This window comes from Dendrobates tinctorius, unplaced genomic scaffold, assembly GCF_039654945.1.
Source record: "Dendrobates tinctorius isolate UK_male_01 unplaced genomic scaffold, ASM3965494v1 ptg000396l, whole genome shotgun sequence".
Classification (NCBI taxonomy): Eukaryota; Metazoa; Chordata; class Amphibia; order Anura; family Dendrobatidae; genus Dendrobates; species Dendrobates tinctorius.
The window spans coordinates 405001-547500 of record NW_027362062.1 but is presented as its reverse complement, the minus strand read 5'-3'; the positions used below and the strand labels follow the sequence as shown (position 1 = coordinate 547500).

Genomic DNA, 142500 nt, shown 5'->3' with positions numbered 1-142500 from the left:
AGCACAGGAGAGCCAGGCTGAAGTTTGCCAAAGACCATAAGGATTGGACCATAGAGGACTGGAGTAAGGTAATCTTCTCTGATGAGTCTAATTTTTAGCTTTGCCCAACACCTGATCGTCTAATGGTTAGATGGAGACCTGGAGAGACGTACAAGCCACAGTGTCTTGCACCCACTGTGAAATTTGGTGGATGAGCGGTGATGATCTGGGGATGCTTCAGCAAGGCTGGAATTGGGCAGGTTAATCTTTGTGAAGGACGTATGAATCAAGCCGCATACAAGGTTATCCTGGAAAAACAGTTGATTCCTTCTGCTCAGGCAATGGTCCCCAACTCTGAGGACAATGCGCCATGCCTCACAACTAGGTCAATCAATGTGTGGATGAATGACCACTACATCAAATCCCTGTCATGGGCAGCCCAATATCCAGACATAAACTACATTGAAAACCTCTGGAATGTAATCAAGAGGAAGATGGATAGTCACAAGCCACCAAACAAAGAAGAACTGCTTACATTTTTCAACCAAGAGTGGCATAAGGTCACCCAAAAGCAGTGTGAAAGACTGGTGGAAAGCAGCCAAGACGCATGAAAGCTGTGATTAACAATCATGGTTATTCCAAAAAATATTGATTTCTGAACTCTTCCTGAGGTAAAACATTAGTATTGTTGTTTCTACATGATTATGAACTTGTTTTTTTTGCATTATTTGAGGTCTGCAAGCACTGCATTTTTTTGTTATTTTGACCATTTCTCGTTTTCTGAAAATAAATACAAAATTTATTGCTTGGAAATTCGGAGACATGTTGTCAGTAGTTTATAGAATAAAAGAGCAATTTACATTTTACTCAAAAATATAAAGAGAAAAATCAGACAAACTGAAATTTTTTGCAGTGGTCTCTTTAATTTTTGCCAGAGCTGTATAATAAATAAATATATCAGAAATGTTGCAATTTTTGCAGTGTCCACTAAACCTAATGTCAGACTCATTTACTGTTCTGTTCATGCTTCATCATAGGCAGGATAACAATGATGGGTATCACACATTTATATATAAAGCTCAGGATCCATCATTCACAGGATGAGATGTCACAGCTCACCTCTTCTTTTATCTCCTGTACAATGATGGATGACACCTCCGTATATACAGTAGATAGCACAAGATTCACCATTCACAATAGGTGATATCACAGCTCACCTCCTCCCCCTCCTGTACAATGACTGATAACACCACTATATACATTAGATAACACAGGATCCACCATTAACAGCAGGTGATGTCACAGCTCTCCTCCTCATGTACAATGACTAACACCTCTATGTATAGAAGATAATACAGGATCCATCATTTGCAATGGGTAATGTCACAGCTCACCTCCTCCCCCTCCCTACACAATGACCTTTGTCCAGATTAGACCATGCCCATTCTATTTCTCTATAGAAACAAATTGTCAGTCTGTTGTGTTGCTGCTAATGTGAAGAACAGGAATCAGGAGTCTAGTATTAGGACCAGTGTGAAAATTGTAATATGTCTTTTTTTTATAGATAGCAATATGAATTAATAAAAATAAAATATTATAAAAAATGCATGAATTATAAAAATCTAATTTAACAATAGGTCGTTTTATGATGACACATTCGCTTTATACCAAATTATCTTTTTCCAGGGCTTTGAAAGTCAATGGCCGGTCTCTAGGATTGGCCATCAATATCACATTCATTGGACTTTATCACGCTCATCCATTAGCAGACTGAGGGGAGCACGTTGTTCCCCGGAGCCATGCACCCTCTGCAATATTGACTGGGCACAGTGCCACACATTTAGTAGTGGCTGTGTCTGGTATTACAGCTCAGAACTGCTCATTCCCATTCAAACGAGTTGTAACAACAGACACAGCCACTATGACAAGTCTGGCGCTGTGCCTGGTGAACAGCCGAGGGACCATGGCCCCACCAATAAGCTGATCAGTCGGGATGCCAGACACCTATTGATCTTATATTGATAGCTCGACCATCAATTTTCTAGTAACAGAGAACCCCTCTAAAAAAGTTGTCTGGCTTTGGTGACAATTTTCTTTTTTTACTTAAATGCATGTATTCGAGGCTAAAAATCATTTTTTCAATTGGTTTTCATAATTTTTTTGCACCGTTTGCCTTCTATAGCCTCTGTGCTGCACTGTCTTTTGCTGGCTGCAGAACGAGTAAACTGAGAATCCATCAGTGAGCTCATTTTGACAGTTGAGTTTGTAACTCTTATTCTGTTTTGCTTTTTTGTCGCTCCTCTCAGCTGATTTATGGCCACAGATCACATCAAAGTTGAATGTGGGTGAAACCAAAGAGCCTGTAAAAGCCAAACAGTGCAAAATCTGTAATAAAATCCAATTGCAAATATACTTTTTGGCCCCAAATACAAGGATTTAAGGGGGTGGGGGGTTACCAATGGTGGACAGAAACATACTTCTTCCCTTTCACAACAGTTTGTCGATGAGTTTGGCTGCATTCAGCTTTGGGAAAAAAAAAATAGGAAATGAATGTCACACACTTTTCTGTCATCCTTGTAATTGTCTGAAGGGTAGAGAGTCGCATGACCAGAATAAAACTTTACGGGAACATACTTCCCAGATTCTGCTGACTCCGTGATGACATCACTGATTAAAGGGCTGATCCAATATGGGCGACCACTTCTCGGGTGAGTAGGATTACTTGTGTACGAGGTTTGCTGATTCGGAATGTGAATAGTAATGTTCTCATTCCTTGACAGCAGTTTTTTTTTTTTTTTAAGGTCTTAGACCAAAAACAGAGTGGAAACTCTCCAAATCCTCCTCAAAAACTTGGACGTTCTGCCCTGAAAAGTTTGCAAAAATACTCCGTGTGCACATAACCTGAGATTGAAACACAAAGTATTGTATATTAGAAAGTTGTAAAACTTTTACTTTCTACCAAGAATAAATCTTCTTTAGACAAAATGGAAGAACCAGACTTGGACTGGCCCCATGGGAGGACAGTCGAATCCCCTGGTGGGCCCCCCATAATCCTAAATGTGCATTAATTGGCACAGTTCACTTTTTGCAACATGTACAAGAATCTCATCATCATTCATTTATAATTTATCAAATGTATTATTATATAGAAGCATAGGAAAATTTTTGAAAAAGGGTCAGAAAATATATTATGTGTACGGTAACTGAACAGTGGGCCCCTCAGAATCAATGTAACCGGTGGGCCAGTCCGACACTGAGAAGATCCCTTCAACCGCTTCCCACTATGGCCAATTTTTGTTTTTGCCTTTTTTTTTTTCATTTTTCTTCCTATTTCCAAGAGCCCAAACTTTTTTTTTTAAACTTTTTTTTTTCATTTTTCGGTCACTATTTGTTTTACCATATATTGTGCTGAAAAATGGGGAAAAAAATTCAATGGAGGTGAAAAAAATGTGTTCATTGTAAGTAAAAAAAAAAAATATCTCGGCAATGTGATTCTCCGGGAGATAACAAACTTATTGTTTTCATTTTTTTTATTATTTTAGCGGTTTAAAAGAATTTTGAACTTTGTAAAAAGAAAATAAAATTCTTTGCGTCTCTGCTTTCCGAAAGCAATAACTTTTTATATTTTTTTTACTCGTTTTGTTGATGGAGCATTGTCAGGATTTGTTTCTTGCGCGCCCAGCTGTAGTTTTTCATGGTACCATGTTGTGTTGCAGATTACACCCTGATTGCTTTTTATTCCAGATTTTGGTGGAGGTGCACTGACTGGAAAATGCAATCTCGTCGTTTACAATCTCTGTTCTTGACAATGTTGTCTTAATGGAATGGATACGTTTTCATTGTTTGCACTTTCATGGACGTGACGATACTAGTGGCGACGGGGGTCTTCAGCAGGTCTTTAGCTCATCACAGAGGAGGCGGATGGGTGCCACCGGGATGGCGCAGCATAAATGCAGTTCTCAGTGGCAATTCGAGGGTTAAACACCAATGATTAACGTTAGCGCCGCTTGCTGCTGTTAGAGACAGATCCTGGCAGTATAACACAGCCGTCACCTGCCCCGTGTGCAGCAGGCTCAGCTCCTGAGCCCGTCGTATGTCAGATAAGGGTCCGTGCAGGATGGGGAACTGACGACCCCAGCGCCTATTTCAGCTGGATGTGTGTCAGAGGACGTACATTCAGTTGAAGTGTATTGCGCACTGGTCTCTGCACTGCAATTCACACTGACAGCCAATCGGAGGTCAGCAGTTGACATTGTCAGAAGTCACAAGTGGAGCACGGCAGTCACGTCATGCGCTGCCAGTGTTGGCTACAGAAATGGGCGCCACACGGTGTAGGAGCGGAGGAATTTTAGAAGAATTATGCTATCATAACCTGCTAAGTGTTGGAGCTGCTTCCAATAAAAAAGAAAGTCTTCACAGCAGCATGTGTTGGCCGACATGAAAATCAAAGTATCGCATCTAAGGATTGCTGGTGTAGTCGCAGACGTGTTGCGATCTATGGTGACTGCAACTGTTGCAAAAAATCCAAATACTGTTGATTTTTTTGGTTGCAAGTCGTGCAACCTTTGAGGTTGTTTGCTTGTAACTTGCATGTAGGACCATGAAATGTATCACTCAGCGGTAAGTAACCCGGATGTGTTTGATTCTGCGGCTTGCCGCTGCACAACCCACTGTCGGACACAGGCGGAAAAGGGCCCCTGTGCAAGAACAATATATGGGCCCTTTGTAGCCCCATAGCTCCAAAAAATGCAAAACTGCACCTGCTTTGGAGGCAGAAATTGACCCCCACACCTCTTGGGTCCCTGTGCGGCCACACAGGTTGCACCAATGATATGTCCGTGTCTGGCACAATCAGTGTATTCCTTGCCGAACTCTTGCGTCCTCTCTGCAATCCAGGAGCAGCAACAGTTAAATTAAGAAACCGGTTGAAAAAAAAATCCAAAATGCAATAAAAAAAAGAAAATAAAACTTTGAATTTACAAAGATTACAAGAAAACAAACAAAAAAAAAACTGATATGTAAAATCAATTGTCCCATTAAGGCGAGATGGCGGCAAGGAACAATAATGGAGATCTTCTCATTTCTGCATTATGGGCATCAGCGGACATTCCTGCACTGGAGACCGGACGGAGCAATGAAACAGAATTATCACAAAAGTCATTATTCCTGATAAGAGACGAAGATCGATACCATAAAAGCAAATACGGTTTTATAGACGTCATTTCTGAACTTCCTTCTACGTTGTTGCAGATTAGAAAGAGACTGAATCGTTAGTCCCATCCCTGGTATATACTGGAAACCGGCAGGAAAAAAGGAGCAGCAGATTCTATTAATGCAGATAATAAATTACATCACATACAAGGGACACGATGGAGGACTTCATATTCTGGACATTTATTGAGCATTGGTAATAGGTAGTGATGAGCAAACGTGCTGGGATTAGGTGTTATCTGAGCATGCTCTGGTGCTAGCCGAGTGTCTACGGCGTGCTCGAAAAATATGTTCCAGTCCACACGGCTGCATGCGTCGCGATTGTTTGACATCCGCAATACATAGGGGGTTTGTCTGTTTGTCAGGCATGCTCACGAGATTCTTCTTGAAAAACTCATTTGAGTCTAAGGCTATGTGCACACGCGGCGGAATGGGGTGCGGATTAAGCCGCATGGATTTTGTAAAATCCGCAGGTAAATCCGCAGGTCAAAAGACCTGCGGTTTTACCTGCGGATTAGCCTGCGGTTTTGCCCTGCGGTTTTTCATCTCCACAATGGAGGAGATGGCAAATCCGCGCGGAAAATTCTGCACCGTCTGCACTGCGTTTTTTTTTTTTTCATAGGTTTGAATGGTACTGTACACCGCAGCAGAATCCACAGCGTGTGCACACACCCTAAAAGTCCTTGTGTGCACATAGCCCAAGAAAATACACCTGGCATAAAAGACATCATCATTTTATTAGCAACTAAGCAAATATGGTGGGCGATATACGGCGGCACACATCATTGCCGTGCACAGGAGGCCGTGTTTAGATTTATATCTTATCCCTTTCTGGAATGTTTTATTTTGTGTTCTGTCAATATTGAATTTATTGACATTTTCAATAATGTAATGTGACTGTAAGAGTCTGATTGTAGATAGTCAAATCATTTTACTTTCTATCATTCTGTGCAATGTAATCCGTACTGTATATCGATGCTTTGTTCAAAATGCAAAGTAACACGCAGCATGAAGTTAGGAGTAGGCACTGTCTGTGATAAAGACACGAAAAAGTACGATCCAGCTCGCCCGAGTGAAGTTGCCAGCGATCCTTGGCCCGGATAAAAAAAAAAAAAATCACTCCTGCTCAGTAGTAGCAGACGAAGTAGAATACAGTGAGAATCCATCTTTTTTATATAAAAAGAAAATGTGCAAAAACTTTATTGTAATTTCAGATTAAAAAAAGGACATTCCCAGACATTTGGCATTTCAGACCAAGTCATAGTCCTTACTTATGGCACTTAGCCATTTTATACTGTAGTCATTTCCCCATTTATCAACTTCTGGATGATGACTCACGCCATATATGGGAGGATAACATAGGGTAACACTAACGCAGGCAGGGCACGTGCTGCTATCCAGGCCAAAGTGTAATGTAAGCAGTCACTCCACCCAGATCCCTTCCCTAAGGCGTGTGGCAAGTACACAGGACAGCGAGGCACCATATAACATGGGCCGTTCATGCTACAGGGGTGCGATGCTTGTGTCTTGTGCACTACAAGTTTCAGCATGTCCTGCTAAATACAAGCTTGCATACAGCAACAACCTCTAACTTGAAGTTTAATAAACTAAGGGAAAAAATATGGTGGTCCCCAACCTCTCGGGGGATTTTTATACTGTAATATATGGAGAAGATTTTCCAGAATAAAGAAACTGCATTCAAGTATTGGTCACATGATGGCGCTGTTGCATTCCATTTTTTTTTTTGAGGGGTTGGGGGGACCCCCTGCTAACAGTATAAAAGGCAAGTGCCACTATACTGAGCGGTGGTCTTTTATAGACCGTGAAATAAATGAGTAATGGATCCCACCAAATAGCCTAATATAGAGGGATGTTCATTGCTTCACAAGATGAGATGTTCTTGAAAGAGATTTCCAAGATTATAAAAATAGTGCCATCCCTGTCTGCAGGTTGTGTGTAGTACTGCTGCTCCGCTGCCAGAGAAGTCACAAGTAATGCCACCACTCAGTGCCAATTGGGATAAGCCCCTCTGATTCTTGTATCCATGCTATAGCCCTGGGTCGTCCTCCCAGGGCAGCGGGGTACTCGGTACTGGGCCGGTGTCAGGGGGATGTGTCACAGCGGCAGTGACTCGGTCCGTGGCCCTGGACGCCCAAATCAATGGTGGTTTGTGATGTAGTTAATGTAATAATAGTAGTTCGTAACGCCACCTGTGGTGCTCGGCAAGGGAGGTGTTAAGCCGACGCTGCATGCAGATCCGCTGGGACTGATGGTGTGGTGCAGCAAAGATGGTGTAGCTCCCCACAGGTGGAGCTGTAGTCCCAGGGCAGTATAGGTGCTATGGGTGAAGAGAGGCACAGGATGGTAGGGATGCTGGTACCCAGATGTAGCGGTGCTGAAGGTGTTAGCGACGAAGGAATGGAGGACACCAGAGCCTGCAGTTTCAAAGCTTTACTCACAGTTCGTGGTGCACACTGGTGCCCGCCTCCGTGCCGTGTCCTCCGGGGTAGAGACTCAATCAGCCTCCCGGGCAAGTCAGGGCTCTCCTCTCCAACACTCCGCCAACATGTACCTTTCCTGAACGACTCCTCCAATGCGCCTTGTGGTGTGAAGCACTCCAGTACTTAGTAACCCTGGAATGCCTCCTAACTAGATGTTCCTAGAATGTTACTTGCACGGCAGACAGCTGTAGCCTGCTTCGGGGACGCCTCACTCCCGGCTCTCTATCCGTGTTGCTGTTGTGCCTCAAGTCTTGGATGGGAGTAATGCATTTACAGCCAACTACTCCACCGGTGTCTGCTGCAGAACCATAAGTGTCCATACAACCTCGGGGACTGGGCCCCGGCCTTGCGCTGAGAACATATAGGCAGGGTTCCTCTTCCAACCCACTCCTCCTCTCTGTTCTCTTCTCCTTCGTTCCGTACTTGTCTTTCTCTCTCTATGGAAGTCTAGGCTGCAGCTCTACATCCTTCTCCTTCTCTCCCTTTCCCGTGCCAGCTGGTTCAGGTCACTGAGGCAGCTGCAGCACTCCTTCTTCTCAGACCCATCCTCAGACTCTCCTGACTGACTGTCCTTCCCTCCTCTGGGACTCACCACAGACTGACCTGTAATTCTAAACCTTCCCAACCTTTTATATGGGTCTAAACTCCACCCACCTCCCAACACATCCAGTGTTCCATGCAGGGAACCACCAGAGGTGCTCTGCTACTCTCTAAGCACTGAGCCGCAATGTGGTTGTGCAGAACTACCCTGTTGTGTGGCGTGCGAGTGTTGAAGCGTGGAAAGGAGCTCCCAACTTAACAGGATGGTGGGGCACCGCACCTTAGGAGAAGGTGCAGTACCTCTGTGGCGACTGAGCCTCAGGGGCGCCACAGCCCTCCCTATAATAACTACATAAGTGCCCACTATATTGTCAAAAGTATTAGCACACATCTTAACCAGTTTCAGTCCCATTGCTCCCTAGTGTATAACCTCCAGCCCTTCACCCCCCGATGTATAACCTCCGGCCCCCCGCCATGCCATCTCCGCTTACTTACATGTGATAGTACAACCAGTGGTGCAGAGCTCACTGATACCAGCGCGGTCCTGTAATAGGCGCCACCGGGGTAACAAGTCCGTTCATGACATTTCTTCTTCCTGTATCTTCCCCCATCACCTGTGACTGATATTATTGAGAAGTGGAAGGAGTCGCAGCAACTCAGCCCAGAAATGGATACCCCGTAATGTTACAGAGTGAGGGGCCGAGTGCTGAGAAGCAGAGGGCAGAAAAGTCAACAACACTCTGCTGACCCCATAACTGCAGAGTCCAAACTCCTCTGGTATTAATATCAGCTCAAACATTGCGCCCCCGCTGGTAGCTTCATGGCCAAGCAGCTGCATGCAGCCTTACATCACCAAGCACAATGCTGAGTGTCAGATGGAGTGGTGTAAAGTCGCCGCCACTGGACTCTGGAGGAAACGTGTTCTGTACAGTGACGGATCACACTTCTCTATCTGGTGGACGAGTCTGGGTTTGGTGATTCCTGGAGAACGTTACCCCCTGACAGCATTGTGCCGGCTGTACAGATGGTGGAGGAGGATAATGCTATGGACTTGTTACCAGGGGGTGGCCTCAGCATTTCAAGTAAAATATTAATACTTCAGCACCAGACATTTTGGACAATTGTGGCTTTCGGCTTTGTGGGAACAGTTTCGAGAAGACCCTTTTCTGTTCCCCATGACTGTGGCCAGTGCACAAGGTCCATACAGACATGGCTGGTGGAGTTTGGTGGAAGAATATGGCTGGCCGCACAGAGCCCAGACCTCAGCCCCACCCAACACTTATAATAGAGATTGTGAACCCGGCCTCCCCCCAACATCAGGGTCTGACCCCACAAATGTTCTTCAGGATGAAGGGGCAAAAACTCCCACAGACCAAAATATTGTAGAAATCCTTCCCAGAAGAGCGGAAGCCAATATACCTGCAGCGGGGCCGACTCCATACTGATGTCTATGGATGTAGGGTGGGAGGTCAGAGAAGCTCCTGTAGTGTAATGTGGAGGGGGCACATACTTTCTCCATACACTGCACATACTAACATTAATACTCATCTTCTATGTAGATTACTCCAGTATTAGGAAAAAAAATACGAGTTTTCCGTGTAGCAATAACATAAAGGGTCACAATGGATGAATAAATTTACTGCAGACTTTTTCCCGCTGCTGATTTAGTATTTTTTGCATTAAACACCCCGGAGAGAGCAAAAAAAAAAAAAAAAAAAGGAGCTAGGGGCTTAATTTGCAGAAATGCATGTCTAACGTGTGTAATAACCAGTGCACATACAGAAGGGAACAGCTCCTGCGATCTCACAGATCCCCAATTTATCCGGGCAGCGGCGTTTCCTGGGCAGTGAATACAGATTACAGGCGCTTAATGGGTTTCCATTGAAATATTCCCTCAGGTTTGTAATTAACTTTGCACACAAGCTTGTGTCATGAGTCACAAATTAAGCTCTGTCCCTGCAAGATCCCCTCTCTCTTCCTCTTTCAGTAGACCTCTGCTGTGTTCTCCCTAACAGTGGTCATTGTACAGTGACGCTCATGGGAGTTGCCCATTGGGGTAAATCTACTTATAAATTTGCGTCCAAAGCAACATTCACCAAGCCCCTTGTGCTATCTGCTTAAGCCAGATGCCATAGCCACAAAGCATAGAGACCTACTTTGAAGCACTGGACCCCTTGAGTTGTAACTGCTGTGCTTAGGGTTAAAAGTCAGAAACCTTGGGACGGGAGCCCCTTGTATTCATCCTCTAAGGCTGGAGTCACACACGAGGTAGAAGAATACGGACCGTAGTTTATGTCCGTAATACGCATAAATGGTCCCTAAATAGTGCTCCGTATGTCATCCGTTGTCAGGGTGTGGCCGCGTATTTTTCTCATGTAATCATCCGTATGTAACCCGTATGGCATCCGTATACCGTTATTTTCTCGCAGGCTTGCAAAACGGACATTTAAGGGTTTTGAGGCCTGCACATAATTTAAATCATCAGCACAACCCTACTTATTGCCTCAACATCAGGTGGCAGCCTCCAATCTGCCCATTTTGGTGTTCTGCTTGTGTGGGGGTCTTGCTGGTTGTTAGCAAACATGTCTGACACACTTCAGTTCACCCCAACTGACCGTGTTCTCTTCAACTGGGTTTTGTCACGGCGCTTTGGCCAGTCATACCCAGTGATTGTGGATCCGAGGAGGAGGAGACGCATGTGGGTCCATCCACTTTTGAGACAACGACTCACAAGAGGTAATTTTCACCGCCTCTATTCTTCTCTGCGGGATCATCCGGAAAAATTCTACCAATACTGTCGCATGAGCCTTGCAACATTAGATCTACTCTTGGAGACAGTGCACCCTGGGATAACCTTTCAGGACACAAGGATGCGCCAAGCTATATCTGCAGAGGAGCGACTTCTACTCACATTACGGTATGTACTACAAAACCAGATTCTCTATGTTCATGATGTGTTGCCCAAACTCTGTTTTTTATTTGGTCCGAAGTTTAATGCCCTCATCTTATTCTAGATATATATAAACTTACAGACCAGAATGTTATGTGTAATATGTACTGAATATCACATAGTGATTGTGCGACCAAATATATGTGTGTTAGTAGATCTGAATCACAAACAAGTTTGCTATGTACGTACCTGGTGTTGTGTTAATTTGTGCATTCTAAAATGTTCCATTTCTGTTGTTCTTCAGCTTCCTGTCCACTGGCCTGTCTTATGCCGCCCTCCACCATGATTTTCTCATTGGAAGATCTACCATTTCTGGCATAGTCCGATCGACATGTAGTCAGATATGGTCAACACTACATCAACTCGTCATGCTCCAGCCCAGGATGGAAGACTGGTTGAGGATATCAAGGGACTTTGAGGAGGAATGCCTGCTTCCTAATTGGATTAGGGCCCTTGATGGCAAACATATCTGGGTGCATAAGCTGCCGAACTCTGGCTCACAATTCTTCAATTAGAAACAATAATTTTCTGTTGTATTGTTGGCTCTGGCCGACCCTCAATACAAGTTTATAATTGTTGACATTGGGGCCTATGGAAGGACGGGAGACTCTAGAGTCTTCAATACTTCCATTATGGGTCGGCGGCTACGCAACAACCAGTTGGATCTACCACCACCACGCCAGCTACCAGGCTCCACTCAAGAATCAGTCCCTTATGTCCTTGTGGCAGATGAGGCTTTTCAGTTAACACGCAATGTCATGAGGCCATATCCCCGGCGCAACCTGGACCACCGGCGGTGAATTTGTAACTTGCGCCTATCACATGCTTGGCGACTGGTGGAGTGTTCCTTTGGCATTCATTGGCCAAAATGGTTGGTCCTCCAGTCTGCCAGCTGAGAGAACAAAATGTAAATGAAGTAATTAAAGCATGTGGCGTTGCCCATAACTTCACCAGGATACATGATTGTTCCTCCTCTGCTGGTGTTGTGTGTGGGTCAGACAATGTACGTAGGGCGAGACCACCTATCAACCCTCAACGTTGAACACTCTCTGGGCTCAAAGTGCGTGACATTTTCACAAATTACTTTATGTCACCTCAGGGGGAAACTTCTTGGCCAGAGCATGCTGTGTCTATGTTGTAAATGTTTCTTTTTGGCCTTTGAGAAACTATATATATATTACAACCCCTTAAGTCTTTTCTCTGTTTAGAAATCAATGTGTAAGCATATGGCAGCATGTCATGATATAAGTGCATCATTGATAAAGACAACAACAATTGAAAGTGAAAACTTTTTATGTATCCTTTTTTTAAAGGCCTTGTGAAGCCTTATGTTATTTAGCAAAATGGTGAGAATTGGCCTTAGAACACAAACAAATTTTTTCGAATGTTAAAATACAGCATTTAACCACAAAAACACACACAAAGTTATACATTGTAGTATGTAAGGGGTGGAGAAGGCGGCAGCCCAGCCTGTGTTGCCTGATGACTAGTGTGGCCACCTTGGCCCTCGGCCTGTGTGGGGGCATACTCTTGCCCATGATGGAGGTAGTGGGCCGGCTCATGGGCTTGAGGTGGATACTGGGCACTATATTGGAGACGACTCTCCTGTTGAGGCTGGTAGGGCCGTGAGTCTAAACCACCAGAATGGCCATGTCGTCCCCAACCAGATTGGGACCAGCCTCCAACATTGGCTTGGAACAAGTGGCCGTATTGGTGTGCTGGGTTATACCCTAACATTTGGGAATGATGTTGCCAATGTTGGGTGGGGGGGAGGGGGTGAGGTGTAGGCCTACGTGTAGGAGGATCCTCAGACCCTGATTGAGCAAGCATTTGGGGGTGTAGGTTAAGACGCATGAGATTCCTGGGTGACAGCTTCCACCTCTCCAGAAACTCAAACAGCTCATAAGGGGTATTGGGGGGTGTTCTTGCGTCAATTAGGATCTGAATGGATCCTCGCACACGTAGCCGCACCTCACGGAGAAGGAAACGTAGATAATGGGCAAGGCTGCGTGAGTACTCCTCCTCCCCATCATCAGTGGCAACTCTGTTACGAGAATTTTGGGCCACTGTATCCACATTGGTCGTGGTATCAGTGGCAGGGATATGGCGCCTTCGTCTACGTCGCCTGGATGGCACAGCAGGCTGGGGGGAGCCCTCTAGGCAAACAGTTGGGCTGCTGTTGTTGCCCTGTTCATCATGGATGGCGGGTGGTGATGCAGCTGACGGTCCTTGTAGTGGCTCTGTTCCTGGTGGTGGTGTTTCTGGTGGCGGCCCAGGTTCTAGGGCAGGATCAGGTCGAGCCGGAGAAGTGACTTGGACCTGGCTCCTTGGAAGCTCACAAGATGGTCCAGAAAGCTCAACCCCTCCACTTACAGGATCGATGATGGCCTCTGATTCAGACCCTGTCTCCCTTTCAGTGATGTTAGACTGAGTTCTGTGATTAAATATAAAATGTAGAAAAAGGAAATTTTTGATCGGGCCCTATAAAGCATTTGTGTCATGTGGTGTTTTTGTTATACTTACGGTCTGAGATCCATAATTGGTGCGAGGAACGAGAGGCGGTCGAAATAAACATATTTCCGCTTTGTGTGGGCCCCTGAACCACTTCTTGCCCGCTACTGGCGCTCATGGCGATACTGGTCACGGATGCTGTGCCAGCGTCTCATCTCATCTTCGACTGCAATGTGACATAAAAGAATGAAAACTTACAATTTGCTTAAAACAAGTTTTTGAACTAGTATCAAAGTCATGTGGCCTACTAGGGTGTGAGTTCTACCCAGGGTGGCATATAGCATTGCTGCAACCAGGCCAGACGCACAGGGTCACAGTAGCTCATGTGGCAATTAGCAACTCTTTAAACTGTTTTTGCTAGGCATTATGAGGAGCTTGGGGACAGGGTAACATTCTCTCAGAGTCAAACAGTGGGTCCAAAAATAATTTACAAGACACAAGAGCCCAATATCAGAAGCACAGGATGTGGGGGGGTCTACTTATAACATTTTTTTGGTATGGCAGGTAATTTGACATACATAATTTATGTGCACGTACGTATGTGCTGCTGCTCCTCACGTAGCCGATCACCAAAATCAGGGAACATTTTGCGACATATGCGCCTCCATGCAGCCTCCTTTCTTGCCCAGTCGGCATAAAGTGCATCCCGTTGGTCCCATAATTCCGGGCGATCATGCACAAGAACAATTAGCAGCTCCACATTCAGATTCTGGTAGGGTGCCATGATGCTGTACTCCGTGGAGGCGTACCTCCTGTATGTCTGGAGCGCTTTTTGAGCTAATTTGCATGTCTAAGCTTCCTGATGATGGATTGGCCCATTTCCTGTCAGCAGGAAAAGTCTTGCGTATTTCTCGCAAGTCACATGTGTATTCCGTGTGTAATGCGATGTTTTAGCGCACCCATAGACTTGCATTGGCGTACTACGGTCGTAATACGCTGACAATCGCAGCATGCTGCGATTGGCACGGACCGTAGAAAATCCGAGAGAAAAATATGGCTGATGGGAGCTACCCAATAGAGAATCATTGGTCCGTGTGCAATGCATTGTTTTATCGCCTCTCACTCGTCCGTATTCCTCTCTAGTGTGACGCCAGCCTAAACCGTATACAAGGAGACAGACTTCACAGGACACAATCTTAGCAGTCAATATTAGCAATAGCTGACATTTATTGGAATCAGAGACGTGAGACGAAAACAGGAATCTGGAAAAGTGGTAGTCAGACTTGACGAGGTCAGGGCAGGCCGCAGACAAGAATGAAGGTCAGGTCAGATACTGGAAGACAACACTGAAGAACACCAAGAATACATTTGCACTAACAGAAAACATTGAGCCTGCTACTTACCTGTCTCAGATCAATAGTTGTGCTCTGCTTCCTTCCCCCATGGCTGCTGCCTTTTGGTGTGCTCCACATTGGATTTCACAAGTTGCCCGGAGAACTACAATGATGCCATCACACAAGGACTTTTATAGCTAACTTAGACACTTATTTAATAAACTTTGTGTTTAGCTACCTTGTATTTTGTATAGAATGTCGCCATCCAGGTCTCTCAGCTGGAATCGTCTCTGAAAACTCCTGTGATTTCTACAACCTTCATCTCTGCCCTGCTGATCAACCCTTCATCTGCTGTAAGGATAATGAACAGTAACTAGACTTTTTTTTTCACACTTCAAACTCTCTCTTAAACACTCTTTTATCAGAGTGTACCTTCCATATAAACTAGTTTGACTTTGTCTAGGCTGCCAGAAGATATTGATTTTTTTATTGCTGATTAACTCTTCATCTGCTGTGAGCATTGTGAACTCTTCTCTGGACTAGTTCACATTACAAATGCTGCTGCAATTCCTGGACTGACTAGGCATCTTCAGTTCCTGTTCTTGTCTACACCCCTGGCTCTATGCTTCCTTGTGCTCCCTGTTTCACTTTTCTGCTTGTCCTGATCCTCGCTACTGCGACATGCCATCCTGCAAGTCCTGCCCACTATGTCATCTGGCAACTTAGTGGATCCATCTCTCCAGGTGAGCCTTAAAGCAGATAAAGCACATTAGATCAGCATTCCTTAAGCATCCTAGGTCAGTTGGTGAGCATTAGTTCTGGAAAAAGGACCAGGGCACATGCTGGCCCTTTAAAGCACTGGGCAACCACACAAATGGTCCTAGCCAGAGAAGCATATTGGCAACCATGCAAAAGCAGAAGAGGGGGGGGGGGGCAGGAGCTACAAAGAAAACGAAAAACCTATTAAAAGGGGATATTGAAATGTCCCTTTAATTTTACTAAATATCACAATAAAAATGATATTGAGCAAAAATGTTTAGAATTTCGTTTTAGTTATGATAGGGCTGTTTGCTGATGTGATATCATGGTGTGAAAAATGCATAAAATATCTTATGCTATCACGATGATATCTTATTAGCAAAAAGTAGTAATTATCATGCGTAAATGCAAATTCATAAAAATGTCCTGAATTGACAAAAAAAAAATCACAGTGAATTTTATTGTGCGATTGGCTACTGCAGAAAATTGGTGATATAAAGAGGTTCTGCAGAAGCTGCCTTGCTAGTGTGATATTCAATTGCACTTTTAGGCTGTGAGCCCACGTTCAGGATTTTTCACGTTTTTTTTCACTTTTTTTTTTTAACCTTTTTCCCTGCAAAAACGCTTAAAAAGCATATACATTAAGCATACCATTATTAGAATGCATTCCGCAATTTTTGTGCACATGCTGCGTTTTTTTCCACAAAAAAGCCCCGCATCTTGGAAAAAACGCAACATGTTCATTAATTTTGCAGAAAATCTGCGGATTTGCCACTATGTTCATTGTATTAGGATGCTCAGGGAAAAAACGCGAAAAATCCGCCCAAAAAAAGCGAAAAAAAATTGTGGATTTCCTTTAGAAGGAGTCTGGTTTTGCTCAGGAAAATTCTGCTTACGTGGGCACATAGCCTTATTACCGATCTGGATTCTCTAGTACATGCAGTGGGAATCGTCTGCGGAGTCGGTGCTCTCTACTGCAGCACCAGCGTGCTGTCACCAAAGGAGCTTGCAATCTATGTGTAAGGATGTGAGTGGCACACAGCTGACGTCTACAGGGCAGGCTGCAGTCTGTATGTCAAGGTAGCTCCCAATCAGAGAGCTGTGAGAGGGCAGAGCTAGCCCTGCCCAAGCCCTTGTGTGTGACAGTCACTCAGTCCTTGCAGCTGTGTATGTGTCTATCCTCTGCGCTCATCTAGAGAGACTGTGCTCAGTGCCAGGCCAGCAGCATGTCCAGAGATACAGGTGGAGGGTGAGTACACTCTCTATATACTGACTGCACTTTCAGCCTCCTCTGTGCCAGCTCCAGCCTCAAGGGCCTGGGAAAAGAAAGCACAGCTGTGCACCCCTCCAGCACACAAGGTGTTAACCCTGATTAATTTCCCTATAGCGATCCGTAATGTCTTCTTAGTTATTAATTTATTGCGTTGCGTAATGATAGAAGCTGCGCTGTATCCCTGAGCGCAAGTTTATGGAGATCCAGTTATATAAACTCCCACATTGGGTAGAAGAGGCTGGAAATGGAAACTAGTCACAAATGTATCTACGAGGAAAGCTGGTATTTAGGACGTGGATCTGTTACCGCAAAGCCCTAAGCAGGCTTGGACTGGCCCACCGGAGAACAGGAGAATTCTCTGGTGGGCCCCTGTACAATATGTCTAAGCACTGAGCCGCAATGTGGTTGTGCAGAACTACCCTGTTGTGTGGCGTGCGAGTGTTGAAGCGTGGAAAGGAGCTCCCAACTTAACAGGATGGTGGGGCACCGCACCTTAGGAGAAGGTGCAGTACCTCTGTGGCGACTGAGCCTCAGGGGCGCCACAGCCCTCCCTATAATAACTACATAAGTGCCCACTATATTGTCAAAAGTATTAGCACACATCTTAACCAGTTTCAGTCCCATTGCTCCCTAGTGTATAACCTCCAGCCCTTCACCCCCCGATGTATAACCTCCGGCCCCCCGCCATGCCATCTCCGCTTACTTACATGTGATAGTACAACCAGTGGTGCAGAGCTCACTGATACCAGCGCGGTCCTGTAATAGGCGCCACCGGGGTAACAAGTCCGTTCATGACATTTCTTCTTCCTGTATCTTCCCCCATCACCTGTGACTGATATTATTGAGAAGTGGAAGGAGTCGCAGCAACTCAGCCCAGAAATGGATACCCCGTAATGTTACAGAGTGAGGGGCCGAGTGCTGAGAAGCAGAGGGCAGAAAAGTCAACAACACTCTGCTGACCCCATAACTGCAGAGTCCAAACTCCTCTGGTATTAATATCAGCTCAAACATTGCGCCCCCGCTGGTAGCTTCATGGCCAAGCAGCTGCATGCAGCCTTACATCACCAAGCACAATGCTGAGTGTCAGATGGAGTGGTGTAAAGTCGCCGCCACTGGACTCTGGAGGAAACGTGTTCTGTACAGTGACGGATCACACTTCTCTATCTGGTGGACGAGTCTGGGTTTGGTGATTCCTGGAGAACGTTACCCCCTGACAGCATTGTGCCGGCTGTACAGATGGTGGAGGAGGATAATGCTATGGACTTGTTACCACGGGGTGGCCTCAGCATTTCAAGTAAAATATTAATACTTCAGCACCAGACATTTTGGACAATTGTGGCTTTCGGCTTTGTGGGAACAGTTTCGAGAAGACCCTTTTCTGTTCCCCATGACTGTGGCCAGTGCACAAGGTCCATACAGACATGGCTGGTGGAGTTTGGTGGAAGAATATGGCTGGCCGCACAGAGCCCAGACCTCAGCCCCACCCAACACTTATAATAGAGATTGTGAACCCGGCCTCCCCCCAACATCAGGGTCTGACCCCACAAATGTTCTTCAGGATGAAGGGGCAAAAACTCCCACAGACCAAAATATTGTAGAAATCCTTCCCAGAAGAGCGGAAGCCAATATACCTGCAGCGGGGCCGACTCCATACTGATGTCTATGGATGTAGGGTGGGAGGTCAGAGAAGCTCCTGTAGTGTAATGTGGAGGGGGCACATACTTTCTCCATACACTGCACATACTAACATTAATACTCATCTTCTATGTAGATTACTCCAGTATTAGGAAAAAAAATACGAGTTTTCCGTGTAGCAATAACATAAAGGGTCACAATGGATGAATAAATTTACTGCAGACTTTTTCCCGCTGCTGATTTAGTATTTTTTGCATTAAACACCCCGGAGAGAGCAAAAAAAAAAAAAAAAAAAGGAGCTAGGGGCTTAATTTGCAGAAATGCATGTCTAACGTGTGTAATAACCAGTGCACATGCAGAAGGGAACAGCTCCTGCGATCTCACAGATCCCCAATTTATCCGGGCAGCGGCGTTTCCTGGGCAGTGAATACAGATTACAGGCGCTTAATGGGTTTCCATTGAAATATTCCCTCAGGTTTGTAATTAACTTTGCACACAAGCTTGTGTCATGAGTCACAAATTAAGCTCTGTCCCTGCAAGATCCCCTCTCTCTTCCTCTTTCAGTAGACCTCTGCTGTGTTCTCCCTAACAGTGGTCATTGTACAGTGACGCTCATGGGAGTTGCCCATTGGGGTAAATCTACTTATAAATTTGCGTCCAAAGCAACATTCACCAAGCCCCTTGTGCTATCTGCTTATGCCAGATGCCATAGCCACAAAGCATAGAGACCTACTTTGAAGCACTGGACCCCTTGAGTTGTAACTGCTGTGCTTAGGGTTAAAAGTCAGAAACCTTGGGACGGGAGCCCCTTGTATTCATCCTCTAAGGCTGGAGTCACACACGAGGTAGAAGAATACGGACCGTAGTTTATGTCCGTAATACGCATAAATGGTCCCTAAATAGTGCTCCGTATGTCATCCGTTGTCAGGGTGTGGCCGCGTATTTTTCTCATGTAATCATCCGTATGTAACCCGTATGGCATCCGTATACCGTTATTTTCTCGCAGGCTTGCAAAACGGACATTTAAGGGTTTTGAGGCCTGCACATAATTTAAATCATCAGCACAACCCTACTTATTGCCTCAACATCAGGTGGCAGCCTCCAATCTGCCCATTTTGGTGTTCTGCTTGTGTGGGGGTCTTGCTGGTTGTTAGCAAACATGTCTGACACACTTCAGTTCACCCCAACTGACCGTGTTCTCTTCAACTGGGTTTTGTCACGGCGCTTTGGCCAGTCATACCCAGTGATTGTGGATCCGAGGAGGAGGAGACGCATGTGGGTCCATCCACTTTTGAGACAACGACTCACAAGAGGTCATTTTCACCGCCTCTATTCTTCTCTGCGGGATCATCCGGAAAAATTCTACCAATACTGTCGCATGAGCCTTGCAACATTAGATCTACTCTTGGAGACAGTGCACCCTGGGATAACCTTTCAGGACACAAGGATGCGCCAAGCTATATCTGCAGAGGAGCGACTTCTACTCACATTACGGTATGTACTACAAAACCAGATTCTCTATGTTCATGATGTGTTGCCCAAACTCTGTTTTTTATTTGGTCCGAAGTTTAATGCCCTCATCTTATTCTAGATATATATAAACTTACAGACCAGAATGTTATGTGTAATATGTACTGAATATCACATAGTGATTGTGCGACCAAATATATGTGTGTTAGTAGATCTGAATCACAAACAAGTTTGCTATGTACGTACCTGGTGTTGTGTTAATTTGTGCATTCTAAAATGTTCCATTTCTGTTGTTCTTCAGCTTCCTGTCCACTGGCCTGTCTTATGCCGCCCTCCACCATGATTTTCTCATTGGAAGATCTACCATTTCTGGCATAGTCCGATCGACATGTAGTCAGATATGGTCAACACTACATCAACTCGTCATGCTCCAGCCCAGGATGGAAGACTGGTTGAGGATATCAAGGGACTTTGAGGAGGAATGCCTGCTTCCTAATTGGATTAGGGCCCTTGATGGCAAACATATCTGGGTGCATAAGCTGCCGAACTCTGGCTCACAATTCTTCAATTAGAAACAATAATTTTCTGTTGTATTGTTGGCTCTGGCCGACCCTCAATACAAGTTTATAATTGTTGACATTGGGGCCTATGGAAGGACGGGAGACTCTAGAGTCTTCAATACTTCCATTATGGGTCGGCGGCTACGCAACAACCAGTTGGATCTACCACCACCACGCCAGCTACCAGGCTCCACTCAAGAATCAGTCCCTTATGTCCTTGTGGCAGATGAGGCTTTTCAGTTAACACGCAATGTCATGAGGCCATATCCCCGGCGCAACCTGGACCACCGGCGGTGAATTTGTAACTTGCGCCTATCACATGCTTGGCGACTGGTGGAGTGTTCCTTTGGCATTCATTGGCCAAAATGGTTGGTCCTCCAGTCTGCCAGCTGAGAGAACAAAATGTAAATGAAGTAATTAAAGCATGTGGCGTTGCCCATAACTTCACCAGGATACATGATTGTTCCTCCTCTGCTGGTGTTGTGTGTGGGTCAGACAATGTACGTAGGGCGAGACCACCTATCAACCCTCAACGTTGAACACTCTCTGGGCTCAAAGTGCGTGACATTTTCACAAATTACTTTATGTCACCTCAGGGGGAAACTTCTTGGCCAGAGCATGCTGTGTCTATGTTGTAAATGTTTCTTTTTGGCCTTTGAGAAACTATATATATATATTACAACCCCTTAAGTCTTTTCTCTGTTTAGAAATCAATGTGTAAGCATATGGCAGCATGTCATGATATAAGTGCATCATTGATAAAGACAACAACAATTGAAAGTGAAAACTTTTTATGTATCCTTTTTTTAAAGGCCTTGTGAAGCCTTATGTTATTTAGCAAAATGGTGAGAATTGGCCTTAGAACACAAACAAATTTTTTCGAATGTTAAAATACAGCATTTAACCACAAAAACACACACAAAGTTATACATTGTAGTATGTAAGGGGTGGAGAAGGCGGCAGCCCAGCCTGTGTTGCCTGATGACTAGTGTGGCCACCTTGGCCCTCGGCCTGTGTGGGGGCATACTCTTGCCCATGATGGAGGTAGTGGGCCGGCTCATGGGCTTGAGGTGGATACTGGGCACTATATTGGAGACGACTCTCCTGTTGAGGCTGGTAGGGCCGTGAGTCTAAACCACCAGAATGGCCATGTCGTCCCCAACCAGATTGGGACCAGCCTCCAACATTGGCTTGGAACAAGTGGCCGTATTGGTGTGCTGGGTTATACCCTAACATTTGGGAATGATGTTGCCAATGTTGGGTGGGGGGGAGGGGGTGAGGTGTAGGCCTACGTGTAGGAGGATCCTCAGACCCTGATTGAGCAAGCATTTGGGGGTGTAGGTTAAGACGCATGAGATTCCTGGGTGACAGCTTCCACCTCTCCAGAAACTCAAACAGCTCATAAGGGGTATTGGGGGGTGTTCTTGCGTCAATTAGGATCTGAATGGATCCTCGCACACGTAGCCGCACCTCACGGAGAAGGAAACGTAGATAATGGGCAAGGCTGCGTGAGTACTCCTCCTCCCCATCATCAGTGGCAACTCTGTTACGAGAATTTTGGGCCACTGTATCCACATTGGTCGTGGTATCAGTGGCAGGGATATGGCGCCTTCGTCTACGTCGCCTGGATGGCACAGCAGGCTGGGGGGAGCCCTCTAGGCAAACAGTTGGGCTGCTGTTGTTGCCCTGTTCATCATGGATGGCGGGTGGTGATGCAGCTGACGGTCCTTGTAGTGGCTCTGTTCCTGGTGGTGGTGTTTCTGGTGGCGGCCCAGGTTCTAGGGCAGGATCAGGTCGAGCCGGAGAAGTGACTTGGACCTGGCTCCTTGGAAGCTCACAAGATGGTCCAGAAAGCTCAACCCCTCCACTTACAGGATCGATGATGGCCTCTGATTCAGACCCTGTCTCCCTTTCAGTGATGTTAGACTGAGTTCTGTGATTAAATATAAAATGTAGAAAAAGGAAATTTTTGATCGGGCCCTATAAAGCATTTGTGTCATGTGGTGTTTTTGTTATACTTACGGTCTGAGATCCATAATTGGTGCGAGGAACGAGAGGCGGTCGAAATAAACATATTTCCGCTTTGTGTGGGCCCCTGAACCACTTCTTGCCCGCTACTGGCGCTCATGGCGATACTGGTCACGGATGCTGTGCCAGCGTCTCATCTCATCTTCGACTGCAATGTGACATAAAAGAATGAAAACTTACAATTTGCTTAAAACAAGTTTTTGAACTAGTATCAAAGTCATGTGGCCTACTAGGGTGTGAGTTCTACCCAGGGTGGCATATAGCATTGCTGCAACCAGGCCAGACGCACAGGGTCACAGTAGCTCATGTGGCAATTAGCAACTCTTTAAACTGTTTTTGCTAGGCATTATGAGGAGCTTGGGGACAGGGTAACATTCTCTCAGAGTCAAACAGTGGGTCCAAAAATAATTTACAAGACACAAGAGCCCAATATCAGAAGCACAGGATGTGGGGGGGTCTACTTATAACATTTTTTTGGTATGGCAGGTAATTTGACATACATAATTTATGTGCACGTACGTATGTGCTGCTGCTCCTCACGTAGCCGATCACCAAAATCAGGGAACATTTTGCGACATATGCGCCTCCATGCAGCCTCCTTTCTTGCCCAGTCGGCATAAAGTGCATCCCGTTGGTCCCATAATTCCGGGCGATCATGCACAAGAACAATTAGCAGCTCCACATTCAGATTCTGGTAGGGTGCCATGATGCTGTACTCCGTGGAGGCGTACCTCCTGTATGTCTGGAGCGCTTTTTGAGCTAATTTGCATGTCTAAGCTTCCTGATGATGGATTGGCCCATTTCCTGTCAGCAGGAAAAGTCTTGCGTATTTCTCGCAAGTCACATGTGTATTCCGTGTGTAATGCGATGTTTTTGCGCACCCATAGACTTGCATTGGCGTACTACGGTCGTAATACGCTGACAATCGCAGCATGCTGCGATTGGCACGGACCGTAGAAAATCCGAGAGAAAAATATGGCTGATGGGAGCTACCCAATAGAGAATCATTGGTCCGTGTGCAATGCATTGTTTTATCGCCTCTCACTCGTCCGTATTCCTCTCTAGTGTGACGCCAGCCTAAACCGTATACAAGGAGACAGACTTCACAGGACACAATCTTAGCAGTCAATATTAGCAATAGCTGACATTTATTGGAATCAGAGACGTGAGACGAAAACAGGAATCTGGAAAAGTGGTAGTCAGACTTGACGAGGTCAGGGCAGGCCGCAGACAAGAATGAAGGTCAGGTCAGATACTGGAAGACAACACTGAAGAACACCAAGAATACATTTGCACTAACAGAAAACATTGAGCCTGCTACTTACCTGTCTCAGATCAATAGTTGTGCTCTGCTTCCTTCCCCCATGGCTGCTGCCTTTTGGTGTGCTCCACATTGGATTTCACAAGTTGCCCGGAGAACTACAATGATGCCATCACACAAGGACTTTTATAGCTAACTTAGACACTTATTTAATAAACTTTGTGTTTAGCTACCTTGTATTTTGTATAGAATGTCGCCATCCAGGTCTCTCAGCTGGAATCGTCTCTGAAAACTCCTGTGATTTCTACAACCTTCATCTCTGCCCTGCTGATCAACCCTTCATCTGCTGTAAGGATAATGAACAGTAACTAGACTTTTTTTTTCACACTTCAAACTCTCTCTTAAACACTCTTTTATCAGAGTGTACCTTCCATATAAACTAGTTTGACTTTGTCTAGGCTGCCAGAAGATATTGATTTTTTTATTGCTGATTAACTCTTCATCTGCTGTGAGCATTGTGAACTCTTCTCTGGACTAGTTCACATTACAAATGCTGCTGCAATTCCTGGACTGACTAGGCATCTTCAGTTCCTGTTCTTGTCTACACCCCTGGCTCTATGCTTCCTTGTGCTCCCTGTTTCACTTTTCTGCTTGTCCTGATCCTCGCTACTGCGACATGCCATCCTGCAAGTCCTGCCCACTATGTCATCTGGCAACTTAGTGGATCCATCTCTCCAGGTGAGCCTTAAAGCAGATAAAGCACATTAGATCAGCATTCCTTAAGCATCCTAGGTCAGTTGGTGAGCATTAGTTCTGGAAAAAGGACCAGGGCACATGCTGGCCCTTTAAAGCACTGGGCAACCACACAAATGGTCCTAGCCAGAGAAGCATATTGGCAACCATGCAAAAGCAGAAGAGGGGGGGGGGGCAGGAGCTACAAAGAAAACGAAAAACCTATTAAAAGGGGATATTGAAATGTCCCTTTAATTTTACTAAATATCACAATAAAAATGATATTGAGCAAAAATGTTTAGAATTTCGTTTTAGTTATGATAGGGCTGTTTGCTGATGTGATATCATGGTGTGAAAAATGCATAAAATATCTTATGCTATCACGATGATATCTTATTAGCAAAAAGTAGTAATTATCATGCGTAAATGCAAATTCATAAAAATGTCCTGAATTGACAAAAAAAAAATCACAGTGAATTTTATTGTGCGATTGGCTACTGCAGAAAATTGGTGATATAAAGAGGTTCTGCAGAAGCTGCCTTGCTAGTGTGATATTCAATTGCACTTTTAGGCTGTGAGCCCACGTTCAGGATTTTTCACGTTTTTTTTCACTTTTTTTTTTTAACCTTTTTCCCTGCAAAAACGCTTAAAAAGCATATACATTAAGCATACCATTATTAGAATGCATTCCGCAATTTTTGTGCACATGCTGCGTTTTTTTCCACAAAAAAGCCCCGCATCTTGGAAAAAACGCAACATGTTCATTAATTTTGCAGAAAATCTGCGGATTTGCCACTATGTTCATTGTATTAGGATGCTCAGGGAAAAAACGCGAAAAATCCGCCCAAAAAAAGCGAAAAAAAATTGTGGATTTCCTTTAGAAGGAGTCTGGTTTTGCTCAGGAAAATTCTGCTTACGTGGGCACATAGCCTTATTACCGATCTGGATTCTCTAGTACATGCAGTGGGAATCGTCTGCGGAGTCGGTGCTCTCTACTGCAGCACCAGCGTGCTGTCACCAAAGGAGCTTGCAATCTATGTGTAAGGATGTGAGTGGCACACAGCTGACGTCTACAGGGCAGGCTGCAGTCTGTATGTCAAGGTAGCTCCCAATCAGAGAGCTGTGAGAGGGCAGAGCTAGCCCTGCCCAAGCCCTTGTGTGTGACAGTCACTCAGTCCTTGCAGCTGTGTATGTGTCTATCCTCTGCGCTCATCTAGAGAGACTGTGCTCAGTGCCAGGCCAGCAGCATGTCCAGAGATACAGGTGGAGGGTGAGTACACTCTCTATATACTGACTGCACTTTCAGCCTCCTCTGTGCCAGCTCCAGCCTCAAGGGCCTGGGAAAAGAAAGCACAGCTGTGCACCCCTCCAGCACACAAGGTGTTAACCCTGATTAATTTCCCTATAGCGATCCGTAATGTCTTCTTAGTTATTAATTTATTGCGTTGCGTAATGATAGAAGCTGCGCTGTATCCCTGAGCGCAAGTTTATGGAGATCCAGTTATATAAACTCCCACATTGGGTAGAAGAGGCTGGAAATGGAAACTAGTCACAAATGTATCTACGAGGAAAGCTGGTATTTAGGACGTGGATCTGTTACCGCAAAGCCCTAAGCAGGCTTGGACTGGCCCACCGGAGAACAGGAGAATTCTCTGGTGGGCCCCTGTACAATATGTCTGCGACCAATGTGCACTGGATGAGTAGATTGCAAGCTCTATGGTCCACAAGGTGGCCATGAAGATATATGTAGGACTGTAATGCATTAAGTAGATTGCAAGCTCTATGGTCCACAAGGTGGCCATGTAGATATATGTAGGACTGTAATGCATTAAGTAGATTGCAAGCTCTATGGTCCACAAGGTGGCCATGTAGATATATGTAGGACTGTAATGCATTAAGTAGATTGCAAGCTCTATGGTCCACAAGGTGGCCATGTAGATATATGTAGGACTGTAATGCATTAAGTAGATTGCAAGCTCTATGGTCCACAAGGCTGCCATGTAGATGTACGTAGTGCCGCTGAGATGGCCGCCTTCACTGTCATGCATTGAGTAGATTGCAAGCTCCGAAGTCGTAAACTCTATAGACAGGAATGAAAGTGTTTGCACTAATCTCTGTGTCCGATGATCACCGTAAATTTGTTTTTTCTGTCCTCTTCAGTCTTTGCAGAAAGTCTAAGAAGGATCTTAGTAATGTACATTGTGGACAATGCAAATACCCAGTTGTATAAATATTTACAGGTTTGGAAACAACGTTGCATCATAATAAATCAGTCTGGTGATTTACCAATGATTGTCTCCAGCGCACGTATATCTGATTTCTTTTAGGCTGTGTGCCCACGTTGCGTTTTTTAAGCGTTTCCGCAGCGCTTTTAGACAAGCGTTTCTGCAGCGGAAACGCTTAAGAAAAGCATCTAATGTAATAGAATGGAAAACGCACATGTTGTGCTAATGGTGTGTTTTTTCTGCTGCTGAAACGCCCTTGCCGAAAAAAACCCCAGCATGTTCATTAATTGTGCGGAATCGCATGCGATTCCGCATACATACACTGTAATTGCAAAAACACATAGGAAAACGCATGTCAAAACTCTTGACAATCGTGTCAAAAACGCGTGTCAAAAAGCGCATGCGTTTTCCCTGGCAAGGGCATGCATTACTGCTCAGGAAAAAAACGCTTGAAAAATGCTATGTGGGCACATAGCCTTAATGTATCTGGAGCTAAGTCTTTGCAAAGTTTGCAACTTAGTTGGATTCTCTCCTTCTTTCACCAGATTTTCCCCTATACAGTCATATGTAAAAGTTTGTGCACCCCTATTAATGTTAATCTTTTTTCTTTATAACAATTTTGGTTTTTGCAACAGCTATTTCAGTTTCATATATCTAATAACTGATGGACTCAGTTATATTTCTGGATTCAAATGAGGTTTATTGTACTAACAGAAAATGTGCAATCTGCATTTAAACAAAATTTGACCGGTGCAAAAGTATGGGCACCCTTATCATTTTCTTGATTTGAACACTCCCAACTACTTTTTACTGACTTCCTGAAGCACTAAATTGGTTTTCTAACCTCATTGAACTTTGAACTTCATAGCCAGGTGTATCAAATCATGAGAAAAGGTATTTAAAGTGGCCACTTGCAAGTAGTTCTCCTATTTGATTCTCCTATGAAGAGTGGCATCATGGGCTCCTCAAAACAACTCTCAAATGATCTGAAAACAAAGATTATTCAACATAGCTTTTCAGGGGAAGGATACAAAAAGTTGTCTCAGAGATTTAACCTGTCAGTTTCCACTGTGAGGAACATAGTAAGGAAATGGAAGAACACAGGTACAGTTCTTGTTAAGCCCAGAAGTGGCAGGCCAAGAAAAATATCAGAAAGGCAGAGAAGAAGAATGGTGAGAACAGTCAAGGACAATCCACAGACCACCTCCAAAGACCTGCAGCATCATCTTGCTGCAGATGGTGTCACTGTGCATCGGTCAACAATACAGCGCACTTTACACAAGGAGAAGCTGTATGGGAGAGTGATGCAAAAGAAGCCGTTTCTGCAAGCACGCCACAAACAGAGTCATCTGAGGTATGCAAAAGCACATTTAGACAAGCCAGTTACATTTTGGAAGAAGGTCCTGTGGACTGATGAAACAAAGATTGAGTTGTTTGGTCATACAAAAAGGCGTTATGCATGCGCTGTATTGTTGACCGATGCACAGTGACACCATCTGCAGCAAGATGAGGCTGCCGGTCTTTGGAGGTGGTCTGTGGATTGTCCTTGACTGTTCTCACCATTCTTCTTCTCTGCCTTTCTGATATTTTTCTTTGCCTGCCACTTCTGGGCTTAACAAGAACTGTACCTGTGTTCTTCCATTTCCTTACTATGTTCCTCACAGTGGAAACTGACAGGATAAATCTCTGAGACAACTTTTTGTATCCTTCCCCTGAAAAGCTATGTTGAATAATCTTTGTTTTCAGATCATTTGAGAGTTGTTTTGAGGAGCCCATGATGCCACTCTTCATAGGAGAATCAAATAGGAGAACTACTTGCAAGTGGCCACTTTAAATACCTTTTCTCATGATTTGATACACCTGGCTATGAAGTTCAAAGCTCAATGAGGTTACAAAACCAATTTAGTGCTTCAGGAAGTCAGTAAAAAGTAGTTAGGAGTGTTCAAATCAAGAAAACGATAAGGGTGCCCATACTTTTGCACCGGTCAAATTTTGTTTAAATGCAGATTGCACATTTTCTGTTAGTACAATAAACCTCATTTGAATCCAGAAATATAACTGAATCCATCAGTTATTAGATATATGAAACTGAAATAGCTGTTGCAAAAAACAAAATTGTTATAAAGAAAAAAGGTTAACATTAATAGGGGTGCCCAAACTTTTACATATGACTGTATAAATTACTTCTACCAACTTTTCGACCTCTTTTATAGCACGCAACTCCTGCATGAGACCCCGGCAGCTCCACATAACTAGGAAGATGCATTATATAATTGTCCTGCGACATATGCTAATTGGCACCGAGGAGTCCGATGGGCGTCCCCAAACCATGTTCCGTGCCTCCTCTGTGCCTGCAGTAGCCGCCTCTCCCGCATTGATTGAGATCACCACACAGCCCATTTCTCCATGGCCGACATATGATTGGTGCAACTTCTGCAGCCGCACAGGGGCCCAAGAGACAATGGGGCCACGACCACCTCAATTGTGCATTATGGTGAGATGTTTGGCTGCAAAGGGCCCATATATTGTTGTTGCATAGGGACCCTTTATTGTCTGTGTCCGCCATTGTGTTCAACTCTTGCGCCTGCACTGTAGGGAACAAGATTTACGCAGGCGCAACTGACTGTGTGGCCGACGTAAGAAATATAATCCACCTCGATTAAGGAGAGGCAGCGAATATTTACAATGAAGAGACTCCAGGAGATGCCCAAGGTCAATGCTGATTAACATCAGAACAATTATAAAAAGTTTTTTCCTACATCTGCAGGGCCGAGGTTGTTGGAGTGCTCTTAAAGAATTATAAAAGTTGGTGGATTCTTTTTTTTTTTCTTAATTCCTTTGTGCTTCAAAGATTCCCCAACAGAGTGTCCTGTTTCAGAAACCTCCAGCAATCAGTTGCAATCTGTACAAGAACCAGCAGTAGGTGTTGAATTCTTCTACAGCACTCCCAGAGGAGAAATGAAGTATTACACAGTTCTCATTCAAATCTATGGCTATGCAGGGTCCTCCAGAGTAAGAGTTGTTCTTAGATTTGAGTTCCTTTAAGAGTTCTAGAGTCTTCATACAGTCATTAAGTATAACTTGTTTTTTTTTTCCTGTGCTTTTTATACTCCAGCAATGCAATTATCCAACTTCAACTGGGCAAAATTGAGTGCACGGCATAAACTACAAGGGATAATGTCCTTTTTATCATGGTCTCGTTAATAACCTACGCTTGGCGCTGTCCTGGTAACAGTTCCTAAGCTGTGCTCTCGTGGCGGTGGGCGTATGTGGGCACACACTTAGGAGTAATATTGTACATAAGCACAGATAATGATGAAAGGAGCTGTAGGGTCATCGGGTGCTGTCATCAGCAAGAGTAAATTGTCTGCGGTGACGAGAGCTTGCAGTGGCTATAATAAAATTTGTACAGCAATGTAAATCACATTTTAATCATTCGATGGTTTCAGAATATATTTTCCCAGCCGAATAAGTAAATGTTACATTAAATGAATAATTTATATTTATAGATATATTTTAGGCAGGACTTAAAAAAATTGTCAAAGTGCTAGGTCTCCATGTTGATAAGTTATATATATACACTTTCAGTGATCAGCTGCGATCTGTTGGAAAACTTGGAAGCAAGTATTTCACCTCTCCACTCACTCCCTCCTAGACCCTTCACAGTCCGGTTTCCGCCCCCTACATTCGACAGAAACTACACTCATCAAAGTGACCAATGACCTTCTGACAGCAAAACGTAATGGTGACCACTCTCTGCTCATTCTTCTCGACCTTTCTGCAGCTTTCGACACTGTTGACCATCCTCTCCTACTCTCTAGGCTCCAGTCACTAGGCATTAAGGACACTGCTCTTTCCTGGTTCTCCTCCTATCTTTCCGACCGCTCCTTCAGTGTTCTGTTTTCTGGCTCCACTTCATCTCCTCTTCCTCTCACTGTTGGGGTACCTCAGGGCTCAGTCCTTGGCCCCCTTCTCTTCTCTCTCTACATGGCCCCAATTGGACAGACCATCAGCAGATTTGGCTTTCAGTACCATCTTTATGCTGATGACACACAACTGTACACATCATCCCCTGACCTTACCCCCGCTGTACTACAGAACGCCACTGACTGTCTGTCTGCAGTCTCCAACATCATGTCTGCTCTCTATCTGAAACTCAACCTCTCCAAAACTGAACTTCTTCTGCTCCCACCATCTACTAACCTCCCTAAATCTGACATTTCCCTCTCTGTGGGTGGCACCATAATAACACCCCGACAGCAGGCACGCTGTCTGGGTGTTATGTTCGACTCCGATCTCTCCTTCACCTCCCATATACAATCTCTTGCCCGCTCGTGCCGCTTACACCTAAAGAACATCTCTAGAATCCGCCCTTTTCTCACCATGGAAACAACAAAAACTCTCACTGTCGCCCTGATCCACTCCCGCCTGGACTACTGTAATGCTCTATTAATTGGCCTCCCTCTCACTCGACTCTCCCCTCTCCAGTCTATCCTTAATGCAGCAGCCAGGGTTGTCCATCTGGCTAATCGTTACTCAGACGCGTCCGCTCTTCGCCAGTCGTTACACTGGCTGCCAATTCATTACAGGGTACAATTCAAAGTACTTGTTCTCACCCACAAAGCTCTCCACAGTGCGGCACCCCCTTACATCTCCTCCCTCATTTCTGTCTATCGGCCTAACCGACCGCTGCGCTCTGCAAATGACTTTCAACTAACCTCTGCCCTAATCCATACCTCCCACTCCCGACTCCAAGACTTCTCCCGTGCTGCGCCAATCCTCTGGAATGCTCTACCCCAAGATATTAGGATCATCCACAATTTGCATAGTTTTAGGCGCTCGCTCAAAACGCATTTGTTCAGAGCGGCCTATCACATTCAGTAATCAAAGTCATGTTATGTTTGTGTGTGTGTAGCCCATTCACTATCTCCATCTAACCCCCACCCCCTGAAGATGGCTGGACCGTCATTGTAAATACATCATTGTATATACAAACCTATGCTTTGTATCTCTCCCACCTCATTGTAGATTGTAAGCTCCACAAGCAGGGTCGTCTTATTTCGCTTTAATTATTGTATTGTTAACGTTGTTACTTATGACTGTTGTGTTTGAAACTGTTCAACTGTAAAGCGCTGCGGAATATGTTGGCGCTATATAAATAAAGATGATTATTATTATTATTATTTCATTTCCCTACAGCACCCCTACTGGTGGAATAAAGTATTACATAACTTCCAATTAAATCAATGGTTTGTCCTAAAAATGGACGTGCAAAGTCCTCCCGACACATTTTGTTATTTCTTTTCACTTTAATAGGAGGAGAAACCTCTGTTTTGATAACTCCTTTAAAATCAGTTATACAGGTGTCCTGATAAGATGTGACCCTGAGGACAGCGGCCCTGTCTGTATAGCACGGATTGTAGATTTTTACATGCTTGTCTCTGGAGATACACACATAACTTGGCATAGATACATAGTTCCTACATTCTCAGAGTTAAAGGGAATCTGTCCTTAGGCTTTTTTCACTTAATCTGAAAGCGGTATAATGTAGAGCCAGAGACCCTGATTCTAGCGTTGTGTCTCTTACTGGGCTACTTGCTTTAGTTTTGATAAAATCACAGTTTTATCCACAGGAAATTATCACTAGAGGACTAGTACACCTGCTGCCATATGGTCCTCCATATTCATGAGCTCTGTATTACCCCACCCCTACCACTGTCTGGCAGCTTTTTGCCTATGCACAGTGAACACAGAAAGCTGCCAGTCAGCAGTGTAGGCAGGGTTAAATACCTCTCGGCATTCAGAGAACTGGCTGAGAAAAATTTTATCAAAACAAGCAGCCCAGTAAGTGATACATCGCTGGAATTAGGGTCTCTGTCCCTACATCATGCTGCTCTCAGATAGGGTAGCAAAAACCTGCTGACAGATTCCCTGAATGTGAAAATCTTAGCAATTAGTGCACATAAAAGTAGGAAGGTGTATATTCTGCGGTTTTCCATAATGCTAATGTAGCAGAGCTGAATTTGTCACTTACTCATTACGCTCAACCACCTTTTGTAATGGCATCAATTCTGACTTTACCGGCTGCCCACACACCACACACTGCTGATAGTGAGATCAATACTGATTAGATGATTTCTGGATGTGTAGGTGAATGCATTAGCTGTGTACACACTGATATGTCCACATGAGAAGCAATACATAAGATGCTGCTGCATCCTCATATCTCCATAATCCCTTCAGAGGGACCCCGGTATCTGCTCTCCACATATGGCTTTGCCCCAATAGAGTCCATAATCTCTGCACCCACAACAGTGAATCTTTTCATCAAATTCATCGATAAGTTTGGTAATATGGCACAATGGTTGACCTGTTATGGTCGACTCAACTTTACCAGGAAATGTAAGTACAGTGATGCTCCCGACTTTATGTATGTTTGCATTAGGATTAACCTTTGTCCATTTCTGCTTACAAGATGCAAGAAAAAAAAAGAAAAGCAAATAATGTCAGATCCTTCTAGAGCTCACAAACAGGTGATTGGCAAGTTATAAGAAAGTGACCGACAGAAAAATAACGATTAGAGTCAACTCTAGGATCCTCCGATATCCGTTCACTTAAGTATTGACAAATGTGGAAAAATGTCCACTGACAAAAGAGCAGTGAAAAAAAGAGCACGGAGGGTGAAGAGTTATGCATTCACCTATTTGTGTTTAGAAACTGAGAGTCTATCGCCTTGTAGAGAGATGTTTTCAGTGAGTGAGGAGTTATAATGGCCTTTTATGTTTATCATGGCAATGAGTCATTTTGGTTATACAATAAAAAGTGAAAAAGTCAAATGAGATGAATTCTTTTTATAAGCAAGGTGTGATCCCGATGTGATCCTGAGCCAGGAAAAACGTTATGAAGTGGGAATAGTGTGAGCAGATGGATATTAGATAGATAATAGATATTAATTAGATGGAAAATAGATAATATATAGATATTAAGTAGATAGATAATAGATAGATAATCAATAATAGATAGATAGATAATATATAGATATTTGATAGATAATAAATAGATGATATATAGATAGATAAAAAAAAAGAGATGGCTAGATTAGACAGACAAGAAATATATATATATATACAGTAATTTTCACCAAAACCTCTTACATACAAAAATTCCAAAAATGGGGGGCTGCATTCCAAAGTGAAATAATGAAAAAACTTATTTTAATCAACAAATTGCAACATTTCAGCTCAAAATTGCAGAGACTGTAGAAATGTTCTACCATTTTGAGCCAAAACGTCGTGCTGATTTAAAATCTATTTTTTTTTTATTATCTGACTTTGCAGTGGTGCCCACATTTCTTGGAATTTTTGTACATAGAAATAAGTAGATAAATAAGAAAGAGATACATATACAGTGGGTACGGAAAGTATTCAAACCCCTTTAAATTTTTCACACTTTGTTTCATTGCAGCCATTTGGTAAATTCAAAAAAGTTCATTTTTCCTCATTAATGTGCACTCTGCACCCCATCTTGACTGAAAAAAACAGAAATGTAGAAATTTTTGCAAATTTATTAAAAAAGAAAAACCGAAATATCACATGGTCATAAGTATTCAGACCCTTTGCTCAGACACTCATATGTAAGTCACATGCTGTTCATTTCCTTGTGATCCTCCTTGAGATGGTTCTACTCCTTCATTGGAGTCCAGCTGTGTTTAATTAAACTGATAGGACTTTATTTGTAAAGGCGCACACCTGTCTATATAAGACCTCACAGTGCATGTCAGACCAAATGAGAATCATGAGGTCAAAGGAACTGGCCAAGGAGCTCAGAGACAGAATTGTGGCAAGGCACAGATCTGGCCAAGGTTACAGAAGAATTTCTGCAGTACTCAAGGTTCCTAAGAGCACAGTGGCCTCCATAATCCTTATATGGAAGAAGTTTGGGACCAAGAGAAGTCTTCCTACACCTGGCCGTCCAGCCAAACTGAGCAATCGTGGGAGAAGAGTCTTGGTGAGAGAGGTAAAAAAGAACCCCAAGATCACTGTGGCTGAGCTCCACAGATACAGTAGGGAGATGGGAGAAAGTTCCACAAAGTCAACTATCACTGCAGCCCTCCAGCAGTCGGGCCTTTATGGCAAAGTGGCCCGACGGAAGCCTCTCCTCAGTGCAAGACATATGAAAGCTTGCATAGAGTTTACTAAAAAACACAAGAAGGACTCCCAGACTATGAGAAATAATATTCTCTGGTCTGATGAGACAAAGATAGAACTTTTTGGTGATAATTCTAAGCAGTATGTGTGGAGTAAACCAGGCACTGCTCATCACCTGCCCAATACAATCCCAACAGTGAAACATGGTGGTGGCAGCATCATGCTATAGGGATGTTTTTCAGCTACAGGGACAGTACGACTGGTTGCAATTGAAGGAAACATGAATGCAGCCAAGTACAGAGAAATCCTGGATGACAACCTCTTCCAGAGTGCTCTGGACCTCAGACTTGGCAGAAGGTTCACCTTCCAACAAGACAATGACCCTAAGCACACAGCTAAAATAACAAAGGAGAGACATCAGAACAACTCTGTGACCATTCTTGACTGGCCCAGCCAGAGCCCTGACCTAAACCCAACTGAGCATCTCTGGAGAGACCTGGAAATGGCTGTCCACCAACGTTCACCATCCAACCTGAAGGAACTGGAGAGGATCCGTAAGGAAGAATGGCAGAGGATCCCCAAATCCAGGTGTGAAAAACTTGATGCATCATTCCCAAGAAGACTCATGGCTGTATTAGCTCAAAAGGTGCGTCTACTCAACACTGAGCAAAGGGTCTGAATACTTTCCATAACTACTGTAGGTAGATAATATGCCATGGGTAGATGAAATACAGTTTTTACTACAGCATCTATGATCTTTAGAACACAATCCACGTCATATTCATCAGACTTCCAGTATCAGTGTAGTCAATCAATAATTCCTGGTGAGACCAGTAGTTCCACAAGCGATCACCTCCAACAATATTGCCACGAATTTTCCCTTAGGCCGGGATCACACACAGCGAGATACGGCCGAGTCTCGCAGGTTAAAACCAAGCTCTGGCGCCGGCACTCCGGAGCGGAGCGTGCAGCCGCACAGCAATACATTGAGCTGCACGCTCCACTCCGGAGTGCCGGTGCCAGAGCTTGGTTTTAACCTGCGAGACTCGGCCGTATCTCGCTGTAGTGTGACTCCGGCCTAAGAGAACAAGCGGACATCGAGCAGCTCTGTCGCACATCGAGCTTGTAATTAGGATTTCTTCTAATCACAGTTTGGAGCTGGTTTTCCTGCAGAGCTGCTCGATGTCCGGTTGTTCTCTAAGGGGAAACTCGTGGTAATATTGTTGGAGGTGTTCGCTTGTGGAACTACTGGTCTCAGCAGCAATTATAGCAACATCATTGATTGAATACTCCGATGCTTTATATCTGTAAAGTGGGGGCCGACTCCATATTAATGTGTATGGATGTAGAATGGCAGGTCAGGGAAGCTCCTGGGGTGTAATGTGGAGGGGGCACATAATTTGTCCATATAGTGAATATTATACGGACCAGACTGTACTTTTCAGGGGAGATCGCTCAGTGATGTGCTTGGTTTTTCCTATTATTTCGGGTTGGATCGGCACAGCCTGGATCTGTTTTTTGGCCTCCATAGAAGACCTGCTGTTTGTGTCGCTGCCAGGTGATACGTAGGTAACAGACAATATTGAATTTTGGGGATCTGATTCTTAGACACTTCCCTCTGGCGCTGGTTCACGACTTTGGGATAAGTACATATTATCTTTCTTACGTGTTTGCACACTTGATTTCACCGCAGATAACATATTTCTGGCCTGATCTCATTAGTAAAGCCAATCCTGGGCAAACAGGTGCCAGTGTGTGGCTTCTTCCGTACAGCCCTAAGTGCCGCGGCACTCCAGATCATTCTCATCTACCGGCAATCAGGGAGCCGCAGTCCGTCAGCTCAGTATGAGACACACAATGTATGTGATCGCAATTAAAGAAACCACCGTGGAAAAGTCTTATTTATGAAATATCTGTTTTGTGTACACAGCTCCTATGCAGACCTATGTGTCCTCCATGGTTACAGACTAATAATTAATAATTTTCAGATGATAAATTAATCCCATGGATTTGCATTCCCGAGAAAATCCTCCATTCATTTTATCTCTGAACAAAGAAAACAAAAAATATAAAATTGTTTTCTACTTATAGAAACCCCCTGTTAACAAAACAAACTGTGCTCTACTCACCCTCCCTGGGTTCAGTGGTAAGTCTCCCCCTGCTGCTCCCAGTGTCTGATATTATCTGCAGTCAACAGCACTGCAGCCAATCACTGAGCCCAGCAACTCTGTCCACTCACTGTTCGCTCACTGATTGGCTGCAGCGCTTTCAGTACTCATTTATTATTGATTAAAGTCTTTTTCCTGTTTCACAAAACCCTATCACTCCAGCTAGATTTTGTTTTAAAGAAATGAACTGTTCTTTGCACACCCTACCCTGGTCCAGCGCTCAGTCTCCACCATTGCTCCCACTGTCTGTTATTGTCTGCAGCGCTGACGTCATGTCATTAGTCCTGCAGACGATCACTGAGTTTATAACCTCTGAGTTGCTCATGCCTTTAACTTGGGCAGAAGCTGAAGTCACTGATTGGCTGCAGCGCTTTTGACGTGACATCAGTTCTGCAAACAATAACAGACACCAGGAGCTGCGGTGGAGATTTAGCTTTGGACCTGATGAGGGAGAATAGAGCTCACATTTTTTTTTTTTTTAAATAAACTTCTGCCTGGGGACAGGGTTTGCTGATGACAGATCTGTGATTCTTATGACTTTCTGTTGGAGCACATCATGGTGGTCTTGGACTATGTTTATTCTGATTTTTTTTTTTAGATGATTAAAAGAAACAAGCTTTTCAATGCCAATTGAGGAAGTGCTCCTTTTTGGAGCATTGAAGGCTTTTGGAAGAGTTTTCTTGCAGCCATTTTGTTGGGCAGTGACTAGTTTTGGAGCAGATTCTATTAGGATCTTTTTTTTAAAAAACTGACGTAAACTTTATTTTTTCCCCCCCGCCACTTTTTCAAAACTTTTCAGAAAAACATACTGTACATGAAAAAAAAACAGCCGAATTGAGTTCCCATAGTAATTAAATACGTTTTCCAAGCTGAGCAGAAATCTCTGCAGTCAATTTGCGACAGTGCCCACTGGGCGCACAGAAAGGATTCCGCTCCATCTCCACCGCGAGTGGGTGATCCCGTGCCGTCTAGATTGTCATCTGCTTCTTTCAACAGGGCTACTGAAAGAATCGGATGACAATCTAGTTGGCATATGACTAAGTCTATGAAAATCACATATTTGCAGTCCACTCGTTCTGCAGATAGAGGGGAATCCTGACAGTGTATGTATTGCACACTGTCCCTGTTTGGCAATCTCAGTCACCTAGATTCACTGCAGAAATTTCTGCTCACCTTGGAAAAGCCCTTTAAGAAGACGAGTTATCCAGGTGTTTTTGAAGTGTTTTTTTGAGAAGGATTTTGGAGCTACAAAGTACATAAAGGTTCAAAAAAGGAAAAAACACAAAAAAAGTAAAATCCTTGATGACTGCAATGGATTTTTTATACACCGCACTTCAAGTTTAAGAACTATATAAGTGATGATGATAAAGCAGACAAGTGATCAGCTATATTTCAGAAATGTCACTTTTTATGTCTCGCCATCATCTTACTTCGCTTAGAATATTGGTACACAATGAGAGGGATCCTGTGATGTCAGGTGACGCCTCATTAGGGCCCGATTATACATGCATGTTAAATAGCATTGACATTTCTTCAGATACAAACAGGATCTTCAGGTGACACGATGTTTGCTAAATTTACAGTCGTTTTACAAGATAATTTCAACGCGCAAAAGAATGTGCAGGCTACCTCTGCAACCCCTGTAGCTATGCCATGGAAGCTCCTGTATTTGACTTGGGGGCAGTAAAAAGTTATAATTCCTCATAACTTCAGTTCACATAAAACCGCCATATAGCGCCAAGATAATATACCAAAATATAGAAAAAAAAAATAAAATGCAGTATTCAAATAATTCCACTATATGTTACCAAAAAGTATGTAGAAAACAAATAATTTCACCAAATAATATGCAGTATTGACATAATACTGCCAAATAGTAGGCAAATAATATGCAGTAGTAAAATAATGCCGTCATACAGAATTCAAATTATATGCAGTAGTCAAATAATATCACCATATACTGCACACATAGTATGCATTGTTCAAATAATATCAGAATATAGTTCTCAACAAATATCCACTATTGACATAATACTGCCATTTAGTGGCCAAATAATATACAGTAGTAAATTAATGCCATCATACAACATCCAAATAATAGGCTGTAGTCAAATAATACCACTATATAGTGTAGATGTAATATTCAGTATTGAAATTATACTCACATGTAGTGTCCTTATAATATGCAGTATTGAAATATTTCCACTATATATTACCAAGACAATATGTGGAATTCAATTAACATCACCATATATGGTAGTTCTCAACTTATATGTTGTATTGGCATAATACTGCCATATTATGGCCAAATAATATGCAGCGGTAACATAATACCGTCATACAACATCCAAATAATATGCAATAGTCAAATAATATCACCATATAATGCTCACATAATATGTAGTTATCAAATAATAATGCTACATGGTGCCCGCCCAAATAATATACAAGTTTCAGATTGGAAGTTTGTAAAAATGAATGCTTAGGAGCGATCTTATTACATTGTGTGACGGCCAGGAAGGTTACGTCCGAGAGTGGACCCCCTGGATCGCGGCACTGGAGTTCCCGGGGGTGAGCGCGCCAGGTGGTGCCGACCCCTATACAGGGGCCGTTAAGGGCAGACGCTCGGAAGACAGATACGGCGACTGCTAGAACCAAGAGGGGCGGCTCAAAGGACTGAGTGAGAGGTTCAGGACGGAGAACGGAATGCAGGACGGAGTAGGAAGTACAGGAGTACAGGACGGAGACACGGAGTACAGGACTGGGCACTGGAGTATAGGACGGAGACACGGAGTACAGGACTGGGTACTGGAGTACAGGACAGAGACACGGAGTACAGGACTGGGCACTGGAGTACGGGACGGAGACATGGAGTACAGGACTGGGCACTGGAGTATAGGACGGAGACACGGAGTACAGGACTGGGCACTGGAGTATAGGACGGAGACACGGAGTACAGGACTGGGTACTGGAGTACAGGACGGAGACACGGAGTACAGGACTGGGCACTGGAGTACGGGACGGAGACATGGAGTACAGGACTGGGCACTGGAGTATAGGACGGAGACACGGAGTACAGGACTGGGCACTGGACTACAGGACGGAGACACAGAGTACAGGACTAGAAACAGAGTGTGAAGGGGGAAACCCCTAAACACTTTGCCAGGATACCGCAAGGAAAAGGCACACGATAATCAGGCATCTCCACCATGCTGGGACGGCGGCTACCACCGCCGACGTGACAGTACCCCCCATTTACGTCTCCCTCCCCTGAGGTTGGACAAAAACTTCCTTAAAAGAAGAGGAGCATTAACATTCTCCTTAGGTTCCCAGGACCTCTCCTCAGGACCAAAACCCTTCCAATCAATGAGGAAGAGGGTACGCCCCCGAACTTTTTTCATTGCAAGAATTTCTTTTACCTCAAAGATGTTATCGGCCCCTAGTGGCTGAGGGGAAGGAGGTGGGACTGAGCGATACCGATTCAGAACAACAGGTTTAAGGAGCGAGACATGGAAGGCGTTAGGGACCCGAAGCGAAGCCGGCAACCTCAATTTATAAGCCACGTTGTTAATGCGTCCCAGAACCTCGAACGGGCCGATGTACCGAGGACCCAGTTTCTAAGAAGGTATCATCAAGCGGATATGCTTAGTTGACAGCCAGACTTTGTCGCCAGGTTGGTATGGCGGAAGATCCCTGCACCTCTTGTCTGCATGTCTCTTAATCCGGATACTGGATCTTTCAAGTGCCTCTCTGGTCTCCCTCCAGACTTGATAAAATTGGGTGGCGAGGGCATCTGCTGCGGGAACACCAGAAGGCGTAGAAAGAGGTAGTGGAACACCAGGGTTCTGGCCAGAAACCACGAAAACGGCGTTTTATTGGTGGACTCATTAGGATGGTTGTTGTGGGCGAATTCTGCCCATAGCAACAGGGACACCCAATTGTCTTGATGGGCGTTAGAGAAGTGACGCAGGTAGGTTGCTAATACCTGATTGATCCGTTCCAATTGCTCATTAGACTGAGGATGATACGCAGAAGAAAAGTCCAGAGATATACCCATGAGTTTGCTGAGTGCCCTCCAAAAACGGGAGGTAAACTGGACCCCTCGATCGGAGACAATTCATTGAGGGAGTCCGTGAAGCCAAAGATCTGGTGTATGAAGACCTTGGCCAGCTCAGATGCCGTAGGTAATCCGGGCAGCGGGATGAAATGGGCCATCTTGGAAAAGCGATCAACCACTGCTAAGATGGTAGTGCACCCGGAAGAGCGCGGTAGATCGGTAATGAAATCCATACCAATCTGTCGCCAAGGGACCTCAGGTGGAGGCAGAGGGTGAAGCAGACCGGACGGCAGACTTCTTGGTACTTTATTCAGAGCACAAGTCGTGCAGGAGGCTATGAAATCTGTCACATCTTGGCGAAGGGAAGGCCACCAATAGTAGCGTGACAGAAGGCTGAGGGTTTTCTTGACCCCGACGTGACCCGCAATCTTGGAGGAAAGCCCCCAGTCTAAGACTTCCGACCTTTTATTCTGTGGGACGAAGGTCTTGCCTGGCGGAATGGGGGAGAGCGTCACGGGCGCCACGGTGATAACTTTGGCGGGCTCAATGATGTGAGAAGAAACCTCCTCAGCCTCAGGTGACTGTAGGGACCTGGATAGAGCATCTGCCTTGATGTTTCTGTCCCCAGGTCGAAAATGAAGTTTGAAGTCAAACCGGGAGAAGTATAGCGACCACCTGGCTTGCCTGGCGTTGGGCCTTTGCGCAGACTGAAGATACGCCAAATTCTTGTGGTCCGTGAAGATTATGAATGGATGGACTGCCCCCTCTAAAAGATACCGCCACTCCTCCAAAGCCATCTTAATGGCTAGTAATTCCCGGTCTCCAATTGAATAGTTGCATTCTGCGGGAGAGAATGATTTAGAGAAGTACCCACAAGGTACCACTTGACCAGAAGTTGTCCGCTGAGAAAGGACCGCTCCCGCACCAGTAGAGGAGGCATCCACCTCCAGGATGAAGGGCCTATTGACTAACGGCCGGTGTAAAATCGGAGCGGTAGCAAAGGACCATTTCAAGACAAGAAAGGTCTCTTCAGCCTCGGGAGTCCAGACATTTGATTTGGTCCCTTTCCAGGTCAAGGCAGAGATGGGCTTGGTCACAGAGGAAAAGAAGGGAATGAACTGTCTGTAATAGTTCGCGAAACCCAGGAACCATTGGATGGCTTTTACTCCAACCGGATGTGGCCATTTGAGCACAGCAGACAATTTTTCGGGGTCCATCTTCACTCCGGAGTCCGTGATGATATACCCTAGGAAGGGCAATGAGGTTTGCTCGAACAGACATTTTTCTAATTTTGCGTAGAGTCTGTTCTCCCGTAGACATTGCAGAACCAGGCGAACACTCTTTCTGTGAGTGGATAAGTCAGATGAAAAGATGAGTATGTCATCTAGATACACGACGACATATGAGTAGAGTAGGTCTCGAAAGATCTCATTAACGAACTCCTGGAACACCGCCGGGGCATTACAGAGGCCAAAAGGCATAACCAAATAATCGTAATGGCCGTCTCGAGTATTGAAGGTCGTCTTCCATTCATCCCCGGCACGGATTCGGATCAAGTTATAGGCTCCTCGCAGATCCAATTTGGTAAAGATCCAGGCCCCTCTCAAGCGGTCAAAGAGTTCTGGGATCAGCGGAAGGGGATACCTATTTTTGACTGTGATACTGTTCAGGCCTCGGTAGTCAATACACGGCCGAAGGGATCCATCTTTCTTCCAAACGAAAAAGAACCCAGCTCCAGCAGGGGAGGATGACTTCCGAATAAAACCCCGAGCCAAGTTTTCCTGGATATATTCGGACATGGTCGCGGTTTCTGCCGGAGACAGAGGATAAATTCTTCCCCTGGGAGGAATCGCTCATGGCATCAGCTCAATTGGGCAATTGTAGGCACGATGCGGCGGCAGTGTCTCAGCCTCCTTTTTGCTGAAGATGTCGGCGTACAAGTGGTAAGCCGTAGGAAGCCCAGGAAGATCGGTAGGAACTTGCTGCGGACTTGGGCGAGATACCGGCAACAGACAACGTTCATGGCAGAAGTGTCCCCAGCGGAGGATCTCCCTGGAACGCCAGTCTAGAACGGGCTCATGTAGACGAAGCCAGGGTAAGCCGAGGAGGACGGCGTGGGACAAACTAGGCAAAACATAAAAGGCGATTTTTTTTTTTCTCGGTGAAGAGCTCAAACTTGTATCTCCACCTCGACAGTGACCATGGTGATGGGTTCAGGTAGTGGTTTGCCATCCACGGAGGCGATGGAACGTGGATTCTCTAGCGTAATAGCCGGAATCCGGAACTGGTCCACTTCTTTGAACCGGATGAAGTTACCAGCCGCACACGAGTCCACATACGCCTCCACAGATCTGCGCTCCCGACCTAAAACAATTAAAGCCGAAATGGTAAGGGGCAGAGAGGAATCGGTATCACCTAGGGAGGCCTCTCTTACCTGGCCTAGGCGGAGGCGTTTCCCGGCCGCACAGGGCAAGTACGCACAAAATGATTGGCTCCACCACAATAAAGGCATAGGCCCTGCGTCCTTCTCTCCCTGCGTTCTTGCTCGGACAACTTTACTCGGTCCACTTGCATGGGCTCGGGATTGGAATTACTAGAAGACGCCGGGGAGTGGGGAATGGGCGCTTGGTATAGCCTAAAAGATTTCTTCTCCCTAACTGACTCCCGGGTGCGTTCCTGAAACCCTAAATCTATACGGGTAGCAAGGGATATAAGATCCTCCAGAGTGGTAGGGGTGTCTCGGCCGGCAAGCTCATCTTTTATTTTACCGGAGAGTCCCCTCCAAAAGGCCCCAACCAAAGCCTCATTATTCCACCCCAGTTCCGAGGACAGTGTCCGGAAGTGGATGGCGTACTGTCCTACGGTGAGAGAACCTTGGCGAAGATTAAAAGGAGCCTCAGTGGTGGAGGCCACCCGGCCAAGCTCATCAAATACCCTGCGAAAGGTATCTAGAAAGTTGTGGATGCTTGATACCACCAGGTCATCTCTTTCCCACAGGGGATTTACCCACGCTAAGTTCTCCCCCTCAAGATGGGACACAATGAAAGCTACCTTGGCTCGATCAGAGGGGTATTTCTGAGGCAGGAGCTCAAAGTCAAGCGGCACTGGTTTAAAAACCCCCGACACAACTTGGGGTCGCCATTAAACCTGGGAGGTTTCCCCAAGCATGGAGGCGGATGGGATACGGGATCCCGAGGTAGAGCTGAAGTGGCAGCAGAGGATTGTAGGGACTGGAGTCGGTCATCCACGGACGCCATGTAGCTCAGAATATGGGACTGGGTGTCACGCTGCTGCGCGAGCTCCTGCTGGAGTCCCACTAGCAACGGGGCGTTCCCCGGATCAGTAGTCAGTAGGGCGGAAAGGCGGGTGTCCATGGATTTCATAATGGACATTATTCTGGCTTGATTCTCGCGTAGAAAGAGCAATTCTTTCTGGGTGGCCGCCGAGGCGCTAGCAGGGTCCATGGCCTGATTATACTGTGACGGCCAGGAAGGTTACGTCCGAGAGTGGACCCTCTGGATCGCGGCACTGGAGCTCCCGGGGGTGAGCGCGCCAGGTGGTGCCGAACCCTATACAGGGGCCGTTAGGGGCAGACCCTCAGAAGACAGATCCCGCAACTGCTAGAACCAAGAGGTGCGGCTCAAAGGACTGAGTGAGAGGTACAGGACGGAGAACGGAATGCAGGACGGAGTAGGAAGTACAGAACGAAGTACAGGACGGAGACACGGAGTACAGGACTGGGCACTGGAGTATAGGACGGAGACACGGAGTACAGGACTGGGTACTGGAGTACAGGACGGAGACACGAAGTACAGGACTGGGCACTGGAGTACAGGACGGAGACACGGAGTACAGGACTGAGATAAGGAGTACCAGACTAGAAACAGAGTGTGAAGGGGAAACCCCTAAACACTTGGCCAGGATACCGCAAAAAAAAAAGGCACACGATAATCAGGCGTCTCCACCATGCTGGAGACGCCTGATATACCCCATGCTGCTGGCTGATTGGGCGCTCAGGCTCCTGGACGGGCGCTGCAGGGTTAAGAGACCTGCAGAGCGCGCGCCCGCGGCCTAAGGCACCCGCATGAGACAGGCACGCGCCGGCCTGATGAGAACGAGGAGGAGGCGGGCACAGTGCGGCGTGGGGAGCGCCGGTGAGTATAGGCGGCGGCGGGCCCCGCCGCTGCTGGGACGGTGGCGGCTACCACCGCCGACGTGACACATTGTACAAATATACGAGGGAACAGTACAGAGATCTTTCTAATGAGTATTTTACACCTAGGCCTTCATGGTTACAAGGGGACATCCTCAACATCTAGAGGGGTGAAGGTTTAATCAGAAACACAGATACAGATTCTCTACTGTTAGAGCAGTGAGACTATGGATTCTCTACTGTCAGAGCAGTGAGGCTATGGATTCTCTACGGTCAGAGCAGTGAGGCTATGGATTCTCTACTGTCAGAGCAGTGAGGCTATGGATTCTCTACTGTCAGAGCAGTGAGACTATGGATTCTCTACTGTAAGAGCAGTGAGACTATGGATTCTCTACTGTCAGAGCAGTGAGGCTATGGATTCTCTACTGTCAGAGCAGTGAGGCTATGGATTCTCTACTGTCAGAGTAGTGAGACTAGGGATTCTCTACTGTCAGAGCAGTGAGGCTATGAATTCTCTACTGTCAGAGCAGTGAGGCTATGGATTCTCTACTGTCAGAGCAGTGAGGCTATGGATTCTCTACTGTAAGATCAGTGAGACTATGGATTCTCTACTGTCAGAGCAGTGACAAGTGATATAGTGCACAAGTGATATGCACTATTCAGATAATACAGGGTCCAAATAATAATCAAAATTCTAATGCTGCAAATTACAGGTGAAATTATATGCAGTATTCAAATAATAAAACCACATAGTGACTCAAAAATATCCAGTATTCAAGTAGTACTGCTACATGTTGCTCAAATAATATACAGTATTTACATAATACCACCAAATAGTGACCAAATAATATGCAGTGTTCAACTAATACTGCCAGTGAGTGCCTACAAATAAGTTGTAGTAAAATAATACCGTCATATAGTTCTCAAGTAATAATACAGTTTTATTTCCGTAGTATACCACTATACATTAGCACTAATTCATTATTGGTCAGTGTAGTTTACTTGTAAAGTTTCCATTATTGGGAGCCCTTTACAAAATGGGGGGCCCTGGGCATTTGCCAAATTTGCAACCCTGTGGCCAACTTATTTTTAGAGGTCGTGTTTGGTTTGGATGACTAAACAATTAACGGCGTAATATTATTTATGTCGGGGCGGTCAGTGATCTGCGGCTCATCCTGCACTGTCCCTTGTTTACCAAGGGCTGAAAAACTCAGAAATACCAGACGACCGATATACAGTAACATTACCCTGATCTCCGGAGTGTCATACTGTGCAGTTATGAGAACTGGGCAAACTGGTTTTACTGGTGTTTATTATTATACAGGAATGAGGAATATCACACACCCCTATATCCCCTGTGTGCAGGGTGAGGGCCTGACCGCAGCACCACTAGGCGGTATATTACTACTGTTACCATATAACACCCAGCCCTTGGCTGCCAATTATAGATAAAGGCATGAGGAGGTGTAGGAGGTGACAGTTCAGGTGGCAGTGCCCCATTCTCCTATCTGGTATGAGACCTCGCAGCTGCCGGTGTTCACACACACACCCTGCGCGGCGCACCGCCTCTGTGACGTGACGCCAGGACAGACTATGCAGCGAAGGAGCGCAGCTGGGATTACTGCAGTGTCAGTGTTTACAGTAGACGTCCTCCTAAGGGTATGTGCAAACGCTGCGGAATGGGGTGCGGATTTGGCTGCGCGGATTTGGTAAAATCCGCAGGTCAAAAGACCTGCGGTTTTACCTGCGGATTAGCCTGTGGTTTGTCATCTCAATGGAGGAGATGGCAAACGGCTGCGGATTCCGCAGAAAGAATTGGCATGTCAATTCTTTCTGCGGTTTCAAAACCGCAGAAAAACCGCGCGGAAAAATCTGCACCGTCTGCACTGCGGTTTTTTATTCCCATAGGGAATAATGGTACTGTACATCGCAGCAAAAACTGCTGCGAACCCGCAGCGGCCAAATCCGCTGCTGAACTGCAGCAGAATCCGCAGCGTGTGCACACACCCTAAGACTGCAACACAAAGGACCACGGACCGTGGTAATATGGCCATCTCATTGCCGCATATTCTGCACAAAACCGTCCACCCGGTTATTTGTTCTATGGTCTTAAGACACATTGTTCGGTCTATTTCAAAATTCATATTTGCATTTTGGAAGGCGGTGGCGACCAAGAGACATCGGCCACCCAGTGGACGTGGCTTGTACTGTTGTGTGTTATTGCTCCCATTTTCCTCCCCCAAAAAGAATGAGCACTTATCACTGGCATTTAATTTTTCTCATTTTTCAACAAGCACCTGACACATTTCATAAATATCTGCATTTTTACCTGGTGTAAATGCCGCTGTTCTACTGAATACCGGCGCTGTTTTCCTTTTGTTCCTGCTCCTCTCTGTTCCTGAGATATGGCCCCTTTTTCCCTTGTATATAAATCTATTCTTGTTAGACAACTAGGAGTGGTCATCAAGAAGACGTCCCAGAAAAGAGATGAGGGTTGCGCCCACTTGGCTAAATAGTCTAAACTTACATTCAGGGAATAAGAGGTCGTATCTCAGGGACAGAGAGGCGTGGGAACAAAAGGAAAACATCGCCAGAATCAGGAGAACAGCGGCATTTACACCAGGCAAAAAAAGCATTTTTATGAAAAGCGAATTTTTTTAACCCCCTTCCCAACTTGAGATGTAATAGTTCATCACATGCTTAGGTGCCAGTGTATGTTGCAGGCTCAGGAGCTGAACAGGCATGATACCCAAGAGGGTGCCAGCTGTGGAAGACTACTGACATGTTCCTGTATACTGGAGAAATCTCCACTTGCTGCTGTTTAACTATTAAAATGCCACTGACATGGGGTGCCCTGTTAGTTAGTGTCAAAGATCCCCATCACTGCCATGTTAGTCCTCCTGTGAAGCCCAGCCTGTGGCTGAGCTTCATAGGAGAACATCATTTCAACAATATACTGATACAGTACCATATAAAGTAGTATTAGGGTATGTAGAAGAACCAATCAGACGAAGGATCAAGTCTTTTTCCCCTCTTAATAATAATAATGTAAAAATAAACTTATTGGTATCAATCACATCTGTAAACATGTGATCTATCAAGTTATAACATTTATTAGCCCTTACAGTAAACACCATTCTTGGTCACTACATTTTCCCAAAATACTACAATAAGGTCAAAATGCTGTACGTACCCCAAAATTACATCAATAAAAACATCATCCTGCCAAGCAAAAAAGAATACCTAACAGATTCAGGGAAAAATACAAAATTAGAAAACAGCTACAAAACAATTTTTTTTTAGAAATTTTAACCACTTGAATATTAAGAAAAAAAAAAACACTATACATGATTGATATCACCATAATTGTACTGACCTGGGAAAGCATATTTTCATGTCATTTTTTTCCCCTACAATGAACATTATGAAAACAAAATCCGCAAAAATAATGGGAGAATTGTGTTTTTATACTTTTTCATCACTTTTTTTTGTTCCTGTTTTTCAGTGCATTATGTGGTACAATGGTATAAAATGTCACAGCTCAACTCCTCCCTCTCCCTTCACAATCACCTTTTCACACGCTCATTAGATGCTTCAATATAAAGGATAGGGCTTGGGTCAGCTTAGTGCTGCTAATGTGCATGTCAATTTCCTGAAACAACAGGAAGTATGAGTCCAAAAAAAATTCCCTGGTGGTCAGTGTGAAAATTGCAAGATTTTTAGTTTGTACATTCTAGACTTTATTACAAAGCTGAGGTTAAAAAAAAAAAAAAAGGGTCTGAAACAGCGCCATTCTAGTCTGCTGGATGTGTCTGGTATTACAGCTTAGGCCCATTCAAGTGGCACAAAGACTTTTTTTCTTGGTGTTCTTCATATCCCAGTGTCATAGACAGTTTACAGGCCTTGTCCACAGAGGACTAGCAACGGTGATTCAGACTTATAAAACTGTCCAAAAAGTGAAAAACTATCTTTCTCGCTCCAAAGCAGACAATCACAATGCAGCCTTCATTTTTCTATAGCACACAGATCGGAAATCACTCAGACGATGGACTGCAGATGTGTGGTATCTTATAGGCGCTGCTAATGTTGCAGCCTCTTACGTTAGGATGTCAACCTAGTGCAGTCCAATTTTTTATTTTTTTTCTTCCCCCACGGATTAATTGACTGGCACGGCCAAGTTGGATCCAAATATGGGATGGAAATTGAGGATTCTGCAACTTTTTCCTCGGATAGATTCTGTCCGAGGAAAAAAAATCAGACACCTAGAAGTTTTGCATTTAGGCTTGTGGCTTTTATGAACGGAGCGGTAACTACCAAAATAACTTAGTCATCCATTGTGTAATTGTGGGTATATCTACTCCTGATGATTATCATCCTTTGCATACTGAGACTTTTTTTTTAATTATTGTCCACGGTCTTTCCAGAATTTAAAGGATGCCGTTGGCTACAAGTACACCTGAGAATACTATTATTATCATTATTGTTGCTAATATGATACATATTTACAAATATGATATGTGATTGTTACTGATATGATGCAAACGTTTATATATCAGCTGATCTGGTCTCAACTTTGACTGTCCAGGCAGGTAAACTCGGACTTGAAGAGCTCTCTGTCAGAATGTATGACCGCGTTGGATATGTTCTTGAACAACAAGTTCCAGGAGGCCCTCGCCTTCCTCCAGGCCAAGTAAGTATCACAACCTGAGCTTCATCACAAGCTCGGTCATGTTTCAGGACTTCTTCACGCTCTCAGTATTTGCCTTGTACGAATGCATATTTGGATTTTTTTTATGTGTTTGCCATTTTTTTAATCCTCAGCTTCTATTGCGCTTGATTGCGCACATATAATTTTTAGGTTTAAAGGTGATCTTGCTTGACCCATTTTGTATTGTAAAACCAAAGAAATGAGCGGGAACATAAGTTGGTGCATATGAAATGTGTAAGAGCACGTTTACACTGTGGCCATTTCACAGACAAAACGCAAGAAAAAAAAAATGAGCATATACCCTATAGTAAGCAAATATTAATGGTACATGTAAAAAACAGAGTACAGGTGCGTCTCCCCCAAAATTAGAATAAATTCTCACTTTTTTCTGTTGGTGGATGGTATAATTGTTAATAGAAAGTCTATTCTCATCTTAGCACCATCATTTAGTTTGATATAAATAAATTATTTATAGTAAGTTTAGTAATTTTGTGTATCCATGGCATTATTTATCTTACTGATACTGAGTTACAGGTACGTCTCACAAAATTAGAATGTCATCAAAAAGTTAATTTATTTCAGTTCTTCAATGCAAAACGTGAAGCACATATATTATATAGAGTCATTACAGAGTGATCTATTTCACGTGTTTATTTCTGGTAATGTTGGTGATTATGGCTTATAGCCAATGAAAACCCAAAAGTCATTATCTCTGTAAATTAGAATAATTAACAAAAAAACACCTGCAAAGGCTTCCTAAGCATTTATGAAGGTCCCCTAGTCTGTTTCAGTAGCTCCACAATCATGGGGAAGACTGCTGACCTGACAGATGTCCAGAAGGCAGTCACTGACACACTCCACAAGGAGGGTAAGCCACAAAAGGTCATTGGTAAAGAAGCCGGCTGTTCACACAGTGCTGTATCCAAGTATATTAATGGAAAGTTGAGTGGAAGGAAAAAGTGTGGTAGGAAAAAGTGCACAAGCAACCGGGATAACCACAGCCTTGAAAGGATTGTTAAGAAAAGGCCATTCAAAAATTTTGGGGAAATTCACAAGGAGTGGACTGCTGCTGGAGTCATTGCTTCAAGAGCCACCACACACAGACGTATCCAGGACATGGGCTACAAGTGTCACATTCCTTGTGTCAGCCACTCATGACCAATAGACAACGTCAGAAGCGTCTTACCTGGGCCAAGGAGAAGAAGAACAGGACTGTTGTCAGTGGTCCAAGGTGTTGTTTTCAGATGAAAGTAAATTTTGCATTTAATTTGGAAATCAAGGTCCCAGAGTCTGGAGGAAGAGTGGAGAGGCCACAATCCAAGCTGCTGGAGGTCTAGTGTGAGGTTTCCACAATCAGTGATGGTTTGGGGAGCCATGTCATCGGCTGGTGTAGGTCCACTGTGTTTTATCAAGACCAAAGTCAGAGCAGCCGTCTACCAGGAAATTTTAGATCACTTCATTCTTCCTTCTGCTGACAAGCTTTTTAGAGATGGAAATGTCATTCTCCAGCAGGACTTGTCTCCTGTCCACACTGCCAAAAGTACCAATACCTGGTTTACACACAACAGTATCACTGTGCTCGATTGACAGCAAACTCACCTGACCTTAACCCCATAGAGAATCTATGGGGTATTGTCAAGAGGAAGATGAGAGGCACCAGACCCAACAATGCAGACGACCGGAAGGCTGCTATCAAAGCAACCTGGGCTTCCATAACCCCTCAGCAGTTCCACAGGCTGTTCGTCTCCATGCCACGCCACATTGATGCAGTAATGGATGCAAAAGGAGCCCGACCAAGTATTGAGTGCATTTACTAAACATACATGTCAGTAGGACAACATTTCGGGTTTTACAATCATTTTTCATACTCGTGTTATAAAGTATTCTAATTTACTGAGATAATGACTTTTGGGTTTTCATTGGCTGTAAGCCATAATCATCAACATTAACAGAAATAAACACGTGAAATAGATCACTCTGTGTGTACTGACTCTATATAATATGAGTTTCACTTTTTGTATTGAAGAACTGAAATAAATTAACCTTTTGATGATATTCTCATTTTGTGAGAAGCACTTGTACTTGATTAGCACTATTTTGATCAAAAAGCATAAAAGCAACAAGGTGTACCCAGTCATGATGGTCCTATCTTGTCTCTAGTATTAAAATTTGTATTGCACTGACATACAGATGGCAGTGTAAGCCATTGTATAAGAAGAGTAGACATGCCAAATCACTTTTTTGACTGTACAAAAGCATTGCATGGAAAATAATAAATCCCAAATACTTAATTTGGTGTCTACTTATTGATTTTTTTTTTTTTTTTAGTGTATTTTGAATCTCATTTGTCTTATAAAACACTTAAAGCGGACCTTTTACTGGATTTTGCTATTTAAAACAAGTCCCTCCTTCCATTGTTGCAGCTCCATTGATTCTGGAACAGTTTTTCTTTTTCTTCTTTGCCCCTCTGTTCCAAAGTTATGCCGTCCAATAATAATGGTGCAAATTTTCCCGTCAAGCAACTGGGCGTGTACCACACAAAAAAATTTTTTGTGGGTGTGGCCATGTTTGATTGGCTAGTATCCAGAGGAGAAAATGAAAACGCCCACAGAGAAGTTTTGTCGTACACGCCCAATTAGTTGGTTGAAAGGAACATTTGCTTCTTTATTGCTGAGGGGCATAACTTTGGATTGGAAGGGGCACAGAAGAAAGCGAAAAACTATTCCAGAGGCGGCGGAACAGCAGCAATTAGAGGAGGTACTGAGTTTAAATGTAAATATTCCAGGGAAAAGTCTTTTTTAACTTAACTTTTCCAAATGCAATGTCTCCTGTTCCATCTGTTTTGTCTAGGTGTTAGAAGCTCAAGTGAACATTCTTCTTTATACATTAGTGTGATAATTAAAGTTTAAGGCATAGGACGTCCTTGACATGGAAAAAAATATTTTTACATAAGTGAGTGTTTTACTCCAGTTAAAACACTTGCATTAAGTTTTGATCTGCAAATCTTCAATCCTTCATTCATTTTCAGACACCAGATATTCAGTTTGCAGCATGAATCAAGTTTCAGATTTTTCTCTTGTGGGAGCGTCTCTTCCAGTAATGAAGGTTGGATGTGAGATCTGTGTGCTTCCATAGTGATGCTATCGTTGTTGGCTGAAATAGCCATACAGCTTCTAATCTGCACTTATTTCCTCTTCTTCTGCTTTCCTTCTTTTCTATAAGCTCGGCTAGAGGCTGGGGCTTCATTGGTGTACAAATATGGGAGACATGAAGACCTTCAGTAGGTTACTCAGCTGCCACAACAGCATCATTGGTAAACCACATTCAAGTTACCAGGAGACTGATGACAGTGGTGTAACTAGAGTTCAATGGGCCCCGGTGCTATATTTGGACCAGATGTATGGGCCCTTGTAGCATTCTGAATCCTATATAGACAGGTAGTAATGTTCCCCATCCTGGGCCCCTTCCTGATTTATATGTTCCTTATCCTGGGCTCCTTCCTAGCATATATGTCTCCCATCCTGGGACCTTTCCTGATATATATGTTCTCAATCCTGGGCCCCTTCCTGGTATCTATGTCCCCCATCCTGGTATATATGTCCCCCATCCTGGGCCCCATCCTGCTATATAAGTCCTCCATCCTAGGCCCCTTTCTGATATATATGCCCTCCATCCTGAGCCTTTTCCTGGTATGTACGGTATGTCCCCCATTCTGGTATAATATATGTCATCTATCCTGAGCCCCTTCCTGGTATATATGTCCTCCATCCTGGTATATATGACCCCATCCTGGGCTGCTTCCTGGCATATATGTCCCACCTTCAGGGCCTTTTCTTGGTATATATGTCCCCCATTCTGGTATATATGTCCTCTATCCTGATCCCCTTCCGGTATATATCCCCCATGCTGGTATATATGTCCTCCATCGTGGGCCCCTTCCTGGTATATATATATCCCCCAGTGGCGTGCATTGCGGTGTAGGGATCTGGCAGGTGTCTGCTCTGTAATGCATTTCAGTTTATTATGTGTCCTCGGACTCAGGTCCAGCTGAAATATGCGCTGGCCCTTCTCCCTCATGGACCCAGTCACACCCTCTGCGACCGCGATCGTTCCGCCCCTTCAGATGAGGATCAGATCCCTCATTTCCAAACTCTTACATGTCGCTGTCATGGTGACAGTGGAATCTTTGAGGTGAAGCTGCTGTGATCGGAACCTACTCTAATCCCAGCAGTTAGGTTTCGTATAACACAGCAGATTCTCACGCGGTATGGAGTGAGTCCAGTTTCTGAGCCTGCTCCATACATGACGAGCACACATCTGCCTTATATGAATGGGGAATGTCGCAAGTTGAAACTTGGGCAGAGTGGACCTTGTACCCTAAATATAATGTAACCCACCTGGTTCACTTAATACTCATCCTTGGTCCAGAAAAGATTGCATTGGCGTGGAATAATTAACCCTATATAAGGTTGTTCTTCAAAACTTTTTAGTGTTTTTTTGGGGGGTGGGGTGAGTTATTATGCGTAAAATATGGCAGGGTCATTAGCAGCGTCGGACTGGAGCACCTTGGGCCCACCAGAGAAAATCATTCTTGGGGCCCACTATGTAGCTACATAGAAAGAAATACAAGACCACCAATTGTGCGGTAAAACGCGCTAATATCAGGGTATAATATAAGGCAGTACAGGTCTTAGTTATGTAGCAGGAGTTGGGGTAGCCCCCTCATAGAATATAATGCAGCCATCTCATAGAATATAATGTAGCCCCCTCATAGGGTATAATGCACCCCCTCTTAGGGTATAATGCTGCCCCCCTCATAGGGTATAATGCACCCCCTCATAGGGTATAATGCTTCCCCCACTCATAGGGTATAATGCACCCCTACATAGGGTATAGCGCACCCCCTCATAGGGTATAATGCTGCCCCCTCATAGGGTATAATGCTGCACCCTCATAGGGAATAATGTACCTCCTCATAGAATATAATGCTGCCCCCTCATAGGGTATAACACTAGATAGATAGATAGATAGATAGATAGAAGATAGATAATGGATAAATAGATATAGAGATAGATATATAGAAATAGATAGCTATAAATAGATACAGATAGATAGATATAGATAGCGATAGATAGAGATAGATAGATAGATAGATAGGGGATAAATAGATAGATCGATGGATAGATGGATAGATAGATATGAAGATAATAGATAGAGATATATATAGCTATAGATAGATATAGAGATAGATGGATAGATAGATAGATAGATAGATAAAGGATAAATAGATCTATGGATAGATGATAGATAGATGGATAGATAGATATAAAGATAATATACATATAGATAGATATAGATAGCTATAGATAGGTATAGAGATAGATAGACTATCTATATCTATCTCTATATCTATCTATCTATCTATCTATCTCTGTATCTATCTCTCTATCTATCTAAATCTATCTCTATATCTCTCGATCTATCTCTATATCTATCTCTATATGTAAGATAGAGACAGATATAGAAATAGATAGAGATAGATAGATATAGATAGATATACAGATAGAAATAGATAGATAGATATAGAGAGAGATATAGAGAGAGATATAGATAGCTAGAGATAGAAATAGAGATAGATAGATAGATATAGGGATAGATATAGCTATAGAGATAGATAGATAGATATAGAGATAGATATAGAGATAGATATAGAGATAGACAGATAGAGAGATAGATATAGAGATTAATAGATATAGGGATAGAGATAGATAGATATAGATATACAGATAGAGATAGATAGATATATAGAGAGATATAGATAGAGATAGATAGAGATAGATAGAGAGATTGCTATAGGGATAGATATAGAGATAGATAGATAGATATAGAGAGATATAGATAGATAGATATACAGATAGAGATAGATAGATATAGAGAGAGAGATAGATAGATATAGAGAGAGATATAGATAGATAGAGATAGATATAGAGATAGATAGACAGATATAGATAGATAGAGATAGATAGATATAGAGATAGATAGATATACAGATAGAGATAGATAGATATAGAGAGAGAGATATAGATAGATATAGAGATAGATAGATATAGAGATAGATATAGAGATAGATAGATAGATGTAGATAGATAGATATAGAGAGAGATATAGATAGATATAGAGAGAGATATAGATAGAGATAGATATAAGATAGATATAGAGATAGATAGATATAGAGAGACAGATATAGAGATAGATAGAGAGAGAGATAGATAGAGAGATTGATATAGGGATAGATAGATATAGAGAGATAGATAGATAGATAGATACATAGATACATAGATAGAGATAGATAACTAGAGAGATAGATATAGAGATAGATAGATAAATAGAGATAGATATACAGATAGAAATAGATAGATAGATAGATAGATAGATATAGCCTGGGACAGCTCATAGAATCTCATGGCTTTCAGTATCATCTTTATGCTGATGACACACAGATCTACATCTCTGGACCAGATATCACCTCCCTACTAACCAGAATCCCTCAATGTCTGTCCACTATTTCATCCTTCTTCTCCACTAGATATCTGAAACTCAACATGGACAAAACAGAATTCATCATCTTTCCCCCATCTCACGTGACCCCCCCTACGAACCTATCAATTACAGTAAATGACTGCCCACTCTCCCCAGTCCCACAAGCTCGCTGCCTCGGAGTAATCCTTGATGCTGATCTCTCCTTCAAACCACATATCCAAACCCTTTCCACTTCCTGCCGACTTCAACTCAAAAATATTTCACGCATCCGTTCATTCCTCACCCAAGAATCTGCAAAAACCCTAGTCCATGCCCTCATCATCTCTCGCCTTGACTACTGCAACCTCATGCTCTGCGGCCTCCCCTCAAACACTCTCGCACCCCTCCAATCTATTCTAAACTCTGCTGCCCGACTAATCCACCTGTCCCCCCGCTATTCCCCAGCTTCTCCCCTCTGTCAATCCCTTCACTGGCTCCCAATTGCCCAGAGACTCCATTACAAAACCCTAACCATGACATACAAAGCCATCCACAACTTGTCTCCTCCATACATCTGTGACCTCGTCTCCCGGTACTTTCCTGCACGCAACCTCCGATCCTCACAAGATCTCCTTCTCTACTCCCCTCTTATCTCCTCTTCCCACAATCGCATACAAGATTTCTCTCGCGCATCACCCCTACTCTGGAACTCTCTACCACAACATATCAGACTCTCACCTACCATCGAAACCTTCAAAAAGAGCCTGAAGACCCACCTCTTCCGACAAGCCTATAACCTGCAGTAACCACCGATCGACCAAACCGCTGCACGACCAGCTCTACCCTCGCCTACTGTATTATCACCCATCCCTTGAAGATTGTGAGCCCTCGCGGGCAGGGTCCTCTCTCCTCCTGTACCAGTTATGACTTGTATTGTTTAAGATTATTGTACTTGTTTTTATGTATACCCCCCTCACATGTAAAGCGCCATGGAATAAATGGCGCTATAACAATAAATAATAATAATAATAATAATAATAATAATATAGAGAGATATAGCTAGATAGAGATAGAGATAGATAGATATAGAAATAGATAGATAGATATAGAGAGAGATATAGCTAGATATAGATAGAGATAGAGATAGATAGATATAGAGATAGAGAGATAGATAGATGTAGATATAGAGATAGATAGAGAGATACAGTAGATATAGAGATAGATAGACAGATATAGAGAGATAGATAGATATAGAGATAGATATACAGATAGAAATAGATAGATATAGAGAGATATAGAGATAGATAGATAGACAGATATAGAGATAGATAGATATAGAGATACTGTAGATAGATATAGAGATAGATAGACATATAGAGATAGACAGATATAGAGATAGATAGATAGATGGATAAGATAGATAGATGAATATAGAGATAGATGGATATAGAGATAGATAGATAAAAAAAAATCACAATACTCACCTCTCCTCCTCGCTCCCACGCTGATGCCGGCTTCAGACTCAGGAGCTGCCCCCTCTGCCAGACACACAGCGGGTGCACGATGGTGACGTCATCGCGCACCGGCTGTGAGTCAGGAGCAGAGGGGACTGATGGGAGAGAGACGCTCTCTCTTCCACTGCAATTGAGGGCGGGGCCGGCTGGGGGGCGGGGCCCCGGGGGGTGGAGACCTGAAATGATATTCACTGCTTCGCAGTGAATATTCATTTCTCTTTAGCAGCGGGGACAGGGGCTCCTGCCTCCTGACACCCGCTGCTGCTCCGCTGGCACGGGCCCCCATAGCAGCTGTGTGGCACTGGCTGGGAGCCCCTGGAGCAGTGGGGGCCCAAGGCAACTGCTGGCCTTGTATGCCAGCAGGTGCCAGGGGCCAGGGCCCACCAGATGCCAGGGCCCACCGGAGAATCCTCCGGCTCCCCGGTGGGCCAGTCCGACGCTGGTCATTAGCCATTTAGGACATTTTCTTCTTCATGTTGTTGTCTGGTTTAGGTAAAATGGGCATAGAGGAGTGTTTCCGGAGGTCCACTCTGCTTGGCTGGAGTCTGAATGAAAGACGCTGGCTGGAATTCCTTGGTTACATGGGCGCATATAAAAGATCACTGCTTCTCCACGTATTTCCAGTCTGACAACACTTTACTCACAGGACACAGAATATATCACACAGATACAGAGGGCAGGCCAATAGAAAAGCGACAGGCCAGACATACATTACAATAGCCGCAGGTGGCCGGAGCCTGCCGATATTTACTGTGGGAATTACAAAGGTGGGGGAGGGGGGCGGCTGGGCGCAGCCTGTGGGCTGATGCATTAGGGACATGCATCTCCCATGGAACCTATTATACATACATATAACTGCACAACATATTCTGGGTGCTGAGTGGTTCCGTAACACGTAAGACGGCTCCCCTTTTCAGCGACGCGATCGGCATACACAGTCTGATCCTTAACGGATCGGTTTGGGGATGACCGAAGTTTATGGGGTTGGTACAAGTTCCGTTTGTCGACTTAGTCCATCGGCATTACCGTTTTGTTTGCCGGGTCTGTAGTGGATGGTGAAGTCCAGAGGTTGTAGGGTTAAACTCCACCGCAGCAATCTGGCGTTGTCTCCGGAGACCCGATTAAGCCAGACTAGGGGATTATGGTCCGTTAGGAGGGAAAACCGTCATCCATACAAATATGGTTGCATCTTTTTGAGTGCCCATACTACCGCCAGGCACTCCTTCTCGATGGCCGCATAGCTTACTTCACGGGGCAGTAGTTTCCGACTCAGGTAAGCTACCGGGTGTTCTTGGCCGTCCGGCCCGACTCGGCTCAGTACTGCCCCCAATCCAAACATAGAAGCGTCTGTGTGAACAAGGAAACGTTTAGTTGGATCGGGTGCGGCCAAAACAGGGGTATTGGTGAGGGCGTCCTTTAGTTGGTCGGAAGGCTTCCTCACACTCTGGGGTCCAGGTTACCTGGTGGGGAAGGTTCTTACGGGTCAGATCAGTGAGGGGCTTGGCTACGCTGCTGTAATTGGGAACGAATTTCCTGTAATACCCCGCTGTCCCTAGAAACGCCATGACCTGGGTTTTAGTGCGTGGGGTGGGCCATTTGGCTATGGCCTCAATCTTGGCTGGTTCTGGTCGCTGTTTCCCACTTCCCACCCAATGCCCTAAGTACTGAACCTCTGCTTTGCCCACGTGACACTTGTTTGGGTTCAGGGTGATTCCGGCCTGGTGGATCCTGTCCAATACTGTCTCTAGGTGATTTAGATGCTCTTCCCATGTCGCACTGAAGATGGTGATGTCATCCAAGTAGGCACAAGCATAGTCCTGGAGACCATCCAGAAGCCGGGCAGCCAGCCTATGGAAGGTCGCAGGGGCATTCTTCATCCCGATTGGCATAACTCGAAACTGGAATAAGCCGAACGGGGTGACAAATGCCGACTTGGGAATAGCGTCAGGACTAAGGGGAATCTGCCAGTAGCCTTTGCATAGATCCATGGTGGTCAAATACTTTGCCCCCGCCAGCCGGTCTAACAACTCATCCACACGCAGCATGGGATATGCATCCGTCACTGTTTTCTCATTGAGCTTACGATAGTCTACACAAAACCGTGTAGTCCCATCCTTCTTGGGCACTAACACTACGGGGGATGCCCAGGGACTATCTGACTCTTCAATGACCCCTAAACGCAACATCTCTTGTATCTCTTGTCGCATCCCCTCTCGTACAGACTCAGGGACGCGGAAGGAGTTTTGTCGCAGGGGGGTCTGAGCCTGGGTCTCAACCTTGTGTTGTGCCAGGCGAGTGTACCCTGGTCTCCCCGAAAACATCCTCTATCGCTGCCTCAACAACTCCTCTGCCTGCTGTCTCTCCCGGGGGCCTAGGTCTTCACCCAAGTGTACCTGGTCCCATGTTTTAGACTGAGTCCTTTCCCCTAAGACATCCGGCAAGGGAAGTCCGGCTAAATCCTCTGCTTCAGGTGCACAGATGGCCACTACCTCTTCAGGGCGCTCCCGGTAGGGCTTCAGCATATTCACATGGAACTTGCGGATAACCCTGGGGTCGTCACAATCGGCGACATTATAGTTTGTGTCGGCTATTTTCCCCACTACCTGGTAGGGCCCCTGCCATGCAGCTTGGAACTTGTTCTGCTTAGTGGGCTCTAACACCAGGACCTTCTGTCCTATTTCCAAGGTGCGCTCTCTGGCCCTCCGATCGTACCATACGCGCTGGCGCCGCTGAGTTGCCTGCATGTTCTCACATACAGCCTGGGTCAGCTCCTGTAGGCGGTCCGAGAATTCCAGCACATAGGGTACAATAGGTACCCCTTCTATGAGGCCCTCCCCTTCCCAGTGTTCTAGCACTAAGTCTAGGGGTCCCCTTACCCGTCTCCCGTGTACCAGCTCGAACGGGGAGAACCCCGTGGATTCTTGGGGCACCTCCCGATAGGCAAACAGGAGGTGTGGCAAGAATTTCTCCCAGTCCCTGTAGGTCCTGGTAAAAGTCCCAATGAGCTGTTTTAATGTCCCGTTAAAGCGTTGACACAACCCATTGGTTTGCGGGTGGTACGGGGCGCTTCTAATGGACTTTACGCTGCACAGCTTCCACAGTTGGTTGGTCACCTCTGCTGTAAACTGGGTACCCTGGTCCGAGATAATCTCCCAGGGAAATCCAACCCGTGAGGAAACCTGAAGCAGGGTGGCCGCCACCGTCTCTGCCAGTATGTTAGGTAACGCAACCGCCTCTGGATACTGTGTGGCATAATCTTCCACTGTCAATATATACCTTTTCCCTGACGGACTGGGTTTGGCTAACGGCCCTATCAGATCGACCGCTACTCGGCTAAATGGTTCCTCCACAATGGGGAGGGGGCGTAATTTGGCCTTGCATCGATCCCCCCTCTTGCCAATGTGCTGGCAACTGTCACAGGTCTGGCAGTACTGACGAACATCATAGGTTACCCCCGGCCAAAAGAAATTTTGTGTCAGACGATGCCTGGTGCGACTGACGTCGAAGTGCCCGGCCAAGGGTATGTCATGAGAGATTCGCAGTAACTCCTGCCTATACTTCTTGGGAACTACCAGCTGTCATTTTATAGTGGAGCTCGTCCCTGTGTAGTGCTGCTCTGTGATCCGGTAGAGGAGACCCTGCTTCCATACAAACTTTTCCCCTTCCAGTACCCCTCTCCCCTCCTGTGCCTTCCCACGATATCCCTCCAATGAAGGATCCTCAAGTAACTCCCTCTTAAATTCATCTGGGGTGGCCCAAGAAATGTGTCTGGCTATGGGAATACGTGTAGGGCTGGGATGTCTTACCTAGGCCTCCTCTGAGTGTGATTCCGCCTCCGCAGCTCGAGCTTGTCTCCGGGTGGTCACAGGATATGTCTCAGCCAGAGGAGCAACCGAGAATGCAGACAACATGGGCCCCAAGTCGTTTCCCAGCAAGACGTCTGCAGGCAAATCCTCCATCAAGCCGACCTCAACAAGGCCATCCCCGACTCCCCAGTTCAGGTGAATCCTGGAAGTGGGCAGTCGATGTATAGCTCCCCCTGCTACACGGACTGCCACTGTCCGGTCCGTCTTCTCTTGGTCCCGTTCGAGATGAGGCTTCACAAGGGTCAAAGTTGCCCCGGAATCTCTTAGTCCCTGCATACGTTTCCCATTAACCCACACGACCTGTCGATGCTGTTGTCGATTATCTGCCCAGGCTGCCTGCACTGGGTCTACTTCATGCAGCACTTCCTCCATCTCTTCCACCCCTTGGTTAGTCGTAGCCCCCAATGCCGGGTCAGCTTCGCCTTGGTAGCAGTGTACAGCAGCCCGGCTGAAGGTAGCTGTTCCCGCCTTTGGCCACTGGGTATGCTGAGTCCGGTTGGGACATTGTCTTTGCAGGTGGCCCAGCTGACGGCAGGTGTGGCATCGCGCCCCAGGGGGACTGTGGTAGGCCGGGTTTCTAGCTGGTCCCCCTACAATCTTTGGTGTTTTGGGGCCCTCCAGGTCCATGGGCGGACCCCTAGTAACCATCTTTGATCCGGACAACTGAGGCCTCCTGGCATCATGATGTTCATCGGCCAGACGAGCGGCTTCCTCTAAAGTCGTTGGCCGACTGTCCCGAAGCCATTCCTGTGTCTCGGGGGTTAGTCCATTAAAGAATCGTTCTAACAAGAAGAGCTGGAGGACGTCCTCCTTAGTGGTTGCTTGGCTCCCTTGTACCCACTGTAGCAGTGACCGCCGTAATTTACAGGCCCATTCAGCGTGGGTATCGGTTACGCGTTTTATAAGTCCACGGAACTTTTGGCGGTATGCCTCTGGTGTCAGCGCATACCGGGCCAAGATCACTTCTTTGATCCGCTCATAGTCCATACAGTCCTCATCAGGTACCATGCGATAGGCGTCCGCTGCCCGGCCTGTCAGCTTGCTGGCCAGAATCTGAACCCGTTCCTCCGGCTTTACTTGATGAAGGGCACACTGCCGCTCAAAGTCCTGCAGAAAGCCATCAATGTCTTCCTCTGCCTCCCCCAACTGTCGGAAGGCATTATACTGGATCTTTTTGTGGCTTACTGTTGAAGGTACCTGGTCGAAGGCCAGAGCTCCCCCTGCTCGCTGACTCTCTTCTCTCCGCCTTGCCATCTCCATCTTGGCCAGCTCCACTTTGGTCCGCTCTGCCATCTCCATCTTGGCTAGCTCTATCCTGGTCCGCTCGGCTATCTTTTCCTTCAGATCAGTACGCACATCAGCCATCACCTCTCGTATGATCTCTACTGCAGGGTTCGGACCATAGAACGCCAGTCTGTTCTTTACCTCCCTCTGGAATTCAGTCTCCTCCACGTTCACATTGGGGGGGCGCTGCACTGTCGTGTTCCATGATGGCTGCTATCAAATCCGCTTTTGTTTTGTTGCTGGCGATTAACCCTCGGGCTTCCACCAGATCTTTTAATGTAGTCCTCTTTAACTTCTGGTAGTTGTTTTCCATTCATTCCTTTCCTCCTGTAGAAGGGGTATCACATCTCGCTGGCTGCCACCAGTGTAACGGGGTCTTCCTATCTCGGGTACCTCTTTCAGTACCACCCCGTGTTTCCGGAGGTCCACTCTGCTTTGGCTGGAGTCTGAATGAAGGACGCTGGCTGGAATTCCTTGGTTACATGGGCGCATATAAAAGATCACTGCTTCTCCACGTATTTCCAGTCTGACAACACTTTACTCACAGGACACAGAATATATCACACAGATACAGAGGGCAGGCCAATAGAAAAGCGGCAGGCCAGACATACATTACAATAGCCGCAGGTGGCCGGAGCCTGCCGATATTTACTGTGGGAATTACAAAGGTGGGGGAGGGGGGCGGCTGGGCGCAGCCTGTGGGCTGATGCATTAGGGACATGCATCTCCCATGGAACATATTATACATACATATAACTGCACAACATATTCTGGGTGCTGAGTGGTTCTGTAACACGTAACAGTACTATTGTGTCCATGGCCCTTTTTTGGGGATTTTATTATTTTTTTTATTGTATAATATTGTATGAAATAATGTCATCCGCTTAGTCTTGTTTGTACTGGATGAAGTAGTATAATAATGGACAAGTATGCTCTTTTAATTACACAGGTCCAAGGACAGTATGTACCATATTCTTACCTATGCCACCATACTGGAGATGCAAGCCATGATGACTTTTGATCCTCAGGACATAGTGAACGCTAAGAACATTATGAAAGAGGCCCAGGCTGTATGTCAGAGGTTGGTATACAAAGTCAGCTATGTGTGACATATTACAGAGGAATGATGGCAAATAACACGCCCTGTAGTAAAAGAACGTGCCCAGAGAGGACCAGACTTTGAGATGCTTTTTGGATTTCTTGGAGAGTCTTCCTGAATAAATCAGTAGATTGTACCTCTCTGCCCACTGTGATTCAATAAAATATATATTTTCTTGTATGTAGAGAATAATGTGACATAAATCCAGTTTCTTTTTTAATAATAATTTTTGACCTTATGAATTTGCAAAATCTTTCAAAAGCTTCAAAATACTAAACATTTTTGCATAATTAAACCATACAAGGGTTTCTGAAATGTGATTATAAGCTAGGATGTTGTTAATTAGAAATGGGATCCTCGGGGGCGGAGTTGAAATACTTTTGGGTGGAGCTAAGATGTTAACAATATTTATGTTAGGAAATCTCTTGGGCGTGGATTTTTTCTTGTAAATAATGAATAAATAATAAATGTTATCAGGTGGACTATCTATAATGAGTTTGTATAATTTAGTTATTAAATAATGTAAAAGATGTTTATATAATGTCCAAAAAAGTAAAGGATCCAGCTTCCAGTATATATATACACAGTGCCTTGCGAAAGTATTCGGCCCCCTGGAACTTTTCAACCTTTTCCCACATATCATGCTTCAAACATAAAGATACCAAATGTAAATTATTGGTGAAGAATCAATAACAAGTGGGACACAATTGTGAAGTTGAACGAAATTTATTGGCTATTTTAAATTTTTGTGGAAATTCAAAAACTGAAAAGTGGGGCGTGGAATATTATTCGACCCCTTTAACTTAATACTTTGTTGCGCCATCTTTTGCTGAGATTACAGCTGCAAGTCGCTTGGGGTATGTCTCTATCAGTTTTGTACATCGAGAGACTGAAATTCTTGCCCATTCTTCCTTGGCAAACAGCTCGAGCTCAGTGAGGTTTGATGGAGATTGTTTGTGAACAGCAGTTTTCAGATCTTTCCACAGATTCTCAATTGGATTCAGGTCTGGACTTTGACTTGGTAATTCTAACACCTGGATACGTTTATTTGTGAACCATTCCGTTGTAGATTTTGCTTTATGTTTGGGATCATTGTCTTGTTGGAGGACAAATCTCCGCCCCAGTCTCAGGTCTTTTGCAGACTCCAACAAGTTTTCTTCAAGAATGGTCCTGTATTTGGCTCCATCCATCTTCCCATCAATTTTAACCATCTTCCCTGTCCCTGCTGAAGAAAAGCAGGCCCAAACTATGATGCTGCCACCACCATGTTTGACAGTGGGGATGGTGTGTTCAGGGTGATGAGCTGTGTTGCCTTTATGTCAAACATATCGTTTGGCATTGTTGCCAAAAAATTCGATTTTGGTTTCATCTGACCAGAGCACCTTCTTCCACATGTTTGGTGTGTCTCCCAGATGGCTTGTTGCAAACTTTAAACAACACTTTTTATGGATATCTTTGAGAAATGGCTTTCTTCTTGCCACTCTTCCATAAAGGCCAGATTTGTGCAGTGTAGTACGACTGATTGTTGTCCTATGGACAGACTGTCCCACCTCAGCTGTTGATCTCTGCAGTTCATCCAGAGTGATCATGGGCCTCTTGACTGCATCTCTGATCAGTCTTCTCCTTGTTTGAGATGAAAGTTTAGAGTGACGGCCGGGTCTTGGTAGATTTGCAGTGGTATGATACTCCTTCCATTTCAATATAATCACTTGCACAGTGTTCCTTGGGATGTTTAAAGTTTTGGAAATCATTTTGTATCCAAATCCAGCTTTAAACTTCTCCACAAGAGTATCACGGACCAGCCTGTTGTGTTCCTTGGTCTTCATGATGCTCTCTGTGCTTCAAACAGAACCCTGAGTCTATCACAGAGCAGGTGCATTTATACGGACACTTGATTACACACAGGTGGATTATATTTATCATCATTAGTCATTTAGGACAACATTGGATCATTCAGAGATCCACAATGAAATTCTGGAGTGAGTTTTCTGCACTGAAAGTAAAAGGGCCGAATAATATTGCACGCCCTTCTCCACTTTTCAGTTTTTGAAGTTTCACAAAAATTTAAAATAACCAATAAATTTCATTCAACTTCCATTCAACTTCATAATTGTGTCCCACTTGTTGTTGATTCTTCACCAACAATTTACATTTGGTATCTTTATGTTTGAAGCATGATATGTGGGAAAAGGTTGAAAAGTTCGAGGGGGCCAAATACTTTCGCAAGGCAATATATATAGTCCTCAAGATGATAGCAGCACACCAAAAGAAATCCAGTCAAAGCGCTATTTATTAGCCCATCTGGCTAGATGCCCATACAGCGACGTTTCGGTCCTGGGAGTTGTGACTGCTTGAGAAAGGTCCACAACTCCCAGGACCGAAACGTCGCTGTATGGGCAACTAGAAAGATGGGCTAATAAATAGTGCTTTGACTGGATTTCTTTTGGTGTGCTGCTTTCATCTTGAGGATTATTTTTGAGGTTTGGTATATGCCTGGAAGGCTTGCACCCGCATTGTCTGTTCAAGTTTTGTGCTGCTTTTTCCCTTTTTTCACACACACCCACACACACACACACACACATATATATTATAAACATCAAATTTTATCTAATCAATTAAAAAAGTAAAAAATAAATACTTTGCAAAAAGTTGACATGAATAAATACCCTCCATAAAAAAAACCCAATGTGTTTTCAATTGCTGTAGAATTCTTAGTCCTGGTGTATATAATGTCTCTGTTTATTTATATATATACTATATGGTAGTGGGTCTACGCGCCAACAGGCAAAACATTTTTCAAGTGTTCGGTTAATTTGACGACATCTAGGATACTGTTTAATTGAAATGGGAAGCTCAGGTGTGGAGCTAAAATGCTTTTGGGTGGAGCTAAGAAGCTAATGACATCTGTGTTACAATAAACCTTGCTTTTTTTTAACAAAAATTTTATCAGACAGATTTATATATAAAGTGAGTATGTATACTTTAGTTTTTAGACCTCTTAAAAGATGTGTATATATAATTGTCTCTGTTCATACATATATACAGTGCTCAGTATAAATGAGTACACCCCAAAAGATTTGTCTGAAAACCTTTAGTTTTCTTTCAGAGTAAACATTTCCTATCGGATACCATACTATAAAATACTCCCAAATATGGACCATTGATTGCAAAAAAAAGTTGTATAATCAAAAAAGTAATATTCTTAACAAATTCATTCAAGACCATGTTGCAAAAATGAGTACATCCCAATTAAAATTTTCAGAGCAAAGGTAAAGTATAAAATTCTAATGAACAGTAATTCAATCCCAGGTAAGTCTAATTATTTATTAAAAGGTGTCCAGCAGACTATAAAAGGATGTTATTAACAAAGAAAACCCTGCCCATTTCATATTGTCAGCAATGGCACCACATGGAAGAGAAATGTCTCAAGACGTGAGAAAGGAAATAATTTATTTTCACAAGAAAGTTAAAGGCTGCAAAGAAAGCGACAAAGCTTTACTTATCAGTCAGAATAGCAAAAGTGATACAAAAATTTAACAAAGATGGAACTGAAACCATCTGACAGAAACGTCCAGGCTGACTATGGAATTTAACATCTAAACAGAAGCCTTTTGATGAGAAGGGATGAAGAATATCAACCTGTAAGTCCACTGCAGTTAGCTAAAGTAGAAAGCCAAACTGTTGTTAGTGTTTCCCATGACACAATATGGCGTACACGGCAGAGGAATGGCACCCATGTGCCATCCACAAATTAATCCTCTCCTAAAGCATATGCACAAAAAAAGCCAAATTTGCCAGGGCGCATGCTGAAAAATATGAAGACAACTGGTACTCTGTACTCTGGAGTGATGAGACCAAGATAACAGTTTTTGGAACTCGTGGCTTCAAATCTGTATGGCGTCCCAAAGGTTTGGGGTACAAGGAAAAATGCATGATGCCTACAGTAAAACATGGTGGTGGCAGAGTCCTTTTGTGGGGCTGCAGGAGTGCTGTTGGTGTTGGGGAACTACATGTAATTGATAGTTTCATCAATTCACGGGTTTAGTGCCTTATAGGCTACTATCACTGCATGTCGCTGATAAATGTGAACAATCATGACAATGATCCAAAACACACATCTGTTGTATTTCTGTAGAAGAACAGATTGAAAGTGATTCAGTGGCCAAGTATCTCTTAAACTGACCCCAACCGAACACCTACGGGGAAGTCTGAACAGACAAGTTGTCATCACTCTCCACCCATCATCCAGGCTCCAAAAGAGCTCGTTCTAGAAAAATAGGAAAGGACAGATGTTGCAGTATGTCGCCAACTTGTACATTCCATTTCTAGAAGACTTAGTGCTGTTTTTAAAAATCCTGGAGGTCATACAAAATATTAGATGTAGTAGATTTGATGAGGGGTGTACTCATTTTAGCATCAACTAATCTGAGTAAAACTGAAGATTTTGCAATGAAAGTTATATTATCAATCTTACTTTTGTGATATGGGTTAAAAAACTTTCTATGAAACTCACTCTTGTCAAAATTATGGAAATTATTCTTGATTATTGATTGAAATCTTGCTTTGCCTTTCAAAGGGGGTGCACTCATTCATGTTGCGCAATAAATAAATATATATATATATATATACACATTGCTCAGAAAAATAAAGGGAACACTTAAACAACAGAATATAGATCCAAGTAAATCAAACTTCTGTGAAATCAAACTGTCCACTTAGGAAGCAACACTGGTGACAATCAATTTCACATGCTGTTGTGCAAATGGAATAGACAACAGATGGAAATTTTTGGCAATTATCAAGACACCCTCAATAAAGGAGTGGTTCTGCAGGTGGGGACCACAGACCACATCTCAGTACCAATGCTTTCTGGCTGATGTCTTGGTCACTTTTGAATGTTGGTTGTGCTTTCACACTCGTGGTAGCATGAGACGGACTCTACAACCCACACAAGTGGCTCAGGTAGTGCAGCTTATCCAGGATGGCACATCAATGAGAGCTGTGGCAAGAAGGTTTGCTGTGTCTGTCAGCATAGTGTCCAGAGGCTGGAGCCGCTACCTGGAGACAGGCTAGTACACCAGGAGCCATGGAGGGGGCCGTAGGAGGGCAACAACCCAGCAGCAGGACCGCTACCTCAGCCTTTCTGCAAGGAGGAACAGGAGGAGCACTGCCAGAGCCCTGCAAAATGACCTCCAGCAGGCCACAAATGTGCATGTGTCTGCACAAACGGTTAAAAACTGACTCCATGAGGATGGTCTGAGGGCCTGACGTCCACAGATGGGGGATGTTCTCGCAGCCCAACACTGTGTAGGATGCTTGGCATTTGCCACAGAACACCAGGATTGGCAAATTCACCACTGGCACCCTGTGCTCTTCACAGATGAAACCAGGTTCACACTGAGCACATGTGACAGATGTGACAGAGTCTGGAGACACCGTGGAGAACGATCTGCTGCCTGCAACATCCTTCAGCATGACCGGTTTGGCAGTGTGTAGGTAATGGTGTGGGAAGGCATTTCTTTGGAGGGCCGCACGGTATTGGGCTGTGAGCACAACCCCCATCTGTAGACGTCGTGCACTCAGACCATCCTCATAGAGTCAGTTTTTTAACCATTTGTGCAGACTCATGCACATTTGTGGCCTGCTGGAGGTCATTTTGCAGGGTTCTGGCAGTGCTCCTCCTTGCACAAAGGCTGAGGTAGCGGTCCTGCTGCTGGGTTGTTGCCCTCCTACGGCCCCCTCCACATCTCATGGTGTACTGGTCTGTATCCTGGCAGCACCTCCAGCCTCTGGACACTACGCTGACAGACACAGCAAACCTTCCTGCCACAGCTCGCATTGATGTGCCATCCTGGATGAGCTGCACTACCTGAGCCACTTGTGTGGGTTGTAGAGTCCGTCTCATGCTACCACGAGTGTGAAAGCACAACCAACATTCAAAAGTGACCAAAACATCAGCCAGAAAGCATTGGTACTGAGATGTGGTCTGTGGTCCCCACCTGCAAAACCACTCCTCTATTGAGGGTGTCTTGATAATTGCCAATAATTTCCAACTGGTATCTATTCCATTTGCACAACAGCATGTGAAACTGATTGTCAATCAGTGTTGCTTCCTAAGTGGACAGTTTGATTTCACAGAAGCTTGATTTACTTGGAGTTATATTCTGTTGTTTAAGTGTTCCCCTTATTTTTTGACCAGTGTGTATATATATATATATATATATACAGTATATATACACAGTTGTGGCCAAAACTATTGACACCCCTGCAATTCTGTCAGATAATACTCAGTTTCTTCCTGAAAATGATTGCAAACACAAATTCTTTGGTATTATTATCTTCATTTAATTTGTCTTAAATGAAAAACACAAAAGAGAATGAAACAAAAAGCAAAACATTGATCATTTCACACAAAACTCCAAAAATGGGCCAAACAAAAGTATTGGCACCCTCAGCTCAGCCTAATACTTGGTTGCACAACCTTTAGACAAAATAACTGCGACCAACCGCTTCCGGTAACCATCAATGAGTTTCTTACAATGCTCTGCTGGAATTTTAGACCATTCTTCTTTGGCAAACTGCTCCAGGTCCCTGATATTTGAAGGGTGCCTTCTCCAAACTGCCATTTTTAGATCTCTCCACAGGTGTTCTATGGGATTCAGGTCTGGACTCATTGCTGGCCACCTTAGAAGTCTCCAGTGCTTTCTCTCAAACCATTTTCTACTGCTTTTTGAAGTGTGTTTTAGGTCATTGTCCTGCTGGAAGACCCATGACCACTGAGGGAGACCCAGCTTTCTCACACTGGGCCCTACATTATGCTACAAAATTTGTTGGTAGTCTTCAGACTTCATAATGCCATGCACATGGTCAAGCAGTCCAGTGCCAGAGGCAGCAAAGCAACCCCAAAACATCAGGGAACCTCTGCCATGTTTGACTGTAGGAACGTGTTCTTTTCTTTGATTGCCTCTTTTTTCTCCTGTAAACTCTATGTTGATGCCTTTGCCCAAAAAGCTCTACTTTTGTCTCATCTGACCAGAGAACATTCTTCCAAAATGTTTTAGGCTTTTTCAGGTAAGTTTTGGCAAACTCCAGCCTGGCTTTTTTATGTCTCGGGGTAAGAAGTGGGGTATTCCTGGGTCTCCTACCATAAAGTCCCTTTTCATTAAGACGCCGACGGATAGTACGGGTTGACACTGTTGTACCCTCGGACTGCAGGGCAGCTTGAACTTGTTTGGATGTTAGTCGAGGTTCTTTATCCAACATCCGCACAATCTTGCGTTGAAATCTCTTGTCAATTTTTCTTTTCCGTCCACATCTAGAGAGGTTAGCCACAGTGCCATGGGCTTTACACTTCTTGATGACACTGCGCTCGGTAGACACAGGAACATTCAGGTCTTTGGAGATGGACTTGTAGCCTTGAGATTGCTCATGCTTCCCCACAATTTGGTTTCTCAAGTCCTCAGACAGTTCTTTGGTCTTCTTTCTTTTCTCCATGCTCAATGTGGTACACACAAGGACACAGGACAGAGGTTGAGTCAACTTTAATCCATGTCAACTGGCTGCAAGTGTGATTTAGTTATTGCCAACACCTGTTAGGTGCCACAGGTAAGTTACAGGTGCTGTTAATTACACAAATTAGAGAAGCATCACATGATTTTTCGAACAGTGCCAATACTTTTGTTCACCCTCTTTTTTATGTTTGGTGTGGAATTATATCCAATTTGGCTTTAGGACAATTCTTTGTGTTTTTTCATTTAAGACAAATTAAATGAAGATAATAATACCAAAGAATTTGTGTTTGCAATCATTTTCAGGAAGAAACTGAGTATTATCTGACAGAATTGCAGGGGTGTCAATACTTTTGGCCACAACTGTGTATATATATACACACACACACAATGAGTGTGCATAGTTTCTTTTTTAGACAACTTGGCAGATGTGAGTATATGTTTGTTTCTTTGCCTATTTTTATATTGCACATCAGCGGATCATTTCTGCCAGGAGTCTCTACAGTTACTGGGTTATTACACCTGTGACTACATCTCCAGCTGTTCATGTTTTTCATGAGAAATCTTAAGAGAAAACAAAGTGATACAATATAATGATGTCATTCATTGTCATTCTTTTCAAGGGCGATTATAAGCTCTAACATTTACTTTTTTGTTACTGCACTTTGTTCACTTTCTGCTCTGAATCAAAGAACGTTATAAAGTGAATGGATGTAATTATATCTCATTCTAATAATAAGACGCAGTTAATTACATATCGTTTGTTTATTGTGTCGGTGATACTGACATCGCATTGAAACGCACAGGCCTCATTGACATGGCTGTATCACAGATTCCTGTTGTATGGCTCCGTAACAGGGATATCATCGATTACTGTGGGCAGATATTCTTCATCAAGAAAAGTGTATTTACTTTTTAAATATTAGATATTTTGTATCGAATTAGCCATTATAATTATTATAAAGTGAAGATAAAAGGTGTTCTGTACTTTAGACAAAACTTTTTTTTTTCTTTTTTTTTGTTAGAAGGATCACCTATATGCTAACAAATCACAGTAGATCCCATTGCTGGGACTTGAGATGAGCAAAAAAAGTTTTTAACTACCCTTGACCAGCGTCAAGTTTCGTACTCTGTGAATGCCGGACCAGGGATCTGTTTATTTCGGCACGTTGCCCAATTCTCTACGCATCATCCTGGACGTTCCAGCGTGGTTCTAGTAAGCACCAGAGGTGCCCAGAATACCGGGCGGCGTAGATTTTCCAGTACAAAAGTGCACAAAATGTCCCTGTGTTCAATCAGCGCTGGCTTCACTCTCCTCTCCTAAAGACGTAAATTGACATCTGGAAATAGGGATAGACCAGCCAAAGTTCTTACTTCCTCCATATGTCTGATTTGTCCAAAGGCCGGGAGAGTGAAGCCAGTGTTTTTTTGGCTGCAGGGATTGCGTGACATAAAAATGTCACACAATGCCTGGGAGAGACAGTGCCAACACTGGCACTGGCACGGCACCGTCACTGAAGGTGAGAATAAATGGGGGGAAACAAAGGAATTCAGAAGGGGTTGTCTGAGTAGTGGACGGCCCCTGTATGTATCATGACTGATTTTAGATGTCTTGTATATAAATCACCATAATAAAATTATTATAGAGTGATAATAAAAAGGTTTTTCTGCTCTGGATACTATTTTTTTATGGAAAGCTACCCTATCAAGTAGTAAATCATCATAAAAGTCCTGGTTAGATCCTATTTGTCTTTCCCTCCGGTGTCTTGTGTTGTTTGTGGAAACGTCTCTGTGTACACTTCACGCATCAATGTGACAACCTTGTGCTTCATTTTCCCACCAGATTCAGGAAGAAATCTACCGTTGCAGATTCCTTAAGCAATTTAGTCCACGGCCAAAGTCTAGATCAGTTCACGGAAGGTATCCTTATTCTTCATGTCATAAATCTCTCACCAACCATTTTTTCTTCCCAGGTTTCCATTAACAATTGAAGAGGTTTTTCAAAAATTGGTAGTGTACCCTTAGGCTAGGGTCACGCCACCGTATTTTCTCTCATCTGAGAAAAATAGGGTCGATTATGCTAATCGTAGTCTGATCAGAGTGTGAGCATGGCGTGATCCGATTTTTTCGGATGAGTAGAAGATGTAAAAAATGTCTCCGTCTTCTCTATATTGTCAGTCCGCGAAAATCTGACTGCACTCAGATGTCATCCAAGTGCAGTCCGGATGTTTTCCACAGACTCATTGGCTTGCATGGCCGGGGGGTCCTCCGAATATCGGATGCAAATTGAACACTCTGAAATTTTTTCCTTGGATAGACTCTGTTTGCAGAAAAAAATCGGATATGTGCACGGCCCCATAGAATAACATTGGTCCGCATGCAATTTGATATTTTGTAGAGTCGGACCACCACTGATTTGAAAAGCAAAGGATGGGCCATCACTTTTGTTGCCCTGAAATATCTGTTTCAGGAAATGACTGTATTTTTGTTTTTCTGTTTTTTACTGTTTTTCACTTATTCTTCTTTTACTTTGCTCGTTTGTAAAGTCTATTTTATATGTGTTTGTCTGGGGCTTTTTTTGGTTTCGCCATTGTAGATAAGGTTTGGGGGTTTCCAGATATATTTGGCTGATTCATCACTTTCTACTTTTTACAAACGTCACAACATTTTTAGTGCAAATGTACCGCAGTTACCCATGGACATTTTTTTTACAGCAAAACATTGTAAAAAAAAAAGAAAAAAAAGTTTAAAACAGAAGTATTCCATATACTGTATATATAGAAGACACAATATACAGAATATACAACCATCTACGTATATGTTGTCCAATAAGGGACATAAGTTTGGGAAATGTGCAGCGCTCCGTTATAGTTGCGCCTGCGCAACGTTCTGCTTCCACGGATGATTCTGATGTGATTGTTCTGTGTTGCAGAGGAGATCCACGCCGAGGTGTGCTATGCTGAGTGTCTTCTCCTGAGAGCCGCCCTCACGTTCCTGCAGGTCTGACATGTCAGTGTTCTACTTTAGTCACTGCAGATAATAATCTCATATCCATAATTGCTTTCTAAGGTCATCAGGCTGTGTTCACATGCAGCAGTTATGCTGTGGCTTTTAAACCCGCTGCACTCTTTACATTGTTTCACTGCACAATCAAAATTGATTGAAACAGTGGAAAGACCATAGAAGAACGGAGCCGCCGCGGTTTAAAGCCACATTGTTACCGCTGCATGTGAACACAGCCTAAGTACCGGCAATGAACCCTGATCCGCAACACTCATAGTAGTTCATTTTCTTAATGAGTTTGTATCAAGTTTTTCCCTATTCCTGGAACGTAGCATATTGCTTCAAGTTATCGAAGAACTGTAGAACAAGACGAATGGTAAAATTAAAGTTTGACGGCTCTCCCAGCTTATTAATAGAAAAGGCAATTAAAGTCCAGGCGATAACTGTCAAATAATCTGCTCTATTAATTACTGCAGGATGAAAACATGGTCAGCTTCATCAAAGGCGGCATCAAGGTCAGAAACAGTTATCAGACGTACAAGTGAGTATCACTGTAACAGAGATATCGCTTCACATACAACAATATGTGCAGTCATGGACGAAAGTGTTAAAGAAAATGAAGTATTTCTCACAGAAAATTATTGCAAGTACACACGTTTTGTTACACACATTTATTTCCTTTGTCTTTATTGGAACAACACAAAAAAAAACAGAGAAAAAAAGCAAATTGGACATAATTTCACAAAAAAAAACCCAAAAAGGGACTGACAAAATTGTCACCTTTCAACAATTGTGGGTAAACAACTTTTATTTCAAGTATGTGATGCTTGTTTAAACTCACCCGTGGCAAGTAACAGGTATGGGCAATTTGAAAATCACCCCTGAAACCAGATAAAAAGGAAAAAATTTGACTCAGTCTTTGCATTGTGTATCTGTGTGTGCCACAGTAAGCGTGGAGAACATCGAGAGGAGAGGAGAATTGTCTAAGGACTTGAGAACCAAAATTGTTGAACAATATTATTAATCTCAAGGCTACAAGTCCATCTCCAGAGATCTTGATGTTCCTTTGTGCACGGTGCGCAAAATAATCAGGAAGCTTGCAACCCATAGCACTGTAGCTAATCTCACTGGACGTGGGCGGCAGAGAAAAATTGATGAAAGGTTGCAACACAGGATTGTCTGGATGATGGATAAGCAGCCCCAATCAAGTTCCAAAGATATTCAAGCAGTCCTGCAGGCTCAGGATGCATCAGTGTTAGTGCAAACTATCCATCGACATTTGAATGAAATCAAACGCTATGACAGAAGACACAGGAGGACCCCACTGCTGATACAGAGACAAAAAAAGCTAGACTGCAGGTTGTTAAAATGTACATGAGTAAGCCAAAATCCTTAAGGAAAAGAGTTGTTTGGATAGATGAGACCAAGATAGAGATTTTTGGAAAAGCACCTGAATCTAATGTTTACCAAAAACAGAACGAGGTCTACAAAGAAAAGAACACAGTACCTACAGTCAAATATGGTGGAGGTTCAGAGATGCTTTGGGGTTGTTTTGCTGCCTCTGGCATTTGGTGCCTTGACTGTATGCAAGGTATCATGAAATCTGAAGATTACCAAAGGATTTTGTGTTGCAATGTGGCACCGAGTGTCAGCTGGGTCTGCATCCTAGGTCATGGGTCTTCCAGCAGGACAATAACTCCAAACATACAAGAAGCACCCAGAAATGGATGGAAACAAAGCGTTGGAGAGTTCTGAAGTGTCCAGCAATAAGTCCGGAACTGCATCCAATTGAACACCTCTGTGGAGACATCTTAAAATTGCTGTTAGAAGAAGTTGCCTTAAAATATGAGAGACCTGGAGCAGATTGCAAAAGAAGAATGATCCAAAATCCCAGCGGAGAGGTGTACGAAGCTTGTAGATGGTTATAGGAAGTGATTGATTGCAGTTATTTATTCCAAAGGGTGTGCAACCAGATATTAATTTGGGGGTGCCACCAATTTTGCCCAACCCATTTTTGGTGTTTTCTGTGTGATGATGTCCAATTTCCCCCTTTTTTTTTTCTTTTTTTTTGTGTTGTTCCAATACACACACGGGAAATAAACGTGTATAACAAAACGTGTAATTGAAATCATTTTCTGGGAGAAATACTTAATTTTCTGTAACAATTTCAAGGGTGCCGACACTTTCAGCCATGATTGTATATTTGTATATTCACCTATAATAATTAACCAGTATAAAATATACAGCTGAGGTCAGAACTTTACATACAGTACTCAATGGATGCAGTCAATGAAAAAGAAAAAACTCCTATTTCTCCGCTCTACAGATTCCAGGTGAACAGACTCTAATTTTGGCAATTTTTTTCATTTATATACTACTTGGTAGATGACACAAACGTTTCCAAATTAATAACTTAATTACTAACTCACTGGATCAATCTTTCAGTGGGTCAGAAGTTTACATACTGAACACTAAGTTGCTTCTTTCAATAAAAAGTTCAGGACATTCCAGGAAATGATGTGTCGGCTTTAGGAGCTTTTGATTGGCAATATTCAGTTAATTAGAGGTGTGCGTGTGACAGTATTAAGGGCCGATCTTCAAGGCATACTTTTCTCTTGACATCATGGGAAAATTAAAAGAAAACATCAAATGAGTGCAGCTCTGGAGTATAATACAGGATGTAACTCAGGATCAGTAATGTATGTACACAGTGACTGCACAGCAGAATAGTGAGTGCAGCTCTGGAGTATAACACAGGATGTAACTCAGAATCAGTAATGTAATGTACGTACACAGTGACTGCACCAGCAGAATAGTGAGTGCAGCTCTGGGGTATAATACAGGAGGTAACTCAGAATCAGTAATGTAATGTATGTACACAGTGACTGCACCAGCAGAATAGTGAGCGCAGCTCTGGGGTATAATACAGGAGGTAACTCAGGATCAGTAATGTAATGTATGTACACAGTGACTGCACCAGCAGAATAGTGAGTGCTGCTCTGGGGTATAATAGAGGTTGTACATAGGCTTCTCACTAAATTAGAATATCATCAAAAAGTTAATTTATTTCAGTTCTTCAATGCAAAAAGTGAAACTCATATATTATATAGAGTCATTACACACAGAGTGATCTATTTCACGTGTTTATTTCTGTTAATGTTGATGATTGTGGCTTACAGCCAATGAAAACCCAAAAGTCATTATCACAGTAAATTAGAATACTTTATAACACCAGCTTGGAAAATGATTTTAAAATCTGAAATGTTGGCCTACTGAAATGTACTGTATGTTCAGTAACTGTGCTCAATACTTGGTCGGGCTCCTTTGGCATCAATTACTGCATCAATGCAGCGTGGCATGGAGGCGATCAGCCTGTGGCACTGCTGAGGGGCTATGGAAGCCCAGGTTGCTTTGATAGCAGCCTTCAGCTCGTCTGCATTGTTGGGTCTGGTGTCTCTCATCTTCCTCTTGACAATACCCCATAGATTCTCTATGGGGTTAAGGTCAGGCGAGTTTGCTGCCAATCAAGCACAGTGATACTGTTGTGTGTAAACCAGGTATTGGTACTTTTGGTAGTGTGGACAGGTGCCAAGTCCTGCTGGAGAATGACATTTCCATCTCCAAAAAGCTTGTCGGCAGAGGGAAGTATGAAGAGCTCTAAAATTTCCTGGTAGACGGCTGCGCTGACTTTGGTCTTGATAAAACACAGTGGACCTACACCAGCCGATGACATGGCTCCCCAAACCATCACTGATTGTGGAAACCTCACACTAGACCTCCAGCAGCTTGGATTGTGGCCTCTCCACTCTTCCTCCAGACTCTGGGACCTTGATTTCCAAATGAAATGCAAAATTTACTTTCATCTGAAAACAACACCTTGGACCACTGACAACAGTCCAGTTCTTCTTCTCCTTGGCCCAGGTAAGACGCTTCTGGCGTTGTCTATTGGTCATGAGTGGCTTGACACAAGGAATGCGACACTTGTAGCCCATGTCCTGGATACGTCTGTGTGTGGTGGCTCTTGAAGCAATGATTCCAGCAGCAGTCCGCTCCTTGTGAATCTCCCCAAATGTTTGCATGGCCATTTTTTTTTTACAATCCTTTCAAGGCTGCGGTTATCCCGGTGGCTTGTGCACCTTTTTCCTACCACACTTTTTCCTTCCACTCAACTTTCCATTAATATGCTTGGATACAGCACTCTGTGAACAGCCGGCTTCTTTACCAATGACCTTTTGTGGCTTACCCTCCTTGTGGAGTGTGTCAGTGACTGCCTTCTGGACATCTGTCAGGTCAGCAGTCTTCCCCATGATTGTGGAGCTACTGAAACAAACTTAGGGACCTTTTTAAACACTTAGGAAGCCTTTGCAGGTGTTTTTTGTTAATTATTCTAATTTACTGAGATAATGACTTTTGGGTTTTCATTGGCTGTAAGCCATGTTCATCAACATTAACAGAAATAAACACTTGGAATAGATCACTCTGTAATGACTCTATATAATATATGTGCTTCACTTTTTGCATTGAAGAACTGAAATAAATTAACTTTTTGATGATATTCTAATTTTGTGAGACGTACCTGTAACTCAGTATCAGTAAGATAAATAATGCCATGGATACACAAGATTACTAAACTTACTATAAATAATTTATTTATATCAAACTAAATGATGGTGCTAAGATGAGAATAGACTTTCTATTAACAATTATACCATCCACCAACAGAAAAAAGTGAGAATTTATTCTTTAGCTTCTATTTGTTTCTGTTCTTTCAGGGAGCTCGATTCTCTGCAGAAATGTGCTAACTACATAACGGGAGAAAGTCACTGCCACTTTGAAGGTGGAGTGAAGTTGGGTGTTGGAGCTTTTAATTTGGTATGTAATTTTTAGAATCTCGCATGGACTATATGCGGTCAGTGCGCTCCCTGCATCTGAGTGCATTATTCACAGTACTCACTAATGAATGAACGTGTTCCCTATTCTACAGCCAAATCTTCTTTTATGAATTTCTACTGTGCTGTCACACAAAGCATTTGATTGATCTATTCAAAGGTGCTTTTAAAATCGAGTGATCGAATCAGGTTGAATTTTCTTAAATGCTAAAATTCTTTCTGTTGCCACTAGATGGCGATCACTATATGTGAATATAGTTTAATGGTAGTTACATGAATAACTGTGCAGTGAGCTCCCCCTTGTGGTGACTACAGGCAGTCGGAATTTTATCATGTAACCCAAAAGATGTTCAAAGTAGCGCGATGTATTTGAGCTCAGTAGCATAAAACTGTGCGATATGTATGTTTTCCCGCCTTAGAATTGCATTCAGCCTTAAGATGATTAATGAGAAGACACAATCAATCTATATAAATATATAACTAACCCATGGAGTACAGAGAGAATCTGTCAACTCCAACTGCAAAAAAAAAAAAAGATTTTTTTTTTAAACATCTTTATTATGTTTTAAACTCCATTTTTCTTATACAGTGGGGAAAATAAGTATTTGATACACTGATAATTTTGCAAGTTTTCCCTCCTACAAAGAATGGAGAGGTCTGTAATTTTTATCGTAGGTACACTTCAACTTTGAGACACAGAATCTAAAAAAAAACAAACAAAAAAAAAAAACAGAAAACCACATTGTATGATTTTTACATAATTAATTAGCATTTTATTTATTTGATCACCGTCCAACCAGCTAAAATTCTGCCTCTCACAGACCTGTTAGTTTTTCTTTAAGAGGCCTCCAACTCTGCACTCATTACATGTATTAATTGTGCTTGTGTTTAAACTTGTTACCTGTATAAAACACACCTGTCCACACAATCAATCAATTGCACTCCAACCTCTCCAACATGGTCAAGACCAAAGAGCTTTCTAAGGACACCAGAGAAAAAATTGTAGACCAGCACAAGGCTGGGATGGGCTACCAGACAATAGACAAGCAGCTTGGGCTTGGTGAGAAGGAAACAACTGTTGGCACAATTATTAGAAAATGGAAGAAATACAAGATGACTGTCAATCTTCCTCTTCTTGGGGCTCCATGCAAGATCTCTTCTCGTGCGGTAAGGATGATTCTGAGAAAGGTCGGGAATCAGCCCAGAACTACATGGGAGGATCTGGTCACTGACCTGAAGAGAGCTGGGACCACAGTCTCAAACATTACCGTTATTAACACACTACACCGTCATGGATTAAACTCGTCCCCCTGCTCACACCAGCACATGTCCAGGCCCGTTTGAAGTTTGCCAATGACCATTTGGATGATCCAAAGGAGGCATGGGAGAAGGTCATGTGGTCAAATGAAACTAAAATAAAACTTTTTGAAATCAACTCCATTAGCCATGTTTGGAGGAGGAAGAAGGATGAGTACAACCCCAAGAACACCATCCCAACCGTGAAGCATGGTGGGATAAACCTCACACTTTGGGGTGCTTTTCTGCAAAAGGGACAGGGCGACTGCACCTTATTGAAGGGAGGTATAAGTTTAAATTAATCCATGTTTGCCCAAAAGTAAATTGCAAGCTGTAAAGCAGATTTGATGCTTCCCGGTCAACGCACATCCCAGAAAAGTTGCAATAAAAGCTACCAAAAGGCTGTACATATCCGAAATTGGTTCAGTGAACACATGCGTCCACAGCGCTGCCACTTACGGATCGTGTGCACGCGGCCTAAGTGGTAAAGTAAATGGTGTTATGCAAATCTGTAGCTGGTGAATCAGAATAACAAACGTATGTATGGCTGTGTCAAAAGAAAAGTGTAAAAGTTATGGTTCTAGAAAGAAAGGGAGGAAAAACCAAAAGTGCAAAAATGAAAATTGTCCGCATCTCCAAGGGGTGAAGTTTCTAGAAGGTTCTGCTCATGTGCTCGGCTCTGTGTATACTGTGATGTCACCTCCATATACCGTGTGCACACATCACATGCTGTTGGTTTTTGTAGAACTTTAAACACAAGTGACAGAAGGAAGAGAAATCTGGTAAATATTTACCAAGCCGGATAATGGCCGGTCGGGGCCTCTAGGAGCCTCTGAGCTGTGACCTAGGTGTCTGCTGAGTATTATGCCGTTTGTTTGGTTTTTTACTCTTTTCCTACAATTTAGTTATATTATTTAGTGATCACGTACTGAATCCACAAGTGTGTTAGATAGAAAAACGAAGCGAAATATTACATTACATGAAGAACAGTGAGGCGGGCACCGTAGGTGGATTTCCCCCCCATTACAGTCTATTGGGGACGGGTGGCATAACTGGAGTGTGAATAAAGCCGTATTCCGTCTGTGACGAACCATCAGTAAAGGATTAGTACGCGTGAAAGTTTCCCGGGAACCAACCTTTCTACAGCCGTGTGTCCTTGTATCCGTTTTTAGTTTGTTATGAAAGAGTTAAAGGGGTTTTCTGTTTTTTTTTGGACTTAAAAAACTAGAATGTTCCTCACACACCCTCCCCGGGTCCAAAACTGAGTCTAATCTGCTGCTCCCAGTGTCTGTGACTGTCTGCGGTTCTGACGTCATGTCAACGGCGCTACTGCCAATTGATGAGCTCAGCCAATAGCATGAGCCGCTGAGATTGTCTGCAGCGCTGCTGATGTGACATCGGCGCTGTAGACAATGACAGACATGAAGAGCTGCGTCGGAGAATCAGACTTAGACCCAGGGAGGGTGATGAAAGCACTTTAAACAAAAAAAGAAAAAAAATGCAGCTGGTGAATAGGGGTTCTCAAAAATTGAAAAAAAAAAACCTTTTTATGTAAAAAGTTGATTTAAACAATTGTTAATTCTTGATCGGTCGCTTCTCAGTATTTTATTAGTTAACATACATGATGATCTCACATCTATTATTCTCTCCTTCTAGACTTTATCGATGTTACCCACCAGGATATTGCGACTTCTAGAATTTGTCGGATTCTCCGGTAACAAGGTGAGAGCCGCGTCAGTCACTTCTTAGAATCCTTTGAGGTGAAGAATGATGGTCTCTGCCCCCAGTTCGTGCGACATGAAAAGTGACAACTATGTTTCTAACCATCAAATACGCTTTGAACAGTTGTCAGTTCCCTTCCCCCACTCTCGGCAGGGCATACCTAGTGTGCGTTAATCCAGGTAGTGTAGTATCGAGTGTATTTAGCGGTCTCTATATCTTTAGTGACTTCTCTATCTGTTGATGGTCCCCAGGATTATGGCCTGAGCCAGCTCCAGGAGGGGGCCGCCGGCCACAGCTTCCGGGCGTTACTTTGCACCCTGCTCCTTCTTTGCTATCACACGTTTCTGAGTTTTGTGCTGGGTAAGCTGATCTCTTTAATACCGGAGTCATGTTATAAGCTTATGTATCAGTATTCTCTTAATCACCATTGCATGGACGTTTTCATTGTAAATTAAAAGGAGTTCTCCGTTTCATGGTCTAGGTACCGGCAAAGGAAACGTAGAAGAAGCAGAAAAATTGCTAGAACCATATTTAAAACGCTACCCCAAGGTAAGGTCGGGGGGAATATTCGGTGTATGATCAGTAATCACAGCACACGCTGCATGCATTGTTACATAGATCTCTTATCAGGGGGCCCCTTAGCAAGAGTCCTCATTGCCACCAACCTCACCTCCATCCCCACCCAAAAAAAAAAAAAATGTTTGGTGCGGTAAGGGCAGATAGTAGGAGTCACAGAAGGAAAAATACCCTCCAACTGTTAGACTGGGGGAAAGGGACGTGTTTTGAAGCACATACGCCAAAAGTGTCTCTTAGTGTTCTCACCCGCTATTATTCCCCTTTCATGGCTCCATAGAGCATAATGCATCAAAAAAAATGCCCCCCCCACACAATACGATACCTCACAGTGAATCCCACCTCCTAATTTACTCCCACTGTACCCCATATGATCAGCATGATGACCCCACAGCAAACACCAACAATATGTTGCCCCCTTACAGTATGAAGCCCCCCCCCACAGCCGAGGGCACACAGTATGATGGACCTCACAGCTTCTCTCGCCATGTATCATGGCCCCCAGAGACCCCTCACACAGTATGATAGACCTCACAGCTTCTCTCGCCATGTATCATGGTCCCCCAGAGACCCCTCACACAGTATGATGGACCTCACAGCTTCTCTCACCATGTATCATGGCCCCCAGAGACCCCTCACACAGTATGATAGACCTCACAGCTTCTCTCGCCATGTATCATGGCCCCCAGAGACCCCTCACACAGTATGATGGACCTCACAGCTTCTCTCGCCATGTATCATGGCCCCCAGAGACCCCTCACACAGTATGATGGACCTCACAGCTTCTCTCGCCATGTATCATGGCCCCCAGAGACCCCTCACACAGTATGATGGACCGCACAGCTTCTCTCACCATGTATCATGGCCCCCAGAGACCCCTCACGCAGTATGATGGACCTCACAGCTTCTCTCACCATGTATCATGGCCCCCAGAGACCCCTCACACAGTATGATGGACCTCACAGCTTCTCTCACCATGTATCATGGCCCCCAGAGACCCCTCACACAGTATGATAGACCTCACAGCTTCTCTCACCATGTATCATGGCCCCCAGAGACCCCTCACACAGTATGATGGACCTCACAGCTTCTCTCACCATGTATCATGGCCCCCAGAGACCCCTCACACAGTATGATGGACCTCACAGCTTCTCTCACCATGTATCATGGCCCCCAGAGTCCCCTCACACAGTATGATGGACCTCACAGCTTCTCTCACCATGTATCATGGCCCCCAGAGACCCCTCACACAGTATGATGGACCTCACAGCTTCTCTCACCATGTATCATGGCCCCCAGAGTCCCCTCACACAGTATGATGGATCCCACAGTGCCCCACACCATGTCTCATTGTCTCTACAGACTCCTCACACAGTATAATAGACCCTAACCTGCCGCACACCATGTATGATGGACCCCACAGACCACCTTACGGTATGATGTCCCACAATATCTTCCTTTCGATTATCTGCGCTGTGTGGAAACTGGGGCTTAAATGCACAGGGTGAATGATGGAAAAGAGAGCCGTGCCCTCCTGATTTTATCATTGCATTAAACAATATCTGTATCCTGAGAGTGCAGATACTACTGAGATCTGAATGCCCAAAAGTGGAACGGTGCCACTCTGCATTGGGCCCTCCCAGCTATCATGCCCCATATCGGCCATATGAGGCTGGTGTATTCACTTTGAAACAGGATTACATAGCCATTAGTACACAGATTTTTCAAAGTTTAAACCCAGTCTCTGCCTGCCTAGTCTGATTGACAACTCAGTGCTCCTCCTCCCTAGTGTTGATTTTCCACCCACCTAGCCTGATTGTCAGCACCTCAATGTCCCTCCTCCATGCTGCTGAATCTCCACCCACCTAGCCTAATAGATAGCTAGATAGCACCTCAGTGTAGCTCCTTCCTGTTGCTGAACCTCCACCCACCTAGCCTGACTGGCAGCACCTCACTATGTCTCCTCACTGCTGGTGAATCTCCACCCACCTTGCTTGATAGACAGCTCATCATTGTCCCTCCTCTCTGCTGCTGAATCTCCACCCACCTTGCCTGATTGGCAGCACCACAGTGTCCCTCCTCCCTCCTGCTAAATCGCCACCCACCTCCTAGCCTCATTAACAGCTCCTCAGTGTCCCTCCTCCATGCTGCAGAATCTCCACCCACTTAGCCTGATTGGCAGCTCATCATTGTCCCTCCTCTCTGCTGCTGAATCTCCACCCACCTTGCCTGATTGACAGTACCACAGTGTCCCTCCTCCCTCCTGCTAAATCTCCACCCACCTAGCCTCATTAACAGCTCCTCAGTGTCCCTCCTCCATGCTGTAGAATCTCCACCCACTTAGCCTGATTGGCAGCTCTTCATTGTCCCTCCTCCATGCTGCAAATCTCCTCGCACTTAGTCTGATTGGCAGCTCATCATTATCCCTCCACTCTGCTGCTGAGTCTCCACCCACCTAGCCTCATTGACAGCTCCTCAGTGTCCCTCCTCTCTGCTGCTGAGTCTCCACCCACCTAGCCTCATTGACAGCTCCTCAGTGTCCCTCCTTCCTGCTGCTGAATTTTATCACAGATTTGAGCACAGGACTAAAGCAGTGTAAATCTAATAATTCACCAGAACCAATTTTATACAACCACATAACAAATGTTACATAAAAGAACCTTGGAGTGTGAAGATTATTAGATTTTGGCTCCTATTTGATTTTATTGTCGGAGTTGTCACATCAGTTATTCCACTGTGCTGAGAATGATAGTGATATTACTTTCTATCATCAGGCTTCAAACCCTTGTTTTTCTCCCTAGGGGGTCATATTCCTGTTCTTTGCTGGAAGAATTGAAGAAATTAAAGGCAATATTGACTTGGTAAATGGGCAACCTTATAATAAGACTAGGTGACAATTCACATGTATCATCAAGATGGAACAGATTCCACCATCATCTATTATAGGAAAACTTGTAAAAATCATCTCCTACTACTACAGTAATCAATATTCCCCTTGGGTGTCCTAATTCATTGTGTATACCTGTAGATTTTGCGCTCTCATTTTTAGAGCCCGTCCCCTTATATCTGTTCATGGACTATAACCTATATGTCCATGGGACAGCTCAGGAGCTGCAATACCAAACACGGCCCATGGACATGAGTGGCACTGTCTAAAAAACAAGTAGACCCCCTTTTCTAATCCTTGACGACTCCTTTAAGAAGGACTTGAAACATCATATTATGACTTGTATAGGTGACCTATAGTCAAGAATGTCCCCGTGCTATCACCACTGCTGTCATAATCAATCGGCCATCTAAGACTATGTTCACATGTCCAATAGTGATCAGTTAGGACGGATCCCGTAGCAAAAAAGTTGTGCAGACACAACTTTTTAGTTTGTTTTCAAATAACTTCCCCATCACTGGGGGTCCAACCTCCGATCCAGTGCTTGGAAGAGCTCCATGTGAATGGAGAGGCGTTGGATCATGCGCACTGCCACTCCATTCATTCATCCATCCATCCATCCGAATGCAGCTCTTGGCAACCTCTGGTGGTCCCGTTTAAGAATGAATGTATTGGAGTTGCTCATGGTCAACCACCGCGCCGTTCACACCGGGCTCCCGATTCTTGAGGTCAGTTGTGCCCCTAGAGATTGGGAAGTTATTCCCTACCCCATAGAGAAGGGATGACTTTCAAACTTGGCAATTCCTTCTTATGGGACTTTCTAGATGGAGGAGCCACGAGGAAGACATTTTTATCTAATCGGCAGTAGGGAAGCAATGGTCGTATCTCCTCACAGGGTGCCATGTTATTGTTCTTCCAGGCTATCCAGAGATTTGAGGAATGCTGCGAGGCTCAGCAGACCTGGAAGCAGTTCCATCATATGTGTTATTGGCAGCTTATGTGGTGCTTCACCTACAAGCAGCAGTGGAAGATGGCGTATTTTTATGCCGATCTCCTTAGCAAGGAAAACTCATGGTCAAAGGTAGGTAATAGACGAGAATAGAGAAACTAACCAGCGACTGTAGTCCTGGACCAGACCTCATATGTACAAAGAGATGACATTCCCAGAATGGAAAGTCTATGGCTGCAATGGTGGAGATTTACTGAAAATACTGACTGCAACCTCATCCAATGTGTGCATAGACCTTCAGAGGAACCTCAAAGGTTCAGCAGAGCATAACCTCATTTGGAGCCAATTTGGAGCCAATTGTTAAAGTCACTGAATTCACAAATACCCATCACACCTTATTGATGACGTGCCCTGTTTGTGAACTGTCGGAACTCCATTGACATTGAAGCTCATGGATCCCAATGCAAAATCTCCAACAAAGCTCCAAATATCACGTGTCTTTAAGGCCGGGATCAGACATGCGAGAAACTCGGACGACTCTCGCATGTTAATACCCGGCACTCAGGAGCGGAGCGTGTGGCTGCATGTATTGCTATGTGACCTCAGGCTCCGATCCAAGTGTCGGCAGCAGTTCCGGGTATTAACATGCCAGACTCGTCCGAGTTTCTCGCATGCGTGATCCCGGCCTAAGAGTATTGTTCTCCACAAATGGGCCAAAGAAACCTCTAGGAACAGAGATGACTTCAACCACTGCACCCATGAAAGCCTCTCATCATCTCCGCTTCCCATCCTGTAGAAATGGAAAGTGGCCCAAATGATACCCACCCAACACTCTAATTATTATGAGCCTAGTTATAAGCACAGTTGTGTTTCACCGGCTTCATCAGGGCAATCAGATCAGTAGATGGTCCTCCTGATGAAGCCCTAGGTGAACTCCAGTGTCTGGAGGATATTTTAATCAGAATATACAGAAATTAGGCAGCGTTATGTAGGTGTTTACTTTATAAGTTAATCTTAATAAATATAGGACTCTCTTCAGGGATCCATTTAGTATAGCGACCATCTCCATTCTATCATACACTGACGATCTGGATGATTTTTATTGCAGTTTGATAATGCTATTTGGGAATTCCCAGCCAATAATAGAAGAGTGGTGAATTAAAAGTATTGGTTTACCTTTGGGCAAATCTATGCTCACCCTTTTTGTGCAGGGCCTATAAGTCTCCTTACACTGGCAGTCAGAGGTCTCTTTACACACACTAGTCTGAGGCCTCTCATACCGTCATGAGATCTCATTATTTGCACTTAGGAGGGGCAATATCCCGAAACATGTGTCTGCAAATTGAGATTATGGTTTGGCTTTTATCATATGGCAAGGCTCGTTAAAGGGTATTGATTTTTAGGATTGCTACTTCCCATTGGTGGCACTAGAATTCAAGTCCTCTTCCTTTCTGGAGAGGAAATTTGCGCCCTTTTGGTAGCACACCTGTAATACCACTCACATCTGGAACCTGGCATGGGGAGCTTGTCCTGGTGATTGCACCATGACCTGTCTACCTCCGATAGATGGAAGAAGCAGAAATCTTGACTGCTGGCCATTAGAAGAAGCCATTGCTACACTTTTATTCCACTGAACCTCTGCACCTTTTATTTATCCATCTTGGACAGTCTGTGTACAAGTCAAACTCCATCCATATATCCGATCAGGGTTTATGCATGTGTTTTGGCTGAAGATAACTTTTATAGGACCATAAATAGTAGCAGTGATGACAACCTATAGAACATAGTGGTGGATTCTTTATTCTCTATCCACCTCAACATCATGTATAGGATTTCAGATAATATATAATTTATAACTAACCATGTCCTATCTGCTTTTTTTTTTTTGCTTCTCAGGCGACATATGTCTACATGAAAGCTGCTTACCTCAGCATGTTTGAAGAAGACGACACAAAGCCTTTTGGGGAGGATGAAGTTAAACTTTTTAGGTTTGTTATAAAACAGTCATTCTATTATTGTGGGATCGTAAGTGTTGGAGGTGATACCTTCAAAGTTGGGTTCCGAGTGTTGACACCCCCTTTCCTTGGGTAAATTCGTACCCTTTGCTTTAGCCTGTAGGGACAGTGCAAGGACAGTGGGGGTTTATTGGTTAATGAGAGTTGGTTTATTTCTAACTTTTGTTGGAAGGTGGAAATATCGTCTAAATCACTAATAGAGCTCATCCTAATAGGAAAAGAAAAGTTGCTTTATTGTGTTTAAAGTAAAATTCCATTAAACTTGTTAATATACTTTAATAAAGAAAAGTGCTCTGATATCAACTTATCAGTGGCCGAAAAGTAAGTAGACAAAGCCAACTCTTCTCTAGTAGTAAATACTGTGTATCAGTGCCGGTTCTGGGTCCCGGCAGATTCACTTCTGCATTGGGTTTTCCCATTGTTTATGACATGTGTGAAGGGGGCTGACTATCAGGCACATTTCTATAGCAAAGCCAACCTTCTTTTCTGTTGAGGCTGATGTAAAAAAAAAAAAAAAAAAATAGAGTAAGTTTCATCCATCTTCACTTTAAACACATTAATAATTTTTTTTTTCTAGCTAGACAATACCTTTAAAATGCCCCAAATATTACAATAATGAGCAGAACACGATGGATCATTCTCAGGACCATGGCTAAGGTCTTAAGGAATTTTGTTTCCTAAGAATATCATATTGATGGGCAGGATGGTGGCTCAGTGGTTAGCACTGTTGCTTTGCAGCGCTGGGGTCCTGTGTTTGAATCCCACGAAGGACAACATCTAAGATAAGATAATCCTTTAATCGTCCCACCATGTGGAAATTCAGAGCCTTACAGCAGCAAGGCAGGAACAAGTACAGATGCATGAAGGCATTACATTGACGGTAGGTACATATACGAAAAAAAAAAGATATAACCGGACTATCACAACTTTGGATCTATCGGTTCACTGTTTGGGTTGTTCTCCGTTTTGGACAGTGCTGGTTATACAGCCTAACTGCAGCAGGAAGGAAGGACTTTCGATAGCGCTCCCTCTCACATTTAGGATGAAGTAGCCGGTCACTGACAGTACTTCACATCTTTGTCACGGTCTCATGCATGGGATGGGAATCATTCTGCACCATGTAGCTCACCTTGGCCAGTATCCTCCTGTCGCCTACTTCCTGAACTGGATCAAGGGGGCATCCCAGGACAGAGCTGGCCCTTCTAATCAGTTTGTCCAGCCTATTCCTGTCCCTGGTTGATATGCCACTACCCCAGCACGCCACACCAAAGAAAATGACTGATGCCACAACAGAGTTGAAGAAGGATGCAAGGAGTGCCCCCCTAACTCCGAAGGCTCTCAGCCTTCTGAGCAGATAAAGCCTACTGTGGCCCTTCCTGTACACTGCATCCAAGTGATGGGCCCAGTCAAGCTTATTATTGAGGATCACACCAAGGTACTTATAGGTGTCGACTACCTCAATGTCATTTCCCTGAATGTTCACCACTACTGGTGGATTTTTTCCCTTGCGAAAGTCCACCACCAATTCCTTGGTCTTCCCGGAATTAATCCTAAGGTGGTTCCTCTGACACCACTCCACAAAAGCTTGGTTAGTATCTCTGTACTCTCTTTCATCTCCTCCTGTGATGAGGCCTACTATTGCAGAGTCATCAGAATACTTCTGCAAGTAGCAGCTAGATGAGTTGCACTTAAAATCCACAGTGTACAGTGTGAAGAGAAAAGGGGCAAGAACTGTACCTTGAGGTGCCCCTGTATTGCAGATCACCGTGTCTGACACACTGTCCCGAACCTTTACAAACTGAGAGTTGGAGGTCCACGCCAACAAGGCCCAGCTTGTCTCTCAGTAGACCTGGCTGTATGGTATTAAAAGCACTAGAGAAATCGAAGAACATTATTCTCACAGTGTTCCCAGGTTTCTCCAGGTGAGAGAGAGTCCTATCTAGAAGGTGGATAATGGCATCATCCACACCAATGCCCGGCCTGTAGGCAAACTGGAGAGGGTCCATATCCGAGCTCACTAGAGGACGGAGACGTGTGAGAACCAATCTCTCTAGTACCTTCATCAGGTGTGATGTCAATAATCTAATAATAATAATCTAATAATCTACAAGGAGTTTGTATGTTCTCCCCATAATTGCGTGGGTTTCCTCTGGGTACTCCGGTTTCCTCCCAAAGACATACTGATAGGGAATGTAGATTGTGAGCCCCAATGGGGACAGCGATGATAATGAATGTAAAGTGCTTTGGATTTAATGGCGCTATATGAGAAAAGCATAATAATAATAATCAATACAATTGGACATCACTGTATGATTCTTACGGCTAACATTTCCCTCACTGGGACCCCAATGACCATCAGTTCATCGTGATAGTCTGTTCACTCCAATGCAGCAATTATGTAAAACTGTGGCCCCTTCTCTGCAGCAGTGAAAATCCCAATCAGTATGGCAGAGCCAGGTTCTGTAGCTTAGTTCATAAAGCCACAATACCAGGCACAGTTCATGGTCACGGTGCTGCATACTGGAGTGAAGGGGCCATGGATAGTACATTAACGCAATATCCTAGAAAACACCTTTACCATGCAAAGTATGCCAAAACAAGTAAGTATCCGATACTCGTAAATGCATTTTAACACCCCAAGCCATGTGCATCACAGCTATTGTGGTAATAGTCACATGTCCATTAATGCTGGGGATTAAAATCCCTTCCAGTCCCCACTTGTTAGGAACTGGGAGGCATACTAATGTCCTTAATAAAGGGGTACAGACACCCGGTAATCCGTCAGGCTGTTTTGGCCTCTGACTTGGATATTTTCCTAACAGCACGAAACCCTATTGATTTTAATGGAGTGAAGCCTGTACCCATCCTGTCAGCCAGAACTTTTCTTTCATAAAAGCTGGAGCCGCAGCAAAATAGCTGAGGATTACTGTAAATGCCAGGAAGTCTAGGACCCGATGCCTCGCCCTGGATCTGCGCACAATATGGTAATGTTAGTAGAAGATGTCCCGCAATGTCTGATTCATATTAGTAACAGAACATATGCTTCTATTTCCTTCTCAGACAGGTGCCAAGCCTAAAAGTTAAAATCGCCGGGAAATCTCTTCCAACAGAAAAATTTACTATTAGAAAAACTCGGAGGTATCAAGCTCAGAATCCAGTGTCATTATCTATCCCTCCTTTGGTATGAGCCTGATCAGTAATGTGGCATAATATTTTATCTATATCTTCTTAGAAAGGTTGTACCAGTATGCCCTGTTGCACTGGCATTTGGTTCTTAATGGCCACCATGGATGGTCAGATACTTCATTAACAATGACTGCTCTATCAAAATATATCCAAAAAATTGGGCCTAAATGAATGGCACTTCCAATAGACTGCAGCATCAAATAAGGATCAGGAAGTACAAAGCCATAAAATAGATAGCCTTTATTAAAGTAACAAAACCATAAAATGCATAAAAGGAGATATATGTCCATTTTACTAACACAAGGTACGCATGCAAATATACATGTGTACAAATATACAACACATAAAGAAAGGCACTTACAAACAAGATCAAACAGTGCCCATATTGTAATGCAGTATATAAACACAGTGTCCAGACCAAAAGTTTATAACAAATATGTATGTGCCTAATGTATACTCTACAAAATGCATCTACACAGGAATCACAGATAAAAATATGTCCAAAAAGTCCGAGGAAAGAGATATACACAACCTCAGCAATACCATATAAGCAAGTGCCAAGTAGTATATACATGTGGCATATAGTGGCCACTAAAAGTAGCTAACACATGTGATCCTGCACAGAGCTGCTGGATAATGTAGCGTTCAGTTGTGACCAATAAAGGGAGGTCAAAATACATTCCCTATGAAGCTAATATAGCATATCATATCAAGCACCGTAGTGCAGTCACAACCTGAACCATCCCAGTCACTTCCACCACTTTTGTAATGGAAAATGTAAACAGCAGAGTATAACAGTAAGAAAGCATACAACCTTGTGAAGTAAGACTCCCCAACGCGCGTTTCGCGTTAGCTTCGTCTCGGGGGGTTAACTCTGTTATACTCTGCTGTTTACATTTTCCATTACAAAAGTGGTGGAAGTGACTGGGATGGTTCAGGTTGTGACTGCACTACGGTGCTTGATATGATATGCTATATTAGCTTCATAGGGAATGTATTTTGACCTCCCTTTATTGGTCACAACTGAACGCTACATTATCCAGCAGCTCTGTGCAGGATCACATGTGTTAGCTACTTTTAGTGGCCACTATATGCCACATGTATATACTACTTGGCACTTGCTTATTTGGTATTGCTGAGGTTGTGTATATCTCTTTCCTCGGACTTTTTGGACATATTTTTATCTGTGATTCCTGTGTAGATGCATTTTGTAGAGTATACATTAGGCACATACATATTTGTTATAAACTTTTGGTCTGGACACTGTGTTTATACAGTCATATGTAAAAGTTTGGGCACCCCTATTAATGTTAACCTTTTTTCTTTATAACAATTTTGTTTTTTGCAACAGGTATTTCAGTTTCATATATCTAATAACTGATGGACTCAGTTATATTTCTGGATTCAAATGAGGTTTATTGTACTAACAGAAAATGTGCAATCTGCATTTAAACAAAATTTGACCGGTATGGGCACCCTTATCATTTTCTTGATTTGAACACTCCTAACTACTTTTTACTGACTTCCTGAAGCACTAAATTGGTTTTGTAACCTTATTGAATTCAGAAAGGCAGAGAAGAAGAATGGTGAGAACAGTCAAGGACAATCCACAGACCACCTCCAAAGACCTGCAGCTTCATCTTGCTGCAGATGGTGTCACTGTGCATCGGTCAACAATACAGCGCATGCATAACGCCTTTTTGTGTGACCAAACAACTCAATCTTTGTTTCATCAGTCCACAGGACCTTCTTCCAAAATGTAACTGGCTTGTCCAAATGTTCTTTTGCACACCTCAGGCGACTCTGTTTGTGGCGTGCTTGCAGAAACAGCTTCTTTCGCATCACTCTCCCATACAGCTTCTCCTTGTGCAAAGTGCGCTGTATTGTTGACCGATGCACAATGACACCATCTGCAGCAAGATGATGCTGCAGGTCTTTGGAGGTGGTCTGTGGATTGTCCTTGACTGTTCTCACCATTCTTCTTCTCTGCCTTTCTGATATTTTTCTTGGCCTGCCACTTCTGGGCTTAACAAGAACTGTACCTGTGTTCTTCCATTTCCTTACTATGTTCCTCACAGTGGAAACTGACAGGTTAAATCTCTGAGACAACTTTTTGTATCCTTCCCCTGAAAAGCTATGTTGAATAATCTTTGTTTTCAGATCATTTGAGAGTTGTTTTGAGGAGCCCATGATGCCACTCTTCATAGGAGAATCAAATAGGAGAACTACTTGCAAGTGGCCACCTTAAATACCTTTTCTCATGATTTGATACACCTGGCTATGAAGTTCAAAGCTCAATGAGGTTACAAAACCAATTTAGTGCTTCAGGAAGTCAGTAAAAAGTAGTTAGGAGTGTTCAAATCAAGAAAATGATAAGGGTGCCCATACTTTTGCACCGGTCAAATTTTGTTAAAATGCAGATTGCACATTTTCTGTTAGTACAATAAACCTCATTTGAATCCAGAAATATAACTGAGTCCATCAGTTATTAGATATATGAAACTGAAATACCTGTTGCAAAAACCAAAATTGTTATAAAGAAAAAAGGTTAACATTAATAGGGGTGCCCAAACTTTTACATATGACTGTATACTGCATTACAATATGGGCACTGTTTGATCTTGTTTGTAAGTGCCTTTCTTTATGTCTTATATATTTGTACACATGTATATTTGAATACGTACCTTGTGTTAGAATATTGGACATATATCTCCTTTTATGCATTTTATGGTTTTGTTACTTTAATAAAGTCTATCTATTTTATGGCTTTGTGCTTCCTGATCCTTATTTGATGTTGACTGCTCTATCAAGTAGGCCTCCACTTCAACAGAACCCATCACTTGTCATAAATATGTAATGTTTGTACCTGGTGTAAATGCCTCTGTTCTCCTGAATCCAGCGTTGTTTTCCTTTTGTTCCTGCGCACTTCCGTTCCTGAGATATGAGCTCTTTATGATGTATATAAATCTAGTCTTATTTGCCAATTGGGTTTGATCTGAAAGAACACGCCCACGCGGAAGAGTTGATGGTCATTCCCACTCGGAACAAAAAGACAAGATTTATATACAGTGAAGTGGGGGCATACATCAGGAACGGAGAGACGCAGGAACAAAAGAAAAACACCGCCGGATGCGGGAGAACGGCGGCATTTACACCTGGTAAAAAAAAATATATATATTTATGGCAAGTCATGGGTTCTCTTTAAGTGGGTTTGCCCTTTTTATGCTCATTTTTCAGTTCCATGAAATGATGTTTAATGACAATAGGAATTTTAAAATGTGCCAGGCATTAATGTAGCACATGTAAACAAATGGCAGCGTTCATATATATGGCAGCATTTTATTGCGCAGGTGCTCAAACTTTTCAGCAGCGGTGCAGATACAATGCGTTCACAGCTTCCCAAGTTGGCAGTGGTTGAGTCCTTTATTGCGCAGATACAGGCACAAGCTGAACACTCTCCACTATATGCGTCTGTGACATTCAAGTGTAAAAAGATGAAAAAGTTGCTTGTTCCGCATTCATTGAGCAAACAAATGTCAGACATAAAATACTCCAGGGAGAACATTTGTGCAACTTTTGCTAAAATTTGCAATCATTGAATCGGACGCAAAAATCTTCAAATCCAAAAACTACAAAGGTGAACTTAATTTAAAAAAATAAGGTCAGACACAAATCAGATTTAAAAAGGCACAAATTAAAAGAAGAATTTGATGCAAATGAAAAAGACAAAAATGTCAAAAAATTAGGCAAAAAAAAGGCGCAAATGCAATAATGAATCCGTGCCTCCGTGCCCTATTACTCTGGTGTGAGGAGTTGTGACTGTTGTTCTCTTCCTTCTTGCAGGAAATGATGTATATCTGGAATGGTTATGCTGTTCTTGGGAAGCAGAGGGTCCTCACCGAAAAGATGTTACTCACATTGAGCAAAGCAGAGGAGAATCTAAAGGGGCAAGAACGAGCTTCAGGTAGCAAGTGATGTAGTCTAAGGCAAGCACTCATTTTTGGGGTGTTTTTGCATGTTGGGGCATGTGCCTCATTCTTAGGGGTTTTAGCTGATTTGTTAGTAAAATGTGCCATCATAATCCATCATTAAAGGGATAGCTCATACATTTAAAGGGGTTGTACCAAATTAATAGGAAATAACTTGTCCTTCCCTAGAACGATGCTTCGAAGGTCGAGCATGCCCACACCTATTATTGCTGGAGATATCTGAGCGCGCGCTCCATTCAGACAAGGCTCTTCAGATCCCTATTCTCCGGCTCGCTGGTGGTCCCATTAGTGGATCGCTGCAATCAATAAGTCATTCCCACCCTTATCGATTGGAAATTATTTATTAACTGGGTACAACTCCTTTAAGGCTTAGCCATGGGATATACCATATATGCGAGAGACATACGAGTCTTACGACCGAGATCCACAATTGTTTCGAAAACTGGACCCTGGCACTTGATGCTACGGATTCTCCAAATGATGCAGAAAAAAAATAAAGTATAACAAAACGTTTAAAAAGTTACTTTATATGTAGTAGTCCATTAACATTCTGTAGAATAATGGGGTCACCCAGGATTATTTGATTCTATTTTTTTTTTGTTACTATGGGTCAAAAATCTAATAGGCAAGCAGTTTCTAACACTCGTAACAACCTGCCTGTTTTACCTGGCGACGGCTCAGAGCACTCGCTGGCCACTTCTGCCGGTGATTCAGCTGCTTCACGTTGTGTTCTTTTTCAGGTCTGCTCTGTTGATGGGGCGTCACTGCCAATGTTATGCCGATTGACCCCTGGCTCCCCGCAGTTAGGCAGCAGGGAGCTGGGTGTAAATCAGCATAACATCGGCAGTGACGTCACATCAACAGAGCAGAGCGGTATAGAAGCCTCTGCTCTGTCGATGTGACATCAGAGGAAGCCATAGGATCGCTGGCAAGAGCAGCCTGTGCCGATAGAGATTCTTGTGGGCACAATAGGCAGGTAGTTAGCATCTACCTGTCTGTTACTAATAAGGCCCATAGTGTAAAAAAAAAAAAAAAAAAAAATTATATATATATATATATATATATATATATATATATTGTGTCCTGGATAACCCCTTGTTTTTTTCCTTTTACTATGGGTCTGGGTCCGAAGACCCCCACAGATAGCTCAAAAGACTTTGCAGAAGTACTGTACAAACCCCCAGAATTTATTCTGCACAGTCTTTTCAGTTATCTGGGGACCCCCACCAAGACTTGTGCCTCTTTCCTTGAGCGATTACTGGAGGTCTCAGAACCGGGGACTTCCACTGATCAAACCGATCTTATAACATATCAAAAGTTTTTTTTTGTTTTTTTTTTAAAGTTTATTTACTATTTATGTAAACCACCATCAGTGACTTTTGCAAAATGTCCATTCTGCTGAGCATATCTGATATTTCCCGTAAAAATACATTTTTTTTCATCATTATTATCCCAGACTTTATTAGTAGAGTTTAGGCAATGCCTTTTGGAGGGCACTGTTCACAGAAAGGGCCTCGGCCATCAGTATTTACTAAGGAATGTTGCAATATTGAATGTCGGCATCTAATTCCGAGACATAATGGAAATAAATGTGTTCTGCTCTCTTTGTCAGAAAATGATTTTCTGAGGGACGATCAATGTCTGATAAAACTGCTAAAAGGCCTGTGCTTCAAGTATTTGGACAGGATCGAGGAGGCTGAGGACTGCTTCAAATACATCCATGAAAAGTGAGTCAGAAGGAAAGGGTCAAGGAACATCTTACTGTAAATTATCTCCTGTATTTTGTCACCTGTCGTGACATATGCCGGATAGGTAAGTGGGGGCAGGACAAAGTCTCTAATTGGCCAAAGTTTTAACATGTGCTCCTCCCCCACGGAGCCATGATAGCTATTATATGTGCAGTTGATGGCCAGGAGTGACGCTCTAAGGGGTGCAGAGTTCATAGCCACTCCATGGTCTTGGTGCCTCTGGGAGCCCAAAGTCTCCTCTGCCATATAACCAGACATCCGTATTATGCAATAGGACCCTCTATCTACTATGTGTCCTTTTAGATTTTACACTGTGAATCAGGAGCCTTAAAGGGTTGGTCCAGGTTTAGAAAAACAAGGCTGTTTCCTTCCAAGAACAGTGACACATGTTGTATCTTTTCTTGAAGTTTAGCCACATTGAGGTGAATAGGGCTGAGCTACAAAATAACACACAATGCATACACAGTTGTGACACTGTTTTTGGAAGAAAGCAGGCAAGTTTTTCTATACCTAGACAATCCCTTTTAAGTTACACTCTTGCTGACAGATAGACTTGATTCACCCATTAACATGTGCCTTTATGTGTGTAATAACCATATATGTATATGTGACTGGGTCATACAGCGTCCATAAAATATGCCCATCATCATGTCACTACTAGCCGCTCTAGTACCCTTAAAGGAGATGGACACATCATATAAAAAGAAAATTATTTTACATATGTTAGTGGTTACCTTTAGTCTGCAATCTTCATTCGTTTACTGACCTCCTGATATGCAGTTTGCAGCCTGATCCAAGTTTCAGATACTTATTTTGTGGGAGTGTCTCTCCCAGTAATATAGGCTGCATGTGAGCTCAGAGTGTCTCTCCCAGTAATATAGGCTGCATGTAAACTCTGATTGTCTCTCCCAGTAATATAGGCTGGATGTGAGGTCTGTGTATCCAGAGTGCTACTGTCTTCACTAGTTCGTGCATCAGCACAGATCAAATACTTAAAGTAGGCTATAGACATAAATTATTTCCTCTTTATCTTCCATCCGTTAAATCGTCTCTCTACTCCCTGCAAATCTGTTTAAAACTACCTCCTTCTCCCTGCTGGCTGGCATCTCTAACACTGAGAGAATAAAGGAGAAAAGGAGCCATCAAGAGCAGAAACAGGCGCTTTGAAGGATTTGTAACATTTTTGCAAATCACTCAGCTATAGTGATAGTTAGCACCTGAGCATGCTTGAATGAGTGTCTTCGGTGTGCTCAAATAATATGTTTGAGTCCCCGTGGCTGCATGTCTTGTAGCTGATTGACAGCCGCAACACATGCATGGATTGCCTGTTTGTTAGGCAATCCCTGAATGTGTTGTGGCTGTCGAACAGCCGCGAGACATGCAGCCACGGGGACTCAAACATATTATTTGAGCACGCCGAAGACACTCAGCACCCGAGCATGCTTGAATAACACCTTATCTGAGCACGTTCGTTCATCACTATAGCTGAGTGATTTGCAAAAATGTTACAAATCCTTCAAAGCGCCTGTTTCTGCTCTTGATGGGTCTTTCCAAGAACTTAGACACTCTGCAGTATCAATATGATAGAAAATTAGCAATGAAGACCATTTAGAAAGTTGCTTCACTTTGCATTTAGTAGTAAACAAATGAAACTGGAAAAAAAGGTTTAAACAAGTCTTAATTAGTGAGCAAGATGCTACTGAATTCTAGTAGGGAAAAGGTTAATAAAGTAGGTGGTGTGTGACCTGCCGCATGAGAGCATGGTGGGCCACCTGAGCACCTGGCAAAAATGTTATTTTACACTTTCATGGTTCCTTTGTGTCCTCGCTGCAGAAGTAAAAGGATCAGCTAGATAGGTACAAGGTGCTGCCATTCTATATAATGAATACCTCCCTTTTACAGTGAGAAGAAGATTAAATATGATGAATACCTGATACCCAACGCACTGCTGGAGCTGGCTCTATTGTATCTTCAGACAGACCGGAGGGAAGAGGCCATCAAACTACTTGAAAATGCAAAGTAAGGAGAAATGTGTAATATTGGTTGTCGGTTTACATGATGCAAACTTCTTATACTGCAGTAAATGCCTAACCATGTACAAGACAGGTCGTAAATGTAGGGTCAGAATAAAGGGACCCCCAGCAGTCCTGAGAATGGGGGTCCTGAATTATTGGGTAAATAGGGCAGTTGTGCAAGTTTGTGAGCAAATTGGTTCTAGCAGTCCGGGCAGAATTCTGTGACCGCTGGATGGGAAGCCTTGAGGACCAGCGTGATGCACACACTTTTACAGCAGGCCAGCTAAGCGTAAGATCAGCCGCAGCGGATGCCGTCAGATAGAAGGCGGCTCACAGGGTTCCCATCCAGCGGTCACAGAATACAGACCAGGTCCTACGACTTTATATCTCTAGCCAAGACTCATTGACGTGCAAGAATTTCTAAAGTTTCTTTTTTTCATTGTCTAGTAGTACTCATTTTTTGCAAAAAATTCGTCAAAACGGTCCTCTCATATATTATGAATTTTACACAAAACAAAAAGGTTTTTTTGTCCTGAACCTTTTTAGTGCGAAAAAAAATAAAATCGCATGTTCTGCTAAAATTATGTAAATTTTGCTAAAAAAATTTAAATAAATTCAGACATGCACATAATCACTTAAGACGGAACTGCAGTACATTCATGCAAAAAAAAATAAAATAAAATTGTGACTTTTTAAAAAGTTGTAATGAATCAGCCATCATCTGGAAACCCCAAAACCTGTGCACAATCATGGATTTAAAAAAAAAGAAAAAAAAAAAAAAAAAAAAAAGAATAAGGCACAAGCAAAACACACCAAAAGTAAGTTCACAGAGAAAATAGGATAATATAAAGAGCATCCAAAAAGCGACAGAAAAATGTACGTCTAGTAAATATTTATTAGATAAGACATCCAAATAACACCACAAAACTATACAAGTAAAGAGGGGGAACAAGAGGATCCCCTAAAAAAACACAGTAAGGCAGGAAGGGGAGAGAGTGCCTATAGTATCTCCGTGAGACCCTAATACTAAGATGGATACAATCGTATACTTCAAACTTGGACTATTAGCAAAGTATCTTTTTACTTTAGATACATTGTAGCAATACAAGAATCTGTTGCAAATGTCTACACACCCTTAAAGTTACATGTTAAACTTACATTTTTAACTTCTGAATGTTCTTCCACCAGACACAATTACAAGAATTATTCCATGGAGTCTCGAACGCATTTCAGAATTCAAGACGCTCTATTACAAGCCAAATCTATTCCGAACGGCTGCTGACGAATGTCCCCCGCAGGATAAACCCTCCTAGTATTTATTTTTTCAAGAACTGCTATTTCCCACATTGATGGGATAAAGTAAAAGGACGATGGTGGGTTATACGCAGGATTCTCTAAATTATTTGTCCAAAGGTGATTTCCTCGGGGCTTATTATAGCCAGGATCCTAGAAGTGGCTGCTTCTCCCCGCTTTGATCCTACATTTTATTTAAAAATTTACGAGCTGGGAAACGTGAGAATTTAAATGATCATCAATCAGGGTTTAGAGAATGTATTTATACTGTTTCCACATTGCATATAAAATGTCTATATGAAAAAAAAAAAAAAAAAAAAAAAATCAATTTATCTAAATGCAAAAGTTGCTAAATGCAACACAGCAGGGATTCACAGATTTCAGGTCAGGTTCATTTTAGTCTTCTACCACTAGATGGTGCTACGTCACCCTGGCAGAGAAGACTGGACCTTATCCAGCCAGTCATTCCATTCTTATCATGGCTGGAGCACTTTGACACTTGTGTTATGCTCTTAAAGAGGACATGTCGCCAGATGAAAAGTGTTCAGTTTTTGTGTTTACTTTATTCCCGCTTCTCCCCCGAGTATTTTTATTTTTTTTTAAATCCACCATAGGGTTCCAGAGATATGGACCTTTTTATTCAGCACAAATTTTTATATGTTCCGAGTAGGTGTGGCTTACAGGGTACTTATGCAGATGAACCTAAAGACACGCCCCTGCAGAACATTTGAGCTTCAGCCCCTGGTGAAGAATGGAAAAACCGGCGCTACAAAAAAAGGCCTATATCTCTGGAGCCATATGGTGGATTTTAATTTAAAATTATCAGAGGAGCAACGAAAATAAAATAGGATCAAATACTGGGCACTTTTCACCTGATGACAGGTTCTCCTTAAAGGGGGTTTTGCACTATAGTGAAGAAATATCACAAGGATCTACGTAGTTAGGACTGACAGGATGTCTGCTTAGAATTATGGAAGCTTGGCTGATTTAAAGAGAATCTGTCAGCAGGTTTTTACTATTTAATATGAGAGCTGCGTAATATAGGGGCAGAGACCCTGACTCCAGTGATGTGTCACTTACTTGTCTGTGTGCTTTGGTTTTAATATAATAAGTGTTTTATCAGGAGGAGATTATCACTGCAGGACTAAGTGCCGTGTGCTAGACAGTCCAGCTAATCTGCGTAACCCCGCCCTGACCAACGACTGGCAGCTTGCTGCTAATGTATACAGGAAGCTGCCATTCAGGAGTGTGGGCAGGGTTATGCACAGCTCAGCATTCCTAGCAATGCTACAGCTATAGCACCAAAAACAGGGATTCTATCAAAATTACAGCAAGAAGCCCAATAAGTGACATCACTGGAATCAGGCTGTCTACCCCTACAGCATGCTGCTCTCAGATTCCATGACAAAATCCTGCTGACATTCCCTATAACCTGCACCCCAACACTCTTACCTCCTGCTGTGGAGAAAGCTACAAACACCGCAGTAGTTTCTCGTGATCCGTGGGATGTTCCAAGGGTCAGACCGTCACCAACTATATTGCAATACTGCGCCATTATTATTCATTGGCAATGTTTGCTATTGCCCCTTTCTAGTAATGCAGGCTGAGAAACAATACCAGATCACTGCCGCTGAAAGGAGGCAGCCATGTTTTCCTAATCTTTCGGAAGCCACATGTTCTGCAACAAGCTTTGGAGCCATTGCTGAATGCAAGCGGGAGATGCGGCCGGATGGGGAAATTACATTCACCTCTGCTGGTCGCACTTTGTGATCGCTCCAATTTCAGAATGCCGGCTGCTGTACTCAGCCCTACCAAATCTCAAAAACGAGTGGCAGGCTTCGAAAGCCATGAAGCGGCTAAAAAAAGTGAGCGGTCCATTCTTCAGGCGGCTTCTGCTTGTAGATTACCACTAGATTATATGTAAAATTAAAAAAATGCTGGAAAAGACGGAAAAACTTTTTAAAACTACTACTTCAAAAACTCAGATTTACTGGTGTCACATGCACATTCAATAAGAAATGCTTGGAAAACAATTCCTATTCATTTCTAAGGAAAAACCACTTTGCTTTTTTTTTTTTTTCTTCCCCCCCCCCCCATTTCCCCCTGAAAGGTTTTGGAAAAACGCCTGGTGGGGAAAATAAATTGCACATCACTTCTTGATTAGAAAAAAAAAAAAAACACACACAACATCTGCTCTATACAGAAGGCTGAAAAAAATGCTTCAAGGAAAAACAAGTCTTTCACACATCTGGTTTGTGCCGTCAGGCACAATCCGGCATGTGTGCAAAAAAACCGGATCCAGTTTTTTTTACCGCCGGATGCGTTTTTTGTCATTGAGAAGCACATGCGCCAGATCGCACCGCATGTGCTTCCGTTTGTTCTGGTTTTTACCGGATCCGGCTGAATTCCTCTGTCCGGCGGCCGGACAGGACGGGTGCTGCAGCGTTTTTTTTTGGTCCGGCGAAAAAAGCCGGACATGGACGTATGCGGACCTTCCGGCTCTGCAGGACAATGTTTCTCAATGGCACATTCTGGCCGCCGGATCAGGCTTCTACCTGATCCAGCCACCGCATGCACGATTTTACCCTGTGCGCATGCCCGGATATCTCTCTCTCTTTTTCATACCCCGTTCACCGGCTTGTGGATCCTTTTCTTCCCCGGCGACTCCTTTGCAACATAGCCGTGTCAGGCGCCGTAAGATGCGCCGCATATACTTCCGGTCCCTCCGTTCACAGCTGGATCCGGCACTCCATCTTTTTGCCGCACGGCGCCGGAATGCCACCGACGGACATGTGAAAGTAGCCTAAGAACTTTTCAGGAAAAGAAAAACTAAAAACCTCTTAAAAAAATAATTTCCTGAAGTGGTTTCTACTTGGGAAAAAAAAACAGAAAAAAAAAAACAAAAAAAAAACCTACATGTGAACATAGCCCAAATCAAGCCATGCCAGTAATGCTGAAATCTGTGGAGGAAATTAAAGCAAAGCTGGATCCTGCTCATTACTGCTGGTAAGGAAAGAGTAAAATTACCGTATAACTCGGACGAGGATCGCAACACAATGCTCAGATTGGCCGGTGGCCCTCCTAACCGGAGTGTGACAGCTGCATAGAAATACATCATGTCACGCTCAGGGCAGGAGGGCCACCGGTCAAGTCCATGCAGTGCGATCCTCGTCAGAGTTCTACGGCCATCTGACTTTTCCCTAAGAGCCACAGGCCAGTCCATGCAGTGCGAGCCTCGTCAGAGTTCTACGGCCATCTGACTCTTCCCTAAGAGCCGCAGGCCAGTCCATGCAGTGCGATCCTCGTCAGAGTTCTACGGCCATCTGACTCTTCCCTAAGAGCCGCAGGCCAGTCCATGCAGTGCGATCCTCGTCAGAGTTCTACGGCCATCTGACTTTTCCCTAAGAGCCGCAGGCCAGTCCATGCAGTGTGAGCCTCGTCAGAGTTCTACGGCCATCTGACTCTTCCCCAAGAGCCACAGGCCAGTCCATGCAGTGCGATCCTCGTCAGAGTTCTACGGCCATCTGACTTTTCCCTAAGAGCCACAGGCCAGTCCATGCAGTGTGAGCCTCAAGAGTTCTACGGCCATCTGACTCTTCCCTAAGAGCCGCAGGCCAGTCCACGCAGTGCGATCCTCGTCAGAGTTCTACGGCCATCTGACTCTTCCCTAAGAGCCGCAGGCCAGTCCATGCAGCGCGATCCTCGTCAGAGTTCTACGGCCATCTGACTCTTCCCTAAGAGCCACAGGCCAGTCCATGCAGCGTGAGCCTCGTCAGAGTTCTACGGCCATCTGAATCTTCCCTAAGAGCCGCAGGCCAGTCAATGCAGTGCGATCCTCGTCCGAGTTCTACGGCCATCTGATTCTTCCCTAAGAGCCACAGGCCAGTCCATGCAGTGCGATCCTCGTCAGATTTCTACGGCCATCTGACTTTTCCCTAAGAGCCACAGGCCAGTCCATGCAGTGTGAGCCTCGTCAGAGTTCTACGGCCATCTGACTCTTCCCTAAGAGCCGCAGGCCAGTCCATGCAGTGCGATCCTCGTCAGAGTTCTACGGCCATCTGACTCTTCCCTAAGAGCCGCAGGCCAGTCCATGCAGCGTGAGCCTCGTCAGAGTTCTACGGCCATCTGACTCTTCCCTAAGAGCCGCGTGCACTCCTGCTGCGCTCCTGATGGTGGTCATCATTTCCATACCCCACCCCCAAGGAGTTTATTTCCTAATTCCAGATTACTGAGCCGCAGCCATGTCCAGCTCAATGAATTCCCATTGGTTCAGACCTGACCTGGGAGCATCCTACTTGTCCGGTCGTCTTACTATAATTCTGAGCCTGTTCCTAATTTGATTTAGGAATATGCTGCCAAAAATATTCTAGAAACTTTCACAAGGTAATTTTTTTTTAAGTTTATATTGAATTTGATGTTTCTTAATGAGATGGTATTCTGTATTTTTCTAACATTTGCTCAGAATAAATGGTCCTTTTAATTAAAGACGCGTGTCCTGTGATATGTTTCTTACGTTATTTAGGAGGGGAGAGGGGGATAGTCCCACATCAACCACAAACCAAATTCCAAAATACCTGTTACTGTGAGCAAGATGCCTGCCAGCAGAGGGCGTTAGAGAGGCTGTAGAGATTGTCCAAGAGCCCTGGTGCTTCTACAAGCAACAATGGAAAATGGAGGAAAGTGCAAAAGAGATAAAACTAAGGTTTGGTGGAAGTTATAGTAAACTTTTTTTTTTTTTTCCACTAAACCCCCTCCCAACACACATTGTCTCCCCCCCCCCCCCCCCCGCTGTGATGGATTGTGAAGTGCAGATTCCGCAGGATTAAATTTAATTTATGTGAGCAGCTGCTGTGAATGGACAAACTGATACGAATGCCTCCCAAAGCCCCTGTGCACCCTGCACCACAACACACTCACATATATAATTTCATATACTCGTATATAATTAGTACTCCTATCCATCACATTTTTGGAGGGTCCCATGCACATTTCTATTAATTCCATGCTGCTTTACACTGACTCATTGGTCTGGAATAACAGAACAGGCATGAAGTGTGTTAGGATGGATATATCTGGAGAAATAATTGTCACTTTTTACCCAGCAATTCTTGTATTCACATGTTAAAGATTGAGTTCTCAGATAAATCAAAACTGAAAGTCACTGAAGCCTCCTCCTTTATGTAATTAGCGAGTACTTGACATTTTCTGGAAGAGCAAACTTTTACTGTCACTTCCTCATCAGTAAAGAGGTGCTACTTGTAAGGTGAAGACAATTGCTCCCAGGCTTGGACTGGCCCACAGGAGAGCAGGGGAATCCTCCGGTGGGCCGCTGTGCAGGAGTGGCCACCACCCTCTTATATGAGCAGTACTTGGCAGAATACACTTGATCACCATCGACAGGCAAAGGCAGCATCTTATTCATCTAACAATCTACCCAGTTCATTGTCATAAAACTTTGAAATTGAGGATAATGTCACATTTGCATGTAGCTGAACAGTAGGGCCTTGGTGTTAGTTACGGGTAGGCCCATGGCACCCCAGTACGACACAGATTGCGCCTAAGGTAGAAGATTTACCTGGCATAATGGAAATCAATATATTCATGTTATACCTAAAATAATCTGATGTCAACATCATCTATGGATTCATCTGAGATCTGGCGATATAATCGCTTCTGTGGGTTTAAGTGCCATGATTATTTTGCCTTGGCAAACCACAGAAACATATTATCAATAGTGATGAGCGAGCGTGCTCGGGTGCTAACAGTGTGTTCAGTGTGCTTGAAAAATATGTTCTAGTCCCTGCGGCTGCATGTCTCGCGCCTGTTTGACAGCCGCAACACATGCAGGGATTGCCAAAGAACCTCGGGACATGCAGCCGCGGGGACTCGAACATTTTTCAAGCATGCCGAAGACACTCTGCTAGCACCTGAGCATGCTCAGATAACATCTTATCCAAGCATGTTAGCTCATCGCTAATTATCAACTAATTATGGATATATCATAGCTAGGGGAGTATTGCACTAGGACGTTTCTGGCCGGGGAAATGTTAAATTAGAATTATAACCTGCACCACCTTTCCTTGCATACAATTAGCCATCCTCCTCTCACCTGCCCAGGAGGAGCAATAATGGGACCCTTTATAATATCTCCTCCAGCAAAACTTACGTCACACCCAAGAGAGTCAAGTGCCTTATAGATCTACCCACATTTCTGCGTTGATCTCTACAGATTAGAGACATAATGTATGCTTTGCAATGACTATCCCTTTTTTGTCTCGTGTCTTTTTAACCTTTTGTATATTAAATATAAAATGGAACACATTTTTTCCTTGCTGCTCTACTACACATGCACTAAAAAAGCTTCCCACTGCTCATACTAGAACAAAAGGGTTCTTCCCTTGGTTTCCATTGATGTCGTTTTGAGGAGGTATTACATCAATGTCTGGTTCCAGCCATCTTCCCCCTCCACTGATGCCTAGAATAAAAATGAATTGGTTCTACAAACAGGCGAGATGCAATGTTCTTGTGATACAAAGATCTGTGCTGTCAGTATAATAGGGAAGGGAGGTGACTATGCTCCTGCCATAATGGCGACATATTGGGCCTATGCTGCAGATGAAGGACTGGTGATTTAGCTCTGCATCCATACTCCAGGCCTCAGCAGAAAAGCTCTGTCCGCTCTCCTCTATTGACAACTGAATGATAATACACGGTGGTCTAATTATACATTTCCAGGAAGAATTACTAAGGAATAACGTAAAACTGGTATACAGGTGAGCATATGTTTTCTTTAATGATAAAGAATTGGTTTTAAACAATTTCCAGTCCTCACGTTCACATCAAGGAGGTTGTGGGTGATTGGGGCACAGGACTGGCATCCCCATATCCTGCAGAACGTTGAGCTAAGCCTAGCACTCAGAAGAGTTCCGAGTGCGGCATCAGACAGTTCCCAGAGCTCTAGTCTGGCAACCATAGGCTGCTACTGTGGCCACTGGATCAGGGTCCTAAGAATATTTTTGATCACCTCTACTTCTGAAAGATACATTTTATATATGCCAAGCACATCAGAGAAGCAGGAGACCGCATTGTGATGAAACCGATTTTCTGCACAAGTGTTCTTCAATAGAACCACAATCATGTGTTCAACAGTTAATGCTCAAGAGACCAGGGTGCCTCTCCAAACAAAACAGCCATACTAGATTCCAAAAACAGAAGACGACGAATGGCACTCACTAGTAAAATTCACTTTTTATTCCAACTTTTTAAAACATCGGCAGGATGGGAGCGAAGGAGACGGCCGTTTTGCGCTGCAGTAGCACTTCTACGGGTCACTGGAGACCCCTAGAAGCGCTACTGCAGCGCGAAGCGGTCGTCTCCTTCACTCCTGCTCCCATCCTCCCGATGCCGATGTTTTAAAAAGTTGGAATAAGTGACTTTTACTGGTGAATGCGATCCGTCTTCTATTTTTGGAATTTAGATATGCCAAGGATTCAGCCTTACATAACGCTGGAACATTGAGGCATATGGGACAGAAAACCCACATACATTTATCATTAAAGGGAATGAATCGTCAGATAAGTGAGGTTCAAATCCATTCTTATTACGAATAACGGTATTTTTTTTTTTTTACTATCCCCATCAAAATAGTGCTGACATATTTCAGTTCTCACATTGACCATTAGCTCATTAGTCAGCTTTGCTGTGTAGCCTGGGACAGAATGAAAAGAAACATTTCATTATGGTGTACATATATAAAAACACAGCATAATTTTTTTTTTTTTTTTTAATTGGATGCCACTATATAGAATCGTACGATCTGCTCCGTTAATACATACAATCATGGAGGCTAAATTGGCCTGTGTGGTGAATGGACATCTACGGCAGCTTTCCTGTAACAGACGAAATATATAAATAAAAGACACAGGGTGGAAAGAGTTGGAGCAGCTTGTGTCCTGCTGAACCGATACAACTTTTTACCGTAATTTTCAGCTGGATTTCAGCTTCACCATCACCCTGGAAGACGAACCTGTATATAAAACCACAGTTCCTGGCATCTGAGAATTTCCCGTCTTTCACAATGCAACCACTTAAGCAAAATGTGAACACGTAATTTCTCCAAATGCAAGGACATCCGGCAATCACGTAGTCGGAGTCTCATCAGGACGCTCTGAAGAGCTCTTACAATACATGTCGATGTGGTCTGGATACCTGTGATGAATCTAAGGCTACATTCACACGTCAGGGCGCCATCTTTTTCTTGGACGGCACATGGACCCATAGTAACACTTACCGGTAATCTGTTTTTCATGAGCCAATTACTGCACCAACGGGAGCAAGCCCTCCTAACCCGCACAAAAATCAGGAACTGGCCTTCTCCAGGATCTCTTTAACCCCTTAGAATCAATGTCGCATTTCAGGAACTTTAAACTTAATTTCCCGTTTACACACGCACCTGTTTATTCAACATACAGCGACCTAATCAAAAGAAGAATCACATTAGATGGATGATCTGATCACTCAACAGCTCTCTCTCCATTGACACCTTCATACATAGAGTTGACTTGCATCTCAAAGAACAAACGGATCATATGTTGGCATTGCAGCGAGTCTTCTCACCCCCGACATCATTGTTGGGGGACAGTCAGGAGGACACCAAATACATTAGCCTGTCAATAAATTACACAGATACTGATAGTCTTGGCCGACTTATAAGTTTCAAATATGAGTATAAGACGACCCATTTGTGTCCCAGGGGGAGAAGCAGACCCATTTGTGTCCCAGGGGGAGAAGCAGACCCATTTGTGTCCCAGGGGGAGAAGCAGACCCATTTGTGTCCCAGGGGGAGAAGCAGACCCATTTGTGTCCCAGGGGGAGAAGCAGACCCATTTGTGTCCCAGAGGGAAAAGCAGACCCATTTGTGTCCCAGAGTATGCTTCTAGCAACACATGGAAAGGTTTTTTTTTTTTGTTTTAAATTCTTGAAACACTGACTTTAAATTAGCTATTGACAGCATTTCAGGACTTTTTTTAACACCCGTTAGTACTTGTGCACTAGAGCAGCTGCAAATGATGGTCATGAATACAAGACAAAGTTATTATTATATGATGCCTGCTCCAGCAGTACAGTTTATGGGTTTTAATTTTCCTATATGGAACAAGAAACCATCAGTCCTATGAACGATATATAATACTAACGATCCGGCCACAGTTTCTAGCTCAGACAGCTGCGGAGCCCACTAGGCAGCCAGACTGTAGAATTACCTCAACTCACTGTACAAAATGTCATACACAAGGCATCTTATTGACAGGACAGAACTGTACTGTAGCAGACGCATCAGAGCAGGTTGCAGATTTTCAAGAGCTGAAATGCTGAGAACAGGGACTTTTCAGTGCTGGGTATTAGGTGTTTTGAAGCAGAGCCAAGTCAGGGTATTAAACCTTCGGTATACACAGCTTTAATCTGATGCTGAGCTAGCAACACCACTGTGAAAGGCCGATGAAAATACAGTCCAATTTTAGACAAAATAAAAAAAAAAAAAAAACAAAACAACAAAACATACACAGTAGTGATTACATGTAACACAAATGAAGGTTAATCCCTTCCAGAGTCAGCGGTTGCCCCCAAGCCAGCGTACTGCTAGGTCCTCACTGACGGGGAAGGGGTTAATAAAGACAACACATAAAAGCAGAAAAGGTGGCGAAAATCGGACGATGTTCAGTTAATGGATCAAGAGCCACGCGATTCTGCCTTGAAACACGAAACTGGTGCCGGCGGTCTATAGGTACGCAGAGTCGCACGGGTGCGGAGCCTGTCCTGCAATATCAAACTTCACGTTACAGAGACCTAAGGCCGTGAAATTCCATTTCCAATGGAAAGAAATAATATAATTATAATATAATAATAAAAGGTGCAAATATCTCCTCCGCTCTAGGAGCCAGAAGCCCGGCGAGGACATTTCTGGAAGTCAGAGGGTTAAAACTAGTTCTGTGCCAGTTCTCTGTCCGCCAGACCGATTTTTTTTTGGCACGGAGGCGCCCTTGACCCTGAGGGCTGCAGTTTGTCTGTAGTCACACCCTGGCCCCATCACTATATATGTTGAGGGGTATAGTATGACGTGGAGGGGGGATGCATCTACAATGGGTTTTTAGCACCCTCTATAGGCTAGTAAAGCAAGATGTTTGGATTAAATTGGGATGAATGAGCAGCTCCTCTTGTGAATGTCCACATCGGGAAACGATAAGACGGCATTTCTGGGTCGATCGCACCGTTCCGGGCTGGATACTTGGCGCAGTGTTCAGAACAAGGCAAAGCTTCGCCCCCTACATTTATAGACACACACCTCCACGAATTCACTTTGGGACAACATAACAGGTCATTACAGGAGGGGCGGAAGGCGCCGAGTATTTGTGGAAAGTAGAAGACAGGGAAAGGAACCGCGATCAGCATTTTCCTTACTAGTCAGGACTTGCACCAACACTTAAAAAGACGGAGCAGAGTTTCTTGTGTGACCGGTCACAAGTTGTATAACGGGATCTGCTGCTCGAGGTTCAGTCTGCGGTAAATGAGGAGTCTTCCCAATATTCTGTGTATGCTCTGCTTTGCCAGCAGATATGTCGGTAGTAGGGCCTGTGTGCATTCTCCTAGTGTGTGGATATCGCTCCCCTAAACAGGCTGATCCCTCAGCAGCCTTGTCTCCTTTGCCACCTCCGGAGACACGCTCAGTTAGTCTCGTAGGAGGAAAGCAGCGCTGCATCGACCGGCTCCATACAAGAAGGGCAAGTGAAGGAACGCATGAGCCAGTCGTCTATACAGTCCATGTGGTAGATGTGCATGCAGGGAAGGAATCGTATGGGGTCACCATACACAAAGTCCATCATACAGATCACGCACCTGCAAACGAGAGAGGAATTAGAGCACGTTACAGATCAGATATTATTCTGAGCCCTTTATTATACCATGCAAACAGTAAGGACCAAACAGTGCAAGACGCATATGGAGAGAACCCATGTCCTGCTCCACACCCTCTTTTCCGGACGTTGAGTTTATTTTACCAGAGTGCTTCTTCATGTAGTCACTTTACTGCCTCAATCCTTCCCTATCAGGTTTATGATCCCCCAGGCAGCAATATACTAGTCAGTACTGGCATAGAGAAGATCCCTTCCTACTACCTACTCCTCCTGGCAGGCCTTGAAATTAGAGGGCAAGGCAGCCTTCTGCACCCAAAGGTTTGAGACAAGGTTTTTGTGCCCGCTCCGTACCGCTGCTAAAGTGTTACTCGGCTCTGCTATATCTGTAAGGCCGGGTTCACATAGCGTTAACCAGCCCCATCAACGCATAGCGTTGACAGGCTGCGTTAATGCTATAGCATAACGCGATATGCGTTATGCTATAACGCTAGCGCTGAGGATTCATCAGCGCTAATGGTGACATGCTATGACTGCTAGCGCTGATGAATCATAAGCGCTAGCTGTGACGGAGCCTTAGGGTGGTTTCACATTAGCGCTTTTTAAGCGCACGCACGGCCGGGGGTAGCTCCGCCCCCGAGCCGGCTCTCTGCCCGGCGTGCCCGCCCCTTGCTTGTAGCGCCGCCTCCTAACGCACAGCGGCGCCTGCGATCGGCGCACCCTATCTTTAGCATAGGGTGCGCAGATCGTGCGCAGGCCGTGCGCTAGTTGCGCTTTGACCTGCGCTGCGCACTTTTGACGGTGCGCCGTGCGCGCCAAAATCAAACTTGCGCAGGTCAAAGCGCAACTAGCGCGCGGCCTGCGCACGATCTGCGCACCCTATGCTAAAGATAGGGTGCGCCGATCGCAGGCGCCGCTGTGCGCTAGGAGGCTGCGCTACAAGCAAGGGGCGGGCACGCCGGGCAGAGAGCCGGCTCGGGGGCGGAGCTACCCCCGGCCGTGCGTGCGCTTAAAAAGCGCTAATGTGAAACCACCCTCAGACGCTGCAGCCCGCATCCGAGGCTCCATCAGTGGTTAACGGCACATCGCGAACGTGTGCTGCTTTACGGCACACGGCACGATGCGCTAGTCAATGGGAAGCTATGGCAGTGTTAACGGAATGCGTTACACCGCGGTGTAACGCAGTCCGTTAAATGGACTGTCATAGCGCAGTATGAACCCAGCCTAAGTGATAAAGGCATAATCAAGGTTTTACCAGCAGGACTATTCCCTGCAGACATGATGCTGTAATGCACATAACACAGTCGACACCTGGCGATGCTGTTTCATCCCACTTTTATACCTGGGGCTCTGGTTCTGTAGGCCGATGTTCATCTATAAAAGTTATTTAAAAGTGAAGCTTCTCGCGGCCATTAATATCAACCAATCCTAATATTTCCAGTTTAATGCTCTGCTCATGTGTACAGGGGTCTGTCAATGTGAGTTTCTACAACGTATTGGGGGCGTTACTGATACCAGATACCTGTAGATTCAGGAGCCTCACAGGGTGATTTATCATGTCGCTGTCTGAACCCGACCCTGATATAGCCGCCAGCTGTACCTCCCCACCTTCCCATTACATATGGACGCTTAGGTGAGAACGTCCTCTATAAAGAAGCCGTAAGACCTCCTCCAGGGTGAAGTCACGAAGCCACCATGAAGAGTAGATGGTCAATCGGTATGATTCACATTTATATGTATGACCACCTTAACGCCAGTCCATGAAGACATGAATTTCCCCTGCACATATTGGGTAGATATTACTACAGAGGAGCTAAGGCTAAATATGAACCCCAATATTTCTTTAGAAAGTGGTCTTGAAGTCAGACATTAGCCTATTTACTAGTGGTTTTTTGAAGGATTTTTTGGGGTGGCCCAGATCACATTAGTGCAATAATTTCCTTTCTAAAGACACCCTTCCAAATTTATCCTGTATCCATAGAACAAGGAATAACTTGCTAAATATATACTGGGTGTCCGACTGTTGGGAACTATACACCCATCTTAGGCTGGTTTCACATTAGCGTTGAAACAACGCTGCGCACTGCGTCGGTAAGCCCCGCCCCGATCCGACTCCCTGCCCGCCCCATCCGGGATCACCGCCTACTTTCGCATTTGCACGCATGCGATCGGCGCACCCTATCTTTAGCATAGGGTGCGCAGATCATGCGCTGCCAGTGTGAAAGTAGCGTGCTGCGCACTGCCGAAATGCAACATGCTGCATTTCGGCGCGCACGGCGCACTGTCAAAAGTGCGCAGCACACTACTTTCACACTGGCAGCGCATGATCTGCGCACCCTATGCTAAAGATAGGGTGCGCCGATCGCATGCGTGCAAATGCGAAAGTAGGCGGTGATCCCGGATGGGGCGGGCAGGGAGCCGGATCAGGGCGGGGCTTACCGACGCAGTGCGCAGCGTTGTTTCAACGCTAATGTGAAACCAGCCTTAAATGTAGATGGTGCGACCTCTACTCCTTTCATTGTCTACAGGACTGCTGAAATTAATGGATTGCTGTATTCCGCTTTCTATGGCAGTCCCATAAACAATAAGAGAGGCGGTCGAGCATGTACTGTTGTACGCAAGACTGGGCTGTACAGAACCCTGCGCTCGATCCTATTAGGGGTCTCAGTCGCCCACCAGTGATCTGCAAGTATCCTATAGATAAGGGAGAATATCAATAGATAGGGGAATAATTTGTGATCTTGGAAAAAAAAAACCCTTCAAAAACGATATTTCCATTGTATACATTTATGGCATATCCACGAGATGTATACTGGATCCCACCAATGGGACCTGCGACCATTTCAAGAACGAAGCCCTAGCTCTGGTAGAATAAATGCAGAATATTCTACCAGTCAGGTAATGCGGAAACGTGACAGTATGACGCCATGATGTCAGTGTGAACAAAGCCTGTAAAAGATCCAGAAATGTTCTACGTGTATATGTGGGAGGACTCACTCTCTTATCTTCTTCTCCGATCCATCTCTGCCGGGATCGTACACTCCTTTGGGCAGGTGCTGAATGAGACCTATTCGTTGAGCTATTCTGATCTGCTCCTCTTCGGTCAGTTGAGTAGCTAGCCGGGTCTGGCTTGGCGTTGGGTGATACACGGGCACCGGAGCCTGCTCCTAAAAGGCAAAGGGAAAAAAGAACAAAATGAAAAGACAAATTACACCTATAGAGGAGACATTAATCAGCACCAAACACCATCAGTTACAGAGAAGAATTTTTTTCTGGCATCTCGATACACTTTTAGTAAGGAAAGCAGTCAGAGAAAGCGACGGCTGCTGTAACCCACTCGCTCTGCACTAATTATCCAGAATTGGAAAGTCCAGCATATTCCACAGAACAAAGTTTACTTAAGAGTTTTTGCCAAAAAAAAAATCTTAACCAATTGTTAACCAGGATTCATTACATCAACAAATACTGCCGGACGCGACCAGACAAAGTAAATCTTTTTGTTAAATCCATATGTGCAAGTATATTCCTATATTTTCCAAAGGACCATTCTCAGTCCTTTATGTAGGTTGTGTAAGGAGACACTGCCACGTGGGGGAAGCCTTACAGCAGTGGCCGCCATTTTGGAGATACTTTGAGGTAATACCTCATAGGGAGATTGGAGGACCAAATACACTGCCATGAGCAAAGGAACATTGAGTGTCTATAAAAGAGTTGGACAGATGATGGATTCTGCTACCAGGTTCATCACTACAGGTCCCAGCATCACGAAATCTTACTACGCTGTGTTTTCACCTTAACACAATCAGTGTTTTATTAGCAGGAGATCATCACTAGAGGACAAAGTGTCTTGCCTCCTGGTCCAACCAACTTGTCCACTAGTTAATATACAGTGTACACAGAAAGCTGATTGACATCACGCCCGACCATCATTTGGCTGCTTCCTCCTGACCCAATTATTTTTTTAACCCCTTACTGACCACTGATGGGATAGCACGTCAGCGGCCAGTATCCCCCGCTTTGAGGTGGGCTCCGGCGGTGAGCCCACCTCAAAGCCGCGACATGTCAGCTGTTTTAAACGGCTGACATGTGCCCGCAATAGGCACAAGCGGAATCGCGATCCGCCTGCGCCTATTAGTTAAATCCCGCTGTCAAACGCTGACAACGGGCATTTAACTAGTGCTTCCGGTGCGGCCGCAAATGAGCGCATCGCCGACCCAGTCACGTGATCAGGGGTCAGCGACGTGTTGCCATAACTATGGTCGTTAATGGCAGATTGCTTTGAGCGCCACCCTGTGGTTGGCGCTCATAGCAATGCTGTAATTCTACTACATAGAGGAGATTATGCAACGCCTCTACGTAGCAGAGGCTATTGAAGCATGCCAAATGTAAAAAAAAAAAAAAAAAAAAAATTAAATCACCCCCCCCTTTCGACCCAATCAAAAAAAAAAAACCTACGCATATTTGGTATCGCCGAGTTCAGAATTGCCTGATCAATAAAAAAAATTAACCTGATGGCTAAACGGAGTAGTGAGAAACAAGTCAAAACGCCAGAATTACGCTTTTTGTCGCTGCGACATTGCATTAAAATGCAATAAAGGGCGATCAATAAATGTATCTGCACAAAAGTGGCATTAAAAACGTCAGCTCGGCACGCAATAAGCCCTCACCCGAACAGAGATCACCAAAAAATGGAAACGCTACGGGTCTCGGAAAATGGTGCAATTTTTTTATTTTATTTTTTTAAAGCAAACATTGGATTTTTTTTTTTTCACCACTTAGATAAAAGAGAACCTAGACATGTTTGGTGTCTATGAACTCGTAATGACCTGGAGAATCAAAATGGCTGGTCAGTTTTAGCATTTAGTGAATCTAGCAAAAAAGCCAAACAAAACACAAGTGTGGGATTGCACTTTTTTGCAATTTCACCGCACTTGGATTTTTTTTTCCCGTTTTTGAGTACACTACATGGTAAAACCAATCGTGTCTTTCAAAAGTACAACTCGTCCCACAAAAAATAAGCCCTCACATGGCCATATTGATGGAAAAATAAAAAAGTTCTCTCTCTGAAAAGGAGAGCAGAAAAACGAAAAAAGATCCGGTCATTAAGGGGTTAAAGGGAAGTGTCAGTCACAATGGACTATAATAAAGATCTGTTAAGCCTGACACTACTTGCTTTGGAGTTTGGCCACCACTGATGCACTGCAGCAGTGGCTGGTAACCTAGGCAACGAGCAGTAAACAAAATCTCTCCATTCTATTTTTACAAGCACTTTGCAATTCTACCCAATACTACCCATTTAACAAATCATTCAGTCCCCATACAGCTTTGTCAGCCCTTGTGATAAGCCAATAATTGAGCCGAATTAACATGTCTACAAATATCTAAAGGGCTGTCACATTGTAGAAGGATCAACTTTATTCTCATTTGCACAAGGAAAGACTAGAAGCAATGGGATGAAACTGAATGGGAAGAGACACAGATTAGATATTAGAAAAAACTTTTTGACAGTTAGAGTGATCAATGAGTGGAACAGGCTGCCACGAGAAGTGGCGAGTTCTCCTTCAATGGAAGTCTTCAAACAGAGGCTGGACAGACATCTGACTGGGATGATTTAGCGAATCCTGCTTTGAGCAGGGGGTTGGACCAGATGGCCCAGGAGGTCCCTTCCAACTCTACGATTCTATGATTCTATGTATAGTGGTTGTATAAGGAGCAGACGGGGTCCCATCTAAACGGACCTTTAGTCTCTTTTTTATTGTCTTGTGCAGAGAGTTCGAGACAAGAAAACCCCAATTTATTCGTAGGTTCAACTTGCACATGGGTGCCATATTAGCACTTGCCGGGCATCAAAAATCACTTCTATACATCAGAAGAGAGCAGATTTCGCTTGGCGAAATTTCTGCAAAGGAAATCTGTTACTTGTGAACCCCATTTACACGTTCAGAATTTGACTTGGCATTTTGAATGTTGATTTAGTGCCTAAATTCCAATGGAATCTGCTAATTCTTGCGCAGACTGGCAACAGTCTCAGGTCAGCCTCGGATTTGGATCAATTTGGAAAACAGAGTGGATTTGCCATAGGATTGGTATCAAGTGAGTTACCCTTAGAATATCGGTGTTCTGCTATGATTGCGTTACTTTCCATATAGGACAGTATATACGTTTTCCAGGGATGGAGCTCTGCTGAGCCTTAGTCTGAGATTTACGTGCCAGCTGCAAAGTGCAATCATCTTTTCGCACAAAGACGTAAAAGACCGTGCTGTTCCCCGAGGTCCGGACAAGACTGGTGCGATTCGAGTGTGAACTTGCTAATGGACCACAATGGAAAGCTTTGCCATGCCGCCGAACGCCCGCCGATCCTGGCCAAGTACGGTCACAGCGTCGCTCGCCACCGAACACAAGCTCTCACTTCAAAGCTGTAGTCGGCGGGTAAGCCAGACCAAAGTAATCTAATGGATGAAGATATGCATTTTCTCACTGCCGCTAATTAGTTTATTTAGCTGGAATCAATTGTTTTGCTCTGTCTTCATGTCAGGTCTTCAGCTGGAGTTGGATGGAGAGGTCTGACACGTCCAATTATCTGGAGGAGTCTGTCTGGCCTGGGCAGCCTAGGCTTAAGATGTAATGTGCCAGACAGCAGCGCCTCCTCCCAGGCCAGCTGTCTCCGGAGGCCATGCCAGTTGCTGCCGTCTTACACCATTAAATCACCGGACTGCTGACACACGAGCAATAAAAGAGGCTTCTGCTGCCATATTCCTTCCCAGCACTCAGCGCTCTCAAGAAATGCAAGCTCATTTGACTGTAAAACAGTTGTGCAATTGTCAAGCTCTTAGAAATAGCTTAAGAATACTTGAAAGGATCTCTTCTACTGGTAAGAAACAAATGTACATGCAGCCCCCCCCCCCCCCCCCAACCCCAACCGCCCAAAGAAGAACCAAGCAATGAGAAGCTGTTAATGGTCCGCACGCCAGATGTTGCTGAAATATACACCTCGGACAACTCTCGATTAACCTGGATTCCTCCCGGACGTGTCCCACGTCCCTGCTACTGGCGCTGGTATGACGAGCCGCAGTTCATGGTTGCATACGTAAAAATGAGAAGGAAGCCTAAGGGTTAATCCACACGGGACAGAATTGCGTTGAGTTTTACTCGCAGATTTTGTGCAGGAAAAGAAAATCCGCAGCGAGATACAACAGGAAAGCGGCTGGGATTTTATACAGGTGCAAATTAAATTCCCGTGCAGATTTTAACATCCGTAGAGTATAGATTTCTCCTGCAGATTCTCACCATACGCCATGTTCACACACAGATGGTTTTTTACATCAATTTAAGAGAAGATTCTGCTCCAAACTCCACTTCAAATACACTTTGAATAAGCTTCCTAATCATTTCAATGGAAAAATGCTCTCGTAGGGCACAAGGGGCTTTTTTTCACGTCAATTCTTGGGGAGTTTCTTCTTGAAAAACTGTGCTCCAAGTCTGACTTCTGAATCAACTGAAGAGGAAAACAAATGCTTCATACACGAAACACCAATTGTTTTATTCTTAAATGTGGGTTTGGGATTAGGATTCTTTAGCCAGAGAAAGGCACATAAAACTCATATGGCGCATTAGTATTAAAAACAAGTAACAGTGGGTCATTTTAAAAGGCTGAGTGCGGCGCAGTTGAGTGCGGGTAAGGCCTCAATGAGAACTCATTTTCTCTAGTACAAGAAAAATGGAGAGATTATCTTGATCCGAGTTTGGTCCGAGTGACATCTTTACAGTAAGTGTGGGGGTGTGTGTGTGTGTGTGTGTGTGTGTGTGTGTGTGGGGGGGTTCTCCAATCTCCTTTCAAACTGTCAGTGAAAATAAGCCTGCACTCTAATTTCATTTGAGTTTGGTCCAATTTTATTTTTTGTAGACCCATTGATTTGCACTGCCAATTTTGCTCCAGCCCTTGGATCAAAATTGGACTTGTAAGAAATTTCTGAGCGGACAGGTTTTTGTTTCAGAAGAGAAAAATAAAACAGGATATATGAATAGTAAGAACAAACACAGGCTAAAAATGGATGAAAAATTGACTTGGCACAGTGATGGAAAACAGTCCGTTGGCATGTATCTCTCCAAAGGTTCTTGAAAAGATACCACTGGTGTTGAAAGTTCTTGCATGTAATGCCCCCTTGGGTAAAAAAATGGTAACTAGCTCCCCTCCAGAAGGAAAAAGTGTGATGCCACCTTCAGCCTACTCTATACAAGAAAAATGCATGGCCAAGGAAATCTTCCTGAAACCTATCCTTAGGGTGGGCCACAAATGTTTGGTTGGTGAAGGGTAAGATTCTATAAGCTAGGAAGAGGTTAATTGTGGGACTTGTGTCTTGTATAATATGCCTAGATCTCTCCGGTCATAAAACGAGTAAGAGATCACATTAATGTCCATTAAAATGGTTGAGAAAGAAAAAAAAATAAATAAAGACTATTCCATGGTGCATAGACTTCTGCCAACTAGAAGATGAAGTGCCATGTTATGTAACAGGGAAAAAAAAGGCAAAAAAAAAAAAAAAAAAAAAAAAAAGCTCAGGAATAGTGTTTACAGCCGACCAGAAACCAACACACTCCACCCTGACCCAAAATAAGTGCTACTTATAAACTGTGTGGAGGCTCGATGAAGTCTGACCGGCCCGGACCACAAGCATCGCAATGTCAAGTCAGTGAAGTAATGCAGCAAACTACATCAGGTATGCGGCAAACTTACATTGAAGTCTCTGGGAGCAAATTATTAGGGTTGGATTTTGTGATGGTCACGGGTTGGAACGAGACAATCGATATTCAATGTTCTGTCTCAGTCGTAAAGAGTCACTGTGATTTTCACATTGTGTGATGAGGGTCACCATGTAGTCTGAGCCTCAACCCAAAGGATCCCATCAGGCCTCAGACGAGGTGCGTCCTTAGCGAGATGACGACGACCTGAAGGAATGCATTAGTTGAATTCTGTAGAAGTTGGAAAAGCTTCTAGTGAAAAACCGGTTTAAACGGAAAAACTTTTCAACCTTTTCTCGATTTAGAATACATCTGTCAAACAAAACATGCTGGGGGTTGTAGTCTTGCCACAGAGCCGGAGTCAAGACGTTTAACCAGTTTCAGACCAGGGCATTCCGCTTCTCCCCCTTCCTGATGAGGCACATTTGCAGAGTACGTTTTGTACATGCAGTCAATGCAATGTGACCGATCTGACCGTACACACGATTATTGGTGAACGTTACATATGGCCTTCTGATGCAGTCTGTCACATCCCTGGCAAACCCTTTAACTGGAGAGATGCCGATGGCTACGAGTTTTGCTCCTGAAAAAAAAATCTCCAAGTCTTCCATCAAGAAAAGGAGATCTGTATCACACCCTGCTTCTGTGTGCGGAGCAGGAATTAAAACAAGTGGCAACCGATCTGTAACCACTGAGCGAAGAGACAAGGATCGATGGTGGGAACTTTTTATGTTTGAAGGCTCAAAAGTCATTTACGTTGGAATACTGATTATGTGTCGGTCCTACTACAGTATAATGACAAAGCGTTGAACGCCCACAACAAGCTGCGAATGTGAAGCTCCACTGTCCAAATTATGACTAGGGTTTACAGATTAAAAGGATCCAGGGCCAGAGAAGTGGAATATGCGATACATATAGAAAAAAAACAAAAAAAAGAGGTCAATCAGTGTTGGATGGCAGCTCTCCATGGTAATCCAGGGGATAAAGATTAGAGAAAGATTACAGAGCTCAGAGCGATTGGGGGGGGAAAAAAAAAAAAAAAAAAAAAACACTATATAAAACTCAGCTCCATTATAAGGAACAACTTGTTAAAAATCCCAATACTTAAAGTAAAAGATTTCGCAGCCGAGGAGATAAACTACAGGAGGCTGCCCAAAATAAGTCCCATGCGGCAGTGGGAGGGAATGGCTGGAGATCGGCATCTACTGGGCCCTAAACTAGCACAGTTCTAAAGTAAGGACTACTAGTCTATATGTGAAAATTATTCCAAGTCCTGTAGCTAAAGAGTCTAAGGGGCTGCATCACAATCAAAAATCATCATCTACCTGAAGGAGGGATGATAAATGTATGATTTCTGGAGTCTGTACACACAAACCTCCCACCAAACCTGAGAATAAGAGGTCCAAAGGGCACTGTGTGAAGGGGGCAGCTCTGAGCATGTGCGACCACTACTCCTCCTATAGGCTGTTGATGTGTCATACATGCTTGTTACTGCTTTTTCCAGGGATTTTGTGAAAAACCCTGTGACCGCTGCAGCCAATAACTGGCCACATTGGTGACTCTAAAGGGGCACAACATGCAATTGTTAAAACCGGTGATTGGCTGCAGGGGTCAAGTGACGATTTGTCTCATCTTTACTGGATCCTGGTGGCTTAGGGATATGTTTAATAAATACATGGAGTTTATCCTGGCGGATACACTAAAAACATGGGTCAGAAATGACATTTTTAATTTCTGACTTTTGTAAGAATATAGTCTGAAATAGAGGCAGAAAGGCTTATGAAAATGGTGACGTCTGGCTGATGATAGCAGCCAGAATTGGTGAAGTACTTGCTTCCCCATCCTGATTACTTAGGAACCCTAAACCATAAGCTGATCACATGGTGACCTACTAATAGATCACCAGCGATCAACTGAGGGAGGTCAGCATCAAGAGCTTCATTCCGTTGCAGTTCCCCCACGGGAAAAATGAAGCATTACACAGTTCCTAGTGAAATCAATACCCTGTGTTCATATTATGAAATGACTTGCAGTCACTTTCTGCTCTGTATAATAAACAGCGAAGTCCTTGTACGTATTAAGCCCGGATTATAGTTTTCAGAACCAGACAACAATGTAACACAGATTAGGACTGTACTGGCACGATTATTAGTGAGCACGGACTGGCACCACGTCAGCACAGACCAGGAGTATTGTTCTCCGCACAGTTACACCCACACCAGACTGTCCACGTCAACCATTTCTCATCTAACTGTAAAAGCCAAAGTGATGGAGTCATGCTTTCTAAACAAAAGGTCTAGCACCATGGCCTGGTGTAAATGTATCACTAGCAAGTCCTGACCTTGTGGAGTTTTGTGAACTGCCTCTTACATGATGCCTATTTTTATTGGACTGGCGAGTTGGAAAATGTTGACTATCAGACAGCCAGGAAAGGATCTCTGTTCCCCCTTCAACATCTCAGCTGAGACATTAGACTGTCGACTGATCCTATAATTATTAGATCCACCAACCACAGACTGATCAGCTTTATATAGCCCAGAAAAAAAAAGTCAGAATAATAGCCCCTTCCTACAGGTAATGACCCATACAACAAGCCAGCATAAATGCCACACAAAATAGGGATCAAAGCGCAGCGAAATCCGCTTTTCTGTAATTGCAGCTTCCTCTGGCTGTGCGCACTATGAAGGTTACATCAAGAACACAATTATGGGCTTGGCACGTCAGAGCCGAACACAAACACAATTCTGACCATTTGTTATCTCCTTTTTGCAGCGGTGGCGGGATTCATCTACCCTTCAAGTGATCGTTATCTCGACCATCTACAGGACGGAGGCTTCCGTTAGTGCTGCTCTGCAGATACCCGGACTTCTCCCCAGCCGCTGCAGCTTTGCAACTGTATGCAAAGTCTATAGTGTTAGGTATGAGCGCAGCATTATTTAAAGGCGTTGTCCACGACTAACACTGATGGCCTACTATCCTTAGGATCAATGTTTGATCCATTGGAGTGCAACATGTGACACCCTCCGCCTATCAGCTGTTCCTAGAGCAAAAAAGCAGAAACTGTTCTGTTACGGAGCTGCACAGAACAGGATCATGGCCATAGCTGAGTAATGCATATCCGCCAAATGTCTTATCAATAGGGGGCAGATATGCAGTACACGGCAGCGGCCACTATTCCGGTGACTGATTTGCAACTGAGTAGTTCCAGCCACCGCCAGCACTAGCCGATAGCTAGGGGTGCTGTGTGTCGCATCCCCACTGATCAAACATTGATCACCTATCCTAAGGAAAATCCATCAATGCTAAGCTCCCAGACAACCCCTTTAAGAAAGCTCATCCACTTCTGGATTAACATATGGTGGATAGATGACAAAGCGGATCATGATACCATCTCAGTGTTAGTGCTAAGGGTACCACAGATGGGAATGGCTGGAGCTCAGCTTCACAGGAACAGAAATTATACTGAGTGTAGGTCAATGTCAACTATTAAATCACAAAGGAAATCCCATCCCCCCCACCCCGAAAATAAAAAATTTGAAAACTTCCACAACTACCGCAATTGCCAGTGAAAAGTCATGGTGCTCTGCAATCCTTTAGAATGTCGTGGGTAAATTATCTGTTGGTAGATGATGGCCAAAGTTATAGAAGAGGATGCCCCAATCACCAGTCTGCAGCTTTATTCCTGAAGACAGGCATAACCAATATGGCAGCAATGTCATAAAAAAAAAAAATCCCAAGTTTATAGCCCTTTAATAAATAGCAGTGTCAGGATATAAACTTGTGTACGGAGGAGACCTTCAGGCTATGTGCACACGTTGCGTATTGTAAGAGTTTTTTCCGTGTTTTTTTGCTGCGAAAATGCATACAAACGCAACCCATTGAATTCAATGGCATTCCGCACATGCTGTGCTAATGCTGCGTATTTTTCCGCGGCGGAATAAAATACGCAGCATGCTCATTCTTTGTGCGGAATCGCGGGGATTCCGCACACATAGGAATGCATTGATCCGCTTACTTTCCGCATGTGGCTGTGCACACCATGGGCAAAGTAAGCGGATCATGTGCGGATGGTACCCAGGGTCTGGAGGAGAGGAGACTGTCCTCCAGGCCCTGGGTACCATATCCCTGTTAAAAAAAAAAAAAAAAAAAAATTGTGATATTCTCACCTTCCGGCGGCCCCCGCAGCTTTCCCAGGCCTCAGCGATGTTCCCGACAGCATCAATAGTAAAAAGTTGGTCACACTTGTCAAACACTGTTTGAGGAGTGTGACCAACCTGTCAGTTTTCCAAGCAATGCTACAGATCGCTTGGAAAACGCTAGTTTTTCGTGGGAATTCCGCATGCCTAGTTCCCGCAGCAGGGAGTTGCGGAATTGCGCGGAAATATCCGCAGCAATTCCGCACGTGTGCACATAGCCCCACAGAACGCAATTCAATTTAAAACATCTGCTCCCATATCCAAAGCATTTCAAGGACACGCTAATTTCATACCCATTTGCACGTACTGTATACAGTATAGAGGCATTTATTCAGGGCAGCACATGCTGTGCAGGTCGATTGTCCAGCTAATAAAGGGTTGAATGCCAATAGAATGCCCATCTATGGGATAACTTTCTGATCATTGGGGGTCCGACTGCTGGGACTTCCAGCAAACCCGAGAAGGTGGATTTGGTACCGGAAGGAGCCCGTCCTGAATGGAGAGGTCTGTGGAGAAAGTACAGCAATCCGTAGTCCCATAAACAACTGGAGAAGTAGAGCAGGCGCACCCCTTTCGAAGGCTGGAAGAAGAGACCCGATCTCGGAAACACTGGGGTGGGGAGCTGGTGTTATCCCATCGATAAGAGCACTGGACATAACCCTCTAACAATAGAGAAAAAGGACAGTCCTGGTACCATGCAACAAGACGGTATGATAGTGGGCATAATGCCACAAGGACGCAATACTGTAGCACATCAGGGCCCTAATGGTCCCTGTTATAGATTTTGCATCAGGGCCCAAGCTTCAGATTTTACTTTCTGAATATAAAATGAAAAAAAGGTATCAGGGGATAGAAAGGGATTTCAGAAGACGAAGCCCCTTGATTTACTTTAGGTTCAGAATCCTATGTATACTATATATGTAGACTACACATAATGAGGTTAGAACCATTCACTGTTTGATAGAACTATTTTGGAGAAACAAAGTCTTTTCTGCACAAAGAAAAAAAGACAACCCCCCCCCCCCATAAAAAAAGGTTTTCATTGTTTCCATTGAACTGATGTAATGGTGACTCTGCAATCTCTGCTCACATGAGAAATAGGAGCTCAAGGGATTGTAGAACAAAAGCAGAGAACCCTCCCTGTGAACCCTGCACGCGTTGGTGTGCCCACCCGGCTGATGGCACCAGGGTAAAGTGCGGGAGATGTCATCCTTCTCTGGTGTCTCTACGGATGTATAATTCAGATACACACATCACTACTGAATACCAACAGTTTAAAGGGAACCTAACACGTCAAAAACAACACGTCAAATGTTTTAAGCAATGAATTCCCCTTCAAGTGATTGTCTCTGGGGTACCTGAGCAGTGCCAATGAACTAGTATTCTGCTCGCTTCCAGAGAAGAGACAAAGGTGCACAGCTTGTGCCCATATGTTTCACAGGGGTTGTCCGGGACTTTAACACTGATAGCCTATCCTTAGGATATGTCATCAATGCCTGATCGGTGGTGGTGCAACTACCCGCTCCCCCATCAATCAGCCGCTCCCTGCCATAACTGTAAAGTTGCTATTACATTGAATAGGTGGCAAATATGCAGTACTTGGCCACTATTACTGTACAGTCAACAGAGCTGCGCAGCTCCACATCTAAGCATTTCCGTCACCTCTGGGAACAGCAGATCATCAGGAGTTGAGATGAGCGAATTTGTTCGGATTTTGTCTCCGAATCTGATTTTGACATATTTGTGCCATATTCAAACACTATTTGTGCCGAATGTTTGTCTTTTGATCGGTTCCGGACACATTGGGAAATTTCCACTCCCAGTGATTTCTAATGATGTTCGTCTGTGTTCAACGAATATTGCAAAAACAAAACTCGATTCTGATCGTATTCGGAACCAAATCCTAACAAATTCGCTCGTCTCTAGTCAGGAGTGCTGGGTGTCGCACCCCCACAGACCAGACATTGATGACTTATCCTAAAAAAAAAAAAAGCCATCAATGTTAGACTTCCCAACAACCCCTTCAAGCCTTTGTTAGGAGTCTCAGCACCAACATCCAAACGGATCAAAACTACGGATTTATTACAAGTTTTTAAGGGGCAAAACCTCCCTCTTCCTGTAATCTTACTCCGCTTTTTTTTTTTTTTTTGCTAGTGACAGATTGCACTTTATAGCAGACAGAAGTTGCACACAAGCAAGACACCTAGTGGCTAAGGTATACAAGTACCTTAATTGTTCAGGGGGCAAGATCACAATTTTTAAATAGTGATTTGCCGATCTATCACATTATTAAATTAGATCAAGTTGAAAGAAAAGCGATCGCTTAAATCTTGCGAAACTCCTCTTTAAAGACAAATTTCCTATAAACACTTGGAAAACGTTTTAGTGTTGATATGCCGTAACATTTCAATTACATTTTTCTTGCCTTTTTACTTTTCGTTTTTAAATGTTAAAAGAAAAACTTGGTCTGGAAAACACTTCAGGGGTTTTACCCAAAACTGCTGAAAAATAGCATGTCAACAATACAAATACTAGCTTGGCCCAGTGAGAAATGTTCGCACATTCGTCGATGGGGGCACAGGCTATTTCAGAAAAAGCAAGTTGGTAAAATGTAAATGTATTTCATGAGAAGATGATCACAGACAGGTATTTATATATGTAGATTGGTAATACAATAAATTGGTTTACAAGTAGAGGCCAAAAAATGTCTTCCGATTGATGTGCCACCTGCAAGTCATCGAGTTTTTCTGCAGGTTTTTGAAAATGAACGTTTAAACTGTATTTAGTGATAAAATCGTGAATGTGTTGTTTGTTTGGTGCTTTTCTTTCTGAAGGGAGCAAGTTTACCTTTCAAATGGTGTATCATTTTTATGTGTGGGCGAAGTAATCAGTGAAAAAGCAGTGCATGTTTACAAGTGTGTCTGCATATGTGACTCACCATTTGTGTGTGTGGGGCGAAGTAAACACCGAAAAAGCAGTGCATGTATACAAATGTGTTTGCATATGTGACTCACCTGCAGTGCAGTGTGCAATCCTCCAATGTCCCTGAAATAGGCTGGGCAAGCACTTGAGCAAGCTAGAAAGACCCCCAAGGAAAATGTTTGGATTTGTTTGTGATGTCTGTAAGCAGCTTTGTGGTAGTGTGCTTTGGAGTAGTGTGCTGCCACCTGCAGGTAATTTGACCTTTCAAATGGTGTATCATTTGTTTGTCTGGGTGGAGTATGAACGGAGCCAGTGTGCAATTCAATAGGCAGTGCATGTTTACAAATGTGTTTGCATATGTGCCTCACCTGCAATGAAGTGTGCAATGCTCCAATTTGGCTAAAATAGGCTGAGCAAGCTAGAAAGCCCCCAAGGTAAATGTTTGGATTTGTTTGTGATGTCTGTAAGCAGCTTTGTGGTAGTGTGCTTTGGGGTACTGTGGTGCCACCAGCAGGTCATTTTTCCTTACTGCAGGTTTATGAAAATTAATGTTTCAACTGTATTTTGTGATCAAATCGTGGATGTGTGGTTTGTTTGGCTATTTTCTTGCTGAAAGGGGCAAGTTTACCTTTCAAATGGTGTATCATTTGTGAGTGAGGGTGCAGAATGAACGGAGATACAAAGTAATCACCGAAAAAGTGTTTAGAAATAATAGAATAGATTGGAGGAGTCATTTCCTTCAAGAGACAGTTTTCCTAAAATATAACTCACTTTTACTTGGAAGCGCAGCAGCTGATACAAACAGTTTTCCTGGGTATATGACACTTATCCATAAGTTTTGTGCATATTTAATGAAAGGGACCATTTGCAATATTTTTAAATCACAGAATTTCCTTTTTTGTGCAGTCATCAAGCGAGTGGATCTGGAGCTGCTCCCTATTGAACGTATAGAAAGCGCCATCAGCCAAAAAACTAGATATTTCTGCTTTTTGTTGGGATCGCAGTTATCTCACCTGGTTAAGCCGCTCATGTTGTAGGCAAACAACCTGTATGTGTACATGTAAACTCGCCTGCCATTACACGTGCCCTTGAATAATATATAGCAGATATATAGCCCCTCTACTGTGTTGCAACCATCAGATCTTTCTGCTTTGGGAGGATTACGCCTCCAGTAGTCCCAAAAATACGGAAAACTACAGGTGAAAATGGAAGGAGACGTCGAACGTCTAATAACCTTCTACTGATGTGAATCATTACTAATAACTGACCTTACTATACCCCCGTCAATTAATAGACCAGATAAAGATAAGTGTATATATGCATATGGGTGTGTTCTTTACTTTAATGGTTCTTTACTTTAAGGTAACATTTTTTTTTTACATATGGAAGTAGTTGTATGTCTGCGTAGGTGCTTTTACTATTATTTTTTTCTAATAGATTTGATTTACAATTTGTAAACATTTACTTTTTCGCATCCTGAAATCATGTGGTCGCCAGGTCCTGAAGAAGCCGCAGTGTTGCCGCCGCTGCCTCTATTCACAACAAAGCACATTAGAGAATATGAGAGTAGGATCAACCCTCCCAAGCCATCTATACGCAGGTCATAGAAAGTGATCTAAAATGATACCTTGATATCTCCTATCCGATGTCCTATCCCAGACAAACTCATGTTTTTCTTAATATGTAATTGAGCTGTTAAGATCTATGGGCCAGACATAGATCTCCCCAGAAAATTGTGCCGAGGGATAAGGCACAATTAGACATGAATATATGGTAGTAACCCTTTAAACCCCTCTTGAATTTTCAATAACGCGGGTTTAAAGCCCAGTACCATGCCGTACTTTTATGACATATGGTGCTATGCAAGTTAAAAGGTGTGGTCTTGGGGGGGGGGGGGGGGGAGCTCAAGGTACATACCCCAATGTAGGAGAAGAAAGGCAGGGGGCGGCACAGGCAAACACCCTGCACTATTACACCCACAGGTCCAAGCTATAAACCACTATATAATACGCATGTTTCTTTGTTACTTCCAGTAAGGCTGTCATATTAGATTGTAATGTATACTACATTAGTGGGAAAGAAAAAAAAATGTATCTATTTAAAAATAGAAAAATGAGACTCTGGAGGTTTAGAAAAAAAATAAAAATTAAAAAAGGCAAAAGCAGAGTCCACATCTTGAAAACAGGAAGTGGTAACAATGGGTGACAATTCATGGGCTTATCGTCAGCCGCACGCTACCGCGCAGTATCGCCACCTGTGATCCGGCCGCTCTCCGCTTTTGTAGTGTAATTCTGATCACACTGCTGGACTATAAATACCGTACAGAAAGGATCTGAGTCCTATCCCAAAATCTCACAAATGGTAAATTCCCTTTTATGCAAAGCTGCTTCTTACCAAGTCCCACTATCTGACATGAAATAGGACTAATAACCCAAAACCTCCCTGTGGCCCTGAATACCGGCACAACTGGTTCTTCAATTAGCCAATACTTCTGGCTCATCGGAAACATTTTAGTATCTGTATCTATTATGACACAGGCGGTGTGCGATCACAGAAAGGGTGAGGCTGTAGTAAACCAAACCCTGTGCATATGGACTATGGTGTAACACTATTCGGCACCTGAGGGCAAAGAACGACTCGTGTTTTGGAGACCACAGTTTCTGATATTATCAATGAATGACCAGAAGGGGCGTAATGTAAGGCCGGGATCCCACATGCGAGAAACACGGCCGAGTCTCGCATCTTAATCCCGGCCCAGTCGCCGGCACTCAGATCGGAGTATGCGGCTCCATATATTGCTATGCGGCCGCACGCTCCGATCCTAGTGGCGGCGACAGTGCCGGGTATTAACATGCGAGACTCGGTCGTGTTTCTTGCACGTGTGATCCCAGCCTTACACCCCAATACATCCTATCACTTCTGGGCTCTCTGACAAAAGTAGTGTCCAGATTGGTTCCCGCGATGATTGATTGACCTTAAAGTAGTTTTCCAGGCTAGGACAAACTTAAGAAAGCAATGTAGCTCGCCGAATCCTAAACGTGCAGAATGTGCAAACTGTTGGGATTTGGCTCCGCTTGCTGATTCAAGCCAACTAAATACTGCTTCTCTCAATAAATCACATACTTGGGTTTCAAGTGACCAACCGCTAGGCAAGCAAAGGCTTAGGATTCGGCAAGCTACACCACTTGCCAAAAATGTAATCTAGCCTGTTAAACCCATTTAATATGGGCTCTGCACTTCTCCTTTCTAAAGATGCCCATGCAAGAAGAAACTGTCTATGGTGTCCAGACTCTCCCAGAGGGGCAGATGCCAAGTGAAAGAAGGATGAAGCATGTTGGATTTCAACATGACCAATCTTTTGCTTTCATGGGAGATAAGCTGACAACCATCATGAGAGGACCGTCTACCGAATTTTCGGCAGACTGCCTTCATTGATGCGAATGCTTGGTCATGCATTTGTTTAAAGTGGGTGGGGTTAAGCGAGGAAAGCAGGTGACGGACACTTTTGGTAGAGGTCTAGCGCCCTTGGAACCAAAATGACTGGGTGCCAACGTTTGAATGGCCTGATCCTTCTCTCTGGTATCGGGGAATTGATGAGAGGTCGGCCTACATATCAGTTGGACAACCAGTCAGTTGAACGGGGGCCATCATAGGTCAACGAGATGCCTTTCTGATAAATAAATCCCCTCTCCCTATTGAGAGCACATGCACACTTGTCTGAACCAAGTGTGCATATGGGACCAAGCCGCGTGGTAGACTAGTCGGACAGGCAGGTCCCCAGCAGCTTCTCCCTGCCTACTGCCCTTGAGCGACAGGCCTCTCCCTAGACACACACCGCGGGGACTCGCCTGTAGGACTAGACCAAAGCACTGCTCGGTCTCCAGCGACCATTAAGCTGTGTGCCCACGTAAGCGCTTTTTTCGCGTTTTTTCCCTGCAAAAAGGCTTAAAAAACGCATACATTAAGCATCCAATTCTTATAATGCATTCCGCAATTTGTGCACATGATGCGTTTTTTTCCGCAAAAAAACAACGCAGCATGTTCATTACTTTTGCGGAAAAAAAAGGCATTTCCAAATATATTCTATGAGAATGTGGATGCTGCGGAAAAAAAGTCTAAAAAAAAAGTGCGAAAAATAAAAATGTGTTCTTCCTGGGAAGGAGTCCGGTTTTTAGTCAGGAATTTTCTGCATACATGGGCAAATAGCCGTAAACAGTTTTTATCTGAAATGCCGCAGCATTTCAGGGTATAACATATATGGCTAGAATAATGCAATCAGCAACTGACACATGGTGCCCAATCAATGGGCATAATGTAGGAGTTATCAGGTTCGCTTTAATGGATATGATAGTGATATTAAGAAAGAAAAGTATATGACACCAACTATTAATTAACTACTTATAAGCTCCCCGTTAATTAAGTATAAGAGTTTTGCAGACGAAGACATTCAGTGCATAACAATCCCCTGACTCAGGGTGACTAACATGGAGCAGCTGATGGAGGAGGACAGCCCTGTTCATGAGCCCAAAATCCAATTATTCCCACCGCCCGGTAAGTACATAGAAATCATTCAGATACTGATTTATAGATTCACTAGGCTGCGGTAAATGAGATCAGAACCAGCGTTTCCAAGCCGGTAACCTGAGAACCAGCACTTTACGACACGCAAGATCTGATGAGGAAGGTGGATACGGCACGTACAGTAATGCGCTGTGTCATAGTACAAGGAAATCTCTTCTTGGGATAAAGGAGGGAGGGGGGGTGAGAGCTCGGCTGAACATTAAAGGATCAGAAGAATCAAGATTTTTACAGTGTAAAGATTTCTGACGAGAAGTGTTTTGATATGAACATTTTTAGTCTGTGAGATTAAAAAGAGAGAGGATTATTTCTGCGCATTCCCTAGTTAAAACCCTAGTACATAATCCTGGTGGATTTTAGAGAGGGAAAAAAAAAAAAAAAAAGATATAGTGAAATATTAGGACATGGATAGACTGACCTAAAAGACCAGACCCAAAGTTGAAATCTACCACAAAAATGGCAGGAAACGAGATCATTTTAATCAAAAGAAAAAAATTCCAAAAGGTAGAAACAGAATCATCAGTGCTTGTCTGAAACGTGAACAAAAAAGGTAAAACTGAACAAAAAATGCATAAAAGAATAATGCAAACAATTTGATTTATCCTTTTCAGTCTCACACAAACTGAGAAATATATAAAGACATTTTCTGTGTGTCTCAGAGGATCAGCCATGCCCCTTTTCCCTCCTGTGTCTGATGTGTGGATGGAAGACGACTGCAGCAGGAGCCTCCCCCCTGTATTGTCTGCAGAAGGACACAAGTTTTCTTTTAATCCCTCCCCAACCCCCCACATCCAACTTTGCTAAACAAGAAGGGTGTTTGTCAGTGACCAGTTTAGACTGATCTTGTCAAAAGGTAAAACTCGATGAACCTGTGTTTTGTTTGTTTTCAACCTATGTAATGCCCCCAACCCCCATGTACTCTGTAGGACTGCTACAATACTTAATTACCGTATTTTGGACAATACAGAAAATGCTGCAGATTATAAGGGTACCGTTACACCTAGCGATGCACTAGCGATCCCGACTAGCGATATGACGCAGTCAGGATCGCTGGTGCATCGCTAGGTGGTCACTAGTGAGCTGCCACTCAGGCAGATCTCACTAGCGACATCGCTGGGGACGGGGATCGCTACTTACCTGTCAGACGCGGCGATCCTGCGTCCTCCTGCCCGGCTCCACGCGTCGCTCGTCGTCACAGCAGGAAGCGCCGCAGGAAGCGCCGCAGGAAGCTGACGACGAGAAATGATCCAGGAGCTTCTCGCGCGATCAGCGATAACCAGCGGGGGAGCCGGTCGGAGGTATGTATCACACACAGCGATATCGCTAGCAATATCGCTGCAACGTCACAAAATCGGTGACTTTGCAGCGATATTGCTAGCGATATCGCAGTGTGTAACGGGGGCTTTAACAGTGAGGACAGCTGTAGTTCTTGTATGTGTAACACTCACTTTAAGAAAACTTTATATACTGCAGGCTCTGAATAATGTCTCTGATCAGTGGGAGGGTCCAGGTCCTGAGAACCACCACCGGTCGGAAAAGACATTGCTCTAAAGTGCGCCGCTCGTGCATGCATGGTATGGTCTTAATACTACGTCTGAAGGTCTAGACCCATAGACTTATTGAGCCCGCACAGCTCATGCATCTATGTTAAACGGATATTTTCAAAACATTTTCCCATATACATGGGATAGGAGATCTTTCAATCAATGGAGGTCTGACTGTTGGGAGTTGCAGCAATCCTGACACCGAGGATCTTCAGAACCGACTTAAATTGAAGGTGCCTCTGCTCCATACATTACTGGAGAAAGCAGAGTTGAGGTACGTGCACACGTTGCGGATTGGGCTCAGGAATTTCCTGAGCGGATTCTGCATCTCTTGGCAGAATCCACAGGTCAAATTCTGCGCTTTTCTATAATGAAATGGGTGTTGTAGAAACGCAGCGGAATCCGCACAAAGAATTGACATGCTGCGGAAAATAAACTGCTGCGGATTCCGTGCTGAATTTTCTTAAGCACGTGCACAGCAATTTTAATTTTCCATTGGTTAACATTGTATGGTCAAACACTTGCAGATCTGCAGCGATTCAGCGCGGAAAAGCCGCTACGGATCCGCACATACCCTAAAGCACAGCACTATAGCCAGCAGTCCCATACACAATGAATGCGCTGAAGGAAGAGCATGGACACTGGAGCTTCATTCAAACAAAGGATGCAGAGCCCTGTTCTAGCAGTGCTACAGCTCCGATCACAGGCAGTCTTACGGATTAAACCTTAAAGGGAATCTGTCACTCCTTTCTTCGAATATGAGCTGCTGGCACCGACATAAGGGGCTTATCGACAGCATTCTAACCTGAAAGATAAGAAAAAGGATTTAGATTATACTCACCGGGGTGGGGGAGGGCGGTCCGTTCTTGGTCCGATGGGTGTTGCGGTCCGGCGCCTCCTATCTTCATACGATGCTGTCCTCTTCTTTCCTTCCTGTCGTGGCTCCGATGCAGGCGCACTGCTCTGCCCTGTTGAGGGCAGAGCAGAAATCTGCAGTGCGCAAACTGCAGTGCGCAGGACCTCTCCAGTGCGCCTGCGCCAGAACCACGACAGAAAGGAAAGAGGACAGCATTGTATGAAGATGGGAGGCACCGGACGGCGACACCCATCAGACCGGACCGAACGCCGGGGTGAGTATAATCTCTTTTTTCTTATCTTTCAGGTTACATTACAGAATGCTGTAGATAAGCCCCTGATGTCGGTGCCGGCAGCTCATATTCGAAAAAAGGGGAGACAGATTCCCTTTAAGCAATCGCAACTTACATACCTATCCTATGGATAGAGGATAACCTTTGTGCCGTGAGGATTATCAGGTGCCAGTGCTGAGAGCGGCAGGCATGTGACCACAAGTATATGATTTGCATACATGCGGTCACGTGCAGACTAGATGGGTACAGCCTCACTCAATGCAAGAGTGTTGAGTGAGAACAGATAAAGACTAGTATGAATGTGGCCGGAAGCATGCAAATCACATACTTGCGGTCGCATGATTGCCTAGAGCGGGAGAATCCTCACAGTGCACATTGAGTGACTGCAGACTTGTGGCTTAAGACCAGACAACACCTTTTCTGTGCGCTCTAAACTCTCTAATAGATGTGCTGCCGAGAACAATGATCTTTTAAATAGACCAAAAGATCCTTTTTCACCCGACAAGTATTTTGCGCGCCTGTCAGATGATCAGCAGCCTGCTTAAACTCCAAAATTATTGGGAAACAAGCATTCCTGGGAACTCGATAATAGGCCAATGTGAATGCTTCTTTGCTGACAAACAGTTGTTTTTCCACGAGTCTAAAATAGGGTATTGGGTGCATTGTTGTTTTTGGTTGGCCAATTTTAGCACTCTAAAAGATCATTTAACATAACCAAGTAACACTGAACAGAATGAAGGCCAAATTCTACTCCATTTATCTTCCAGAGCAGAGCACAGACCGATTGGTTGGAATCCTTTGTTTCTTACAGATGACTGCGAATCTCAAAGGAAATGTGCCAACCCCGCATCCAGACCCAAAAACTATATAACAGATATGGCCCCTATACACTCATCCTGTAAACCCGCTGCCTCACCTCTGTCAGATCAAACCAAATCTTCAAAAACAATTCTAACAAGTGACATCAGCTCCGCAAATGACTATTTTTTGATTTAACTTAACATCAGGGGTCAGTGACCAGGCCCCAGCGGTAAAGGAAACTCATGTCTGCCTGGAATGGAGGAGACTTAGACAGTGAGATCACCACTTCGAGCATAACAAAGGAAGCTCCTCACAAGGACTAGCTAGGCCCCGGCCCTGCACCCAAACACGGGAGGCATGCTGACCTCAGTGTCATTTCTCTGCTGACTAATGTGTTTGCATATCACAGGGGAAAAAAAAAAAGAGCACATTATCTCTAATCAACTGATCCTGTGTCGGGAAATGCAGAACTTCAGATTAATGTTCTGGGGAGAAAAGGGATTTCATTAAAAGGGGATGGAACAATGAAATAGAAGTTTATCTGTGACAGTCACAAAGCAAGGAAACTGCCCAACCTACGAGGACTAGGGCACAACTGCAAGTACAATTAGTCTCCGCAGAGGTGGAAAGCATGATACGGCAAGTGAAAAATTGCACCAAAACTGCAATGTGTTAACAAAGCCTACAGTCCTTTAGTTGCCAGCCAGGGTAGGGTTTTACAAGTAATGCCCTCTGGGGGGGGGGAAGCCTGCGAACTAGCTCTCCCATCTAGAAGAAAATCTCTAATGTTACCCCATAAAGCACTGGCCATAAGGATGGCCTTCAGACATAACTGGTGTTCTTGATAGTACAGAGCAGGTTATGTTTGACCAGCTGGGCATCAATAGGTGGCGCCAGAGAGCAGATTCCTTCCTTCTGGAGGGGAGCAGATAGAGAATTGTTTACGGATCCCGAGAGATGGAAACCAGTCTAAATCAGAGTAGCCATTTGTATTTGTCATTATTAGAAATCTGTCAGTTAAGTGATCATCTTCTGATGGATCACCAACTTCCATGCTAGGAGTTGCAGAACACGGATACACTAATAGTGCTTTTTCCCTCCTATTATGACCACAAATCCAATCCAGAACATGCCATAATGCAGGCAATAATCGGAGGCGGCATTACACCCTCCAAGAACTGCAAGGAGCAAAGAAACCATTCACACAAAGTGGTAAAGGAATGACTTATTTTGTGTTTTTCGAGGGAATGCTGATTAATAGTGTGACACACCGGTCTGGGGTTATCACAAGTAACATAAATGAGTATTTTCCGTGGGTAAGTGCTGCGTCTAGCACAGCGAGCCCGAGGACTGATCCGGAGGCAGAAGGCCCATTCATCACGGCACAGTGCGCAGCTGTTTGCCTTTTGGAGGCGCGGAGGGGAATGAAAGTCACACATTGTTATGTATGATATTTACTTTATACATTTGCAGGCTTGCTGGATTTTTACAGTCAAAAACAACATTCACATTCAGACAGGGAACAATTAAAGGAGCATTCAATGACAACGTGAGCGGGCGGCAGCACCGGGCACCAACCTCTCTCCGCTTATGTTATAGCGGAACTGCCATTAATCTTCAGACACTCGCTGCCAACCACACAGATGTCACTGGTCACACGTCACAACGGAGGAGATTAATTACAGCGGCTGCAGGGAGAGGTGGAGGACATGGACAAGGGAACCAATCAGATTGCAGCAAACGTCCCCCAAAGTGATAATGAGAGCAGGTACCTGATTGTTATAGTATATGATCAGTGGGGTCTTATTATGGGAAAACCACCCTAAATTCTGAAAATGAAGGATGCATCCCTGACTTGGCATTGTCGCCTTTTTAGTTTTCCTTGTACATTGTTACCCAATAGCTGAGCCCGTGTCTGCGCACCACTTGTACATACGCGTTTCGCAATCATGTGTTCTCATACCATCAGGACTTCTACTTCTGGTGAGACCCAATCCATCACGATGTTCTGCAGCTGCCAGGATCCATCCGGCTGCAGCCTCACGCCTGACATTGCTGTAGTAATGGGGCTGTCGGGTTTAATGACTTGAAGTACCAGTACTCTCTATGGCAGCGAGTAACAAGGGTCGGTCAAAGCCTGAAATTTACGAGGGGAAGTCTCTGCAGCAAGGTTAGATAGATGTAAAGACTTCTTGTGACTCAAAGCCACGATTTCTTATATTTTTAGGCCAGCGGTCTCCTGCCGTAAACTATCAGCATTATAGGCATAGAGGAAGAAGGCTGTTCCATCGGGTAAAGTTGACAACCATATTTACAATAGGAAAGTCCCTACGGGGGACTATGGACCCTGAGGAACACATGGATCACACAGGCTGGACGCATATTCACTTCCTGCTCGCTTTCTTCTGATATCGGCAGTGCTAGATTAGGCACTAGTTATCCCCATAAGGCCACGTTCACATGTTCAGTTTTTTACATCAATACTTATAAGCCAAAAACAAGGGTGGACAAATAAGAGGAAAATTATAAAAGAAATACGTCACTTGTATTTTTCACCCACTCCAGGATTTGGCTTACTTATAAATACTGATTGTAAAATACTGACCAAACAGTGAATGTGGTCTAATAATGTATCTATAGGAGAGTATCTGCGGTTCTCAGCATGGAAGGGAAAATATGCTGTTCTGCTCTGATGAATGTCTACATCCAGCCAGAGATGACTGATGGTGATCCAACACCCAGCAGCCTAACACGAGATCGAAGAACTATAAGGCTGTGTGCACACGCTGCGGATTCCGCTGCGTTTCCGCAGCGGTTTTGGCCGCTGCGGACACGCAGCAGTTTTAGCTGCGGTGTACAGTACCATTCATTTGAATGAAAAACAAAAAACGCTGTGCCGACGCTGCGGAAAAAACAGCGCGGATTTGCTGCGGTTTTGAATCCGCAGAAAGAATTGCATGTCAATTCTTTCTGCGGAAACCGCTGCGGGTTCCTATCTCCACCATTGTGGAGATAGTGAATCCGCAGGACCAAACCGCAGGCAAAACCGCAGATAATCCGCAGGTCTTTGGACCTGCGGATTATCTGCGGTTTTTGCAAAATCCGTGCGGATTAATCCGCAGCGTGTGCACACAGCCTTAGGCTATGTGCCCACGTAGCGATTCTCAGAATATTCCTGAGCAGAATCGCACTCCCTGCTCCCGGGAAAACGCATGCGGATTTTGACCCGCTTTTTTAAGCGTTTTCCTAAGCGTTTTTGCCCATAGAATTGATGGCATGCGGAATCGTGGGCGATTCCGCAAAATTAATGAACATGCTGCGTTTACTGCTAAGCGATTCCGCAGTGGTAAAAACACACCATTGGCGCGTTTTCTATTAGGAATGCATGGAATGCTTTTTTTAAGCGTTTCTGCTGCAGAATCGCACGTTTAAAATCGCCACGTGGGCACACAGCCTTAATATTAGATGCCCAGACAATCCCCTTAAAAATCACATCACTCCAGTGGTCTCTACAGGTCTTTACTTTTCTGCACACACGGAAAAAAAATAAATAAGTGTTGCACAAATACATGTGACTGCACCAGCCAATCACTAGACTCAAGAGTGACCACTAAGGCCAGTGATTGGCTGCAGAGGTCATGTACATGCACAGCACCATCACCGCAGCAAGTAAAGACCACCTCACCAGCGCTGGAACTGTGGAGTACTTAGAGGAGTTGTCTTCTACTGGACAAGTTCTTAAGTTTACCACATAAAAAAAAAAAAAAAACAACTCCTGAACCAGCACTTTAAATCCCAGTGGTCAAGTGACATTGGCTGCAGCAGTCACATAATCAGCAGCTGCTTATCTGCACCTTTCTCTGACAGAACAGCGAAGGCTGCACCTGTTGGTGAGTATTGCTATTTTCCACCTTATTAATAAACTTTTTTTTTTTTAAATTACATTTCCTGCTGTTAGGCACTTTCTCCTAGACCACCCCTTTAAGACCTTATGTCACTTTCAGAAATCTATGCTACGTATTAAAATAAGTTGTTTTGCTGCAGAATCATGTTACCATGTCGTTTTTAATCGAACGATAAACACAATTTAAAAAAAAAAAATTAGAGCAATTTTTTTTTTTTTACCTCCAATGAATGTTTTCCTTCTTTTAAAAATATAAAGTGAATGATGTCAGACAAAACTATGACTTGTACACAAAAACAAACAAACCATCAAGTGCCTATGCAAGAGGAAAAAATAGAATAAAAAAAGTTAGGACTCTTGGAAGAAATGGACAAGAAAACAAAGGCGCAAAAACAAAAATTAGCCTCGGCAGAAAGGGGTTACATTAGTCCCAAGAATTGTAGAAATGGGTATGGTGAAGAAGTGGTGCTCACAGAGTCTGGGCCTTACTGGTCATGGCTATACATGCAATTATGCAGGGGGCGCTGTATTCTCAGGGCGCCCTGGCAAATTAAGAGATCTTGCCATCAGTGAGGTTATTAATGGCCGTCTGAGGGTAGACGCACACAATCAGTAAACGCTGTGGGTCAGACACTGCGTACTTGCGGCTCACCTGCGGAGACGGACATGCGGTGCATCTTTCCAGACCGCAGCATGCCTATTTATCTTGCAGAAACGCCAGCCTCTGGCAAGAGAAATTTCACCAGTGTAATGTATTGGACACGGATTCCGCACGGTTCAGTGAGCACATGCGGAATTCACCTGCGTTCAATAGCTGAATATATGCTGCGTCCAAAGCTCTGCCAACTACTGAACGTGTGCACCTACCCCCTAAGGGAAGGCTCTGCTGCGCTGAATGCACTTGGGCAAATCATCAAGATCTGCTGCTGGCAGCTTCCTTTGTAATCACCCTTTATAATCCTTCCATACGGCACGGTGCAATAGGCGTCACTGGTCTTGTTTGGCAATTCCTCTCTCCCCTCAGTCACAGTCCTCCTGCCCGGCTTTATGAAGAGAACGCATCCTACGTCTGCTGCACAGCACCCACAGTCCTGCGCCGGCGTACTATGAAATGATGAGGGTAGCACAAAAGGACTGTAATGAGAATTTGCACTGTGTTCAAAACAGCGCAGATGATCCAGAAGTAAAGCCGGCGTATTTCAGTACATTGCACTGCCTTACAGGGTAGAGTGAAGTCCGCCTGAGCAAAAGTGAGATTAGAGGTGCTAACATAGGACAAGCCATTCACATGGAGCAGGACAGGACATGATTACGGGGGAAGGGGGGTAGAGTTGCTGAGCAAGACCAGCAAGCAGCCCCCACTGGACTACACTGTATGGGGGGTGGGTGGGATCTAAAAGGTATTTTTTGTGCCATGCAGAAGGGGGTTGGGAGCTAGACTGCTGTAAAAGTGTTGGTAAGTTGGTGGTCAGAGTTTACAATGTAAAACCCTAGTAACAGGCTCCCTTTAATAAATCCATAATAGAAGCAGGGACTGTACGTGCAGGGACTTCTGCTCATATTCCATACTTAGAATTGAGCGTCCTCAGTGGTTGATACCTTTTAATGGCTACCTGAAAAGATGGTAACAAATTGCAGCTTTCAAAACTACTCAGGTCTCCTCATCAGGCAAAGACTAATACAACATCTGAAGAATAACATATTTGTGCACAACACAGCACAGAAATAACGTACTGTTTTGTGTATAAATATGTTATTCTTCAGATGTTATATTAGTCTTTGCCTGATGAGACCTGAGTAGTCTCGAAAGCTGCAATTTGTTACCTTTTAATGGCTACCTGAAAAGATGGTATCAACCACTGAGGACGCTCAATTCTGAATATTCTTCTATCTACTGGCTAACACGGTACAAAGATATATATCTTCCCTGTATCATTCCATACAGAATAAAGCATGATGTTTTGAAAATTATATACCTAGACGCACACATACACACCGTGTATATGTACACACAATACAAACAATACAAATACCGTACATGTACAAATATACACACACGCACATAGGCCGGTTTCACACTAGCGCATTTTCAGCGCGCGCACGGCCGGGGGTAGCTCCGCCCCCGATCCGGCTCTCTGCCCGGCGTGCCCGCCCCTTCCTTGTAGCGCCGCCTCCTAGCGGACAGCGGCGCCTGCGATCGGCGCACCCTATCTTTAGCATAGGGTGCGCCGATCGTGCGCAGGCCATGCGCTAGTTGCGCTTTGACC

The 142500-nt window shown here is 44.0% G+C and overlaps 2 protein-coding genes across 5 annotated transcripts in view; one reads left to right on the top strand and one right to left on the bottom strand.

Annotated features, from left to right (window-relative positions):
- Window positions 1-25715: 25715 nt before the first annotated feature.
- TTC39A (tetratricopeptide repeat domain 39A) lies at window positions 25716-105982 on the top strand. Of its 4 annotated transcripts, none has more exons than XM_073563661.1 (18): window positions 25716-25954; window positions 50020-50124; window positions 64275-64406; window positions 73776-73852; window positions 75244-75311; window positions 75412-75476; window positions 79708-79807; window positions 82777-82842; window positions 83094-83202; window positions 83324-83391; window positions 86217-86276; window positions 87222-87383; window positions 89148-89239; window positions 92327-92447; window positions 96296-96416; window positions 98054-98168; window positions 100092-100208; window positions 101393-105982. In XM_073563661.1, the coding sequence occupies exons 1-18, from the start codon at window positions 25932-25934 to the stop codon at window positions 101484-101486; spliced, it is 1695 nt and encodes a 564-aa protein (XP_073419762.1). In that variant the 5' UTR covers window positions 25716-25931; the 3' UTR covers window positions 101487-105982. The 4 variants fall into 4 exon arrangements, with proteins under 4 accessions (XP_073419762.1, XP_073419761.1, XP_073419763.1 ...); XM_073563660.1 differs by lacking the exon at window positions 75244-75311 and adding an exon at window positions 74865-74932 and having other exon boundaries at window positions 25721-25954; XM_073563662.1 differs by lacking the exons at window positions 25716-25954; window positions 75244-75311 and adding exons at window positions 26011-26064; window positions 74865-74932.
- Window positions 105983-110928: 4946 nt separating this feature from the next.
- The window catches only part of RNF11 (ring finger protein 11), a 43279-nt gene continuing 11707 nt past the window's right edge, over window positions 110929-142500 (bottom strand). The window contains exons 2-3 of the mRNA XM_073563702.1: window positions 115399-115568; window positions 110929-112387 (exon numbers count right to left, since the gene is read on the bottom strand). Coding sequence (XP_073419803.1) covers window positions 112216-112387; window positions 115399-115568 — 342 coding nt within the window. The 3' untranslated portion in view covers window positions 110929-112215. The remainder of the gene's footprint in view (window positions 112388-115398; window positions 115569-142500) is intronic.

Coding starts and splice junctions, on each gene's coding strand:
- TTC39A (XM_073563661.1), top strand. CDS start 25,932: ATGTCCAGAGATACAGGTGGAGG. Junction 89,240..92,326: donor GATGAAGTTAAACTTTTTAG/GTTTGTTATAAA, acceptor TTTCCTTCTCAG/ACAGGTGCCAAGCCTAAAAG. Junction 92,448..96,295: donor CATTATCTATCCCTCCTTTG/GTATGAGCCTGA, acceptor TCCTTCTTGCAG/GAAATGATGTATATCTGGAA.